This window comes from Pelophylax lessonae (assembly GCF_965119305.1).
Source record: "Pelophylax lessonae genome assembly, chromosome: 1".
NCBI lineage: Eukaryota > Metazoa > Chordata > Amphibia > Anura > Ranidae > Pelophylax > Pelophylax lessonae.
In genome coordinates this window covers 406,590,596-406,734,774 of record NC_138768.1, presented here as the reverse complement: position 1 = coordinate 406,734,774, position 144,179 = coordinate 406,590,596, and the positions used below count along the sequence as shown (strand labels likewise).

Below are 144,179 nucleotides of genomic sequence, written 5' to 3'. Positions count from 1 at the left end.
CTACCTTGGACTTGACTGTAATGGATAATTCGTTTTTTTTTTGTATATTGTTACATTTTATTTTTCCCTAACATTTTAACGAAGACACATTGCTTATAGGTTATTGCTTATGAGTTATTTATTTCCCCCAAATTTTTGTGAAAGTCAGAAGAATGAAAAATGCACTTAAGTCAATAGGGATTCACTATTGTTTTTTAATGAACAATATTCATTCAATGTTCCCCTTTTCACAGAAAGACAGACAAAACATACAGTGAAAAATTTCAAAATAAAAAAGAATTATAGTGACAAAAATTAACATTCTAAAAAAATAAAAGAAAAAGTTGCTTGATATATATATATATATATATATATATATATATATATATATATATATATGTTTTTTTTATTTATTTTTTCTATTTTTTGAGCAACATGTGCCTAAGCAGCTTTGTAACCACACAATAAAGTTGTTGCTTTGGTTAAGTTTCAATGGCAAAATCAATCATTTCAACCTACTTTTCCATACTAATAAGTAGCAGCCATGCACCACTATCAGGATCCTTCTGCTAATATGGTTCCTATTGAAAGCTACAATTGCCAATACTATGCCACATATCCAAAAAAGTAAATTATAGGTATACAATTAACTCCTTCGGTCTCGTCTCGCATTTTTAATTGACATATTAGCATGAATGTCACACCACTTCCCCAAACTCAATCTTCTAAAAGGGAGCTCATATTATTTCCTCCTGCCCGTGCCCCCTCAAGATCAATACTACAACCATGAATCCCTACCCTCATGCCAGGGTGCTAGGTGTGATCCTGGACTCTGACCTGTCCTTCCAGCCCCAATTCCAACCTCTGTCCAAATCTTGCAGACTTCCCCTCCATACCATCTCTAAAATACACCTCTCTTTAACCGTTAAAACCACTAAGCAACTTATTAATTCCCTTGTTATCTCTCGCCCTAACTATTCGCTCCTCATTGGCCTACTTCTCCACAGGCTATCCTATCTTTATTTTATCATAAATTCTGCTGCCAGACACATCTACCTTACCAACCGTTCAGTGTCTGCCACCCCTCTCTGCCAATCCCACCACTGGCTTCCCATTGCCCAATGAATAAAATTCGAAACACTAACAACATATAAAGCCATTTACAACTGTGCCCTGAGCTACATCACCAATCTTGTCTCCAAATATCACCCAAACCTTCTTCTCTGCTCCTCCCAAGACCTCCTGCTCCCTTGTCTCCTCCTCCAATGCTCATCTCCAGGACTTCTTCAGAGTCTCTCCCATCCTCAGGAACTCACTACCCCGATCTGTCAGGCTATCTCCTTTTAGGCAATCCCTGAAGACTCATCTCTTCAGGGAAGCCTACTCTGCCTTCAGCTAATAACCAAATTGTCTATTTCTCCCATCAGTTCATCCCTCACAGTTATTACCTTTTGTTCTACAAGCCCCCCCCCCTTATTAGACTGTAAGCTCGCAGGAGCAGGGCCCTCCTAACCCTCCTGTTAATTGTAAAGTCAATGTATTGTCTCCCTTTATATTGTAAAGTGATGCACAAATTGTTGGCGCAATATGAATCCTGTTTAATAATAATAATAAATACATGGTATTTTAAATAAGAGCCATTGTATAATCTAATTTTTATTTCCAGCTGCTATAGATAACATTTTATCAGTTCATATACACATTATAAATAGAACACATCTGGGTCAATTCTATGCACCTAAATTCATGGAATTATCAATGCAAGATTGTTTACCATGTTCCTTAACTGATAATTGTCCTCTTGCAACCACTGTTCATAGCCTGAAAAGCACTAAAGTAAATTAGCTGAGCTTTGGAGCAAAAATAGATTCAAGATGCATAGGTAGAGCAGGGCATTTATAGAAACCAGAATAGCTAGTTACTGTGCAGTTCCTAACCTGAGTTGCCTTGACTCTCTACAAGTTAAAGTGGACCTATATCATAAAGCTAAATAAACAGTCTGGCTGGGATAGTCAAGCCTGAACCCCCTCTAAACTATGCCGTCAAGAAGCTGTCAAATCGGTCAGCCAATCATAGACGGTGGAAGTATGTTCTGCCCCCCCAGCTGCACATATACAAAGGGAATGCCTCTGCTGTCTATGAATGGCTGTTCACTTTGACAGCTTCCTGGTGGGATAGCTCATCCCTGCTCTCAGCTTTCCTTCATTTGGAGAGAGTGTTCCTCTTTTGGAACCCAATCCCTCCATCCCGCTTGCCTCCCACATAGCAAGCAATTGAGCTGCAAGTTTGAAAATGGCTTGCTAAGCTATTGCAGGACTTGCCAGGCTTCACAAGTTTGACTGCAGATCAACTTTCTTTGCAAACATTCTGAAAACGTTGACCCTTGAAAAGGTCAGCTGCGCGCTGACGAAACGCATCAGAACGTCTGATTGTATTACGTTGCCACGTCATTTCCGGCTCCGGGTGGAACGCAAACCGGAACGCGGAAGCGACGTTCACCTGGCATTCGGCATTCATTGTCTTTTATCTGCTCTGAACCAAGAATCAACATTGTAAGTTTTATTCTCATAATAAATTTATGTTGTACAGATATACTTCACCATGGAGTTCTTTCTTGTCATATCTGCATAATTTATGGGAGCTTTGTTTCCTGGATAACACTCCAAGGCGGATGATATAAAGTCGGTTGGATGAATACAGTGAGAATTGACCATCAACCCTGTCATATATCTGTGATAAAGGCTTATACTGACCCCCTATAATTTAGGGGTCTACCATTTCTGGTAAGCAGTTTAACACACCGGGTGGTCCTGCTATTTGGTGGAGGTGTTGCTATCAGAAGAAGCACCATTATAGGATCCCTCAGTCATTCCATATATATTTGGATGGTGTTATTTGGACTGTTTTCAGTGGTTCATTAACCTCTATTGTTGGGACTTTTTGTTTGCTTATTTATTTATTAGTCACTTTGCACTTTATTGTATTATTATTTAATTTATTTTAGTATTTATTTGATTATTAATATATGTATGTGCATATTTATTTATGAGAGCTATTGCACTTATTTTTAGCAATTGACACCAAATCACTTGGGTCTCTGCTAATTCATTTAATATTATTTGTCACAACATTCATTTATATCACATAATCTATTTAATTAATTCATAGCATTTGACACTTAATATTTCGGTTTTCTAGTTTATACTACTTGTTATTATATTCACTTATATCACACAATTTAATTAATTGGTTGAGCGCAGCCATTATATTTTATTATATAATTTTTTTTATATCTTACATGTTTATACGGTTACGCTGGGGCTCCCTAAATTTTGCAATTTTGTTTCTTGCCTTTGAAACAATCTTAATCACATATTACTTATTAATAATTTTTTCCACTGCGTGGGATTGTTGGTGCTTAACGCCAATATTTTTCATTCTGAAAGTCTGCTGCAAGTTCTGGTTAATTTAGGTTGTACAATAGTCATCCCACCAAAGGGTTCACTGTGACTTGCAAAACTCTAGACTCACCTCTGCAACTTTGCTCTTGCTCTTTAAAACTTACCACTTAAATTTGCTATAAATTGGAAAAATGTCAACTAGAAATTGTGTGAGCTGCAACCAAAGATGTAATATAATGTTTAATAATGAAAAAAGTCTGGTGCGCTACAGTGTTGTCACCATGAACAAGTGTTGGTGATACCAAAACACTTGACCTATTTAAACCAAATAGTGATGATAACAAAAACAATATGTGCAATGTGAATAATTATTCCTTAAAAGGAATTCCTTGAAACAATATATTGCAATTATCACACAAAAATCAGTCCAACTGTGAAAGGTGCAATAATTCCCAAAATAAGGTCCAATTGAAAATCCACACGTGCTGAATGTTGAAACGTGAAAGAAAATAAACTGGTGTTTCAGAAGTGACAACAATCGTGTTGAAAATGGAATGTGAAGGTTTCCCACCACCTCACAGATTCACTTCTTACCAGATAAAGGTGGGTAAAGGGCAGATAAACAGAAAGATCGGTCCAAAGGGGAACCTCTATGATGTAACCAAGAGGGAGTGCTGTGCTGGAATTCCCACCTATGTATAAAGTGGCTGCTTACCAGATTACAATATTTTTAGGCTATTGGTTATGAGAACTGAAGGCTGAGCAGGATGAGAGCTGAAGGCTGAGGCTCTCATCCTGGGAAATCAGAGCGCTTTGGTCTGGGAGAGCAGAAGCCAGGAACACCAGGAGTCCCTCCTTACACATGATCCAGAGAGTCTGCATATAACCAAAAAAACTCTGGGGACGCCACAGGAAGTGACGAAATGCGTCAGTTTGGAATGCATAGCAGCATTACGTCAGTCAGTTGGAACGCAAGCCGGAAGCACCGCTCGCCACTCTGTAGAGAGGACGCGCAGCCCGCACCAGCCGACCACTGATCGCCACTGTTTGTTTTATTCATGCATTCCTTTACTATTTAACCCATTATTATTGGGTAATAAACTTATTTGCTGATACTGCACTATCTGGAGCTTCTTTTTCCTTTTATAATTGGCCAAATACCATAGTGTGAGGAGGAGCCAGGTACCAATCCAGACCAGCCCAGAGGAAAAAAGGCGGAACACACCCCAGCCCAGGGGGCACTAAAGCTTGAAAGGTCCTAGTGCTGTAAAGTACATTGGACCCACTGGTTCTGGTAAGTGATTTCATCTACCCACACATCACGGTGAAACAGATTGATGTCACAGAATTATATGGACACTCATGTTTGAGCACTTGCAACTTCGAAAACATTGAACCATACAGTCACTAAGGACTTTTTGATTATTCTGAGCACTAAAGTCACTTTATACCTATTGGACTTTCTATATATGACCAGTCACGTTTTATTATTTATTTACCATTTGTTTGCCATTATGATTGAATTATTTATTTAATTATGTGCTATTTATTATTCATACAGTCACTAATATAATCATTGGGGTATATATTTGATATCACTAACCTTTATTAAACAAGCGCTGTAGTTAGCATTTTATCCCAAGAGCTAATCCCTTTCATTTTTCTCTATACCCGTATAAGTGTGACTTGTGACCAGGTTTAGCGCTTGCAGCCCTTCCTTTTATACTTAGGATACCCGCCACCCCCCCAATAAAGATTTAACCCCCTGATCACCCCCATTTAACCCCTACACCCCCTGTCACAACACACACTGCATACAGTATATAGCAGTTTCCTATATACCAGTATCAGTGTGACTTGTGACCAGGTTTAGCGCTTGCGGCCATTCTTTTTAGGGTTAGGATACCCGCCACCCCCCCAATATAGATTTAGCCCCCTGATCATCCCCAGTTAACCCCTTCCCCCCTGTCACATTGCACATTATACACAGGTAATATAGTGTTTTTTTGTATCTCTGTGATAGTGTGATTGTGACTTCAGTTAGCGCTAGCGAGTACATTTCTGTCCCAAGTAGGTTTTGGGTCCCCACCCCCCCATAAAGATTTAACCCCCTGATCACCCCCAGTTAACCCCTTCATTGCCCTGTCACAATGTCACTTTTATAGTGTACAGTTTTTTTTCTGATCACTATTATTAGTGACACAGGTGACATTAGTTAGTGTTAGCGTCAGTCTAAGATAGCACAGATCCCCGGCGCATAGTTAGAAATAACCCCTTGATTACCACATACACACACACATACACACACACATACACTTCCATTACTAGTATAGTGTTTGAACAGATCAATATCAGACTAGCGTCCCCATAATTTAATGTTCCCAAAACGCGGTGTTTGAATGATCAGCACTGATTCCTGCCAGCACCTGCGTTTAGCCCCTCCGCCCAGCCTACCCCACCCAGGCAAGTGTAGTAATCAATAGATTACTGTCACTTACAAAAAAACACAAAACACACAAAACCAATGTGTTAGCAGAGTCAGGCCTGATCCCTGCTAGCATTAGCAGTTTTTTTTTTGGTAGCGGTTGAAATAGTCCTTGACAACCAGGTGCTTTTATTACCTGTGAGTCCCACTACTGTACCGGTAAATTTAGTTGCTAAAATGTCAAAACGGTGGTACAGTAGTACAGAGGCTTACAGTATACTGACCATAAATAATAAAATATGCCGCGCAATATAAAGTGCTTAATGAATATATATCCATAAATATGTGTATATGATCAAATCATGATTAAATAAACAGATAATATGTAAAAAAATAATAAAGTGCCTTATATTTAAATAGTAATTCATCAAATATAATATGCAAATATCTTCAATAGTGTCTTTTTTTAAAAAAAACTGATAAATGTGAATACATTTTACACATAAAAGCAATAATCAAAAAGATAAATAGTGAATAAAGTGCCAGGTGCCAATTTCCGGTGCTATAGTGTTTATAAATAATAAATAGTTCATTATAGACATGCTTCCATAGAAAACTTCTATAGTGACCTCCACCGCAACACCCTGTGTGCCTGGGTTCTCACCTCCTTTCCTGTGACCAAGCCGCTAAGCAAGGTCTCACTGCGCAATTTACCCTCTCAGGGTCGCCTTTCGTGAAGTTGATGGTAAACCAGCTTTTCACGGGGATAATTCTGCTTAATAGATGTCCATCATTTTACCAAGCGGAGTCACATGAAAGAAATAGGGGGGCCACAATAGTGCTTATATCTTTCAAACAGTGTTACTTTATTAAAAAGGTGGTAATGTACTCACAAGAATTGGGTGCTCATGTGCACCAAACATACAGCATTTTGCATAGATTAGATGTAATGGCAATCAGGTAGTTATAGAAACCCTCTTGTGTGCTGCTCCTTGCTTCGTAGCAGTGATACCGTCCGGGCCCCTTCCGCCGCCTTCCGCGGTTTTTCTCGGGCTCTCCTGTCCCACTGGTTAACCCGAGAGTGCAGCCGGTGGTTCAATTATCTAACCATAGAGCTGATTGGAGACGAGAATGGCTCCAATCATCTCTATGGCCTAAGATATTGGAAGCTACGAGCATTTCATGAATGCTGTTTCGCCAGAAATAAACAGCGCCATTGGGAAATTGGGAAAGCATTTTATCACCCCAATTTTGGTGTGGTCAGATGCATTAAGGTCAGAGGAGGGATTTAGAGTCTAAAAGATCCTAATTTTTTTTAAAAAGAGTACCTGTCACTACAGATTGCTATCATAGGGGATATTTAAATTCATTGTGATAACAATAAAAATTATTTAAAAAAAAAAATGAAAGGAAAGGTGTCAAAATAACATAAAAAAGCAAAATAAATTGAGATTTTTTTTGTCAAAGACATGTAGCTAAATACATTTTGGCCAAAATATATGACATAAATTGAGTATATTGGATATTTTTTAAAAGACAAAGTTAAAAATGTAATTTTTTCTTAAAATTTCGCTCTTTTTTTATTAATATCGCAAAAAAATAAAAAGTGCAGAAGTGATCAAATACCACCAAAAGAAAGCTCTGTTTGTGGGAAAAAAAGGACGTAAATTTTCGTTTTGGTACAGCATTGCATGACCGCGCAATTGTCAGTTAAAATCACGCAGTGCCAAGTTGAAAAAAGGGGCCTGGTCTTTGAGCAGCCAAATCCTCCGGGGCTTAAGTGGTTAATCTAGTAAATGTGAGGAAAATTCACTTTCCAAATAAGGATGAGCTTTGGGTTTGGTCCTAATTTGGGCTTGGATCTAACTCAAAAAGAAGCTGTCACTCCCACCTGCTACCGCCCAATCATTCTCTGCCCTGCATCTGCGCGTACACAAAGGGGCAGGGATGCTTGTGACATTGTTTACCTACTATGGCTATGTACTGTGTACTGAACATATAGAGGTAGATTTACTAAAGGTGGATACACACTAAACAATTTTCTATAGATTTTTTCCTTTAGATTTACCAAAACCATATAATATGAGGTCAAACCTAAACACTTTCAATTTGTATGCAATCAGGCAGGCCCTTGCACTACATAGTTGAAGGTACAGTAAATCCAAAGGAAATCAAACAACAAAAGTTATATATAGAGATGTACCGAACGGTTCGCCGGCGAACGGTTCCCGGCGAACTTCGAATGTTCGCGTTCACCGCTGCGGGCGAACATATGCGATGTTCGGTCCGCCTCCTATACATCATCATTGAGGCAAACTTTGACCCTGAACATCACAGTCAGCAGACACATTCCAGGCCAATCAGCATACCTCCCTCCCACCTCCTATAAATAAGCAAGGGCAGCATCCATCTTAGATCATTTCTGTGTTACTGAGAGCAGGGAAAGTGCTGGTGCTGCTGCTGCTGTTATAGCTGGGGACAGTTCCCGGTTTTGTTAGCCAGTGTTCTTGGTACACTCCTGCTGTAAGGACAGCACCCCAAAAAGCCCTTCCTAGGGCTGGAATTTGAGGTTTTTTTTGGATATATATATATATATATATATATATATATCTATTGTCCCCAAAAGGCCTTTTGAGGGCTGGTATTTGTGTAATTTTTTTTGTTCTGTGATATATATATATATATATATATATATATATATATATATATATATATATATATATTGTCCCCAAAAGCCCCTTTGAGGGCTGGTATTTGAGTATTTTTTTAATATATATATATATATATGTAGCATGTCCAGAACCAGAAAAAAAAGATCATATAGGTGTAAAAAGGGTTCCCACCATCCCTGCTCTACTGAAAAATTATCTTTTTTTTCTGGTTCTGGACATGCTACAGAGCTGAAACTTCACAGGTACACTTTTTAGACCCCCTAGACACTAAATCACAGAAAAAAAGTTCTTAAAAATTGTCATTTTTGATAAAGAGCCAATTATTGGAAAACTTAAAAAAAAAAAAAAAAAAAAAACTTAACAAAAAAAAATTTCTTTGGATTTATTGTTTGGGGGGTCTAAAATGTGTACCTGTGAAGTTTCAGCTCTGCAGCATGTCCAGAACCAGGAAAAAAAGATCATATAGGTGTAAAAGGGGTTCCCACCATCCCTGCTCTACTGAAAAATTATCTTTTTTTCTGGTTCTGGACATGCTACAGGGCTGAAACTTCTCAAGTACACTTTTTAGACCCCCTAGACACTAAATCACACAAAAAAAGTTCTTAAAAATTGTCATTTTTGATAGAGAGCCAATTATTGGAAAACTTAAAAAAAAAAAAAACTTAACAAAAAAAAAAATTTCTTTGGATTTATTGTTTGGGGGGTCTAAAAGGTGTACCTGTGAAGTTTCAGCTCTGTAGCATGTCCAGAACCAGGAAAAAAAGATCATATAGGTGTAAAAGGGGTTCCCACCATCCCTGCTCTACTGAAAAATTATATTTTTTTTCTGGTTCTGGACATGCTACAGAGCTGAAACTTCACAAGTACACTTTTTAGACCCCCTAGACACTAAATCACACAAAAAAGTTCTTAAAAATTGTCATTTTTGATAGAGAGCCAATTATTGGAAAACTTAAAAAAAAAAAAAAAAACTTAAAAAAAAAAAATTCTTTGGATTTATTGTCCGGGGGGTCTAAAAAGTGTACCTGTGAAGTTTCAGCTCTGTAGCATGTCCAGAACCAGAAAAAAAAATAGAATCAGGGTTAGGGCTAGGGTTAGGGTTAGGGTTAGGGCTAGGGTTAGGGTTAGGGCTAGGGTTAGGGTCAGGGCTAAGGTTAGGGTTATTTTTAGTGCTTAGGGTTAGAGTTAGAGGGGTAGGGGTAGGGCTACTAACTCTAACCCTAAGTATCTCACCGTAACCCTAACCCTAGCCCTTAACACTAAACCTAACCCTAACCCTCTAACCATAGCCCTAACCCTCTAACCTTAACCCTAACCCTCTAAGCCTAGCCATAAAAATAACCCTAACCCTTGCCCTAACCCTAACCCTAACCCTAACCCTAGCCCTAACCCTAATTCGTAATTTTTTCTGGTTCCGGACATGCTACAGAGCTGAAACTTCACAGGTACACTTTTTAGACCCCCCAGATGCTAAATCCAAAGAAATTTTTTATTTTTATTTTTTTTTAATTTTTCCAATAATTGGCTCTCTATCAAAAAATTACAATTTTTAAGAACTTTTTTGTGTGTGATCCCTCTCCGGCATGCCACAGTCCAGGTGTTCGTCCCCTTGAAACAACTTTTCCATTACTATTGTGGCCAGAAAGAGTCCCTGTGGGTTTTAAAATTCTCCTGCCTATTAAAGTCTATGGCGGTTCGCAATGTTCGCCGGTTTCGCGAACATTCGCCGATGTTCGCGTTCGCCGTTCGCGAACAGAGAATTTTATGTTCGCGACATCACTAGTTATATAGTGTACATCCAGCAAATTACTATTATCTTGTAATTGACTAATCATACATAACTGTATAAAAAGTAATATGTTAGCACTAATGTGAAATAGCTAGAGCCTTGAACAAATTCTGTACTGAGCCTAGAAAGTCTGGGTTAATTAAAAAAAAGAAAAACTAAAAAAAACATTAAAACCTGTAGATGATTATTTAGATTGTAGACTCTGTGTAAACTTTGTACAGCAGGAGAGTGAATTCACTTTTCTTCCTCGAAAAAAAGGCACATACTCATCTTGCAAGAAGAAAGAAAAAAAAAAACCACCAGGGTGCCACAAAGCTGTTTAAGGGAAGGTATGATCTATTGAGTAAATTCAAGATGGCAACATGTGAAAGCTGGTTAGATCTATGCTTATCCACTGGTGATCATGTGTATCAGGCTCCATGTCCCTAATTGCAGTAGGTCCAGCCTGCATGCGGATGCTGGCTCAATGTAAAGTTGTAATGTGCAGCTGATGTGACCATACTGCTAATGGCTAGTGGACGGAGCAGAATGAAAAATAGTATGCAATATTTCATCACTGGCAGTCCATATCTAATATTTCTCCAAACTGCTGTACATCCGAAGGGAGAAGTTGCTGTCCTGCAGTGATGTAGGGGTTAAGGCATTGCATGGCTAACTTATTATATCTCCAGCTCATTGGCATGCACTCCAAATGACCAAGGAAAAGGTCCATGCTCGGGGGACGAGCAGACATAGACATGAGCATGAGCCATCCCTGCGGATGCCCCAGAAAATAGGCAGGGCAAAACGCATAGGTGTCAGGGTGACATCCCTCAGAGCATTGACCCTTGCTTTGAGCAGGCATCTGCATGCAGGTTGGACCTACTGCAATTAGGGACGTGGAGCCTGATACAAATGATTACCAGTGCATAAGCATAGATCTCGCCAAGGACCCTGATATAGTGTCAGTTCTATAGCCCTATCTGGGCTATACATTTATCAGCTGTGTTACACTTGGAGTAGTCACTTTTATACACACTACAAGCTGATAATACATTGTATATCTCTGTATAGAGACTTTTATTCATCATTAGTCCCAGCAAGGTGTCCTTTCCCAACATAGGCCTGGGGGCTTTTTAGGGGAGGAAGCTACAGAAGGGTTTAGGTGGGATATAGACTGAGAGGGAGGGTGAGACAATATATAGGAAGAGAATAAGGGGTAAGGGGCTTCTTGGGGAGGTTTGCACTGTAATTGCTGAATATATACATTCTTCTAAATAAACATTTTTGTATTAGCCTATAGCAGATGTCAGATCCGTATTTACTTGGTTTTGGTTTGCAATTGAGCTTTGGAGATACCTCCCCAAACAAATTTGGGTTTAGGCAAGCAATATTTTTTTAGTTATTCCCTGGCCTACACACAACTTTTGTAATAACTTTTTGAACGTCCATACATCATGTCCGATTTGAAGTTCGACTCCAGGTTTTTAACTGATCATATGTTTTTTTGTTACACTCTTACAATTATTTAGTAACTGCACCAATTAGTGCCGGTTCACACTGTTCCGACTTGTCAGGCGACTTGGTCTCCTGACAAGTCGTGCTCCATTCTGTGCATTTGGAACCGTTCTAATAGGAGCGACTCAAGTCCGACTTAGAAAAAGGTTCCTGCACTACTTTTAGGCGAAGTCGGAGCGACTTACATTGACTTCCATTATGTGAAGTCGGTGTAAGCCAAGCCGAAGTCGCGGTGCACGGCGACTTCATTAAGTCGCCCCGAAGTCGGATCGCCATAGTGTGAACCGACACTAAAAGTATCCAAGAGTTCATTTTTAGTTCCCATTGATCCAAAGTCTTCAATATTCTCAGTGCTTTGGGAACAAGTTTACATAGAGTTCTGCTTCTTCTCTGAGCTTAATAGCTGCATTCTGTGTCAGTGACTTGGAAACTAGGGGCAGCCCGGTAGCTGGCATTTGTAGAAGGAAGTCGGCAACAGTTACATTGTATATCTCCAAGAGACTTTTATCCATCATTATCCATCATATAACTAAGGGCTCTTTCACACGGTCCGCCTCCGTAGGCGGATCCGTGCTGCTCAGCGGGGATCGATCCGCCAATCCCAGCTGAGCCGGCGGATGACAGCTCCATCTCCGCTTGCAGTGCGGAGAGGGAGGTGTCAAGCCCCCGCTGCTCTCTATAGGGGATCGGATGAGAGCGGACCGCCTGTCCACTCTCATCCGATCCGATCCGATCCCTGAACGGATGGAAAAATAAGGTTTCCATCCGTCCAGATTTCACGGACAGGATCGGATACGGATGGCAGCGGGTGTCAGCGGAGGTGTCTCCGCTGACATCCGCTGCCCCATAGAGCTGCATGGAGGATCCGATCAGATCCGCCTAAAAAACTGACATGCGGATCTGATCGGACCGCCCGTGTGAAAGAGCCCTAAAGGTAAAACGTGTTTTTTTCATTTTGGATAGAGTAAAGCCCCGTACACACGTACCGAATGTCGGCCGAACGATCGGCCGTCTTTTGTCCGTTACTGTCCTGTCGGTTGAAAAGTGCTAAAGACTGCACACGAATTTTGTCGGCCAACAACAGCCGACTGCAGAAGTGATGTCATGTGATGGTTAACTTTCCGTGTGTTTTTTCCTCTCTGAGCATGCCCAGTCTTGCTCATCTGTTGTTTGCCGGCCGAATTCTGTACTAACTGGCGAACAATCGGCCGTTCTGGTGTTGGCCAACAAAAATTTTAATGCCTGCACACCAGATTCTGTTCGGCCGAAAAGTCGCAGTCGGTTGTCGGAAGCATCATACTAACAAGCCGACAATCGGCTGATCGGTCGGTGGCCGAATATTTACGGCCGACAATCGCTACGTGTGTACGGGGCTTTAGGGAGAATTAAATCTGTCTTTTTTGACACATCCTGTCCCATAGTCAAAACAGAAAATGAGAGGAAATCAATAAAATTGTGGGGGAACCCCCCTGGTTTTCATCGGGGGTCACCAGAACTAGTGTACCTATTGGACGATTTCACTTCTATTCCTTTTCTGGTGACAACCCAAAATTTTAGATCTTATTTTATAACTCCTGTCACAGGAAGTAGTTTGCTTTAAATAAACTACACAATCAGTGAATGGAGAATAGGTGGATGAATGAAAGGCCTGTCCCCTCCATTCATATATTGTGCTTCATTCATAGAAGGTATAATAAAGCATCTATGAATGGAGGAGGTAGGCGGAAGCGGTGGGCATAGGCCCAAATAATCCTCAATAATTTAAATTTTACAATCTGCTACTGTACTTGGGGAACACCTATGGGAAAGGTTAAACTGCTATGTTTTCGCAGATTTATCTACAAATGAGTTTATATCATGCGTCACATTACATTCTATGGGCCTTACCTTCCGACATTCAATTTTGACATTCCATAGAAAAAAAAAATAATCCATCTAATCTCAGTTTTAAACATCACCACTGAACTCGGATAGTATGACTGCTAAGGATTTATTTGGTATGTTGAATGGTTCTGACTCCAGTTCACATCTTGCTTCCCATTATACTCTGTGGGCATTTATGTGTGTAATTTATCTGTCATTCCATGGAAAACTGCTATAATCACAAATAATTTCAATCTTATAATCTACTACTCTACTCAGGGAACACCGACGGGAAAGGTTAAATTGCTATGTCTCTCAGATTTGCCTGCAAATGAGTTTATATTTTGCTTCCTATTATATTCTACGTTCTATTATATTCTACGGGCATTCCCTGTCATTCATTCTTGTCATTTCATAAAAAAAAAAATAATAATCCCACCAAATTTAAACCTTGGGTGGACGTCATATGATGTCCTTAGGTTGAAGTAGAGATATTTGAATAATATATTTTTTTCCCTGCAATGTAAAAGCAATCATAGTGGCTGTTTAGCCACTTGATTGCTTTTACAGGCGGCGGGAGGGGACCCCGGCCCCTGGTGCTTCTACCGGCTCACCTCAGGAGATGGTCACCGGCCATCTCTATGACACTCCGGGGCCGCAAGCCACGTCATGACTTCTAGGGCCGGCAGATGTTTTTTTTTTTTTCTGGAAAGCCTGAGATCATTTTTTTTTTTTTTTTAATTTCAGGATTTGCCCTATTCCAAATACAAGGGACGGTTACATTCCTTGTAATAGGAATAAAAGTGATTAAAGAAAAAAAACGTAAAGGGAAAGTATAAAAATAAAACAAACAATAAAAAAAAAAATATTTTTTTTTAAAACAACCCCCATCCCCTCGTGCTCGCACGCAGAAGCTAACTCATACCTAGGTCACGCCCGCATGTGTAAATGGCGTTCAAACCACACATGCGAGATATAACCACGAACGTTAGAGTGAGAGCAATATTTATAGCGCAAGAACTCCACTGTGTAGCTGGGATCGGACTACCAATATATGTATATACAGTAAACCTATCATTACTGTTTCCAGGATTGTTTTTGTGCCCCTTTAAGACTGCTTTCAGAGGAGAGTGTCATTTCAGAGGAAGTGAAAGATTAGGATTATGGGAGATATCGTTTCTGACAGAGAGCTGATCATTATCAGGATTGTTGTGAGAACTATTCTCCCAGGGAGCAATGGGGCAGTGAAAGATCATGGGAGAGAACATAAAATGATCTGCTCCACAGCTTGGAAGCTCTCTTGCTTCTGGGACCCAGTGAGTGTGGAGCAGCCTGTTGTGTGTGTACAGGACTGCTGGTGGCTGAGGCCTAGTACACGTGGCCTAACCCACATGCGGAGCTCGTCCTCAGCAGAGTGGAAGCTGATAGCTACACTATGGATGCTGTCACAGTATAGCTGAAGAGGAAGAGAGTGAGGACCAGACAGACAGCCTGAGGAAGTAGAGTATCGCTCACTCCCAGATCCCGGAGCGTGGGAGAATGCATCGCCTGTCTTATAGGACCCTCACGAATGGACATCCGAGAGAGAGAGAGGGTGCCTGTGTGGAATCCTGATCGCAAGTATAACCTTTCCCATCAACACACTGACCGCAGACACTATTGCACACATCAGCTCCCTTGGGATTACAAATTATCACTTTAGGCAGTGATAAAAGCTCCAACTGCTGGTGAAGATTTAGCAAGGCTTTGCTAGGGGAGGGGTGTCGACACCTGCTACATCTTAAAGGGGGACACACTTGATTTGTTTAGAGCATTGTAGCACTAAGATAGCTCTACGTTTTCCTTTAAGCTAACAATCATACCATAAAGGTCATCTTCACTGTTTCAAATCTTAGAATATTGTTCTATATCTGTTCATAGATATTGTAATTCTTTAATTGTCATTTCTTTAAATCAGTCTCGCTGAACCCTGCTGGTTTAGGCGGGATCGGCTGACTGATAGAGTTATACCTGTTTATCCTTTAACCACTTAAAGACCAGCCGCCGCAGATATACTGCAGCAGGCTGGCTCTCCTGATTAAACCGACGTAGGGGTACGTCAGTTCGCGGGAGCGGGTTTCGGGCGCGCGCCCGCTCTCTAGTCCTGCAGCTAAGCAACAGGAACCCAGGGATCGCTGCAAGGACTGACAGAAGGTGGAGGGCCGTTGTAAACATGGCACACTGTTCATCTGATTGAAACAGGCCTCCTGTGTTCCTGTTATTTCGGAACACAGGAACCCTGTTTCCATCCACCAAGTCTGGCCCCCACACAGTTAGAATCACCCCCTAGGTACACACTTAACCCTTTGATCGCCCCTGGTGTTAACCCCTTCCCTGCCAGTGTCATTATTACAGTAACAGTGCATATTTTTAGCACTGATTACTGTAGTAATGCCACTGGCCCCCAAAAGTGTCAAAAATGTCAGGGATCCGATCTGTCTGCCGCAATGTCGCAGTCCGCTAAAAATCGCAGATCGCCGCCATTACTAGTAAAAAAAAATTAAATAAATAAAAAGGACATAAATCTTTCCCCTAGTTTGTAGACACAATAACTATTGCGCAAACCAATCAAAATATGCTTATTGGGATTTTTTTTTTACCAAAAATATGTGGCAAAATACCTATTGGCCAAAAATGATAAAAAATTTTTTTTATTGGGAATGTTATATAGCAGAAAGTGAAAAACACTGCTTTTTTTTCAAAATTGTTGCGCTTTTTTGTTTTTAGCGCATAATCGAAAAACCGAAGAGGTGATCAAATACCACCAAAAGAAAGGATGTCAATTTAATTTGGGTACAGCGTCGCACGACTGCGCAGTTGTCAGGTAAAGTAATGCAGTGCCGAATCGCAAAAAATGGCCTGGTCATTAAGGGGGTAAATCCTTCTGGTCCAGAAGTGGTTAAGTAAACATCAAAACCTCATTTATCTTACTTCAACAAAAATGAACAATCAAGTCAACATAACTTTTAGTTGTTTATCTGATGTCTCCGTACCTGAACTGCCTTCACAATGCCTTATTTAATTAAGTTGAAAAGAGAATACTTAAGAAGATTTTTTTTTCCTGTAAACTTTATGTAATACCAATATTTGTTATGACAGCTTTCTAACTTCCTTTGCACCACCATATTCTTTTTTTTTCAATAAAAGTTTGTATACAAAAAAAAAAAAAAAACCTAATTTATCTTGTGTCAGTGTGTTCTTAAAAGTATACATATAATGTCGGAACCTAGAGTGTCAGGTGGGTTGGATGGTTCACAGGGTCACAGGAGTGCTGAGGAACACCCATCAACCAGCAGCCCACAAGGGGGCAGTGCTACATCTGTAACATGAAAATGGTAACCTGTTAAAAATTTTAAAGCATAGCCTATGGAGATTTTTAAGTACCAAAGTTTGGCACCATTCCATGAGTGTGTGCAATTTTAAAGCGTGACATGTTAGTTATATATTTACTTGGCGTAATATCATCTTTTATATACATATACATACATCTTTTATTGTATTTACATCTTTTTACATTATACAAAAATTGAGCTAATGTTAGTGTTTTTTTAATTCATAGTGTTTTTTTCCCCAAAAAATCGGGTTTGACAAATTGCTGTGTAAAGACTGTGTGACATAAAAAATTGCAATGACCACTATTTTATTCCCTAGGGCCTCTGCTAAAAAAAATATATATAATGTTTTAAGGTTCTGAGTGTAATGTTCTGGTACCTTTGGGTACCCTAATTACTCTTTTCCTAAGTGTATGCGCCCCACCATTCTCTTTTGGTAAGGTGCGCATACACCTTTAAGACTGATGCTGTCATCACTGAGCGCCGGACTGAACAGCTATTTAAATCACCAGCTCTCACTCACATGTGTTCGTTCAACCGTCATGGTTGGAGCGTCCTGATCTCTGAGTTCAGCATGTCGAATCTACACGTTCCTGTATCTCGCTACCTGAACCTCTGTTTTCGGATCCTGTGTCTTGCCACCCGATCAACCCTGGCATGCTGTTTTCACCTTCACCCTTCTCACGACTACCCTGCTTTGTGCCTTGATGCTAACCTGTCTTGAAGCTCTCATGCTTGCAAGCATACCTCGCTGTCGGAACCATGCTGCGCTGATCCCTGTATCCCGCTACCGGATCATCCGCTCTTGCCGAACCTCTCCTCTGTTACATTGCTACTAGTGATAAGTACCCCACAGGGGAAACCTCTATAACCTTCATACTAAAGCTTACACTATCTAGCTCTGCAGACTAAGGACTATTATTACATCTGCATTATCTAAGATTGCTAGCTCTTGAGCCTACTACCATCTGCTCTTGCACTGGGTTGGTCTCTCCTGTATGTTCACCTGCTACTCTATCATCTGCTACCATACATGATTGCTAACCTATCTGAATTCCATCTGCTACTATTTTACTTTCAAGAACATTTCCTTTCAAGTGTCTGTCATCTACCATCTCTACCCAACCTGTCTCTTCAGCCTATCATCACTGTGTTACTATATACATAAGTCACTCTAGGAACATCTTATTGAGTGTGTGTATTTACTTGCTGAATTGAGATCATCCACACATGATGAGTCTTTGGGAGTTGGGATTGGTGTCTCAGCGTTTCGCTACATGACTACTGAAGTGGAATATTTCTGCAGCTGTAAATCCACATCATACATAAAACGCAGGAGCGTTACAGATTGAACGAACCTCAAATGGATTCAGCAGAAATAACCACTCAGGTGACACAATTAAAACAGCAAGTAACTGCGTTAATACACGCACTTGCTGAATTAAAAGAAGACAATCAGGCTCTGTCGCAGCAGGTAATTAGACTGACACAACTTACCACTGCTCAGTCCCCTGAACCCAAAATAAATCCTCCTTTGGTATTTACAGGCGATCGCAAAAAATTTCGCGAATTTAAAAACGCATGTGAGTTACTTTTCTTGCTAAAACCCCGTACCTACCTTACTGATCACATTAAGGTTTGTACTATTATTTCTTACCTAACAGGCGATCCTCGGGCCTGGGCAGACTCTCTTTTTGAGAAAAGCGATCAGCTTCTCAACTCCTATGCCTTGTTCCTAGCAGAACTTACTAGCCTATATGATGATCCCAATAGGCAGAGTACTGCCGATCTTCAATTAAGATCCTTGAAACAAGGTAGGAGACCTGTGGAAGACTTTGTCGCAGAATTCAAGAGATGGACCCTTGATTCAGAATGGAATGATGCATCTCTGAAAACCCAATTTAGGCTTGGCCTATCAGAGGCCGTTAAAGACGAGCTCGCCCGAGCGGATCTGCCAAAAACCCTGGATGCATTGATACAACTCAGTATCACCATAGATAGAAGACTACGAGAAAGAAAGGCTGAGAAAATGGGAATGCCATTATCCAGTTCTTCTCGGATTTCGGCCGTTGACCCCATTCCTATGGAGGTAGGAACCATACGCCCACCTCTATCAACTATGGAAAGAGCCAGAAGATGATCTGGTAATCTCTGCTTGTACTGTGCATCCCCGGATCACAAGATAAACGTCTGTCCCCTAGTCTACAAAAAGAAGGGTGAGTGTTCACATGTCCTCCTAGGGGGATTGACAACTTCATTTACTAACCCTTACCTTTTTGTTTGCTTAACATTACTGTGGGACCAGAACAGGATTACTACTAAGGCCATGATTGACACAGGATCTTGTGGAAATTATATTGACATACGTTTTGCTGCTTTAAATAAAGTTCCTATTATTTCTAAACCTAAACCTGTCTCAGTGAGTCTTATTAACGGTGTTCCTTTATCCTCTGGTCCGATCACTGATCAGACACAGGCACTCCTAGTCACTACTAACGGGTCTCATATGGAGACCACTACCTTCGATCTAATACCTTCACCCCACTTTCCCATTGTTTTGGGACTTCCCTGGTTACACACACATCAACCAACCATAGATTGGAAGGAACGGACCCTGGCCTTCCTCTCTTGCTATTGCGAGGGTACGTGTAACCTCCCGTCTTCCGGGAAGATCCTGTCTGTGGTGACAGATGAGATTGCACCACTATGTTATCAGGATCTCTCTGAGGTTTTTCTTGAGAAAAATGCTCAAGCACTACCTCCCCATCGAGACTATGATTGTAGTATTGATCTACTCCCAAATAGCAAATTGCCGTTCGGTCATGTTTATCCTCTTTCGCAGGATGAACTTTCCCATCTCAAAGACTATTTGGATGAGAATTTGAAAAAAGGTTTTATTAGACCTTCCACTTCTTCCACAGCAGCAGGACTCTTTTTTGTCCGCAATAAGGACTCAAGTCTCAGGCCTATCATCGACTATAGGCAATTGAATGCTATTACAATAAAAGATCGCTATCCTCTACCGCTTATCCCTGAGCTCATTGAGCAGGTGCGTGGAGCTACCTATTTTTCAAAATTGGACCTGAAAGGAGCATACAATCTCATTCGAATCCGTGATGGACACGAGTGGAAGACTGCATTCAGAACCAGATACGGATTGTTCGAATATCTTGTAATGCCATTCGGGCTATGCAACGCCCCTGCAGCCTTTCAACGATTTATAAACGATATTTTCAGAGACTTACTAGATGTCTGTGTTGTGGTATATCTGGACGATATACTTATATATATTCACGATCCCTGTCTGAACACATAAGACATGTAAGACTAGTATTATCGAGATTGCTTGCACACAACCTTTATGTGAAAATGAAAAAATGCTTGTTTCATAAAGAGGAAGTACTGTTTCTAGGCTACATCATATCCAAAACAGGAATCAAGATGGACATGAGTAAGATATCCTGCATTCAGGATTGGCCTACACCAACCACACGCAAGGCGCTACAGCGATTCCTTGGATTTTCGAATTTCTACAGGAAGTTCATCAGAAACTTCTCTGCCATTGTGAGACCCCTCACACAGCTCACTAGCATTAAAAGACCATTCAAATGGTCAGATGAAGCAAATAAAGCTTTTCACCTGTTAAAGACAAGGTTTACTTCTGCTCCCATACTACGCCATCCAGACCCATCCCTCCAATACATTCTGGAAGTAGATGCGTCAAACATGGCAGTAGGAGCAATACTCTCCCAACGACCAACTCACACTTCACCACTTCATCCAGTCGCCTTTTTTTCTAAATCCTTAAGCAGTCCAGAGGTAAATTACCCCGTGGGTGAAAAGGAACTGCTTGCTATAAAATTGGCTCTGGAGAATTGGCGACATCTACTCGAAGGCACCCGATTACCAATACTTATATACACGGACCATAAAAATCTTCAATATCTTCAGACTAACAAAACTCTCTCTCACCGACAGGTACGATGGTCACTATTCTTTCTAAGGTTTAACTTCCTAGTGACCTACACACCTGCAGATAAGAACAAAAAGGCGGATGCACTATCACGACTAACTGAAGAAAACTACTTTGAAATCCCTTCCGTTCCTATAATACCTCACAAACGCATTATTGGAGCTGTCCGTTCCTTGAAGGAAGAGGTTTTGCATGGTATAAGTTTGGATTCACCCCCACCACAACTAAATACTGATGCAGAAGGCTTCCTCTACTACAACGACAAACTTTACATACCACCTACCATGCGCACCAAGATCTTGGAATTATCGCATGATGTGCCTATGGCAGGACATATGGGTATGACAAAGACTATTAATCTGATTACCAGGCAATTCTGGTGGCCTGACATGAAAACATCTATACAAAAATTTGTCTCTTCATGCAATGTCTGTGCCAGGTCCAAAATTGACACTAAGAGACCATCCGGTCTACTATGCAGTCTACCAATACCCCAAACTCCATGGGAAGTTGTGTCCTTGGACTTTATAGTAGAACTACCTCCTTCCAAAGGATTTAATACCATCTTAGTGTCAGTGGACCATCTGACAAAAATGGCACATTTCATTGCTATTCGCAGACTACCTTCGTCCAAACAAACGGCAGAACTCCTGATGAAACATGTCTTTAAGTTACATGGTATCCCAAAAACTCTTCTGTCTGACCGTGGATCACAATTTATTTCCAAGTTCTGGCAAGAACTATGTCACATACTACGGATTGAGCGGAAGCTCACTTCTCCTTACCATCCGCAGACCAACGGACAGACTGAAAGAGTCAACCAATCCATCGAGCAATATTTACGTTGTTACACTTCTTACCAACAGGATGATTGGGTGGATCTTCTCCCTCTGGCAGAATTTGCCTACAACAACGCAACCCACAGTTCGACCAAGCAGAGTCCGTTCTACTTGAACTATGGGTTTCATCCCTCTATTCTTCCACCACGCATCCTTCCTTCAAATAACCCAGTAGCCTCAGACTATCTTACCCAAATAAAGGACTCTCTGGATTTGCTTAATACTACCATTGCACACGCTCATAGTCAACAAAAGAAGTACTATGATCTTCGCAGAAGACCTTCTCCTCAGTATGCTATCGGGGACCTCGTTTGGCTCTCAACAAAAAATTTAAGACTGAAAATCCCTAGCAAAAAGCTTGGACCTCTGTTCTTGGGACCTTTCCCAATCAAGAAACTTATTGGAAAAGCTGCAGTACAGCTTACATTGCCAATAGACCTCAAAATACATCCCATTTTCCATGTGTCGCTTCTGAAGCCCCATGTTCCTGACCAAGGAATAAGGCCTACTATCCCACCTCCTCCTCCTGTACAAGTTGAAGGTGGAGAAGAATATGAGATAAAAGAGATTCTGGATTCTCGTATCCACAGAAGAAGACTTCAGTACTTAGTTCGATGGAAGAACTATGGGCCCCAAGACGACACCTGGCTAAACACCTCTGACATACATGCCCCTAGATTAATCCGCAATTTTTATGCGAAGTACCCAGACAAACCAGCTCCAGAGGCCTTCAGGAGCCGGCCTTAAGGGGGGGGTACTGTAATGTTCTGGTACCTTTGGGTACCCTAATTACTCTTTTCCCACCATTCTCTTTTGGTAAGGTGCGCATACACCTTTAAGACTGATGCTGTCATCACTGAGCGCCGGACTGAACAGCTATTTAAATCACCAGCTCTCACTCACATGTGTTCGTTCAACCGTCATGGTTGGAGCGTCCTGATCTCTGAGTTCAGCATGTCGAATCTACACGTTCCTGTATCTCGCTACCTGAACCTCTGTTTTCGGATCCTGTGTCTCGCCACCCGATCAACCCTGGCATGCTGTTTTCACCTTCACCCTTCTCACGACTACCCTGCTTTGTGCCTTGATGCTAACCTGTCTTGAAGCTCTCATGCTTGCAAGCATACCTCGCTGTCGGAACCACGCTGCGCTGATCCCTGTATCCCGCTACCGGATCATCCGCTCTTGCCGAACCTCTCCTCTGCTACATTGCTACTAGTGATAAGTACCCCACAGGGGAAACCTCTATAACCTTCATACTAAAGCTTACACTATCTAGCTCTGCATACTAAGGACTATTATTACATCTGCATTATCTAAGATTGCTAGCTCTTGAGCCTTCTACCATCTGCTCTTGCACTGGGTTGGTCTCTCCTGTATGTTCACCTGCTACTCTATCATCTGCTACCATACATGATTGCTAACCTATCTGCATTCCATCTGCTACTATCTTACTTTCAAGAACATTTCCTTTCAAGTGTCTGTCATCTACCATCTCTACCCAACCTGTCTCTTCAGCCTATCATCACTGTGTTACTATATACATAAGTCACTCTAGGAACATCTTATTGAGTGTGTGTATTTACTTGCTGAATTGAGATCATCCACACATGATGAGTCTTTGGGAGTTGGGATTGGTGTCTCAGCGTTTCTCTACATGACTACTGAAGTGGAATATTTCTGCAGCTGCAAATCCACATCATACATAAAACGCAGGAGCGTTACACTGAGTAATTTTCTAGCAAATAAATTATGATTTTTACATGTAGGAGAGGAGTGCCAGATAAGGCCTGGGCTGAAGTACAATGCAAGCAAAGAAGTTGGACCTCACTGGGATACATGAAATCAAAACTGGTTCTTCATTCCTCCTCAAATCCATACAGACAGTGCATTGAGAGACATGTCAGGTTGACGCGTTTCACGATATAGATTATCGCTTACTCATAACCATGTGGTTATGAGTAAGCGATTATCTATATCGTGAAACGCGTCAACCTGACATGTCTCTCAATGCACTGTCTGTACGGATTTGAGGAGGAATAAAGAACCAATTTTGATTTCATGTATCCGAGTGCGGTCCAACTTCTTTGCTTGCACTGTTTCTGGATGACGGATCTGATCAGCACCGGTTCACTCAGTCTCACCTGAGCGGCTTTCCCTTCCCAAACTTCATACTTCTCCCTGAAGTACAGTGCCACTGATCTTGGGGGGTATGTTTGCTAAAGATTTTTTTTGACATGTGTAAAAATGTTGCCTCTTATTTGAATATTTTGTTTCCAAATATTGTCTATGGGCATTCCATTATTGTCTATGGGCACTACACTGCCCTGATAAAGTCTATGGGTATTCCATTATTGTCTATGGGCATTTCACTGCCCTGGTAAAGTCTAAGGGCATTCCACTATTATCTGTGAGCATTCCAATGTCCCCTAAAGTCTATGGGCATTCCACTGCCCTGTTAAAGTCTATGGGCATTCATTATTGTCTAATAGTCTATGGGCGTTCCACTGCCCTGTGAAAGTCTATGGGCAATCCATTATTGTCTAGAGGCATTCCACTGCCCTGTTAAAGTCTATAGGCATTCCATTATTGTCTATGGGCATTCCACTACCCTGTTAAAGTCTATGGGCATTCCACTATTCTCTGTGGGTATTCCACTGCCCTGTTGAAGTCTGAGGGCATTCCAGTATTGTCTATGGGTACCCCACTGCCCTGTTAAAGTCTATGGGCATTCCACTATTGTCTATGGGCATTCTACTGCCCTGTTAAAGTCTATGGGCATTCCATTGTTGTCTGTGGGCATTCCACTGCCCTGTTACAGTCTATGGGCATTATTCCATTATTGTCTATGGGCATTCCACTGCCCTGCTAGTCTGTGGGAATTACACTGTTGTCTATGGGCATTCCACTGCCCTGTTAAAGTCTATGGGCATTCCATTTTGTCGTTCCTTTTAGTAGGTCCCTCCCCATGGCATTTATTGTATGTAACGTCCCTTGTGCTGATTTTTGTTTTTATTTCATGTGTGACTAAACTTAGGCTTTATGACTTCATTCATGAATAGAATTTTCTTTTTATAAACCAGAGTTTAGTGTCACTTTAAGACACTTCAGATTAAAGCAGCTGCTAACAAAATTGTTACCATAATTGGTAGTGCACTGCTGGGAGACCTAGTCTCATGCCACAAGTTCCCATAGGAAGGTAATGAATGGCTGTAAAGCTCAGAGTAAGCATACGAATCAGTAACAAAGTAACTCACACGATCTGACCTTGGGCATTATTTAGATCAGCAACAAAAGAATAAAAAGACAGCAGCATACATGCCTACAGCGATTATAAAACAAGTCTGACTAGTGGCTTGGGAGGAGCTAGCTGTCATCTCTGACTCCTCCCAATCTCCAATCTCCCATTCAAGCGTGTTCCCCAACCACACCTCCACAACATTCCAGCCGGGCCAATCACGGCTCTTCTCTTACACCAAGTTCTGGTAACACCATGCCTCCTGCGCTGTAATTGGCTGCTACAGCTGACAGGCAGTGTGCAGAGGGGGCGGCTCTGTGGGTAGTAGGGAAGTACAGAGCAGAGTGCATGGACAGAGGGAAGACACACCATTGAGTGAAGAAGCAGGGAGCATGGAGCTGTTCACAGAGATCTCCGTGGAGTTCTCCCGCCTGTCTATGTTCCCTTTCTTCGATGGAGCTCATTATCTCATATCTGTCTTGTCTGCCAGGGAGCAGCCAGGTGAGAGCTCACACACCCACACTAATAGGGCAGCTGGGAGGATTAGAGCTTATTACTTGTCTCTGGCTCATTACTGTATATGTGTCATGTCACCTAAACTGGCTGTGCTGGCAGGAGGCGAACTGCAAGCTGCACTTTTATCTGCTTGGGTTTTAGTACATAGGGTTAGGTGGGCTCTTCCCAGCAAGTGATCATATCCTATTCACAGGCTTATATACACAGGGTATACACAAGCAGAATGCCTACACTGATACTCACAGCTTTATATAACACTGGGAATCCCAAGTAGAAGATTTCCATTATTTCATCGCTATGGTTCTTGTAAACCAGCAGCCTCCTGGAGTTTTTAGGGAACACAAAGTATTTCTGTCATTTTCTATATTACAAAAAAAAATATATATATATATATATATATATATATATATATATATATATACACACACATATATATTAATATATATATATATATATATATATATATATATATATATATATATATATATATATATATATATATTATGTGGGTATATATATTATAATGTATGTATGTATGTATGTATGTATATATATATATATATATATATATATATATATATATATATATATATATGTACATGTATATGTGTGTATGTGTGTATGTATATATATATATATATATATATATATACATTATTTTTTTTATTAAAAAAAAAAATATATATATATATATATATATATATATATATATATATATATATATATATATATATATATATATATATATAATTTTTTTTTTTTTAATAAAAAAAATAATAAGTGTGTGTGTGTGTGTGTATGTGTGTGTGTGTATATATATATATATATATATATATATATATATACATTATTATTTTTTTTATTAAAAAAAATATATTATATATATATATATATATATATATATATATATATATAATTTTTTTTTTTAAATAAAATAAATATATATTATACAGGATTTATATAGCGCTGACAGTTTCCACGGCACTTTACAAAATGAAGGTAGACATTACAGTTACAATACAGTTTGATGCAAAAGGAATCCGAGGGCCCTGCTTGTTAGTTTACAATCGAATGGCCCATACACACGAACCAAAAATCGGACGATAGATCATCTGTTTTATTTTTGCATGCTAGTCGCATATCGAAAATGGAGAAGTTACTAAAGTAAGGAAAATTCTCGTACGACATAATAAAAATGTGGAAGTGATGTCATGTGTTGTAATGTATTTTTATTGTATTTTCGGGCAACGACTGTGCTGATTAAACGAAAATTGTACAATCTGGTATCATAGAGGAGCAATTTTCATACTTGTCCAATTGGATAATAGTGGATGAACTGTTGTGATCAACACTACTTTCGAAGCGATCGTACTGATCATTAGTACAGTGCTTTCAAGAGCCAATCACAACAGTTCATCTGATATTATGCGATCGGACAAGCACGAAAATTTTCCTCGTAGGCTACCAGATCATACGATTTTCATTTAATCAGCTCAGTTGTCGTTTGAAAATACAATACGAGTACACTACAACACATTGCATCACTTCCGATCTTTTATTCTGTGGTACGATAACTTTCGTAACTTTAGTAAACTCTTCATGATCAATATGCGACTAATGTGCTAAAAAAACAAACAGACGATGCGTCGTCCAATTTTCGGATTTGAACTTAAAGTGTAACTAAACCCACATCTGTAAAATCAGTCTGTATATGCAGTAAATGATGCTTGTTATACCCACTGTGGAACCTAGGAGGTTAATCCTATGCATTGTGTGAAAAAGCTGTTTGATCCTGTATGCACAGATTGTCCCCTTAACATGTCCAGGTAAGACCGAGTTACTGGAGTCATTGTGCACATACTCAGTTTGGTGTGTATTGCTAGAGAGGTTTTTTTTTTTTTTTTTCTTGGGAGAGTGCATGTGATCAGTACAGGGCCAATCAGCACTGTCCAGACAGAGGGTCAAGAGTCTTGCAGTCTCATAGGACAGTCAGAAAACTCATCCTGCGAGCTTTTACCAGTGCTTGACTGAGTACTGATAGAAGTCACAAGACTGCTCTAACTGCTGATGAGAAAAGGTGTTAAGCAGTTTATATTTACTAACCTGAACTGCAAGGGTTAAACTTGTTGTAAAGCTTTGTTGTTGCCAGAAAAAAAAAAAAAAAAAAACACGCTTATACTTCCCAGCTCTGTGCAATGGTTTTGCACAGAGTAGCCCCAATCCTCTTCTTCTAGGGTCCTCTGCCGGCACTCCAGGCCCCTCTTCTTTATCAGGTGCCCCCAGGGAAAGCCATTTTCCCTGGGGGCACCCCATGCATGCGTCCATTGACACAAACAGTGGGACTCGGCCCCCTCCCATGTCAACAGATTTGATTGACAGCAGTGTCAACCATCGCTCCCGCTTCTATCATTCTGTCCAATGAAGAGAGAGACAGCGGTGGGAGTCACTGTGCTCGCACACATCGTTGGATCGTGTCGGGCTCAGGTAAGGAAAGGGGGGGAGGGCCTGGGGGCCGTTGCAGCACAGAAGGTTGTTCACCTTAATGCATAGAATGCATTAAGGTGAAAAACATTAAAGTGTTACTAAACCCAGGACCCTGCATTCACTATATCTGATCTCTGACAGTACACAGAACAGGGAAATGCTGATATTTTGTAAATATAAACTAAACTGCTAAATACCTTTTCTCATTAGTAGTCTTGTGACTTCTATCAGTGTCTGGTTAAAGCGTGTAGGAAGAGTTTTCATTCTCCTGACTGTCCTATGATGCTGCAGGACCCCTGACCCTCTTTCTGGACAGTGCTGATTGGCCCTGTGCTAATTTACATGTACGCTCCCAAGGAAAAAAAAACAAAAACAAACTGAGCATATGCAGAGTGACTCAAAAGGCTCTGTCTTATCAGGAGATGGATTGGGGACAGTGGAAGAAGGGGAGGATCAGAGAAGACAGGATCAAACAGCCTTTTTAAACAAGGTTGAGGATTATTAGGTCGCACAGTGAGTATAACAAGCATGCGTTACTGTATATACAAACTGATTTTACTGCTGTGGGTTTATTAACACTTTAAGGCTTTAGAACCACTTAAATTTCTTGGTTTGGTCTAGGACAGGGGTCTCCAAATTCTCTACACAAAGGGCAGGTTTACTGTCCTTCAAAATTTAGGGGGGGCGGAGTGACCTGTGGAAGTAGAAAATACCCCAGCGTTCTAGTAAAAAAAAAAAATTACATAGTGCCTGTAGTCAGTAGGAAGGATTGTGGGCCATCATTGGCATTAGTGGAAGGAATAGTGCCTAATTGTTTATATCAATGGGAGGAATTATGCCCCCTTGTTGGTGTCAGTGGGAGGAATCGTGTCCCATCACTTGCGTCAGTGCAAGGAAAAATGTCCCATTGTTGGTGTCAATAAGAGGAGTTGTTCCCCACTTTTAGTGTCAGTGGAAGGAATGGTACCCCCTTGTTGGTGTCAGTGGGAGAATTAGTACCCTGAGGGCTGGATAAAGGCAAGCAAAGGACCGCAGTTTGAAGACCACTGGTTTAGGAGGACAGGGTACAGCAGATTTACTTACCTGATCCTCAGCTCCTGCAGGCTCCTCAATGCGGCTAGACTTGTCCCTGCATCCTTTTTCTCTCCTGCACTCCGATGGACCAAGAGCTTGTTCACATGTGCAGTAGCCCTTCTGAAAAAAATTATTCTCTGGGGATGGCAGGTGGTGAGAAGGTGATATGGCACCTCCTCGTTGCCTGATTTAACCCTGTAAAATGCCAAAATGCCACACCACTACCCCACATTGCAGTTGCATGGGTCATATTCGGTGATTGGAAAACCCACAGAATGTAACATGCTGTTTAATTTGTGGCATAGCCTGCAGCTGCGGCATGTGTACAGCTCTGAGAGGATGCATGTCTGTTCATATGGGCGATTACCATACAATCTCTGGAAATCAACTTTAGAATTACCAAACGATGTAGTATGAGGACCTACCTAACTATTCACTCAATTTGTGTTTAATCAGGCAGACCCCCTGTACTACCTACAGTGCATCCGGAAAGTATTCACAATGCTTCACGTTTTCCACATTTTGTTATGTTACAGCCTTGTTCCAAAATGGGGAAAAAAAATCATTATTTTCCTCAAAATTCTACAACAATACTCTATAAGGACAGCGTGAAAGAAGTTTGTTTAAAATCTTTGCAAATGTATTAAAAAAAAAAAAATCCATGTACATAAGTATTTACAGCCTTTGCTCAATACTTTGTTGAAGCGCCTTTGGCACCAATTACAGCCTCAAGTCTTTTTGAGTGAGTATGATGATACAAGCTTGGCACACCTATTTTTGGGCAGTTTCTTCCATTCTTCTTTGCAGGACCTCTCAAACTCCATCAGGTTGGATGAGGAGCGTCTGTGCATAGCATTTTTCAGATCTCTTTAGAGATGTTTAATCGGGTTCAAGTCTGGGATCAGGATGGGCCACTCGAGGACATTCACAGAGGTGTCCCGTAGCCACTTCTTTTGTTATCTTGGTTGTGTGCTTAGATTTAAAGGAGATTGCACAGTCAGATTGTGTGTGTGTGTGTGTGTGTGTGTGTGTGTGTGTGTGTGTGTGTGTGTGTGTGTGTGTGTGTGTGTGGAGTTTCAGGTTTACCAATATGTGCAGGAACCTAAACAAACCATTAAACTTGAATCATATTAGGCAGGCTTTTGCACTGTATAATTGATAGTAGACCTGAAGGGGAGTGTACAATCGCATTTATGGACAGCTTAAAGTCCCCTGACCTAAACTAATTAGGGGATTGGAGGACCTTTTAATTATGAAGAGCGTCTACATTCGCTTAATTTATTCTCCCTGAAGAAGAGACGTCTGAGAGGGGACATGATAGCAATTTATAAATACCTCAATGGTGATCTCAGCATAGAAAAAAAGCTATTCAGTCGCAAGGATTGCATGAGGACTCGAGGGCATACAATGTGATTAGAGGAGAAGTGGTTTAACCTCAGGCTACGCAGGGGGTTCTTTACTGTTAGGGCTACAAGATTGTGGAATTCTCTACCACAAGAGGTGGTTTCTGCGGGAAGTATGGTGGCTTTCAAAAGACTCTTGGACATACATCTCAAGGATCAGAACATTAAGGGGTATGAGAGATGATTAGGGTCACACACACCTACACAGGTTGAACTGGATGGACTATTGTCTTTATTCAACCTCAACTACTATGTAACTATGACCTTATCAAGCCCATAGCCCTGCACGAGAGACGTGAGCATAGGGGAGCACTGTTTGTCAGGGGAGTGGAGGATTGGGTAAGTAAAACTGCTTTTCCTGTCTCTTAAGGGCCATACACACTATAAGATTTTCTGAAGACTTTTTCCTTCAGATTTACCTTTTCTATGTAGTGCAAGGGCCTGCCAGATTGCATACAATTGAAAGTGTTTAGGTTTGACCTTATATTATATGCTTTTGGTAAATCTAAAGGAAAAAGTCTTCAGAAAATCTTAGTGTGTATGGCCCATTAGGCTAATCGAGCAGCTAAAGCGTGCAGTGCAGGCATAGCCTTACTGCAAGGGAGGGCTTGTAGGCCCCCTTCAAATTGGGTGGATTCCATTGTGTTCAGCAGGGAATTTGTCTGCCGATCAGAGCCGAGTGGGCAGATAACACATCCGTGTCCGCTCAGTTTCTGCAGCGTGGTCATGGATAGAACCTTCTCTGCTCCATAGAGATGAATGGACCTTCCGATCAGGTCCACCCAAAAAAACTGACAGGCAGACCTGATCAGAACAGCAATCTGACAGGGGCCTTCGTTTTCTGGACGTTGGCTTTAAAAAACCTATTTCAAGGTAATATGTATGGGGCAGCAATGCTTCTGCTCATCTAATTGCACAGATAATTAAGTAAAGCTCCATTCACACTTCTCTCTTGCGATTTTGTGTGAGTGATTTTCAAGCGATCACGCATAGGCAATCCCTTTGCCTTTTAGGAGCTGCCCAATATGCGCGTTTGTTGCCCAAAAGAAGTTCCAGCTCCTTTTTGGATGACAAGCTTCACACGATTTTTAATTCAGTTGCATTTTGCCATAATTTGCAGCTTTAGCTGCATTTCTACTTTAAACAAAGTTTCAGAATTGGAGAAGATATGAATCTGTATTTTTAGAAATCACAGCTTTGTAATACAGTGTATTATTTTTGTGCATAAGCGTGTTGTGATTTATTGCACCATTCATTTTTCAAGGTATGCACCTCTGAGTGTGGTGTGGTGTGCTGGGCTGGAGAAATTGCTACATGTCTGGTTTTTTTTTTGCCCGTTGCTGTACTTTGGGCTGCCTTAAAGCAACGCATCCTATCACGTGACAAAATGCATGTTAACGCACATGCATAAATACAATGCACAGGAATAGAAAGGTGTGAATGAACTCTTAATGTATACAGTTCAATAAAGGTTTTTTTTTTTTTTTTTTTTCCTCCAAAAAGCTATCTGTGCACTTTAGGCCCTTTTCACACTTGAGTTGCTAGGGCATGGACATTTAACATGCGCTAGGTTAAAGGAGCAATGCATTTGAATGTGCTGCCTAATGCGCTGAAACACACCAAGAATGGTGCAATTAACATCTTTGGTGGTGCAGAGCCAGAGCAATGCAATGTACGTTAATGCTAAATGTCATGCTGGCAGGTGCAATGGGATACCATTCAGAATAAATGGCAACGCATTGCTCCAATGCACACAATGCAGTATGGTGTGTTTTTCTAACCTTGCGTTGTGTTAAAGAGGAAGTAAACCCTCCTCGGCAAGTTGTACCTATAGGTAAGGCTTGCCTATAGGTACTGTAAATATCTCCTAAACATGTACCGTTTAGGAGATATTTACCTTCGATGCATCCAGTGACGTCACTGGTGCATGCGCTCTGAAGGAACGGCCACTCGTGCCGTTCCTTCAGAACTCCGTGCCGTGACCGTCGGCTCCCGCGCGTGTGCGCGGGAGTGACGTCACCGCGGCTCCGGCCAATCAGATGGCGGAATGCCGCGATCCCGGAAGACAGGCGACTGGACATGTTGCCCGTCATGCAGGTAAGCGGGCGGCACGGCGGGGGCTCGTAAGTATTTCATAATGAGCTAGTATGCGATGCATACTAGCTCATTATGTGTTTGTCTTTCAGGATAAAAAGGAAAAAATAAAAAAAATAAAGGGTTTACAACCTCTTTAATAAGAACAGTATCAACTGACAGTACTAAGGGTATTTTATTAAGGCTGGAGCATTCAGAGTTTGGAGCAGTTGTACATGGCAGCCAATCAGCTCCTAGTTTTTATTTTCAAAGCTTGACTGAACAAGCTAACCATAGTAGCTGATTGGTTACTATGCACAGCTGCACCAAATATCTGTCTGCTTCAGTCTTCGTTTCCCCCCCAATGTATTTTAAATGTTTTATGTGGACAGTATCTCCGTTACGATAGTTTTAGCAACCTAAATATTATGCCAAGTCTGCTCCTCTCTTGTACTATACCACCTGACTCAACAGCATGGACTTTGCATTGCAAAGAATTTGTGAATATTTGCCTAAGCGGTTTTTCATGTATTTTGGTATTTTGCATTTGTTCTCATAGGGTTGTGAGAAGAGAACTCCATAATCAAACCTATTTTTAAAACCTGTTTCATGGCTCTAAGGCTGGCCATACGCTATACAATTTTCTTATTCAATTTCCTTTAGATTTACCTTAAACTACGTAGTGCAAGGGCCTGCCTGACTGCATACAAATTGAACGTGTTTAGGTTTGACCCTATATAACATGGTTTTGGTAAATCTAAAGGAAAGTTGAACAAGAAAATTGTATAGTGTATGGCCAGCCTAAAATGATTATTCTTTGGGAGATTATTCTACTAAAGATGAAAGAGGCATATCTTTCCTATCTTAAAGATTGTTGTCTTTTCTTGATCGTTCTGGCTGTATACCTACAAGGACGGTAAGAGGTGTAATCCAGAAGAGAGGATAAGGGGTTTTCTCAGCAAATTTTGATCCATGTATTGGCAGGCTAGTTGTACGTAAGTCACATAGTAGGTGAGGTTGAATAAAGACAATAGTCCATCCAGTTCAACCTGTGTAGGTGTGTGTGGCTGTAATCATCTCACATACCCCTGAATGTTCTGATTCTTGAGATGTAAGTCTAAGAGTCTTTTGAAAGCCACCATACTACCCGAGAAACCACCTCTTGTGGTAGAGAATTCCGAAATCTTGTTGCCCTAACAGTAAAGAACCCTCCTCGTTGCCTGAGGTTAAAACGCTTCTCCTCTAATCGCATTGTATGCCCTCGAGTCCTCATGCAATCCCTTTGAATGAACAGCTTTTTTCTAAGCTGGGATCCCCATTAAGATATTTATAAATTGCTATCAATAAATCGAGCGATTGTAGACGCTCTTCATAGTCAAGGTCCTCCAATCCCCTAATTAGTTTAGTTGCCCTTCTCTGGACTCTCTCCAGCTCCAACACATCCCTCCTGAGGACTGGACCAGAGTTTTATAAAGTGGAAGGATTATAGTTTTATCTCTGGAATACATCCCTTTTTTTATGCATGCTAATGTTCTGCTGGCTTTGGCAGCTGCCGCTTGACATTGCATGCTGTTGCCTAATCTATCATCTACCAAGACTCCCAGATCCTTCTCCATTTTTGATTCCCCCAAGGGTTCCCCTCCTAACGTGTATTGTGTTTTTATGTTTTTAGTCCCCAAGTGCAAAACCTTACACTTCTCCACATTAAACCTCATTTGCCATGTCGTTGCCCACTCTGTAATTTTGTCCAGGTCATTCTGTAGGATATCTGCTTCATGCTGTGCAGTTATTGCCCTGGCCAATTTTGTGTCATCTGCAAAAACTGATATCGAACTCCTGATCCCGACCTCAATGTTGTTTATGAATAAATTGAACAAGGTTGGTCCCAAGACTGAGCCTTGGGGGACCCTGCTTACCACCTCAGACCAGTCTGAGTATGCGCTGTTTATTACTACCCTTTGGACACGCCTTTTAAGCCAATTCCGTATCCAAGAGCAAACCCTGCTATCGATACCTGCAGACCTTATTTTATAAATTAAGCGCTTGTGGGGAACTGTATCAAACGCCTTAGCGAAATCAAGTACACCACATCCACTGGTCTCACCCTATCTAGCTCACAGCTCACCTCCTCGTAGAATGTTAAGAGATTGGTTTGACAAGAACGCCCATTTGTAAACCCGTGCTGATTACTGCTGATGTTGTTGTCTTTAGCAAACTCTACGATATAGTCCCTTATCATCCCCTCCAGAAGTTTACATACTATTGATGTCAAACTGACAGGCCTATAATTTCCTGGGATATGCCTCTGGCCCTTTTTGAATATCGGAATCACGTTAGCTTTCTTCCAATCCCCTGGTACATCTCCTGTCCTAATACTGTCCGCAAAGATCAGGAACAGTGGTCTCGATATAACCTTACTGAGTTCCTTAAGTACTCTCGGATGTACGCCATCCGAACCTGGTGATTTATTAGTGTTAATTTTATCCAGCCTTTCCCTGATTTCACCCTCTGTTAGCCATAGTGGCAAGTCCTGTGTATTACTACTAACCATACAGTCATGGTCAGTGTACCCTTCCTTTTCCTGTGTAAAGACTGACGAGAAAAAAGCATTCAGCACGGTTGCTTTTTCAGTGTCCTCTGTAACCATCCTCCCATCATTGTTAATTATGTGTGCAATATGCTCTGCCCTAGTTTTTTTGCTGTTGATATATTTAAAGAATTTCTTTGGGTTTTTTTTACTATCTTCTGCTATTTGTCTCTCAAAGTTGATTTTAGCCATCTTGATTTCTTGTTTACTTTTCTTATTTGCCTCCTTGTATTGCTCGAAAGCCGATACTGTGCCTTCTGATTTATATTTCCTGAAGGCCAATTTTTTTCCCCTAATAAGTTTTTTTGACGCTACGGTTTAGCCAGCCAGGTTTGGCTTTGTCTCCCATAGGAATGCACTGCAAGATGCCTTTGCTTAATAGGTTCCTAAAGCATTCCCATTTTTCCTCTGTGGTCAGGGATCCCAGGGTTTGGTCCCAGTTTACCCTTTCCATCAATGAGTACAATTTTGGAAAGTTTGCCCTTCTGAAGTTTAGGGTTCTTATGTTCCCCACTTGCCTTGTTATATTGTTATTTATACTAAAGTATAAGTCAATCTATCGATCGACTTGTGTACAACCATTGAGAGACGATCACGACAGTTCATCTGATATTATCTCATCTGATATTATCTCATCTGATACTATCTAATCTGTCAAGTACGTAAATTTTTTCGGTACGATACCAGATCGTACTATTTTCATTAATTACTAAAGCTGTCATTCAAAAATACAATATATTACATCAATTCCAAATTTTTATTCTGAGAATTTTTCCGTTACTTTAGTAAACACTTCATTTTCAATATGAGATTAGCACGCAAAAAAAAAAAACAGACGATCATCTGTCTGATAATCTCATTGTGTTTATCAGGCATTACTTAAAGCGGTAGTATCCCGCTTTTTGACACTTTTACCTACAGGTAAGCCTATAATAAGGCTTACCTGTAGGTACAAATAATATCTCCTAAACCTGCATGGTTTAGGAGATATTTACAGTGCATGCAGCCGCTCGCGCTCTGAAGGTCCGGGGAGACCTTCAATTTATTTGCCGGGAGCTTGCCGGAAAATCACTCCCGCGCGCATGCGCGGGAGTGACATCATCGCGCCGGAGCCGTCTCTTCCGGCCAATCACCGCGTCGGAGCCGCCGAACCCGGGAGAGATGGCGAGGGATCATGGCAGCACCTGCAGCGATGTCCGGGGGTCCGTGTCGGGGCTTCGTTCTAAGGTAAGTTACACATAATGGGCTAGTATGCGATGCATGCTAGCTCATTATGCCTTTGTCTTGCAGGTTTTTTTATTTATTTTTTTTAGGGTTTACAACCGCTTTAATAGTCGTGGCCAGAATTTGGTTTTGTCCCAGTTTGCGTTTTGCAGTGGTAAAAAGGTTCCTATACTGAACGCGATTAATCCGCATTCAGGAGAGGGAGGTTGAAGCTCCCCTAACCGCAGCAACTCCTAAACTCTGCTAAAAGCAAATGTGCACATAGGCTTTTATGGAGTTGAGTTTAGGAGCTTTGGCAAAAAAAAAAAACGCCAAAAGCTCCTAAAGTCAAGTTTGGGAGTTGCCAGTGTAGGTTAGTGTACATGAAGCCTTAGGGCTCATGCACATTGCATCTCAAAGAAGTGGCTGCTACAGGCTTTTGAGCTGTTTTGAGCTCTTTATTTTTACTTTTTTTCTGCCCTTTATGTTAGCCAATGTGTCCATGCACACTATGGCTTTTTCAAGAGTTTACAGGTAGAACCCCCCCCCCCCCCCACCACCACCAAACTGATGTTTTTGAAAGAAGCTTTGGAGCAGAAAAGATGCCTAAGTGCCCAAAAACGCTCAAAAATGCACAAAACAAAAAAACAAAAAAAAAAAAAAAGAAAGGAAAAAATGAGCTCAGGGGAGGGAAGAAAACGCTTATGCTCAAAAGAGTTCAAACTCAATAAAAACGTGCAAAAAAGCTCAAGCTTTAGGCAGAGAAATACAATCTCAGATTCCTGTAAAAGCAGCTTTTTTTTTTTTTTTTGAGTTGCAGTGTGCATGAGCCCCTAGGAGGGTTTTTCAAAGTGATTTCTTATCAAAATAAAGCAAAAAGGGACCGGTGAGCTTCCCTAGCACAAAAACACTGCTACGTCCCCAATAGCACTATGACTTTAGTGCAGCAATACACAATATTTACCATAAAAACAATATACTTTTTTGTACAATACATGAAAAGAGGACTATGTATACATCAATACACTGGCATGTTATGATAAAAACATAGCAAGCAAAACAGACAACCTCTGAGAGTTAGGCAGAGAAATAATCTTGTGTGGACTTTATATTCTACTAGTAAATACCCCAACATGTTTCAGTTGACCTTCACAATCTTCATCAGGGCCTAACAGTTTTTTTTTTTTTCTGGCAAGGAAACTCACATTTTTTTAAGCCCAGTGTGTATGGACCCCACAGCACAAATCCATGAGTATGTCTGCTTAAATGTCTACCAATGCGCTTTTTATGTGGTAATTGGTAAAGGTGGTGGATGGCAAACGTCCTAGCTGGATTGCTGTCCGTTGACAGTGATAGCTGTCTTGTCAGACAAGATTGCTGCAATAATGCTGTTTTTTTTTCAAAGCAATTAAGCTCCATCTGTCCTTCATTTCCCCCCTAAGAAAAAGGGATGGAAATCTAACACTGATAAATGCTACGTGGAAACAGGTGTACCCCTAAACTGCTTAAAGGGTCATACACGCTATAAGATTTTCTGAAGACTTTTTTTCCTTTAGATTTACCAAAACCATATAATATGAGGTCAGATCTAAACACTTTCAATTTGTATGCAATCTGGCAGGCCCTTTCACTACATAGAAAAGGTAAATCTGAAGGAAAAAGTCTTCAGAAAATCTTATAGTGTGTATTCAGCTTAAACCTAGCCATTAATGTCTCATTGGGTAGCCATATTAACATGGAATATGGTAATCTACATTGATCCACCATAAATCTATGACCACCCACCTAATATTGAGTAGGTTCCCCTTTTGCTGCTTAAACAGCCCTGACCTGTCACAACATGGACACCCCTAGTCCTCTGAAGGTATGCTGCGGTATTTGGCACCAAGCCAACAAGAGCCAATCCTTTAAGTCCTGTAAATTGTAAGGTGGGACCTCAATGGATTAGACTTGTTTTTAAGCACATCCCACAAATACTCTGTTGGATTGAAATCTGGAGACTATTGAGGCCAAATCAACACTTTGAACTTGTTGTTGTGTTCCCCAACCACTTAGAGACTGCCCCGTTGTAGCCTTACTGCAATAGGGCAGGAGCTCTGTGCAGAATCATACACATATTTATAATGTGTGTGATTCTGCATTCCTGGGGGGGGGGGTCACGCGCCCACCTGCACGGCTGTGCCGTGATTCGTCCACTGGCACTTAAAGCAGAGTTTTACCCAAAAAGGGGACATTTCTCTTTAAGGCCCCTTTCACTCTAGCGGACCGTTCAGATCCGCCTGACAGTTTTTTCAGGCGGATCTAAACGGATGCCCCATGCATCTCTATGGGGCATCGGATGTCAGCGGAGACATGTCCGCTGACATCCGATCCGGTCCGTCAAATCTGGACAGATGGAAACCCTTTTTTCCATCCGTCCAGCGGATCGGATGGATCGGATGAGAACAGACAGGCGGTCCCTTCTCATCCGATTCCCCCATAGAGAACAGCGGGGACCTGACAGCTCTGTCTCCGCACACAGCGCGGAGACACAGCTGTCATCCACCTGCTCAGCGGGGGATCGGCAGATCGATCCCTTGCTGAGAAAAACAGGAGTCCACCGACTCCCATGTGTGAAAAGGGCCTAAGGGTTCGGCCCCTAATCTGCCACGTTTAACGTCATTTTATTTGGGGTGGGAGTGTGTACCTAGTTTTGGGAGTGTGTACTACTTTGTTCGCCTAGGTGACCCGAGCGGAGTCCGGTGCCCACAGTTGAGATGTCAGCGGCGGGGAGAGAAGATGGGGAAATGGGACGGATTGTGTGAGCACATTGCTGGGTTATGTACTCGACTGGAGCTCCTCTTTAATGTGTCAGTGGTCATGAAGTTTTGGCTGATATGTGGGTGGTCACACAGAACCAAATCCTGGCCCCAGTCTAAAGGTGGCCATAGACGGATCAAAATGCGGCCAGTTCATCTGGGAGCGGCTGGATTTGGATTAGCATGTGGCTCTTCCTTTTTGATGGAAGTGATCAATAAATTGACTTGCATCCAATGAACAAGTGGGAAAAATTTTGCCGCTGCATATTATAATGCCCCATTGAGGGGTAGGGAGGAGGGTATTCATCCACCTTTTTTGGGTGGGTAAAGGAATTTTTTATTGTTTTTTGTTCAGCCCACTGACTGAATAAAAAAACAAAACAAAAAAACAAGTCACCTATTGCCACTTGTAGGCTAGGGCCAATTGGGGCTAACACAAGGGATGATAAAGCATCTTAGTTTTCAATTACAAGGATTTTCCAACTTGTAAAACTTAAGGCACGCTGCATTAAGGTAAACCATTGATTGTGAAAGGAATGGCAGCGCCATTAGGCTCTGTTCACACTGCTTCAACTTGGGATCTGACTTGTGAGACCCCAAGTTGCGTGACATGTAAAATCCCATGTTAGTCAATAAGCTGTCTTAATTCGCACTACTGAAGTTGCTCTGACTTTAGAAAAGGTTCCTGTACTACTTCAAGCCGACTTCTGCCCATTGACTTTAATGAAAGTCACCTTTTAAGTTGGATCCTCATCTATATTGATGTGATTTGGATCCGAAATTACAGGAAGATTACCCAAGCATTCCCAAAAGTCGCATTAAAGTAGTGTTTAAGTCACCAGAAAGTCGTCTGGTAAAGTCGCACCTTAAGTCATATGACTTTGAGATTGTGGCAGTGTGAACCAAACCTTAAACACATGAAAAATAATTCCTGCAGCTTTTTCAGCAACTGTGCACCACAATGCACTTTGGTGTTGGTATGCTGTTGCACAGGTATGTTTCAGGGTGCCATTCCAAGATGAGTAGCGCTGCAACACAATGCATAGAACGCCATGCATTGCATCAACGAATTGTAAAACGCATGTTTTACTGCAACATACGTGTGAAGTCATGTGCATGTAAACAGCATTTGCATCATTCATGTAAGGTATCCCCACAAACAGAGTGAGAGCAATAATTCTAAGACTAACATTCACAATTATCTCTACGATGCCCCCCCCCCCCCCCGTTTTGGCCTAGTCCAGAATGACATGCCCTGCTTGCACAGCCTCCTGGAAAATTGTCACATCTTTCAGAAGGCTTCGGGAGCCCATTTACAGAACAATCAAGTGACGTAGACAACAGGGACACAGACTGTCACAGCAGATTGCTACAGGATAACACTGGGTCTTCTGAGCAGGTGAGTAAGTTTTTTGAAGAGAACACCACATAAAAGGTAAGCGGTGATGGGAAGAGGAAAAGCAGATAACGAATGAAGTTGCTCTTCAAAGAAAATAAAAGTAAAAAGGAAGGTAGAACAAAAATATGAGTAGGAGGCTTGATAGAAAAATCAGTTGCAGCGACAGCTTAAAAAATAGGTTGCTATCATATTGAATACATAATTATTGTGAATCAGAAAGGAAATACATTTTTATAAAGGACAATTTCAGTAAATGCAAAATTGTCGAGAAAGTGACATATTGTGAGAAAAGAGAGAAACCTATAGATATCCTAGACCTAGGAAAAAAGAAAAAAATGTTTAACAAGTAAGTAATATATCAGAAACAATATTTAGAAAATGAGAAAAAAGTAAGACTAGGAAAAGAAATTAAATACTGTATTCTGAAGGCTAAATCTGTGGTTAAGGGGAATAAATTATGCCCTGGTGTTAACAGGAAAAAAAACACCCCTGCTTCAGTGGGGAATAATAAGCATGAAAGAAGAAAATGGTCGCACACTACCACGGAATCCAATGAAGAAAAGTTCCTTTATTCACATAAGTGGTACAAGGTACAGCAGGGTAGAAGAGTAGATACATCACACAACTGCTACGTGCTTATTCAGTGCTTGTACAGTGAACAAGCACGTAGCAGTCGTGTGAAACGCATCTACTGTCCTACCCTGCTGTACCTTGTACCACTTATGTGAATAAAGGAACTTTTCTTCATTGGATTCCGTGGTGGTGTGCGATCATTTTCTTTCATGCTTCTGGTGGCGAGCCGAGGTTCAGCACCCACTTTGAATCGTAGACTTTGACTAGCCTGAGCGGTGTTATCTCTCTTCACTGGGTTTAATAAGTAATTGTGTCAGTGGAAGAAATGCCACCCCTGTGTTAGTGGCCCTCTCCTATACATTCATCACCATGACCCATTCTACTGCTTTCTTCTCATTGGACCCGCAGATACCCCTCTGCTGGCATCCTCTGGAGACACAGCAATTCTGTTATAATACCGTCTGTCATGGGATCACACGCAGCATTTATTCTTAAACAATCTTCAGACATGCAAATAAACACACATCTAGACTTCTTAATGGCAAAATTTTGGCCACGGCCTTTATTAACTGGTTTGAATATACACTTTATTAAAACTTCAACTTCATACTCATAACGATATGACTTATAACTTTTGACTTCCATACAAATTTTCAACTCCGCTATTAGAGCTCGAGCTGAATAACCATATCACAATATTATTACACTGTCCCCAAACAGACAGAGGATGTGCACCTTGCACAACCTCTGTCTACCCCCATACCGCGGCCTTCTCAATGCATGTCTGAAGATTGCTGTTGAATATATCAAGTCCGATATCGGACAAATGAACTCCATCAGCTCTATATAACCCTTTAATGCTACCTTCCAATTCTAAATGGCGAAATGAAAAACCATAACCCAAAGACATGAACTTTTCCATTATCCTGTTAATTCTTTTACGAATCTTTTCCCCATAACGACAAAGACTTAAACATGACCATTGTAACCTGGGTATAATCTCGGAGAAAATTATCACTGACCCAGGGTATAAAGCTTTAATCGTTCGGACATAGTGCTTCATTTGAAACACCAAATCCAACGTTCTCTTATGACCTATATCATTTCCACCCAGGTGCACCGATAGTACATCTGGGTGGGAATACATATCCGCCATAGTTCCCAACTCAGCCAGGAGATCCGCCCACACCATTCCCCTAATACCATGCCAACAAACAGAATATAATTCTTTATCCAGACCAAGGGATTCCGTATAGCTTCTAGCAGCAGCTCTTCTGTGTGCCAAAAATATATATGAATGGCCGACTATCCACACTATCCGATGGATACCTAGGTAAGTCAAAAAATATTGTTAGGTCTCACGTATAATTTAAAAACGTTCGATTTCCATCTACCAATTTGCTTAATTTTATCAGAATTTAAACCTAACCTTGCAGCCTCAGTGGCTGCTCCTATACGGAATGAATGCGAGGATATGACTAAATCATTCAACTTACAATATCTTACCACTTTCTTCAAAACTGCTTGGAATTGGAATCTTGTCAAAGGCGAACCATCCTGGTGAATAAATAGGAAACCCTCCTTTCTTGGTCTAAACCCTAAATAAGTATTTAACAAACTCACTGGGCACACTAACCTTTTTTCACACCGAGCCAACGTGATCCAACAGCCTTTTCCCATTTGGTCAGTTTTTGACCGTTGCAAGAATAATTTAATATTCTTTGAAGTAGCCAAAATATCGTCCCATTTCAAACCGTCCCCACTCTTACCATTTTTAGGAACTAATTCCGATATTCTCAGAGCAGCAAAGAAACAAATTGAGAAAGCTGCCCTGAACATATCAGCCTCAAACTGTGAATAGCAAACCTTATCTAAACTTTCACATAACTCACACAAAATCTGAAGCGTAACAGGACGTCTTTTGTCCTGAACCAAATTAGCCCTTTTATAACCTTTCATAGCTTGTCTTATGGAGAAGAATTTTAATAAAGTTGGGAACGAATGCAACTGCAGAAAAAAGGATACCCCTGATAACACCTTACTAATATGTGACCAAGAGTATCCCTTTTCCATCAAATTATTCAAAAACAATAAAGCTAGACTTTCAGATACTTCAAAAATTCCCATATTGTGAGAATTCAAAAAGGCCAACCATAATAACCACACCGCCCTGTAACCCGACCAAGTTGAAGGAGCCAAGGATTTTATAATGTTATCCACGATCACACTATTTCCCATAGTTGCGGGGGGCAAGAAGATCCTTTCGCGTCTGCTTCTGGAAAAGACTAGAAGAAACGGTTCATTTGAAATCTAGATAAAGCATCAGCTACTATATTACTTTTTCCTCTTACATACTGAGCTTTCACCCATATATTAAGGCACAAGCATTTATACACTAAATACCTCAGCAAACGAATCACAGGCTTAGATCTAGATGATAGGCAGTTTAGAGCATACAACACTCCTTTGTTGTCCGTAGAGCATAGGATCCTCTTATTCTTAAAATAAGTTCCCCATATTTTTATAGCTACAATTATTGGAAATAATTCAAGTAACACTATATTCTTTACTAAACCATTCTTAATCCAAGCTACTGGCCATCTGGCAGCACACCAATGGGTTCTCCATATTGTCCCAAAACCAACAGATCCAGCAGCGTCAGAATATAATTTAAAGTCTTGGTCGACAATAAAATCTTCCTGCCAGGCTGCTCTACCGTTAAATTCTACCAGAAATTTATACCATACTAACAGGTCTTCCTTTATTTCTGCTGTAACTCTGATTTGTGCATAAGGGTTTTCTAAGTCTGCGATTGCTAGGTACATCCTGCGGGAGAAAATACGCCCCATCGGAAGCACCCTCGTCGCAAATGCCAACAAACCCAATAACTGTTGCATCATTTTTACAGAAACCTTCTTAAGACGCATTACCTTCAGAATTGTACTACAGATATTTTCAATTTTTTCTAGAGGTAACCTATATTCCATACTTACAGAATCTATCGTTATTCCCAAAAATTCAATACATGTAGTAGGGAAAACAGTTTTATCATGTGCCAATGGGATGCCAAATTTCTCGCACACTTCAAAAAATTGTAATAATAACCTGGCACAATCCTGAGAGTTAGGTTTTCCTATGAAAAAGAAGTCGTCTAGATAGTGTACTAAGTTACTAGACCTTGCCTCTTTTGCTACCACCCACTCCACAAATGACAAAAAATACTCAAAATATGCGCAAGAAATTGAGCATCCCATTGGTAAACATTTGTCAAAAAAGTACATGCCTTCGAATTGGAAACCCAATGAATTGAAGCTTTCGGGGTTTATGGGTAACAGTCTAAATGCTGATTTTATATCGGCCTTTGCCATCAACGCTGCCTGACCTACATTCTGTAGTTTGACAATAGCTTCTTCAAAAGAAGCATATGTAACCGAGCACAAATCATCCCTGAATTGATCGTTCAGAGAAAATTTGCGTGGGTAAGATAGATGATGGATTAGTCTATATTTTCCTTGTTCCTTCTTAGGGACGATCCCCAGCGGAGACAAACGAAAATTTGAAAATGGAGGAAAAATAAATGGACCCGCTATTCTATCTTCCTGTAATTCTTTTATTAATTTACACCTAACAATATCAGATAGCCCTTTCACCGATTTTTAAATTTTCTACCCAACTACAACCAAATCCATCAAAAATTGGTAGACTAAAACCAAATGCAAAACCTTGTCTAATTAGCTGTGCTGTCAACTGGTCTGGATATTGGCACAGCCATGGCTCCATGCTTTCCACTTTCACCGGCGTTCTGGCTTTTTTGAAAATTATCCTTACTTGATTGCTGAGCCAATTTTTTAAAGCATTTGCTTATAGGGTGAGGACCAGTGCAAAAAGCACATTCATGACGAAATTTGCATGAATTCGGCCATTTGCATTGTGTGTCATTAAATGCGAAACACACACCTTTTTTATATCCACTAGCCTGGCTACTCACTGCTACACTGTTCAATCGAGGTAGAGCAGGTCTCTGTGGGACAAATAGGTTCAACCAGATACCCACATCCTTATTACCCCAACCCATATTAGAGTGAACCGCCATTTTTTGCCTATATGCCTCATCATAGAAAAACCATCCAAGCCCACCAAAGTTTCGGTAAGCTTCCAATATTATGTCTATGTGTTGAAATAGACCTGAACTAAGTTCAGGAAACTTCTCACATAAAATACTGGAAAATGTAACAAAGGCTTGCAGCCAATTGTTAAATGATCTTGGAATTGGTTTATTTTATCCTCTTCGCTTTTCTCCTTCTCAGACTTAAAATAATATTCTTTTTGATTAGGAAGTAATGAAAACAATTCAATATACTCTTTCCGCCATATCTTTTCTTTTGTACTCAATGCTACATGAAAATCAAGCGGAGACAGTATACAAGGCATAATTTCCCTGCATGCTGCAGATGAGGAGTCTCTAACAGCCATATCGTTTTTTATAGCTGAACTTGTTGCTACTTCAATTGGCAGCTTTTCTATCCTTGTATTCGTTGCCCCACTTTCACCTAACCATACTGACGCAAAATCATCACTCCTCCTAGCTGTGGGGGCTGTAGATAAGTTATTTACAAGCTGCAACAAAGTTGCTGACAGGGAAGACAAAATATTTAGCTGCCCACACTCACCAATACTTAACCTGTCTTGCTCTTCCAAAACCTCTGTGTCATTAATTGAAGCTGCTCTTTTCCTGCCAGGACCTGTGTTAGCACCTACAGCGTCCTGCCATTCATAACTCTGTTCTTCACTTCTTCTTTGAAGCTCAGGTGAATTGACCCTTGTCCCCGCCTCCCAGCGGGACGTGCATGGCTTCTGCTCAGCCCTGCTTCTTCTCTCACTGCCTCTCTTCTTCTTGTCTTCTGCCGCCGCTCTTCTTTCTTCAGCCCTACTGGGCACTGATTTTGGGCTATACGGCTTCCTCATCCCTCTTCCTTTACGCTCCATCTTCCTGCCTCTTCCAGCACCGCCTTTATCTCCGCCTTGCTGTACCTTCCTCCATGTCATGTCCTCTTCCCTCACAGCCCTCTCAATAAGTTGTCTGAGGAGTCTTCATTTCTTGAGGTGAATTGCCGTCCGCTATACAGTATAGCTCTCTTGCCTGAGCTCTGCAGCTTGTGTCATCCCGCGAAGTCTGGCGCCAATTCCAGTCAGCACCTATTATTTATAGACCCCAAAGGGGCTTCCAGAAGCTTCTAGCAGCTTCCAAAGCCCCCTACCTATCAGGTATAAGCCCCCCATGAGACCACGCCCTCACCTGCTAGGGGGAGCCTTGAAACCCTTAGGCTGCGGTGATCCCATGAGGAAAAGGGGGGCCTTGAAACCTATTTCCCCCTTTTCCCAACATTCGGGCTAGGACAAACCTGCAAGTGACTGTCTCAGAGCAGAGGCAGGATTTGAGTACTCATTTGTCGATTCTGTCTGGTTTGGCTATGTAGTTCTTGCTTGTTGGTGAGCAGGGAGTTCATCGACTGAGATTTGTCCAAGCCAGATTTAAGCTGATCTCTGTTGCCAAAACAACAAAAAAAAAAGAAACATTACCTTTTTTTAACATTAAGCTCGGGTGAACATGTTACATGCTAAATGCAGGTGTAACATGTTTCTAAAAGCGAATTTAGCCTTAAAGAGATAAAAAAAAAAAGTGGAGATGCATAAGAACTCTTCCAAGTTGGAGCAGATTCAGTTGCACGTGTGAGTCTGAGACAAAATAATTCTGCAACAAATTCATATCTACTTTACCAAACTGTTACAAAAATCTGACTCTAGTTGCACAGATGTGAGACAGATGAGTATAGTCAACATTTTTTATGAATTTCAGGGACAGTGCTCTTTTTGCACTTTTTCTAGCTATTTGAACGAATCAGTGAAAATGCAATACCTTTTAATCAATAGGTCATAATATATCCCTAGTTGAGGAAGGTTCTACACCCTCCACTTAACTCTTAGATGTGCAAGGCAAATGCATAGATTGCTGTAAAGCATAAAGTGAATCATGAGTAAATTAAAGTGGTTGTATCCCCTGTGTAAAAAAACAAAAAAAAACCTGCAGGACAATGGCATAATCTGCTAGCATGCATCGCATACTAGCACATTGTGAAATACCTTAGAACGAAGCCCCCACATGGTTTCCCGGACTCTGCTGAGGGAGCTGACATGTTCCCTCTGCGTCTCTTCTGGGTTTGGCTACTTGGGCGTTGTGAGAGGCCAGAGCCGCGATGCCGTCACTCCCACGCATGCACGTGGGAGTTCACTTTTCTGGCAAGGAGCTCTGAAGGTCCGGCAAGATACGCCGGACCTTCAGAGCGAATGCAGGGTGATTATCTTCTAAACCGTGCAGGTTTAGGAGATATTAATTTTACCTACAGTTAAGCCATATAATAGGCTTACCTGTAGGTAAAAATTAAAAAGCGGTGTATACTACCGCCTTAAACCAATTTGCCAATTTTGGTAACTGGATGCCCAGTTAAAAACCTAGAAGATAACTTTAGTTGGGTAATGGAATGCATTTTGGGGTGCAAGTTTCTCTTGGATGAAAGGTTTAGCACTGGGAAACATTTTTTGAAAGATAAAAAGTGCATTTTATATAACTTTTTGAAAGATAAAAGTGTATTTTATATACAGCTATATACATATTTATCGGCGTATAACACGCACCTCAAATTTAGGAGGGAAATTTTAGGAAAAAAGCTTAAATTTGAAATAAACAGCATTGAACTCAGAACTTTTTTTTTTTTTTTTAATCAAATGCAGTCTTACCAGTGCCCGGGAATGCAGCCTCATCAGCGCAGGGTTCATTCAGCCTCGCCAGCGCAGTGTCCCCCAGGGCAGCCTCGCCAGCGCAGTGTCCCCCAGGGCAGCCTCGCCAGCGCAGTGTCCCCCAGGGCAGCCTCGCCAGCGCAGTGTCCCCCAGGGCAGCCTCGCCAGCGCAGTGTCCCCAGGGCAGCCTCGCCAGCGCAGTGCCCCCCAATGCAGGGCAAAGTAACAGCAGCCTCGCCAGCGCCATTGCAAAGAGCGGTGACATACCGGTATTTTAAAAAAGGCCGCGCTGAGAGGCAGAGGGGGGCGGGCTGGACCGAGGAGAAGCGAGGACGAGCGGCCGCTGTCATCAGTAGTCCCGGCGCCTATGATAGACGTCACACGTCCCGTGTCCTGGCATTGGACCACTGTGCTGTCTATCATAGGAGGCGGGACTTCCTATGACAGCAACTGCTCTTCCTTCCTTCTACTCGGCCTGGCCTGCCCCCCTCCTCTGTCTCTCAGCGCTGCCTGGACTGTTTTTTTTTTTTTTAATAAATCGGCGTATAACACGCACTGGTGTTTTACCGTCCATTTTTAGGAGGAAAAAGTGCGTGTTATACGCCGAGAAATACGGTAGATCAGACCAAAATGAGTGACAAATGAGGAGGAAAGTAGGATTTTGTTCTAAATCATGGACAGTCCCCCGAAATCAGGGACGGTTGGGAGTAATGCTTCTGGTTTTATTCTATAAACTGTGTTCTAAAATAAGTCTCCTTTTGGTGGTGAAAGCTGCTTCTCAAAGGGCTTTGTTTTGTTTAAAAAAACCTTTTTTTTGGAAACTCTAAACCTTTCAGGCTGGATTAATGCATGTGTGCACTTGCGGTAATGCACATTATTGTAATGCAGCCTAAAGCAATGTATATGTGCTTTGCTATACTTTGCCATCCGTTCTGAATTGCACCCCAACGCACCTATAAAGTATCCCGCAATGCAAGTATGTGATTCAAAGTGCAGCGTACCGCGTTACCCAAGGGCAGATCGGAGTGTGAAAAAGCTGCCTTGATTTAAAAAACACTTGGTAGCGTGCACATTGATGTAAATAGAACCTAAATGCATGACTTGCGCTAACTAGTCACTGTAAAATATGAATTTGTTTAAAATTAGAATGCCTTTCTTCGTGCCTTTTTTAAAATACTTAAAATTTGAAGGCCAATCTGCTTTTTAATTTGAATGTGTCATGAGTGAAATGTGATTTGTAGTTTTTACATTACTTACTGATGTGGTTAATAAGTAAAAAGTTTCACTACATAAAAAAACATAAATATGTACTGTAGAACTTGGCTGTATCTGAGCACTGCAAACTTAAAATTCTTTTTAATTCATTTTTAATATTCAAAGCAAACTCTAGCCCTTTCAGTTCTGTCAATATGCTTTACTTTGTTGAGAAATTACTTTGAATAACACCCTCCTGGAATTTTTATCTGTGGCCATTTTGAGTAAGTGCAAATGATTTCTGTAGCATTTACTTCCTGGAATCGATCTGCCCTTAGCGCAGTCATGCAGACAGGGAGGTGTGCTTAGCTGAGAAAGTCCCTTCTCCGCTCCTTCAGAAACAAAACGCCCATGAGGACTCATGGGATGTATGACATCATTTTGGCTTGGACCACATTACAGGAAGAAACTAACAAAGAAAGGGCATTTAAGTGACTTTGAACGTGGCATGGTTGTTAGTGCCAGACATTTTCACACACAACCATCTCTAGGGTTTACAGAGAATGTTGATTCTTGATTTCAGCTGCGACATTCTGATGGTAGGGTCAGAATTTGGTGTAAACAACATGAAAGCATGGATCCATCCTGCCTTGTATCAACAACAGTTCAGGCTGGTGGTGGTGTAATGGTGTGGGAGATATTTTCTTGGCACACTTTGGGCCTCTTAGTACCAATTGAGCATTGTTTAAATATACATTACTATGGCCAACAGCATGAGGATTTAAAATAATGTTGATTGAGAGAGTTTAGTTATTTTTAAATGATGATATTGCATGGTAAGTTTCAGGATGAAATGTGATAGGCCGTATCTGCAAATGGGCAAAAAAAAAGGTTATCTAATGAAAGCATCTGTATAGCATGGGGGTGATGCTCTGTTTAGTCCACCAAAAACAGTAACTTTACAGGGAAAACAAACCTGCCACTTTATGCTTAATAGTGCACAAGTTACTTGGACTTGGGGGGGTATTCTGCCTCCAGAAGTGTTTTTTGTTTTCTGTTTTACCCTCAGTGATCTGCCCTTCCCCATGTCCTTTCCTTTCTGCACTAACCTGTTTCTACCCCATTCCTTTTGCCAATAACTTAGCCTTGGCGGACTGCCCTACACTGCTCAGATGCCGATGTGCTGCCTCACCCTACAGCCACTGCCAATTCAATGCCATGCTTCATACACTCTCCACACTGTCTGCATTCTTTGGTTCTCACACTTCATCTCGGTCAGCTGCTGACAGCTCTGATCCAGTCTCCTGGTTTCCATTGCTGCTGCAATCCACACATTAATTCAGGGAGCCACTGCAAGAGGTCTGCTGACAGCATCTTCTGTCCAGCCTCCTCCCAGTATTTCAGCAAAACACCTGCTTGTTAAACTGAACCCCTCCCATACTCTCACTTGCACACCTAACATGTTCTTCGTGATCCTCACCAATCTTCACCCCACTATCTCCATTCCTTCCAATGTATATACTCAGTGGATGAAACTATATATTTGTTCAATATAGCACCAACATCTCATTTAAGATAAATAAAGGGAGGAAAACTGGGGACTTTTTAAGGTGCAAATCCATTAGCTATTAACATATGAACCAAAGGAATCAATATAGTACAATTTATACAAAATTGTATTTCTTAGCCCTGGTTCACATTTGTGCGAGTGCCGGGTTCGCATGTAATGTCGGAGCGCACTGCTCCTTCATTACATGCGATCGGCTGTGCGGTGCGAGTTTAGCCATACAGTTTGTATGGCTAAATTCGCACCGCAGCCGCAGCAAACACGCACAGGGACCCTTTTTTTGAGCCGCATCAGGATCGGATCGCACAGCGGTTCACACTTGTGCGATCCGATCCTGTGCGAACTGCACGATCGCACTGCGATATGCGATCAAACTGGGGGTGTCGTTAAGATTACATTGACACCCCCAGCGTATCGCATATGGCAGTGTGAACTGCCGGGGGTGCGTGTGCGATGCGGGAACAGGCTGCGGATTCGCAGCCTTCTCGCACTCGCATAAGTGTGAACCGTCTCTTATACAAAAAGAAAAAGATTTAAAAACGCATCAAAAGTGTTAAAAACAGTAAATAACCGCGTTAGTTGAGCGGTTTCGCCAAAATGGCTTCTTCAGAACAAACACTGGTAATGCTCTCCGGCTGACTATATAATACAAAAATTATGTAAGTATATATCATAACCTAGCATGATCTATAAGCACATATACAGTATAAATTAATTTTGATGAGGCCTCTATTGCTTCATTCAGTAACCCAATTCATACCTAGATGCCGTACACCCAGCAGGGACCCAAGGACTCAAACGCCAGGACCGCCGCCTATGAGGACAGTTCGCCACAGCTGACCTCCTGCAGGAGGGAGACTGCCACACAACTGCCTAAACAGCTGAATGTTCACCTATTAAACTAGTAAAGCCCACTTAAAAATCAATCCACGTACCATCATATATTGTATAGAAAAAAAAATTTTTTTTCCATATTCTTTATTACTGGCTTACATATGTTGAGCTTTAATTCAGACTCCAGACTGCACCTGTCAGGTTTAACTTGAAACAATGTCGTTCACTTCAACCTGGGATAAAAGTTTCCCAGAATTCAAAGGAGGGAAAGATCCCCACCCATTTATCTTCCTATTTTAATTTCAAGCCCAGGAGGCTCCAAAAAGCCTAAAAAGGAGCTAAAAGGAAAAAGAAAACCTAAGCCAAGATGTCTTTGAGCTACATGCCATCTAGTATCTATTAAGATGCTTCCTTTTTACCTTATAATTTGCAGTCTGATCATAAAGGCAGCCTGAACTGTACTGGCATTGTGTGCGGCTTATGTCCCCCTCCCACCCAGCTGATAATAAATATCAGCTGGATGCGGACGTAATATGGGGGGTGGCGCCTGCACAGTGCTAAGCCCACAGGCCGCCCTATCTCCGCCCAGAGATGCGCGGTCCTGCTGCCTCATCTGTGTGTATGGAGGAGAAAGGCGGACATCTGTAGGCCACACCCGGCCGTCGATCACCTGACAATGCGCAGTGCCAGACCCCCAATGGGCGGCACCCGTACGAACCACCGCAGACTTGTACACATCCGGAGAATAGGATGAGCTGCTACAGCAAAGCTGCACGCCTCGGGCATCCGTACTGGAACCCTATGCCTGGCGTCACTGAACCTAGCAGGGCCTATTGATCCCCAAATTCCACGAACAAATATTGATTGCAAACATAATTACATAAATATATATACAATACAAGCTATTAGAAGAAAAACTGCATATAGATAATCACATACAATGCAAAACTATATGTCACCACTATATACGTACATAGCATTTCTTATAACATGAATAACAAGCGACATCCCCATGTTGGCACGGGGTCATATCTACCACCACCTACAAATGAAAAGAGCCTTAAAGAGGACAGAAAAAGGAGAAGATCCCCACACTTTAATAGTGTTTTACAAAAACAGTCCAGTATTCAGTACTTATCTATGTTAATTACAAAAAAGAGCTTAAAACTCATTCCTTCATTTAGCCCCGGATATTGAGTGGCTCGTAAAGAGAATATCCACTGTGTTTCAATTTGCAAAAGTTTCCTGTCTATATCTCCACCCCTTTCATCTGATAGTACATGATCAAGTGCAAAAAAAAAAAAAAACAAAGTTTTCGTCCCTTCATTTATTCCTTCCAATGTGTTTTCAATATAAAAAAAAAAAAAAAAAGTAAATAAATATATATATAAATGCATCAGGCTTTAAAAAAAAACACTAAACTGCAAAGCTGTGAATTCAGGCACACACAAAATAAAATTTACATTAGGATAGTCTCCTCCTTTTTTATATTCAGACGAAGGATTTGTAAGTCTGTACAGCCTGTCTTGTGATTGTATGTACAGTGCCTTGAAAAAATATGTATACCCCTTGAAATTTTTCACATTTTGCCATGTTACAACCAAAAGTGTAAATTTTTTTTTTTTTTTATGTTCTAACAAATATAGCAAAGTGGCACCTAATTGTGAAGTGGAAGGAAAATGATAAATGGTTTTCACAAATGTCTGAAAAGTGTGGTGTGCATTTATATTCAGCCCCACTGAGTCAATACTTTGTAGAACTACCTTTCATTGCAATTACAGCTGCATGTCTTTTTTTGGTATGTCACCACCAGCTTTGCACATCTACAGTAGAGAGTGAAATGTTTGCCCATTCTTCTTTGCAAAATAGCCATTCTAGCATCTGAATATGTTTTGATCTAGACCATGGGTGTCCAACCTTTTGGCCTCTCTGGGCCACATTGTGTGTAGAGAAATTTTCTCGGGCCGCATATAAAATATATGCTATAGTTAAGGCATGTAATAAAATGCCACAGCGCCCCTCCCCCGCACTAATTTAACACAACTAGAAGATGATCAAATGAAATGGAATCAGTATACAGAGGTTTACTTATTCTGAGAGACAATAAAAGAACACTCTAGCCACCATGACCACTTCAGTGATTTGAAGTTGTCATGGTGGTAGGAGTCAGAAACACTGCACATGCTCGCCTCCCCCCTCCCCTCAGCCTCTGCCTACCATTAGTTGGAAGCTGCTGTGGCCGTGCCCCCGACCTAACTTTCTTCCTCCCCAGCAAAAAACAAAATTGTCAGGGGGCAGTGGGCCGCATTGCCTGCGGTTCTGGGCTGCATGCGGCCCTCGGGCCGCAGGTTGGACATGCCTGATCTAGACCATTCCATTGTAGCTCTGGCTGTATGTTTAGGGTCGTTGTCCTGCTGGAAGGTGAACCTCTGCCCCAGTCAAGTCTTTTGTAGACTTTAACAGGTTTTCTTCTAAGATTGCCCTGTATTTGGCTCATCCTTCTTCCCATCAACTCTGACCAGCTTCCTTGTCTCTGCTAAAGAAAAGCATCTCCACAACATGATGCTGCCACCACCATGTTTGGAGTGTTAGTTTTTCGCCACACATAGCGTTTTTTGCTTTTAGGCCAAAAAGATCAATTTTGGTCTCCTCCTGACCAGAGCACCTTCTTCCACATGTTTGCTATGTCCCCCACATGGCTTCTTGCACCCTGTAAACAGGACTTCTTATGGCTTTCTTTCAACAATGAATTTCTTCTTGCCACTCTTCCATAAAGGCCAGATTTGTGGAGTGCATAACTAAAAGTTGTCATGTGGACAGATTTCCCCCACCTGAGCTGTGGATCTCTGCAGCTCCTCCAAAGTTATGGGCCTCCTTCTCTGGCCTGTCAGTTTAGGTGGTCGGCCATGTCCTGGTGGGTTTGCAGTTGTGCCATACTCTTTCCTTTTTTTAAATAATAAATTAAACAGTGCTCCGTGAGATATTCAAAGCTTGGAATGTTGTTTTTTTTTTTTTTTTTTTTTTTTTATAACCTAACCCTGGTTTAAACTTCTCCAACTTTATCCTTGACCTGTCTGGTGTGTTCCTTGGCTTTCATGATGCTGTTTGTTAACTAAGGTTCTCTTAGTCTCTTCTAACAAACCACTGAGAGCTTCATAGAACTGGTGTAATTTATACTTAGATTAAATTACACACAGTTATTTACTAATTAGTTGACTTCTGAAGGCACTTGGTTCCACTAGATTTTAGTTAGGGGCATACAAATAAAGGGGGCTGAATACAAATGCATGCCACACTTTTTAGATATTTATTTGTAAAAAATGTTGAAAACCATTTATCATTTTCCTTCCACTTCACAATTCTGTGCCACTTTGTGATGGTCTATCACATAAAATCCCCCAAAAAAACTTTACGTTTTTGGTTGGAACATGACAAAATGTAGAAAATTTAAGGGGTATGAATACTTTTTCAAGGCGCTGTATTTCTCACACTACGTTGCCAGAAAGGCTTAAGTTGCCTCTGTAGGTCACACCTCTAGCATTCTCAGTGATTAATCATGAATTGACATTTGGCACCTACTGTGTGCTCAATGATCAGGGAGCTACCCCAGAAAGCAGTAGTACTAAGGCTAGCCATACATGCTTAATGTTATTCCCCCATCTACACTAACAGGGGGGATAGAGAAATCTAAACTGCCAGCTGTTGTACTCAGACAACATCGGCACCCGTGACTACATCTGATTGGATGCAGTCACTGTTCAGCCATTAATTTTCCACCCAGCTCCTTTAACTTTGAACTTGACTTTTGTGGAGCTGGGTGGTGCTGATGAACCTAACCATAGATTGAATTTCAGCAAATTCAGTAGAATTCAGGCTGTAACAAAGCAATCAACCTAACTGGCATTAGTATGTGTATTACAATAATGAGTTGCCAAAATCGCACTAATCATTTAGTAGGTAAGGCATGAACTATATATTTCGCATCTGCCTGGACTTTATTATATTCACACATTAGCTTTAAAATGTGCATACATATTTTTCGTATCCTAGCAAATCTCATATTTTCCTGCCACTAGTTAGAACTTATTTAGTAATTAATGTTGTTGCCTGCACCTTGTCCATGGCTATTTATCACTTTTTTTTCTTGTTCTGCAAATAGGTTTATCAGCTCACCTTCAACATTTAAAGTTTATTGTCATCATTGATAAGACTGCCATCTAAAACTGTCAAGTGACTCAGACCCAGATTCAGTGCAAACTCGTAGTTACATTATGGGAAGGGCATACCAGGGTTCCTCTTTTTAGCTAAATATAAACCTGCCATGGGAGGAACAGGTGGTCATATTCATATCACAGCTGCATAACTATGATATTAGTTTGCATTCCTTTTGGTTTTATGCATTGCACTGTGATTAATGGTCACGTATACTACATTCAAAGTAGTTGCGTGAGTTATCACAGGAGCATGTGCTATGTATTTCCATATTGCAGATCGCTAAAATAATATTTCTCCTATGTGAAAAAGGTGCTTTTTACAACGCTAGAATTTTTTAAGGGAGTTAAAAGGGCATCTAAGCCTAAAACAAAAAGAAAATGTATTGCAGTTTATTTTCACTTGGTAATCCTGCAAATATCACAGCTCTATCCCTGGATCCCTATGCTTATTCTTCCACAGTATGAATGAAAGGAGTCATGGGTGTCACCAAGGCTGGATTTCAAAACATGTCTGCCTTTGTATACTTTTTTATTACATGTGGGGTAATAGGATTAATAGTTTACCTGAGAAAGATAAGATTCTTTGATTTTGGTTCATTCCACAGGAAGTGACAGAATCAACTTGTATTTTCTGTACTTGCTAGAATGTTCTTGGCATGAAAAAAAGAATTCTAAAGCAACTGTCGCATATATGGTCTGGTTTGTCATACAGTGGGTACGGAAAGTATTCAGACCCCCTTAAATTTTTCACTCTTTGTTATATTGCAGCCATTTGCTAAAATCATTTAAGTTCATTCTTCTTCCTCATGAATGTACACACAGCTCCCCATATTGACGGAAAAACACAGAATTGTTGACATTGTTGCAGATTTATTAAAAAAGAAAAACTGAAATCACATGGTCCTAAGTATTCAGACCCTTTGCTGTGACACTCATATATTTAACTTGGGTGCTTTCCATTTCTTCTGATCATCCTTGAGATGGTTCTACACCTTCATTTGAGTCCAGCTGTGTTTGATTATACTGATTGGACTTGATTAGGAAAGCCACACACCTGTCTATATCAGACCTTCCAGATCACAATGCATGTCAGAGCAAATGAGAATCATGAGGTCAAAGGAACTGCCTGAAGAGCTCAGAGACAGAATTGTGGCAAGGCACAGATCTGGCCAAGGTTACAAAAATATTTCTGCTGCACTTAAGGTTCCTAAGAGCACAGTGGCCTCCATAATCCTCAAATGGAAGACGTTTGGGACGACCAGAACCCTTCCTAGAGCTGGCCGTCCGGCCAAACTGAGCTATCGGGGGAGAAGAGCCTTGGTGAGAGAGGTAAAGAAGAACCCAAAGATCACTGTGGCTGAGCTCCAGAGATGCAGTCAGGAGATGGGAGAAAGTTGTAGAAAGTCAACCATCACTGCAGCCCTCCACCAGTCGGGGCTTTATGGCAGAGTGGCCCGACGGAAGCCTCTCCTCAGTGTAAGACACATGAAAGCCCGCATGGAGTTTGCTAAAAAACACCTGAAGGACTCCAAGATGGTGAGAAATAAGATTCTCTGGTCTGATGAGACCAAAATAGAACTTTTTGGCCTTAATTCTAAGTGGTATGTGTGGAGAAAACCAGGCACTGCTCATCACCTGTCCAATACAGTCCCAACAGTGAAGCATGGAGGTGGCAGCATCATGCTGTGGGGGTGTTTTTCAGCTGCAGGGACAGGATGACTGGTTGCAATCGAGGGAAAGATGAATGCGGCCAAGTACAGGGATATCCTGGACAAAAACCTTCTCCAGAGTGCTCTGGACCTCAGACTGGGCCGAAGGTTTACTTTCCAACAAGACAATGACCCTAAGCACACAGCTAAAATAACGAAGGAGTGGCTTCACAACAACTCCGTGACTGTTCTTGCATGGCCCAGCCAGAGCCCTGACTTAAACCCAATTGAGCATCTCTGGAGAGACCTAAAAATGGCTGTCCACCAACGTTTACCATCCAACCTGACAGAACTGGAGAGGATCTGCAAGGAGGAATGGCAGAGGATCCCCAAATCCAGGTGTGAAAGACTTGTTGCATCTTTCCCAAAAAGACTCCTGGCTGTATTAGATCAAAAGGGGGCTTCTACTAAATAATGAGCAAAGGGTCTGAATACTTAGGACCATGTGGTATTTCAGTTTTTCTTTTTTAATAAATCTGCAACAATGTCAACAATTCTGTGTTTTTCTGTCAGTATGGGGTGCTATGTGTACATTCATGAGGAAGAAGAATGAACTTAAATGATTTTAGCAAATGGCTGCAATATAACAGAGTGAAAAATTTAAGGGGGTCTGAATACTTTCCGTACCCACTGTATATACAGTATCTCACAAAAGTGAGTACACCCCTTACATCTTTTCATGTGACAACACTGGAGAAATGACACTTGTCTATAATGTAAAGTAGTGAGTGTATAGCTTGTATAACAGTGTAAATTTGCTGTCCCCTCAAAATAACTCAACACACAGCCATTAACGTCTAAACCGCTGGCAACAAAAGTGAGTACACCCCTAAGTGTCAATGTCCAAATTGGGCCCAATCAGCCATTTTCCTTCCCCGGTCTCATGTGACACCTTAGTGTTACAAGGTCTCAGGTGTGAATGGGGAGCATGTGTGTTAAATTTGGTTTTACCACTCTCACTCTCTCATACTGGTCACTGGAAGTTCAACATGGCACTTCATGGGAAAGAACTCTGAGGATCTGAAAAAAAGAATTGTTGCTCTACATAAAGATGGCATGGGCTATAAGAATCCCAAGACCCTTAAACTGTGCTGCAGCACGGTGGCCAAGACCAGCAGTTTAACGGGACAGGTTCCACTCAGAACAGGCCTTGCAATGGTCGACCAAAGAGGTTGAGTGCACATGCTCTGTGTTGTATCCAGAGGTTGTCTTTTGGGAAATAGATGTATGAGTGCTGCCTGCATTGCTGCATAGGTTGAAGGGGTGGGGGGTCAGCCTGTCAGGACTCAGACCATATGCTGCACACTGCATCAAACTGGTTTGTCGTCCCAGAAGGAAGCCTCTTTCTAAAGAGGATGCACATGAAAGCCCACAAACAGTTTGCTGAAGACAAGCAGACTAAGGACATGGATTACTGGAACCATGTCCTGTGGTCTGACGAGACCAAGATAAACTTACTTGGTTTATATGTTGTCAAGCGTGTGTGGCGGCAACCAGGTGGGGAGTACAAAGACAAGTGTGTCTTGCCTACAGTCAAGCATGGTGGTGGGAGTGTCATGGTCTAGGGCTGCATGAGTGCTCCCGGCACTGGGGAGCTACAGTTCATTGAGGGAACCCTAAATGCCAACATGTACTGTGACATACTGAAGCAGAGCATGATCCCCCCACCATTTGGAGACTGGGCCCCAGGGCAGTATTCTGACATAATACCGACCCCAAACACACCTCCAAGACAACCACTGCCTTGCTAAAGAAGCAGAGGGTAAAGGTGATGGACTGGCCAGACCTAAACCCTATTGAACATCTGTAGGGCATCCTCAAACGGAAGGTGGAGGAGCGCAAGGTCTCTAACATCCACTAGCTCCATGATGTTGTCATGGAGGAGTGGAAGAGGACTGCAGTAGCAACCTGTAAAGCTCTGGTGAACTCCATGCCCAAGAGGGTTAAGGCAGTGCTGGAAAATAATGGTGGCCACACAAAATATTGACACTTTGGGCCCAATTTGGACATTTTTCACTTAGGGGTGTACTCACTTTTGTTGCCAGCGGTTTAGACATTAATGGCTGTGTGTTGAGTTATTTTGAGGGGACAGCAAACAGCAAATTTACACTGTTATACAAGCTGTACACTCACTACTTTACATTGAAGAAATTACACTTTGCTACAGTGTTGTCCCATGAAAAGATATAATAAAAAATATTTACAAAAAATGTGAGGGGGTGTACTCACTTTTGTGAGATACTATGTGTGTGTTCTTGGCATGAAAAAAAGAATACTACAGCAACTGTCGCATATACAGGTCCTTCTCAAAAAATTAGCATATTGTGATAAAGTTCATTATTTTCTGTAATGTACTGATAAACATTAGACTTTCATATATTTTAGATTCATTACACACAACTGAAGTAGTGCAAGCCTTTTATTGTTTTAATATTGATGATTTTGGCATACAGCTCATGAAAACCCAAAATTCCTATCTCAAAAAATTAGCATATCATGAAAAGGTTCTCTAAACGAGCTATTAACCTAATCATCTGAATCAACTAATTAACTCTAAGCACCTGCAAAAGATTCCTGAGGCTTTTAAAAACTCCCAGCCTGGTTCATTACTCAAAACCGCAATCATGGGTAAGACTGCCGACCCGACTGCTGTACAGAAGGCCATCATTGACACCCTCAAGCAAGAGGGTAAGGCACAGAAAGAAATTTCTGAACGAATAGGCTGTTCCCAGAGTGCTGTATCAAGGCACCTCAGTGGGAAGGAAAAAGTGTGGCAGAAAACGCTGCACAATGAGAAGAGGTGACCGGACCCTGAGGAAGATTGTGGAGAAGGACCGATTCCAGACCTTGGGGGACCTGCAGAAGCAGTGGACTGAGTCTGGGGTAGAAACATCTAGAGCCACCGTGTACAGGCGTGTGCAGGAAATGGGCTACAGATGCCACATTCCCCAGGTCAAGCCACTTTTGAACCAGCGGCAGAAGCGCCTGACCTGGGCTACAGAGAAGCAGCACTGGACTGTTGCTCAGTGGTCCAAAGTACTTTTTTCGGATGAAAGCAAATTTTGCATGTCATTCGGAAATCAAGGTGCCAGAGTCTGGAGGAAGACTGGGGAGAGGGAAATGCCAAAATGCCTGAAGTCCAGTGTCAAGTACAGACAGTCAGTGATGGTCTGGGGTGCCATGTCAGCTGCTGGTGTTGGTCCACTGTGTTTTATCAAGGGCAGGGTCAATGCAGCTAGCTATCAGGAGATTTTGGAGCACTTCATGCTTCCATCTGCTGAAAAGCTTTATGGAGATGAAGATTTCATTTTTCAGCATGACCTGGCACCTGCTCACAGTGCCAAAACCACTGGTAAATGGTTTACTGACCATGGTATTACTGTGCTCAATTGGCCTGCCAACTCTCCTGACCTCAACCCCATAGAGAACCTGTGGGATGTTGTGAAGAGAAAGTTGAGAGACCCAACACTCTGGATGAGCTCAAGGCCGCTATCGAAGCATCCTGGGCCTCCATAACACCTCAGCAGTGCCACAGGCTGATTGCCTCCATGCCACGCCGCATTGAAGCAGTCATTTCTGCAAAAGGATTCCCGACCAAGTATTGAGTGCATAACTGAACATAATTATTTGAAGGTTGACTTTTTTTGTATTAAAAACACTTTTTTTTTTATTGGTCGGATGAAATATGCTAATTTTTTGAGATAGGAATTTGGGTTTTTCATGAGCTGTATGCCAAAATCATCAATATTAAAACAATAAAAGGCTTGCACTACTTCAGTTGTGTGTAATGAATCTAAAATATATGAAAGTCTAATGTTTATCAGTACATTACAGAAAATAATGAACTTTATCACAATATGCTAATTTTTTGAGAAGGACCTGTATGGTCTGGTTTGTCATATGCGTGTGTTTTATTGGCATGAACAAAAAATACTAGAGAAGCTGCCACATTATGGACTGGTTTAATTGCAATATATGTATATTTGCTCTAGAGTTTAGTTATGCATTAAAGCCATAATTAAAAACAAATAAAATAAATATATATTATATATATGTCATATTTTTCATCTATGTCCCACTGCGGAGATTTTCCTTCACCCCCTGTCCCATAGCGACAACAGAAACTGATAGATAATTCCATTAAAGGGAAGGAATCCCTGATTTGTCACCAGGATTATCAGAGCTAGTATCTCCATTAAACGATTTTTTCCCCTATTGGTGACAGCCCAGAATTGGGGATTTTCTTTCACTTCCTCTTTAGATGGTAACGTTAAATGGCCCAAATAATGAGAGTTAATCTCCCCTAATGGAGACACAGATCGCAATAAAAACCTGACTAGTATTCTGATCCCTCTCAACCCTATCCCAAAAAAAAAATAATAATAATAATTTGCCTTTTGCTTTAAAGGAAAAGTGACAATGTCTCTTACTAACTAGTCAGATCCTTGCTTTGGGTTTCTAACCTGAAAATGCCTTCTGGCATCTGCTATGAACTGTATGCTATTTTGGGTGTGGACATGTACAGTGCTGCTTGAAACCCATGTCAACTTGTCAAATCAGGAAGGCAGGACTGGTTGTTATTAAAGCAAAGTATAAATGCCTTTTTTAAGATTGGATTTTAGTTATTTGCAGTATAAATAGAAGATACAATGTTGTTTTTAGCAACGTGATTTGTTTTCATGCTGTTTTCTTCTGTTGCTGAACAATGTTCCCTATTTATTCCCTTTTTGATAGCAAAAAAAAAAGCTAGTTTTCATTAGAAGTCTGCTTTTATTTCGTTAATACATTTTATTTTAACTGTATATAATAGAATAGTATTCCAAAATACTTTTTTTTTTTAAATTTCAATAGATTTTTATTGTTTTAAATGCAAAGGGAAAGGGTACACAATAAAACAGTTCAGAGAACGTCCGTTGTAGAGTACATGGGTACAACTTAAAACACAACGAGTGACACAGTCCCCAGAGGGATACATAATAGCATACAATACTTCCAAGTGATACATTGTTTGCCACGTCCCCGGGCCGGTCGGTCCGGGCTAGGCCCGGATCCGCCCCCTCCCAGCGCCCCGCAGGGGAACACACTGCGCCGAATGGAGGGGGGCGGTCGTCCAGATCCCAGCCGAACACCAACCTCCGGCCTCAGGGGAGCTCTGTAGCCGCAGTAATATACCAGATAAGAGAACTATTGTGCCTAGTAAGGTCGCTCTATGCGGCACTGACAAACCCAACGGGGTCCCAAGGGGGCCGCGTCTTTAAAAAATAAGGGTCAACAGAGGTTCAGGAAGGAAAAAGGAAAAACAGAGAGAGAGAATAAGAAAGTCTGGGAAGGAAAAGAAGGGGTAGGGGGTAGAGAAGGAGTAAGGTACGGGGGCAAGGGGAGGGTGGTGTCCAGGTCCGCCACAAGAAAACCGAATAGCCATGGGGAGGCGCTCCCAGGGGAGCTCCCCAGGAGAACCTCACTTACTACTGAGGTCCCGCTAGATATCGCATCCAGGGGTCCCAGGTTTTCTCAAATAGAGGCAATTTGTCCTGGAGGATCGCCACCATTCGCTCGTTCCCCATTATCCATGTCAATTTAGCCTTTAGAAGTTCAAATAATATTACCAGGGATCGCCATGAGCGAGCTATGGCAATCTTGGCTGCCGTAAAGACGAGAGCGACCAGACGTTTAGTGTGTTTTGGAGCCATAGTTATTGGCTTACCCAGCAACGCCTGGGTAGGGGATTTAGGCAGGTTAACGCCAGTGAGTGAATATATGAAATTGTATACTCGGATCCAAAATCTACGGACCTTGGGGCAGGTCCACCAAATATGCATGACCGTGCCAGGCTGTCCGCAGCTCCGGAAGCACAAAGGGGAGGCCTCTCTGATCGCCGCTGCCAGCCTGACAGGGACCATGTACCACCTCAGAAGTACCTTATAATTGGCCTCTATCAAAGAGGTATTGATTAGTGACTTTGAGTTCAGTAACGCTAGCTGGTTCCATTCGGCCCTGTCCATCTCCTCCCCCAGGTCTGCCTCCCATCGAACCATGTATGGCAGTTTAACATCATCATCCTGTAACACTGTATATATTGAAGAGATAAATCCCTTCTGTCTATCTATATTGGTACAAAGGTACTCCATTGGAGTTGAGGTAGCTATATCGCCAACACTCTTTAGGGAGGAAACCTAATGGGAGATTTGAGTGTAGCGGTACATCTCCCCCTCTGGAAGAGAATATTTGTCCTTCAATACAGATCTGGAGAGAACACCCCTACTATCACATAAGTCGGCTAGGCGAAGTAGACCCTTGTTGGTCCACCAAGCGAAAGCTAGGGGACAGAGGCCCGGGGGAAATCGCGGGTTACCCAGTAAGGGCGCCAGTGGGGCATGAGGAGATCTGAAACCATGTCGTTTCGCCAGTCGATCCCATATTCCCAGAGACAGGGACAGGGTGGGACAAAGGATTGCGGGGCGGTTCTTTGGCAGTAGCCACAGTAGATGTTCAATAGAATGAGCAGATACATGACTGGCCTCCAGCTGCATCCAAATCGGGCGGGGTTCTCTGGAGTGAAATTTTAGTAAATGAGTGAGCTGTGCAGCGTAGTAATATTTGAGAAAATCAGGGACACCCAAACCCCCCCTCAATTTAGGTGTATACAGGGTGTGTCTATTTACCCTAGGCCTCTTATCCCCCCATATAAACTGTACAACCTTGTTCTGGAGTGCTTTGAGGTCTGGTATATTGATGGATATTGTCAAAGTACGGAATAAATAGAGTAAACGTGGCAAAATATTCATTTTGACCGAGTGCAACCTGCCGAACCACGACGGGGGGCTGGTCGCCCATCTGTTAAGATCAGCCCCCAGGGTTTTGTATAGGGGAGGGTAGTTGGCTGCATAAAGTGTAGTGATCGAGGATGTCCAATAGATGCCTAAAATACGGTAGAGATTTCTCCTGCCATCGGAAAGGAAAAGCGCTCTGAAGCGTCGACACAGTAACGTCATCCAAAGTGAGGTTCAGGGCCTGGGACTTGGACCGGTTCACCCGCAGACCTGAGACCTCAGCGAACAGCTCCAAGTCCTGAAGCAAGTTAGGAATCGAAACCAACGGGGCAGACAGGTACAACAGAATATCGTCCGCGAAGAGGGCACACTTATGCACCCTGGTTCCGCAGGGAATACCCTGGATATTTGGGTTGAGACGGAGCTTGATCGCCAAAGGTTCTAGGGCCAGGATAAACAATAGGGGGGACAAAGGACAGCCCTGACGGGTGCCCCTGCGGATTTCCAAGTAATCTGAGCTATAACCTTTAATCAACAATTTTGCCACTGGTTCGCTGTATAGAGTCCGCATCAGCGTGAGGAAAGAGGGCCCGAACCCAAATCTCTCCAATGTGTGCCACAGGTAGTCCCAGGACAGAGAATCAAAAGCTTTATGCAAATCGAGGGATAATAACATACCTTTCCGACTCCCCTCCCCATCCCAATTAGACTGCAAAGCAGATATAACGTTGATAGCCCGTCTAGTTTGGTCGGATGCCTGTCTAGTCGGGACAAATCCTACTTGGTCAGGGTGAATGTAGTGTGCTAAAAATGAGTTCAGGCGATTGGCCAAAATTTTAGTCATAATTTTCACATCCAAATTGATGAGGGAGATCGGTCTATAATTCAAACAGTCGCCGTGATCCTTGCCCGGCTTAGGGATGACGTGTATAAAGGCATCGTTTTCGTACCAAGGGATGGGGGAACCGCGTCTAATCTCATTGAAATAAGAACAGAGATGAGGGGCTAGAAGGTCGCTATACTTCTTATAATAGTGGCCCGAGAAGCCATCTGGGCCCGGGGCTTTGGAAGGGTTAATGGTTTTTATGGCCGATAAAACTTCAAACTCCGTAAATTCCCCGTCCATTATGTTACCGTGTTCTACGGACAATCGCGGTATGGGGAGGTCCCGGAAGAACTCATCCAACCGAGAGCCCTGAGGAGGACCCGGGGAGGAGTACAGTTTAGTGTAAAAATCGTAAAATTCGTTAACAATCAGCTGCGGGTTTTGTGTTCTATTGCCATTGCGAAGTTTCAATTTTGGGAGAGCAGGGGAGAATGGTCGTGGGGTCAGCTTGCGAGCCAGCAGGGTATGTGGTTTGTCGCCCATGGTATAGTATCGGTTGCCCGACCACCGGAGAGATTTTTCCGCGCGGGTAGTCAAACTCATGTTGAGGGTCAGCCTGGCGGAGTCTATTTTTGGTCGTAAGTCAATGTCAGGGTTACGTTTCTGTTCTCTCAGCAGGTCCCGGAGGTCCGACTCCTGCCTGTGTATATCCTGGGCACATTCTCTCTTTTTCCTGGAAATACTTTTTTTTTTAAATGGTGACATCTTAGGCAGTATGACCTGTGGCACATTCTGTGGGAAAATATGAGAATGATTAAAAAAAGGGAAGTTTTCATTGATATTACTATGAATGCTAGTCGCTAGACTTTGATGAAAATTCAAGAAGGAATCCAACTTTTAAAATATTTAGCTTCTCTCTTAATGCCTACATAAACATGTCAACCGGTATCTTAAGTGTGGATGCTTATCTGAATGACTAGCACCCCAAGAATAGCTTCTGCTCTTACTGAAAAATAGGCTGCGGCAAAAAATATCCAAGCAGGGCCTAAATTGTCAAATGGCCCTAGATATGCAATCAGTAGGGCTCTCAAGTTTGCTTAAATTAGCCATCCAACAGTTTTTTTTTTTTTTTCTTTTTTCTTTTGAGAAATCATCTTTGAAAAATTCCAAATCATTCACAAACTGACAAAGGTGAGCCTACATATTATTGCACTGATTACCACATAAAAAGTTGAACACTTCTGCTTAAAGACTTGTTTTGAATCTGTATTTCATAAATGTTCAGGAAGCATTTTGAAAGTGTGTATACCACAGCATTGCGATGCATTTTTCCAAAATCAGTCCCCTTATATTTGCTTTTTCTCTTGTATTGCAGTCAATTTATGTCAAATTTTAGTGCCTTCCCGTCGTGTCTGACATGCAGTTAAGGATGCACTAGAACATTCTCGGTCACTGTGGATACAAAGACCTATTGTTGGGGAGGTGGGTGCTGCAATGTTGGTCTAATTGATGGGTAATGCCAGTATTGAGTAAGAACATGGCAGCCAAAAGGACAATCTAGGGCTGCCATGATGCGTCGACGTAGTCAACTACAAAAAATCGTCGACGTGCGTGAAAGGCGTCGACGCGTCTACACGTGACGTCACACGCACCCTGGCCGGCCGCAGCGCCGCTTGAAGCAATCCCCTTCCCCGGGCTCCTAGTAGTAAGCGGCCCCTTTCAGCAGAGTCCTGTGTTTCCCGGGGACGGATTAGTAGGTGCACAGGATGTGTGGACGGCGCTCCGAGTGTCCTGCTTGAGTCTGAGGGGACCGAGCTCAGTATGTCGGCCCGTGCGGCTCCCATTCCTGCCCCCGGCTGCAGCGGAGCAGCGATGTATCAGGCGGGAGTACAGCAGTCAGCGCCCGGCGCCCAACAAGATGGTGATCAGCCTCCCCAATCCCTTCATCTGGATGAGAACAAGAGTCTACGTACTCCTTATCCGGACCTTCTTGGACCAGGACTTCAGCCTGCAGAAGTTCAATGAGGGGGCCCAACAAGTGAGTGCACATGGCTTTCTTTGTTACCAGCAGTCAGTCCCCACAGCTCCTGGGACATGAGTGGGTGGGCACAGTCCTACATACGAGACATCTAGGGTCTTTCCTACTGACTGGCTGCAGGGAGGGGGGCTTACTAAGTGGTCTGTACTAGGTGGGAGTGCTTATTGTGGGGTTTGTACTAGGTGGGAGGGCTTACTGTGGGGTCTGTACTGGGAGGGTGCTTACTGTGGGGTGTGTACTGGGAGGGGGCTTACTGAGGGGTCTGTACTGGGAGGGTGCTTACTGTGGGGTCTGTACTGGGAGGGGGCTTACTGAGGGGTCTGTACTGGGAGGGTGCTTACTGTGGGGTCTGTACTGGGAGGGTGCTTACTGTGGGGTCTGTACTGGGAGGGTGCTTACTGTGGGGTCTGTACTGGGAGGGGGCTTACTGTGGGGTCTGTACTGGGAGGGGGCTTACTGTGGGGTCTGTACTGGGAGGGGGCTTACTGTGGGGTCTGTACTGGAAGGGGGCTTACTGAGGGGTCTGTACTGGGAGGGAGCTTACTGAGGGGTCTGTACTGGGAGGGTGCTTACTGTGGGGTCTGTACTGGGAGGAGGCTTACTGAGGGGTCTGTACAGGGATGGGGCTTACTGTGGGGTCTGTACTGGGAGGGGGCTTACTGTGGGGTCTGTACTGGGAGGGGGCTTACTGAGGGGTCTGTACTGGGAGGGGGCTTACTGTGGGGTCTGTACTGGGAGGGGCCTACTGTATTGACACCTGTGTTGCATGAGGCAGACTGAGGTCCAGTGAAAAGGGAGTCATAGTGAACCCTGTGCTTCCCTTATTTCTCTAAAATTTCCAAGTCTGAGACAATCCATTAAGTTCAAACTTTATGTCCATAGGACCATACAAAGAGCTGACATGTTCTTATTGACCCTCACATTAGAACAAAACTCAGCTCAAGAGAAGCGGGCTATAATAAATCAATTTCAAACTTCATTAACAGAAGATTGTACAAATTCTGACAGTATCCTCTCCTGCTTGACCAGAATCTACACAGCCTGTAAATGAGCCAGTTCTAACTGGCTAATTGCATGGCATGAAACCCATTGGCAGGATGACTCTTAACAAGTCCAACCACAAGTTTTGACCGCACTCTGACATGAAAGGCAAACAGTGGACTTTATTGAATAAAGTAATATCCAAATGTGACAAACAAGATGGACATAAGAGACGAACAAAGGAAGCAGTTGACGCGTTTCAATAATTAGATTTGCTTTATCATCGGTTATGATTAAGCAAATCTAATTAGTGAAACACGTCAACTGCTTAGTTTGTTCGTCTGTTATGTCCATGAGGTTTGTCACATTTGGATATTCCTTTATTCAATAAATTCCACTGTTTGCCTTTTATGTCGGTGTGTGGTCCATGCTCTTCTTGTGCTTGGACTTAAGCCCCGTACACACGTACCGATCGTCGGCCGAACGATCGGCCGACTTTTGTCCAGGGCTGTCGTGTCTGTTGAAAACTGCAAAAGACTGCACACGAATTTTGTTGGCCAACAACAGCCGACTGCAGAAGTGATGTCATGTGATAGTTAACTTTCCGTGTGTTTTTTCTTTTCTGAGCATGCCCAGTCTTGCAAATCTGCTGTCTGTCGGCCCGAAATCTGTACTGACTGGCGAACAATTGGCCGTTCTGGTGTTGGCCAACAAAAATTTTAATGCTTGCACGACAGATTCTGTTCGGCCGAAAATGCGCTGTCGGAAGCATCATACTAACAAGCCTACAATCGGCCGATCGGTCGTCGGCCGAATATAATTACGGCCGGCAATCGGTACGTGTGTACGGGGCATTACTCAGACAGCGGACTGGACGTGCACCCAACCTTTTGAGGATTTAATTACTTACACCTGAGCGGCTGCCTTTCCATTTGTTGTTTAGGATGACTCTTAAGCCAGGCCTGCTAACTTATGCCTGTCTGGTATGTGATTATACAATACAAATCTATCAGAATGGGGTTGGTGACCTTGAAGTAAGCAAAACTACAGTGCTACTTTTTAAAACACCTTCTTTTTTCTTTTTTGTGAAAAAACCGTTTCATGAATTAAAAAAATTTGAAAACACTAAAGTTAGCCCAATTTTTTTTTTTATAATGTGAAAGATGATGTTACGCCGAGTAAATAGATACTGCACATGTCACACGTTAAAATTGCGCTATGGAATGGCGCCAAACTTCGGTACTTAAAAATCTTAATAGGCAACGTTTTAAACATTTTACAGGTTACTGATTTAGAGTTACAGAGGTGGTCTTGGGACAGAATTGTTGCTCTCACTCCTCTCGCTCTAACGTTCACGGCGATACCTCATGTGTGGATTGAACGCTGTTAACATATGTGGGTGTGACATACGTATACATATGCATTCACTTCTGCATATGGGGACAGGGGCACTTTTATTTATATTTTATTTTTTATTTTTTTTACACTTTCCCTTTTCATTTTTTTTTTTTTTTCTATTCCTATTACAAGGAATGTGAAAATCCCTTGTAATAGGGATAGGGCATGACAGGTCCTCCTTTATGAAGAGATCTGGGGCCAGTATGACCTCACATCTCTCGTCCAGGCTGGAAAGCCTGAGCTAAAAAAAAAAAAAAAAAACAATGATCTTGGCTTTCCTGTCGAGTACACGGCAGTATTTACAACTGTCAGGCTGAACCGGACGTCATAACGTCACGCCCTGGCTGCCGAGAGTCATAGAGACTGCCGGGTCCTCGTTATTCTCTATGGTGAACTTTCGCCACCAGCGGATTCCTTCTTGGACTCGCAGGTCACATGGGCCAGCTGGTAGAAGCACCAGCGGGCGGCGGGAGGGGACAGCTGCTATGATTATTCTTACGGTGCAGGAAACCGCCAGCTGAAAAAATATCTGAATGATGCCTGCAGCTGCAGGCATCATTCAGATATCCCCACTCAATGCCCAGAATGTCATGTTGTACTGTTAAAGCTTGTGTGTTCATGGACACCTAAGCTTTCATGGAGTTGAATTTAGGAGCTTTGGCAAAACAAATGCCAAAGGCTCCTAAAACCAGTGGTTTTTCTGCTGCTAGCCAACAAGCATAGGAAGGGGGCTGATATGGACAAAAGTACATGAGGAAGGCAGCGCATGAACCACACCGGCATGCAATGGATAAGGAAGTCAGGTGAACATCCAGTATAGAAAGGGTTAACAGTTTATTGGTATTGATAACCGAAAAACAAAGTACATAAAATGCTTACATCTCCTTGGGCTGGAGTGATGACTTGATAAAGCGCACAGCGTGAAACATGTAGTCATGGCAACCATATAGCTTGTGTTCCACCCTGGTTCCTGGTAATTCCCCGCAAGTGGCGCCTGTCCAGCTGCGGAACTACAGTGGAGTCCTTTCATCCTCGCGCCGGCTGGTTTCTGGCTTTGTGCACACACTGCTCAGCAGTCCTGGGAGACTGACCTCCTCGCACTCGTGTTGCTTTGCTGCCAGGTGCCCTTGTCCACTCCAGCCCAGGGAGGAAGCATTTTATGTACTTTGTTTTTTGGTTATCAATCCCAATAAACTGTTAACCCTTTCTATACTGGATGTTCACCTGACTTCCTTATCCATTGCATCCCAGTGTGGTTCATGCGCTGCCTTCCTCATGTACTATTGTTTATTCACTATGGTGATATGTATTTTATGAAGTGTTTTTAGTTGTGCATGGATTGGCTTTCTCTTTGTATAAACATGACTATGCTAAAGGATGTGGAAAAAAAAACTATTAATATTACATCTCCTAGGCCACATGTGCATCCACTTGGGCCTCTGGGAGGAGGAATTGGTGTATGGGTCCTCACTGTACCTCAGCTATTGTATACTCTGGCTGAGGTACATTGATGACGTGTTAATACTATGGAATGGCACCGAAAAACAATTGGCCAATTTTTTGAGTGAATCAAATACCAACAATAGGAATATTAGAGGGACCTATTCCTATAGTACTTAAACACTGTCTTTCCTTGAAGTACAAATTTCAATTGAAGGGAATCTAGTTACAACAACCAAAACTTTCCGCAGGGAAGCAGCCGTCAATACTCTTTTATTGGCCCAAGGACACCATCCAGAAACCCTAATTCGAGGAATTCCGATTGGACAATTCTTACGTTTTAGGAGGAATTGCTCCAAAAACCAGGACTTTAGTGATTAGGCCACCCGTATGTATAATGGATTTAGAGAGGGGAGGGTATTCACATAAAAATATAAGGAAAGCAAGGAGGAGAGCAGGTAAATGTGAACGTGTATTTCTCTTTGACAAACCTTCTAAGGACATTAAATCCAAAAATGAAAAATACCCCAGAATAATCCCCCGATATGGCTCACAGTGGTATCAGATTAAAAATATCTTGGAGAAACATTGGCATGTACTGACGGTGTCCCCACTGATAGCATAATTGGTGGGACCAAGACCACTAATGACACCATGTAGGGCTGTAATTTGAAAGATGCTCTGGTACATTCAGAATACCGGAGAACAAAGCCTAAAAACATGCTGATGGACCTTACCCCTATCAGTGGAATGTATACATGTGGACACTGCCAGATATGGAAATTTAAGTGCAAGGAGTTCACCAATTTTGACGGGTCTAAGATCTTTAAGAGTCAAAAATGTATTAAATGCTCCACCACCAGGGTGATCTATGAGTTGATTTGCCCCTGTAATAAATAGTATGTGGGGAAAACTAAGACAGCTACGCGTCAGAATTGGTTTACATATTGCCAGTATAAAGAAAAAGGATTATGAGCGGCCCATTTCAATACATTTCGCCCAATATCATAATGGAGATACTACTGGTCTCAAAGCAAGAGGAATTTACGTGTTAGAACTGCCAGCCAGTAGAGGTGATTTTGACATGATTCTCCTCCAAAAGGAGAAAATATGGATTTACAGGTGGAGGGTCTTTTATTTCCCAACAGGTTAAATAATGAATGTAATTTGCAACCCTTTCTGGAGGCATAATGAGTTATTCCCTCTACCTTTATTACTTTAGGTGAGGTGATAACTGGTATTGAGACCTAATTAATGACCTCATTTGAGTTCCCTATTGAGTAAGAAGGGTTCGTACCCCTAATCTTTTGTATTCCTTTGTTTCTCTTTTGAAAGAGGTTCCCTTCACTTCCTCATCTCCTACGCAGTATAGTTGATGAGTTTTTAGATCTATACAAGGGTTAACTTGCATCTGGTGGTATTGTTTTTATTTTAATTTGATTACTAGTGTGATGAATGAACAGGGAGGATGGAAACGCATGAGATCTAGTGGTAAGATGAAATATGACATTAGCTCTAAGATATTTAAATGATGACTTGCAAATCCCTCCCAGCTCTGAGGAAGATAGCGCTCACTGGCTAACGAAACGTGTCAGTATTACGCACGTGAGGACAACCTGGAAGCGGCTACTCTGCGCCTGCGCAGATGAGCGGGCGGACACTGAGCTATTCGGAAAGAAGTTTGTCTTGCCGGAGACATCCGAAAGGTAGCTTGTTTTGCCGGAATACTGGAGGCCTAGGTTGATGGAGACCAATTGCAAGTGGGTTATGTCCGCTATGGGAGACATCAGTGGAAGGTGATAAACAGTACTGGTTTCTCCCCCCCCCCCCCCGTTTACTTCTCCTCAGACACCCACGCTTGGCCCAGCTACAAGCCTATGTTTCCTAATCATTGGCTGACTAACTGACAATTGTTCAGCCCTCCATTGCGGGCTGAAGGGGGGGAAAAAAAGAACCTAACAGATTCCTCCATTCACATCAATTGATGTGGATGAATAAATCTCTGTCAGAAAGTGTGTGGTATGCCATGCCCACCATTAAACCTCCCAGCATCCACCCACTTCTAATGATTTTTTTTTTTTTGTTCAGCCAATGGGCCGAAGGAAAAAAAAGAACATGGATTTCTCCTTTTGCATTGATCGATGTGAATGAAGAAATCTTTTCCAAGAAAAGTGTTAAAAGATATATGGCGAAGCATAGGGGAGATCTGCCCTTTGTGCACCCCATCCCCTATGCTTCGCCATATATGCTCTTCTTCTTTTTTTTTTTTTTTTTTTTTTTAACTGTTGCTGTCAGAATCAGTGCTGCAGCTGATGGGCGTACCTGCAAAGCAAACAACGGTTAACAATAAAACACAATAACAATAAAACATTGCATTATAATAGCATACAGTACAGTAAAACAGTAGAATGGGGGTATCTGCAAAGCAAACTATGAAAATCAGTAACAATAAAACATTACAGTATAACAGTATATTATAAAGTACAGTAAGAACAGAAAATTAACTCAATAAAATGACAACTATTTTTGGCTTTTTCATTTTTTTTTTTTTTGTAACTGTAAAAAAAAATGTTAAACGTTCCAGCCTAGGGTCTCTCAAATATCTTTCGAGATCCTGTGTGAAAGTGTGCCCTAGACTGTGCCGTGCTGTACCCTACACTAATACTCTACTAGTGTGTGGTAGTGACGGAAACAGTTCCCGATGCAGAGACCAGGTTGGCCAGGACGGGAGGAACAAAAAAAGCGGGGGTCACTCCTATATCCGCGTTTTCTACAGACACCGCTTCATCTTCTTTGGGGTGCCCTTTGGGTAGGGGTACCAGGGAGGACACCTGGAAAATGCCTCTCATGCAGCTGGCTCACTGCATCTGGATTGTGAATTTGGGACACAGCACCTTCTGAATACAGAAGGGCTGTGTTGATCTCTTCCTGGAATTTTAGGAAGGATCCACTTCTTCCTCACGGTCTGTATAGCACATAAACGTTCAGCAGAGCCAGTTGGACTAAGTATACAGACCCTTTCTTGTACCAGCGGCTGGCCTTACGGGCAATTAAGTACGACACCATCATCTGGTCATTAAAGTCCACCCCTCTCATGGTAAGTTTGTATTCATGGACACAGAGGGGCTTCTCTACATCACCAGTCACCATTGCAATTTGGACAGTCGTATCTGCGTGAATGGAGGACAGAACGAAAACATTCCGTGTGTCCCTCCACTTCACTGCAAGCAATTTATTTCACTTCAAGCAGGCTCTCTCCCCCGTCTAAGTCAGGAATATACAAGCTGTTGGGGGGAAGCCCTGAAAATTGGGTCGCACACTGCCACATGTGCCAATTCCAGATTCAAAAGGGTGACGAAAAAGGGGCATGCTCGTGTAAGAATTGTCAGCGTATAAATTGTACCCCTTTCGGAATTTGGGTGACACCAAGTCCCAAACAATCTTGCTGCTGCTCCCCATGTATTCTGGGCAGCTGGGGGGCTCCACATTGCTATCTTTTCCCTCGTAAATCCGTAAACTACATGTATAGCCCATTGCCCTGTCACAGAGCTTCTACATCTTGAACCCTTATCTGTCACACTTGCGGGGGAGAAACTGTTTGAAAGCAAGGCGGATTGGGGTGCTCACGTGGGCTCTGGTGTTGTCCGCAATGATATCCTGGACAGCCCGAGAGACACCGCTGTTCACCACTGTTCACCCGATCAATCCATTGGTACGACGTGTGGCACCCCAATCCCCTTCTATATGCTACTATGTGCTTTACAAGATATGTTAACTGTACGTGCAATATTGGAGGATAATTGATTTCAATAAAGGGTATAAACGTTATTACACCTGTGGGGCCCTTTTTGTTCTCTTTCATATATGAGCAAGAGAGGATTGCCTAATAAAAGTAGTGTCGGTGTTACCCTTGTCCTGATTGCCACAGTGGGATATCTATGCGCAGATGGCCTTTTCCATGAGAATGGAAGGCAAATGGCTGGGGTGAGTTGCTGGGTTGAGGGGCGTGCAGCACGGAGGTGGTGGATCTCTCTGGTGTCTCTTTAACCACTTAAGCCCCGGAAGATTTTACCCCCTTCCTAACCAGGGCCTATTTTGCGATTCGGCACTGCGTGACTTTAACGGATAATTGTGCGGTCATGCGACACTGTACCTAAACGAATTTGACGTCCTTTTTTTTTCCCCCACAAACAGAGCTTTCTTTTGGTGGTATTTGATAACCTGTGCGATTTATTTATTTTTTTTTTTATTTATTTTTTTTTTGATCATGCGCTATAAACAAAAAAAGAGCGTAAATTTAGCAAAAATAACTATTTTTCACATTTTTTTTATATGAAATTCCCCCCCCAAAAAAATGTAAAAGTCAAAATTTTTTACCATTTTCGGCCAAATTGTTTTATGCTACCTATGTTTGGTAAAAAAAATCGCAAAAAGCGTATTTTGATTGGTTTGCGCAAAAGTTATCGCGTTTACTAACAAAGGGAAAGATTTTTGTCATTTTTGTTGTTTTTTTTTTTAACGCGTAATGGCGGTGATCTGCGATATATATTTTTTTTTTTTTTTTTTTGCGCTAATGCGACATTGCGGCGGGCAGATCGGACCCTTGACTGACATTTTTGACACTTTTGGGGTTACCAGTGACATTACTACAGTAATCAGTGCTATAAATATGCACTGTTACTGTAAAATTACACTGGCAGTGAAGGGGTTAACTTTTTTGAGAGGGAGGGGTTATGTGTGTCCCTAGGGGCGTGATTCTAACTGTGATTGGCTGTGGCTTGAGGTGTAGGAACAGTGATCAACGGTCCTACATAGTAGAACCGTATGATCACTATTCCTACACAGGGGAGAATGACAGGCGGCTTGTCTACATCAGCCGCCTGCCTTTCTCCCTCTCCATCGACGATCGTGAGTGACTGGCGGACGATCGGGTCCGCCGGTCACACGCGCGGGGGGGACCGTGACCGCGCGGGAGCGCGCCTCCGGCGGCGCGCGTCCGCTCCTGAGACCCTCACAGGCTAGCGACGTAGTACTACGTCGCTTTGCCTGTGAGGGGCTGACCCCCGCAGTAAATAGCCGTGCGGCGGTCGGCAAGTGGTTAATCAACACACAACACGATTTCATCCGGTCATCCTATTATCCTATTATCACTATTCTTTAATGATCTGTGAACCCTGCACTAGTGGATGAGAACTGTTTATATTATATATAATTTTTCACTCATTGGAGTGACACACAGTGGAAACAGACTATTTTTCACTTATTATGGTTTAATGATTTTTCTCAGTGGAAGTTACTTTTGCTGGTCATTTTACTGTACTGATGTGGACGAGAAGGCCTGGCTCGTGGTCTTCACTCTAGTTCAACCCGAAGGTGTTTTATCAGGTCAGAAGTCTGTGCAGGCCAGTCAAATTCCTACACCCCAAACTCGCTAATCTGTGTTTTTATGGACCTTGCTTTGTGCACTGGTCCAAATCATTTGGTGTGGGGTTGTTTTTTCAGGGCTTTTCAGGAGTTGGGCTTAGCCCCTTAGTTCCAGTGAAGGGAACACTTAAGGCGTCAGCATACCAAGACATTTTGGACAATTTCATGCTCCCAACTTTGTGGGAACAGTTTGGGGATGGCCCCTTCATGTTCCAACATGACTGCACACCAGTTTGGGGTGGAGGATATTGACTGGCCTGCACAGAGTCCTGACCTCAATCCGATAGAACACCTTTGAGATGAATTGGAGTGGACACTGTGAGCCAGGCCTTCTTGTCCAAAATCGGTGCTTGACCTCACAAATGCACTTCTGGAAGAATGGCCATACATTCCCATAGACACACTCCTAAACCTCGTGGACACCCTTCCCAGAAGAGTTGAAGCTGTTCTAGCTGCAAAGGGTCAGCCAACTCCATATTGAACCCTGCGGACTAAAACTGGGATGCTATTAAAAAGATCCATTAAAGTTAATGTGCGTGTAAAGACAGGCATCCCAATACAGGTATCCCAATACTTTTGGTAATCTTTTGTGTGTGTGTGTGTGTGTGTGTGTGTGTGTGTGTGTGTGTGTATATTGAAGCTTTTTAAATTACAAATGCATTTAGGAAAATGTATAAGCCTACAATAGCTTCCGCATAAATTCTGCTTTAGGCAAAAGTGCCAGAATGTATAGTCTTCCTCTTTCTGTAGGTTTCAGAAAAACATTAAAATTTTTCTTACATTTTATATTGTAGGTGCTGTTGATGTGGCATCGCGAAGTCCTATGGCATCTTGGTTCAGTGCAATGCTTTGCTGCTTTGGTGGAGGACTCTTATCCTCTTTAATGCTAGCAGAACCTCCTGCAGCAATCTTGTTGAACACCACTAACATAATTTTTGCTTCTGTGGTTTGGTAAGTTCTACTATTACATGTATTTATTTCTTAGTAATTGTGATTTTTTTTTTTTTTTTTCTTATTCAAAACCTTTTTTCTTACAGAACCCAATCCACGTACCTAACATAAGGCTCCGTTCACATGTCTGCTTATGGATCGCGGGCAGAACCGCCGCGATTCCGCCCGCGATCCAGAGATTATTGCAAATCGCGGGACGCCTGTGCATTGCCCGTGATTTGCAATAGCCCCCCAAACACTGAGCGATGTTGCCGCGATTTCCGCCTGCCGAATCGCGGTAACATCGTGCAAAAAAAAATCGCGGGACGCATTACGCCCCAAAAAAGTACAAGAGCTTCTTTGGAGCGTATTGCGTCCCGCAATTTTTTTTGCGTGATGTTACCGCGATTCTGCAGGAAATCGCGGCAACATCGCTCAGCGTTTGGGGGGCTATTGCAAATCACGGGCAACGCACAGGCGTCCCGCGATTTGCAATAATCTCTGGATCACGGGCGGAATTGCGGCGGTTCTGCTCGCGATCCATACGCTGACATGTGAACTGAGCCTAATTAAACCTCTAAACTGTTGTGTTTTTTTTTTTTTTTTTTCCCAGAAACAGTGAAGTCAGAAACAAGTATTTTTTTTTTTTTTCACATTTTTTGTTAAAATGCACATTGTAGAAGTGAAGATTACTTAAAACCAAAGTATATGTTTTCTGAAAGCAGAGACCCTATGAAATAAACTAGTTGCAGTTTTTTTTATTTATCACAATCTTTGTGCTACTTATATGTATAAAACCTTGTGAGCTGCTATGAAAAGAAAAACTCTAAAGCAAAGCTGCCTGCACCTAACACATTCCCATATATTTATCTGTGTTTTTTAAATATAAAGATAAAAACTTGAATGTGCTGTGCTACACCCTTAATACATACTCTCCACTACAACATAAGCAAAAAAACTTCTAAAACCTAAAAATATACCACCCAGTGAGCAAAAAATAAATAAAGAAACATATATGAGTAAAACAGCAATTAGCACAACTTCAATGCCATCCATTTAAATATCCCAACACCACAAAAAAAAATGTGCTTCTAGTCTTGTTTGTATCAGTCACCCTATGTGAATCCAATCTAACTTCATTTCTGAAGTGTTCAATATTTATTTTACCCGCTGTATATCAATACAGTCCAAATTCATTTACATTCTCTTAACATATGTATCTTCTCTAAAAAATCACCAGTGCTCAAATTCCAACCTTCCATGTGCTCCCCATCCCATCAGATGTGCTCTCACCTAAATAAATGTGACTCAACAGTTAAGTATGGTCAAAAAGCACTTTAGTCCCTCTGGGACTCAATGGGATATAGTCAATGGGTATATTCCTCCTCCTTTCCCCATCCTTCACCTTCCTTGTATCCTCATGCCATATTGTAGATCAGCCATATACAGTATCTCACAAAAGTGAGTACACCCCTCACATTTTTGTAAATATTTTATTATATCTTTTCTTTTATTATATAGTTTATTATATCTTTTCTGAAGAAAACTTTGCTACAATGCATAGTAGTGAGTGTACAGCTTGTATAACAGTGTAAATTTGCTGTCCCCTCAAAATAACTCAACACACAGCCATTAATGTTTAAAACGCTGGTAAGTGAGTCCACCCCAAGTGAAAATGTCCAAATTGGGCCCAATTCACCATTTTCCCCTCCCCAGTGTCATGTGACTCAATAGTGTTACAAGGTCTCAGGTGTGAATGTGGAACAGGTGTGTTAAATTTTGGTGTTATCGCTCTCACTCTCACATACTGGTCACCAGAAGTTCAACATGGCACCTCATGGCAAAGAACTTTGAGGATCTGAAAAAAAATTGTTGCTCTACATAAAAATGGCCTAGGCTATAAGAAGATTGTCAAGACCCTGAAACTGAGCTGCAGCACTGTGGCCAAGACCATACAGCGGTTTAACAGGACAGGTTCCACTCAGAACAGGCCTCGCCATGGTTGACCAAAGGAGTTGAGTGCACGTGCTCAGCCTCATATCCAGAGGTTGTCTTTGGGAAATAGATGTAGGAGTGCTGCCAGCATTGCTGCAGAGGTTGAAGGGGTGGGGGGTCAGCCTGTCAGTGCTCAAACCATACGCCACACACTGCATCAATTTGTATACAAAACAATTTTAAAAAGGTCATGGGACATGAGTACATAGGGTAACAGATTAATTAGAAAAATAAATAAAGCAGTACAGCGAAAATGAATACACAGTAGCAGTTCCTGTGTAAAGTAAAAACACATGTATTGAAGAGCTTCATGTAACAATTCATAATTGGTAAGGTAAATACATGTTACACTAAGACTCGGTTCACACTGGGGCGGCACGACTCTGTACTACTTCGGGGGCGACTTGTGCATTCCCATGCACCACGACTTCGGAGCGACTTGCAAGGACTTCACATAATGGAAGTCTATGCAAGTCGCTCCGTGGTCGCCCCGAAGTAGTACAGGACCCTTTTTCTAAGTCGGAGCGACGTGTGTCGCTCCTATTAGAACGGGTCCTGTAGCAGTCAATGGACCGAGAGGGAGCGCGACTTGTCAGGCTGACAAGTCGCCTGACAAGTCGTGCTGGTGTGAATGTGGAGTCTTAATACATGATGATATATAAATCAAGAATAAATAACTGGTATAAATATAATAACAAGGAAACCTGGCATCCTATAACTCAACGCGCATCGCGGAACTCTGTCCTCTTCTTCAGGAGTGTGATGCAAGAAGAGGTCTAAAAACCTAAATATAGACATGTATAAAAATAATAAATAATGCCAAAAAAAAAGGGGATTTGATTACTCACAAAGCAGCTCAAACAGTGAGACCAGCATCTAAAAAGAAGGATGAAGGGGCGGCAGACACACGCCTCACCCGGGGCTGTGGCAAAAAGACCCGTCAAAGTCAGGGGGACATCCGGAGGGCAGGTCAAGTGCAAAAGTGATCCATAGAATGAATGATTGTGGGTATATTCCAGCCCATATAGATATGAAGAATAAATATAATATAGGTGTGATAAACATAAAAGTGAAGAAGCGATAATGACTGAAGAATATATCCCGCAATACCGGAGGAAAATACTCCAAATATGTGCACATGAAGAGCCAAGCTCATAGAAACAGATAATGACATAAAGAAAGAGACCAGGTGAATAGGTAAAAGCAGTATAAAAGGTAATGGGGAAAAGGCCAGAAGTGCATGTACTAAAACCATACGCTGAAAAATATAGCAAGAAAAAAGTGTAAAAATACAAAGTGAGCACACCCCAAAAACTACCAGGTAATCCATGTTGAAGCAACATCCCAGTATGCCTTCAAGTGCAATAGAATAGTAGAAATCTCCTGACCAACAACAGCCTTTAATCCCCGAGACTATGGGCAGATCCCAGCTAGCCTCATGCGGATGTCAAGAATAGAGAGGGGAGGCGGCAGGGAGGATGTCCCCATCCAGCACAGGCCGGAAGTGGATCCACACCAAATCGCCCCTCCTCGATCGGCACCTGGTGGAACAGAGCCGCCCACACATCGCGGCGTCAAAAGAGCTGGGCAGGTGTGCATGGCGCTGATGCGCAACGGAACGTTCCCCCCCCCCGCCCACAGCCCAAGGAACGGGGCTGGAGGAGGGGGCGCCAGGAAGCACATCACAACCCCGGGAGGGGACAAACATCCATAATCCCCCACCCAGTGGCTGGGTTCACTGCTGAATGAATAAAAAATATAAAGAAATCTGAAAAATAAAAAAAATTATAAAAATATCAACATCAATTTGGTCTGCATGGCTGTCGCCCAAGAAGCCTCTTCTAAAGATGATGCACAAAAAAGCCCGCAAACAGTTTGCTGAAGACAAGCAGACTAAACACATGAATTACTGGAACCATGTCCTGTGGTCTGATGAGACCGAAATAAACTTATTTGGTTCAGATGGTGTCAAGTGTGTGTAATGTCAACCAGGTGAGGAGTACAGACAAGTGTGTCTTGCCTACAGTCAAGCATGGTAGTGGGAGTGTCATGGCCTGGGGCTGCATGAGTGCTGTTGGCACTGGGGAGGTACAGTTCATTGAGGGAACCATGAATGCCAACATGTACTGGGACATTCTGAAGCAGAACATGATCCCTTCCCTTTGGAGACTTGGCTGCAGGGCAGTATTCCAACATTATTACGACCCCAAACACACCTCCAAGATGACCACTGCCTTGCTAAAGAATCTGAGGGTAAAGGTGATGGACTGGTCAAGCATGTCTCTAGACCTAAACCCTATTGACCATCTGTGAGGCATCCTCAAATGGAAGGCGGAGGAGTGCAAGGTCTCTAACATCCACCAGCTCCATAATATTGTCATGGAGGAGTGGAAGAGGACTCCAGTGGCAGCCTGTGAAGCTCTGGTGAACTTCATGCCCAAGATGGTTGAGGCATTGCTGGAAAATAAAGGTGGCCACACAAAATATTGTCACTTTGGGCCCAATTTAGACATTTTTTACTTGGGAGTGTACTGACTTTTGCTGCCATTGGTTAAGACATTAATGGGTGTGTTGAGTTATTTTAAGGGGACAGCAAATTTACTCTGTTATAAAAGCTGTACTCTCACCACTTTTTGTACACTCACTACTAGATTGTAGCAAAGTGTAATTTCTTCAGTGTTGTCACATGAAAAGATATAATGAAATATTTTAAAGAAATGTGAGGGTGTACTCACTTTTGTGAGATACTGTACATAGACAAAAAAAGAGTCGCCAAACAATCATGCTTATAGTGTTTTAAAATTACTATACTTTATTGCCCAAACCACCGGTATTTTCACTCACATTAAACAGGTGCATCCAGCACACCAAACTAATTGCACCAAACAAATCCCCCTGAGGAATGACCCTGTGGCGTAACGCGTAGGGGAGGGGAATTTGACGTCACAACGCTCTGTTTGTTCGTGAGGGTAATTAAAACTGTATTGCTGATCTCCGCCATCGGTGGTTTATGTATACTTTTATGCTGGATTCGTTTGGTGCAAACACTATTTATAGTTATAACACTATTGTTAGGAGATTTTTCTTTTTTTCCCCCCCATGTATGTGGCTGATCTAAAATATGCCATGAGTATACCAGGAAGCTGAGGGATAGGGAAAGAAGGAATATACCCACTGATAATAAAGCATTAAGTCAGGTGGACAAAAGTGTTTTTTGACCAGACTTAACTGTAGGGTCACATTTATTTAGGTAAGAGCACATCTGATGGGATGGGTAGCACAGGGATGGTTGGAATATGAGCACTGCTGATTTTAAACAGAGTTCTATTTAAAAGGGAAAGCTCCGCTTGTTTGCACCCTCCTCCCCTCCACCTCCACATTTGACACTTTCGGGGGAGGGGGGAGCAGTTTCCTGGTTTTGACATGTACCCGCTCCCACTTCCAGGTAAGATCGCTTGCAGTGCTCTTTGAGTGTGTCTCCCCCTCCTCCTTCCCCCTGCTGCCTTCTGGGACACACACAGGTCCCAGGAGACGGCGGGACCATTAAGAAACTGCATGCGCAGTAGGGAACAAGCTGTGGAGCCTGAAGGCTTCACTACTGGTTTCCATTAGTTTAGATGCCAGCGCCTGCACCCAAAGTCTATTGAAGAAATGGCTCAGGTGCTGACATTGCTGTATCCCTGGACAGGTAAGTAACTTTATATTAAAAGTACATTTTTGGGGGGGGGGGGGGGACTTCAGCTCCTTTTTAAAAGGGAAGATACATATGTGAAGAGAATTGAAATTATTTGGACAGACAGCATATGATGTACTGTGATATACTGTATAACAAAAGTGGTTTCGTATAGTGTGACTGATGCAAACCAGGACTAGAAGCAAGCTTTTTGTGGTTGTGGTTGTGGGATATTTAAATGAATGGAATTGAGGTGGTGCTAATTGCTTTTTACTTACATATATGAATTTGCATAAATAGATGTTTGCTCACTGGGTGGTATATGTATGATACATTATGCTTTTAGGTTTTATATGTTTTTTCTCTCATGTTGTAGTGGACCATAATTATTTAGGGTGTAGCGCGGCACATTAGTTTTGATCTTTGCGCCACGGTTTTTAAAATCTATATTCGAAAATGAGCTGAAATTAATTTTAGTGTACACAAACTCAGTGTATTTAACTAATCTGCGTACCTATAACATGGTGGAAAACTACAGTGCTTAACCACTTCCGTACCACCCACCGTGCATTTGCGTCGCTACTTTGATGTTAAATACCGTAGTTATGGCAGCAGATAGCTTTAACATAAGTGGTCCCAGCAGCGGATTCACCACAGGATCACTTTTATTGGCATTTTTATGGGCACCTCTCCCGCCGCTTCCCAGTCGTTTCCCCCGCTTACCGGAGCCATCGGTAGCGGGGAAAACAATCCAATCACCAGTGTGGATGGGCAGGAAGTTGAGTGAGAGCAAGATGGCCCCCACTCGACTCTATGCCCTTGGAGGACCGAAGCGATGTCAAACATCACTTCCGCCCAAACCCTTAAAGGGCTAATTTTTTTAAAAGTGTAAATGTGAGATCTGAGGTCTTTTTGACCACCAGATCGCACATTAAGAGGACCTGTCCTGCATATTTCTATTACAAGGGATGTTTCCATTCCTTGTAATAGGAATAAAAGTGATCAAAAAAACTTTTTTTTTTTTTTTGAAGGGACAGTGTAAAAATAAAAAAATAAAAAGTCAAATAAATTAAAAAAAAATTAATTTAAAGCGCCCATCCACTTCGAGTTCGCACGCAGAATCGAACGCATACGCAAGTTGCCCCCACATATGTAAACGGTGTTCAAAGGACACATGTGAGATATCACTGCGATCATTAGAGCGAGAGCAATAATTCTAGCACTAGACCAACTCTGTAACTCTCTAAACTGGTAACCTGTAGAAATTTTTAAAGCGTTGTCTATGGGAGATTTTTAAGTACCAAAGTTTGTCACCATTCCACGAGCGTGCGCAATTTTAAAGCATGACATGTTAGGTCTCCTTTTACTCGGTGTAACATTCTCTTTCACATTATTAAAAAAAAAAATTGGGCTAACTTGACTGTTTTCCTATTTTTTATTTTTTTTATTCAAAAAGGTATTTGTTCCAAATAAATTGCGTTTTGTAAGACCGCTGCGCAAATACGGTGTGATATGAAGTATTGAAACAATCTCCATTTTATTCTCCAAGGTCTCTATATAAAATATATATATATATATATATATATATATATATATATATATATATATATATATATATATATATTGCTTTTAACTTTTAAACAACAAGTGTCAGAAATAAGCCTGGTCCTTTTAAGTGGTTAAAATCTTTCGTAGACAACAATTTTAAAAGCCTTTACAGTTCTTCAGTTCAGAGTTACCAGTAAACGGTGGCTCCTAGAATTGTTGTTCCAGCATGCAATGCAATATCGAACATGTGTGACACAAAAAATTGTTAGTTTTAAATTAGGGATTGACCGATTATCTGCACCACCGATATATTGGGGGCCGATATGCACTTTCCCCGATATATCGGAATCGGCCCCTGAGGTTACCGATATTGCAGATATTTCGGAAAGTGCTGTACTGGAGTGATGCCTGCAGCTAGAGGCATCGCCCCGGTACCAGCGTCCATAACCGATGGTCGGCTGTCTTGTAATGACAACCGATGGGGCTGAGAAGCCGCTTGGCTGTCATTACAAGGAGTGGGAGGGCACGTGCCCCCCCCCACCCCCGATGCCTTCCGCAGCTCGCCCGAGTCTCCCATCCCACCGGCTCCTGAAGACCCGATCAAAGCCACATTTGGCTCTGATCGGGTCTCCATGTAAAAAACCCGGAAGTGATGTCATGACATCACTTCTGGGGTACTCTGCGTCACATTAAAAAAAACAAACCGCATTCAAAATGGCCAAACTTGGCATTTTGAATGCTTTTCAGTGCCGAGGAGGTGTTTGGGGTCTTTTAGACCCCCAGATCCCTCCACAAGGAGTTCCTGGTAAAAAAAAAAAAATGTACATGTCCGAAAATATCGACCGATATCCGATGACCAAAGTATCAGTATCGGCATTAAAAAAACGATATCGGTCAATCACTATTTTAAATCCATTTACACTCGCCGCATATGTTTTGGGTACTCTAGAAACAATGTGTGTACTTTTTTTTTTATATATTCATTTTCTATTCATCTTTTTTCCTTTTTATTGTATCATGAGGGGGCTCATAAACCACCTATGTGATAGCACAGTGACAGGTTCTCTTTCAGAAGACATCAGGGGTTTTTTAGATTCCTAACAATACTCCTGCAGTCTGCTGAAGTTGATTGAGTACAGACTGTGCTCGATTTGTTTTTTTGCTTGCCGGATATTGAATGCTATGAACATGAATGTTATGGCTATGGGAGTCCCAGGCACCCTGAGGGACAGGTAAGCCGGTGACGCAACTGGGAGTCTGTTTATATGGCCGTGTTGTCGCCAACATAATTCTTACATACGTGGCTGTAAAGGGGTCAAAGCAGAACTGTATTTTTAAAAAAATAAGCAAGTGGCTCTTTATTACAGCAGAGTGATCATATAGCTTGCTCTCCTAGATCTAGGGGATTTGCACCTGGTTCTGTCGCTTTTTGTCATAAGCCTCTCTTTTCAGAGCTCACTGAATTGTTCTTTAGGCCCCATGCACACGGGGCGTTTTTAACGCCGCTGTAAGCAGCGTCAGACGTTTTCCTCTTGCAGCCTAAAAACGCCCCTCCATGTTATTCTATGGCCTCATGCACACAAAGACGTTTTTAAGCTGTAAGTGGCCTAAGCGTTTTTCAGCTGCAACAAGAACCCACGGCCTGCGCGTTCTGAGGCCCAGCGTTAGAGCGTTAAAAGCGCTTGACGCTATTTAACGCTATTTAACGTTTTTATCGGCGTTTTCCAGCGTCCGGCGTTATTAAGCTGTAGAAATTTTCAGAAATGTGATTGGTCACTGTAATGGAGTAAAAACACAGGAAATGCATTTTTACATTTCCCAAGTGTCCTTTGCTCAGCCGTGTGGGTGGGTGGGTGTGTCTGTGTGGACATACAGGAGAGAGAGGGACAATGGCTGCTGATATAGGTCAGACAGAGCTTATCTCTGCAGTTGAGGCCCATCCAGAGCTGTGGGATGTCTCCCATCCCTTCTATAGTGACAGGATTAAAAAATCAAAAACCTGGATGGATATATCTGAAGCCCTAACACCAGGCTGGGACCGATTGAGCACCGCAGAGAAGAAGGAAAGAAGTAAGTTTTTCAGAAATGCATGACTTGTGTGCTGTATAATTACAAAGAATCCATATTTTAACCTTACTTCACTTTTCTTCTTAGGCAAAATTTTCCAAAAGAGGTGGAAGTCCCTGCGTGATCGGGTCAGGAGGGATCTGACAGAGGAGGAAAAAGCTAACACAAGTGGTGCAGCTGCCTCCCACAAAAGAAGACACGTGTACCACAACCACCTGGCATTCCTGCGTCAAGCAATGATAGCCAGCAGTAGAGAGTAAGTCGCACATACTGTATTTTTGACTTACATATAGGGGTGCTCAGAGCATCGTTTTCTGTGAATGTATTGCTATTCTGCAGCCATTTTTTTTTTACATATTTTTCAGGACAACATCTAATATTGCGGACCTGACTCAGGATGCTAGTCAGGAGGTGGTTGAAGAACCAGAGGACAGACCCCCCAGTGCTGCCACTGAAAACAGTGACATGACGATCCAATCCAGTGGATCTCATGTCTGCGATGAATCCACAATACAGGTTAGTGTCTGTCTAGTCTGTCTGCCATTCTTTTCTTCATTGTATGTATGTGACAAACTGAACCTTTTTCTTTCTTAACAGGAATCCAGGGACCAGGAATGTGTTGTGGAAGAAATTCCCGATAGTGGTGTGGGGCGTGGCCGTGGCGAGGTACCCGTTCTTGGCAACGAGGTATGTGTGCGTGGCCGTGGCGCTGTGCGTGGCCGTGGCCGCAATCAGCGTCAGAGGGGTGGCGGTATTGTCCCTCAAAACGAGGACGGGGTGTTAGCGTTGCTGCAGGAAGTGCGGCAGGAGAGGCGCAGTGGGGATGTGTTCCTCGATCCTGGCAACTCACGCGCCGCCTTCTGCCGTGCTGCATACTACATCCTGGAGGACATTGGGGGACCTGAAGAAAAGCTTTGTATGGATCGTGTGCTCGCCATCATGACACAATATAGGCATGCAAAACTAAGTGGTGGCCCGCCACCATCAAACGATCCATTCAACACTTTTCTTGATCCCCCAATGCCCTCTGTGACCTCAGCAACGCTAACACCCCACTTTCAATACCGCCCCCCTCCGCAACGCCACCTACCTACCTTGTCCCCTCCGCAACGCCACCCAACACCTGTCTTGTCCACGCCCTCCTATTTCCCACCCCACTCCTCCATTGATTTCTCCCAACCACCTACCCAGTTCCCTCCCCCAAACTTACCTGGACCCCCTTACCACCATGAGGTTGCGCAGGAACGACATGTCCAAGCCACCCACTCGCATCCTGACATCAGCTATCCACGTTCAAAGTCACCGCGGTCAAGCCAGGACGATCAGTCAGGATACACCTACCAGCATTTGTGATTTTTTTCTTTTTTTTGTGTTTATTTGAATAAAAACCTTTTTTTGAAATGATATTTTGCCTCATTTTTTTTTAAAGTTGTATGTTGAAATAGAAGTACATCTGCACAGGCCATTGGGCTGGCACACACTTGCCACATGCAGAAGGAAACCCCCCTCCTTCTTCTGCATGTGGCAAGTGTATGCACAAGCCATTGGGCTGGCACACACTTGCCACATGCAGAAGGAAACCCCCCTCCTTCTTCTGCATGTGGCAAGTGTATGCACAGGCCATTGGGCTGGCACACACTTGCCACATGCAGAAGGAAACCCCCCTCCTTCTTCTGCATGTGGCAAGTGTATGCACAAGCCATTGGGCTGGCACACACTTGCCACATGCAGAAGGAAACCCCCCTCCTTCTTCTGCATGTGGCAAGTGTATGCACAGGCCATTGGGCTGGCACACACTTGCCACATGCAGAAGGAAACCCCCCTCCTTCTTCTGCATGTGGCAAGTGTATGCACAAGCCATTGGGCTGGCACACACTTGCCACATGCAGAAGGAAACCCCCCTCCTTCTTCTGCATGTGGCAAGTGTATGCACAGGCCATTGGGCTGGCACACACTTGCCACATGCAGAAGGAAACCCCCCTCCTTCTTCTGCATGTGGCAAGTGTATGCACAAGCCATTGGGCTGGCACACACTTGCCACATGCAGAAGGAAACCCCCCTCCTTCTTCTGCATGTGGCAAGTGTATGCACAGGCCATTGGGCTGGCACACACTTGCCACATGCAGAAGGAAACCCCCCTCCTTCTTCTGCATGTGGCAAGTGTATGCACAAGCCATTGGGCTGGCACACACTTGCCACATGCAGAAGGAAACCCCCCTCCTTCTTCTGCATGTGGCAAGTGTATGCACAGGCCATTGGGCTGGCACACACTTGCCACATGCAGAAGGAAACCCCCCTCCTTCTTCTGCATGTGGCAAGTGTATGCACAAGCCATTGGGCTGGCACACACTTGCCACATGCAGAAGGAAACCCCCCTCCTTCTTCTGCATGTGGCAAGTGTATGCACAGGCCATTGGGCTGGCACACACTTGCCACATGCAGAAGGAAACCCCCCTCCTTCTTCTGCATGTGGCAAGTGTATGCACAAGCCATTGGGCTGGCACACACTTGCCACATGCAGAAGGAAACCCCCCTCCTTCTTCTGCATGTGGCAAGTGTATGCACAGGCCATTGGGCTGGCACACACTTGCCACATGCAACATTGAACTAGAACAATGGAAGAATGATAGACATCAAAAGAACTGACATACATGTTTAATAAAAGCTGTATGTGAAGATATCACAAAGTTTACAAGATGAATGATTTTAGACAAAATTATCCTGCCATGCCACTTCCCCATCAGGCGAGACAAAGAAATCCGCAAACTTATCTCTGATGGTCATGACTCGTGCTGTTGTTCGTAAGTCCATAAACTGCACGCGGTGCATGGGGTTACGTGGCTCTGGTTCAACGCTGCTCCTGTCGCTTCTCCTTAGGAAATTGTGCAAAACACAGCAGGCCAGGACAACCTTGGTGGCATTGTCAACATCCAGTTGCATACATGACAGCAAAACCCTCCATTTTGCTGAGCACACACCAAACGCACACTCCACAACACGACGAGCTCGGCTCAGCCGATAATTGAATATACGTTTGGTGTGACTCAGTCCATAGCCACTGTATGGCCTCATCAGATTTTCTGCCAGTCCAAATGCTTCGTCGGCCACCATGACCAATGGCAAGCTTGGTTCCTCAGTACACGGTAGCGGCCTGCTTGTTGGTATGTTGAGTCGTCCTTCGTGTAGCCGACGTCCAAAGGCCGATTCTCGAAAGATGCGGGCATCACCCTGGCTGCCATATGCTCCTACATCAACAGCAAGGAATTGAAGATGGGCATCAGACAATGCCAGGAGTACCACAGAAAAATATTTCTTGTAGTTAAAGTATGCAGAGCCGGAATGGGGGGGCTTCTTCACCCTGATGTGTTTTCCATCAAGGGCACCGATACAGTTGGGGAACTGGGTTTTCTCCCAAAATTCGTCGACAACTGCTTCCCACATCTCTTCAGTCGGCTCCGGCATGACCACCTCCTTCAACTGCTCCCATATTGCCGCACATGTCTCCTTAACAATTTTGGCCACCGTGGAGACACCGAGCAGAAAATAGTGGTGTAAGGAGACAAAGCTTTGGCCAGTAGCAAGAAACCTAAAATAAAAATAAAAAATGATTACATATTACATCTATCTTTCAAAAATACATTGAAAATGTTTTAACTAGGACCTCACCACCTAACCCTCTTAACCCAAGTACTAACCCTATACAAAACACCCACAAATGATTTCACTTACCGAAGTGTCACAAGCAGCCTTTCCTCCGGTGACACACTGCTTCGCATGTTCGTGTCCATCCTGGATAGCCTTGGCCTGAGCTTCTCCAGTAGGTCATCGAAAAGCGGAACGGACATACGTGAGAAGTTGTACCACTTGTCCGGATACATGCGGAGTTGGGTGTACATGGTGGTAAAGTACCCCACGGACAGACGCTGCAACATGACAGGATGCACCCAGAACCTTCGCCGTATGCTCCTCTCATTCTCCTCCTCCAACTGTCTCCTTCTACGCATCCTTCTCAAGATGATGAGCAGGATCGCCTCATCAACCTTCTGCATAACAGGATCCATGACTCAGAAATGCAAAAAATACTCCGAAAATACAAGAAACACTCTCAACCGATCTGAAAATGCTCTCTCCTCTCTCTCTCTCCTACCAAAATGGCTTCCACACATTGCATTGTGGTTATTTTGGGTGTGGAAAATGGAGGAGGACTGATTTTTTAAAAAAACGCTATTTAGCGCTGACGCGGCTTAACGCTCATTAACATAATTTGAGAAACGCTGTTTAACGCGCGTTTTTAACGCCGGTTTTTCCCGGCGTTATAACTAGCTTGGACGTACGTTTTTTTGAACGCCCCGTGTGCATGGGGCCTTAAAGTTTGGTGCTCCGCAGTGATGAGGTTCTTTTACGATTGAGGCTGTCCTTTCTACCTAAAGTGGTTTCTACCTTTTTCTCTTAATGATGACATTAATCAATCCAATAAATACCAATTTAACAGCTGAAAAAAGACATTAGTAGCGCAAACACAACAAGATCAGAAAAGACAGATGCTCATCCACAACAGACATCCACCAGCAAAATTAATATTGCAATCCATCAAAAACCCATATAATCCTTGATACAGTCTCTAAATAGATGTAAAAGTAATTCAGGAAAGAAGGATCAAGATCCCAGGTGTGCAGCTTGAAGGAATACACCTCACACTCCTCCACCAATTAGTGTCTCAACTCAGGGAAGATGGCAACTCACCAGACTGTGATGCCTATCCACTCTCATGGAAAGGCTCACAAGCGTAGCTACTAATCACCAACAGGGGCACTGGATCCTACTGCTCACTCAATTTGACAGCCTCTGGACTTATTATGGAATAGAATTCTTGATATAGAAAAAATCATTTTCTCCACCCCTTGCATACAGTACACTCAGGATAAAAGAAAGAATTGCCGCAATAGTGTGATATTGTTTTCATAAAAACACACTTTTATTAAAGGTTCCTATATCATTACACTCACAAGTATAGTGCATCTTAAACAGCATGATTTGCAAGATTTCAGATTAACTGACAGACACCCCGGGGGTCTCCTCACCCTCTCCATGGTGGTGTGGCACCCTCTCGGAGTGGTCCGTCCGTCACTGCTGATCAATTCCGGTTGCCATATGGTCACGCCCTGAAGCTTTTTGTAATTTCTGACTTTGTCAAAGGGGAGACGAATGATGACATACAGTAGTCTTACCCTTCTTTTTTTTTGTGCACTTGCAGAACGTGTGCAGCAAAACTGACGTCTCTGTCTATACTATGGTGTGACTGTGAACGAACGAGGCCTAGAAGACAACTGTGAAAAATAAAGTGTTTAAAAATAACTAAAGGCTTCCCAAAACATAGAAAAATAGCAAAAACTGCTGCAGTAGTGCCCTCACTGCAATGACTAAATTTAAATCACTAACGCAGTGCAAAAGCTAGACCGGGGATACTATACTTTTTCAATACTCCCAGTTAAGTAGAACAATACTGTAGTGCAGAAAGCATAAAATTTCAGCATGTATATCTGTTTTTTTTTTATCCAAGCTGATTATAACAGATTCAGAAGAATCCTCCTCATGAGGCCCCAGTAAAACACTGAACATCGCATCAATTTGACCACGATGAAGAAGATTATTTTCTGTCCGTCTTTTTGGACATTTGTCTGTTTTTGCAGCATCCTCCTCTTCCAGATTAGAAAGATTAGTCCCGACTTGACATTTTGGCAGGAACCTCCTGCACCTCCTGTTGAATATCTTCTGTCAGCCACTGTCTTTCCTTGGCCAATACATCTTTAGAAGAGAAACCATGATTCTTGTATCGAGTATCCAAAAGACATGCCAGCAGAAGAACATTGTTATTCTCTTCATGCTTCTCAACACATTTGGTGAGGCTGTCTGTCCCTCATGGCCTGCCTACATGTTTTAATGCCAGGTGTGTTGGGTCCTTCATTCTCTTGAAGAAGCATCTTACTGTCACACATCGGATGACAGATGACACAGATGAGCCATAATGACTCGCCTCTAGTGCCCCTTCCTCTATGGGGAGGAGGGTCTCAATGACATTGGCTACAATGTCCCACTGATCAGCAGTAGGACAAGAATATCCTCCATATTCTCCTGAAAAGATGGTAAGCGCTCGCTTCTGTTCCAGCATTCTTTGCAGCATGTGAAGTGTTGTGTTCCATCGTGTTGGAACAGCCTGAATCAAGTTGTTTTTGTGTATGCCAAGGTCTTCCTGAATGCACCTCAGTCGCTGCTTGGCAAGGATTGAATGGTGGAAATGGCCTGCACACCTCTTCAGCATGCCAATCATATCAATCAAAGCTCTCTGGCTTGACAGACCATCATTTACCACAAGTTGGAGGATGTGTGCCATGCAGCTGAGGTCTGACATTTTAGCAAGCCTCATTCCTTTAACCATGTTTGCTCCGCTGTCTCGAAGTACAAGCATCACTCGGTCTTTGTTTATTCCCCAGTCTTCAAGCATGCCTAGAAACAGTTGTCTAATGAACTCCCCAATGTCGGATCCTTGCATCACTTTTGTATTCAACACCAATTGCCTTTTTGTCCATCTGCTGTCAATGAAGTGGCATAGAAGACTCATTAGTGACTGTTTGTCCTGACCAGCAGTCAGTGGTGAATGTGAGTGAGTTGCCAGCATTCTCTGGTTGCAGCATATTCTTTACTTTCTCAACTACCTTTTGGTGACTCTTTCCCAGCATTTCGGTTCGATAATGCTTTTCACTCTTCATTGTGTACCTTGGCTCAGCTATGGACATCAACTGCTTAAATCCAGAGTCAGACACCATTGTAAATGGCTAGTTATCTCTGACCATCATTTCTGTGATTGCTTTGTCCAGCAGTTGGGATCTTCCATCCAAATTTAGCCACCTGGCTTTTTCCTGAAACATATATGTTATTTTTGGAATAGCGGGCGTATTTCACTTTTGTGATTTGTTTGTTTTTTCTGTGCTGCATTATATATTTCAACATGAACTCGTAGATGGGCCCAAAGATTTGACGTGTTTTTGATTTTATGCAGTTGCTGATCTCATGCTTAAATTGTTTGTGCATGTATTGCACACTGCTGCTTTTCCTGGGGATGGTTGAGACGAAAAATTGTCCCAGATCACACTTTTTTACTTTTTCTGTCTGCATCCATCTCCCATTGCAGTTTGAAATAGAGTTTACACTGAATAAGGTTAAAAAAAACTGTCTGACTGGCACCCTGCTGTGGGTGGATGGCAGGCTGGCACTCTGCTGTGTGTGGCTGGCTGACACAGAGGCTGTGGGTGGGTGGCTGGCTGACACAAGGGCTGTGGGTGGGTGTCTGGCTGGCTGGGACAGGGGCTGTCGGTTACTGGCTGGCTGGAAACCTGCTGTGGCTGACTGGCTGGCACCCTGCTGCTGTGGGTGGCTGGCTGGCACCCTGCTGCCGTGGATGGCTAGCACCCTGTTGTGGGTGGCTGGCTGGCACTCTGCTGTGGATGGCTGGCTGGCACCCTGTGCTGGCTGGCACCCTGCTGCTGTGGGTGGCTGGCCGGCAATCTGCTGTGGATGGCTGGCACCCTGTTGTGGATGACTGGCTGGCTGGCTCCCTGCTGTGGCTGGCTGGCACCCTACACTCAGCTGTGGGTAGCTGGCACCCTGTTGTGGCTGGCTGGCACCCTGCTGTGGGTGGGTGGCTGGCTGGCACCCTGCTGTGGATGGCACCCTGCTGTGGCAGGCACCCTGCTGTGGGTGGCTGGCTGGCACAGGGGCGCTGGCTGGCTGGCACCCTGTGGTGGGTGGGTGGCTGGCTGGCACAGGGGCTGTGGGTGGCTGGCACCCTGCTGCTGTGGCTGGCTGGCTGGCTGGCACTGTGCTGTGGCTGGCTGGCACAGGGGCTGTGGGTGGCTGCTGTCTGGCATGTCCTCTCTAAAAAGCCAGAACGTGCAGGCCCAGTGCTTGCGGGCATGTGGCACAAAATACGAATTAACGTGTGCTTCGTGCACAATGTTGACCACATCTGCAAGTTTCGTGACTGATACTTAAAAAAAATAAATAAAAAGGGAATATCTGCCTCAGATAATCGGTCGATCCTTTCCTCCCTTGTGTTCAGGTTCCTTTTACTCTGTCCGCTATTTTGATGTATTTAAGAGCTATTCATGTTTATATGAATGGCACAACTTCTTTTTAGTAGTTAGATTTTCCTATTGGTTTTGGCTCACCAGGTTCTACAAAGTTGACTCGTCGGCAAATACTAGCTTTTTTCTCAAAGTTTTGCAGGTCTGTTGGGCTCTGGTTTGCCTGTTACTGTAGGATTTTTCCCGCCACTCCTTGTTTTTTCTTTTTTTTTTTTTTCTTTGGTAAACTTTTTTAGTATGTCATATGGTCATATGTCTTATGAACATGAAATCTAATGACCAATAGGGAGAAAAGGAAATTTGTACTCCTCCCATAAAAATCCCTTTTTGGGGTCCATTGAGGCACACAGATACCTTTCCTCTTGTGGTAATTTAATGCCAATGTTGCCTTTTTGTTTAGCTTGTTACAACTGAGCAGCATAGTTATACCCCCTAGGCCAGTGCTGGTGAACCTTGGCACCCCAGATGTTTTGGAACTACATTTCCCATTATGCTCAACTATAGTGCAGAGTACAGGAGCATCATAGGAAATGTAGTCTCAAAACATCTGGGGTGCCAAAGTTTGCCATCACTGCCCTAGGCCTAGGGGCTGGCCTTCCGTTTTTTATTTTTGTTTTAAAAAGATTCAAAAATCCTGTAGGTAGCAGTATAATAATAGAAGAAATGGCTGCACTCCAGATGTGATCAAAATTCAGGTTTATTGGCTGAACATCCCAATGTGACAAATGTGGCAAGGTAGACATGTTTCACACACTAGTATGTGTGCTTAATCATTACCAAGGTAGCAGTATAGCCAACAGTTCAAGTCAATAAAACTTGGTGTCTTGCAATAGTGTCTGTGAAAGGGATTTTACCGTGAACACAAAAATCAATTTTTTCTTTATGGACAAGTACAAAATGTATATGTCTAGTAGTTTTATATCAGCTTATCTGGTATATAATGTATACAGCCTAAGGAATTTTGTGTTCTCTTCTAATTTTTAACATCTGAATTGGGGTATGTGGTCAGGTAATTCCTAAATTGTTGCTCACTGGAGCATTGAGCGGAGGGGGCGGGACAGGGCGGGAGCAACCGGCTCAGACTCTCAGCAGCTTGCTGAGAGGCTGAGCCGGGTGGTGGACTAGGCATGTAGACAAATCCCAACTTTATGATCACGAACTTGCCTGAGCCTGGACCAGCTCTGTGTTGTCTGCTGACAGCAGACTTCAGCCCGCTGTCTACTGAAAATGGGCACAGGAGTGCGGAACTAACTGAACTCTGATGATCCACAGGAGAAGTACAACCAAATGAGTGTTGCCTGAAAATAGCAATGCACTTCCTGGTTAATGAGTGTGCTTTGGTACTCTTGTGCCTGTAGCCTTATAGCTGTATATCTGCAGTATGAGATCCAAAGCACTGCTGTCTCTGACTGCTAGTCACAGGAGATTTAAAGGGCAATTTGGTGATGTCAATGCTGTACTGCTCACTGGTCTCTGACACACTGAAATACAAAAACCCCACCTCTACCAATTTGGCCACCTTCATAGAAAGCACAAAGCAAGGCATGGTAAATCCGTAAGCTGCAGAGTAAGACAACAGGCAAAATCTTGTGACAAAGTACTTGTGGAAACAGCTTCCAGAGTTCAGTTCCTCTTTAAAGCGGTAGTATCCCGCTTTTTGACACTTTTACCTACAGGTAAGCCTATAATAAGGCTTACCTGTAGGTACAAATAATATCTCCTAAACCGGCATGGTTTAGGAGATATTTACAGTGCATGCAGCCGCTCGCGCGAGCGGCGCATGCGCTCTGAATGTCCGGGGGGACCTTCAATTAATTTGCTGGGAGCTTGCCGGAAAAAGTGACGTCATCGCGGCTCCGGCCAATCATCGCGCCGGAGCCGTCTCTTCTGGCCAATCACAGCACCGGAGCCGCCGAACCCGGAAAGACGGCGAGGGATCATGGCAGCGCCCGCAGCGATGTCCGGGGGTCCGTGTCGGGGCTTCGTTCTAAGGTAAGTTACACAAAATGGGCTAGTATGCGATGCATACTAGCCCATTATGCCTTTTTGTCTTGCAGGTTTTTTTTTTTTTACTTATTAGGGTTTACAACCGCTTTAAACTAGAACTATAGGCACTTTTCTTTCTTTTCATTTTTGGATAGAGCAAAGGAGGGTTATAACCCTTGTCAATTATTTTTTTTTCCGCCATTCTTGTCCCATTAGGGCGATTTCCCTTTACTTCCTACCCCCTTGGGGACTCCCAGGCCACCAAAACTAGTGTCCCCATTGGAAGATTTCCGTTCTTTATTTTTCTGGGGACAACCCAAAATTTGGGATTTTCTTTTACTTTTACTTTCAGTAATACAGTAAAACCTTAAATTGAGTGCAACTTGGTTTGAGAGCATTTTGCAAGACAAGCAAATTTTTTTTTTTTTTATAAATTTCGACTTTATATACAAGTAGCGTCATGTCACAACTGAGTATAAAAGATAAGAGAGGCGCCTCTAAGTGTAGTAATATGCTTACATTTAATGAAGGTACAACATTTAGCAACTCACATGCTTGATGATTAAAACAGGCACATCAAAGTATGCAGGCATTCGGGGTAAAGCTGTTCACACAGACCATCCCCTGCACTGCCATTAATGTCATCCCTTCCATGCTGCTCTCAACGAGCGCTTTAAGCCTCGCTTTCTGATCGCTCTACTGCAGGGTAGTCTTCCCGGTCACAATTGCAGACTGACGGCAGGGAGAGCCGGCGGTGAGGAAGAATGGTCTATGTAGACAGCTTCATCCCGGATGCCTGCATACTTAGATGTGCCTCTTTTAATCATCAACCAATCAAGCACGTGAGTTGGTAAATGTACCTTCATTAAATGTAACCATATTGGGTAAACTTCGAGGTGCCTCTCTTCTCTTTTATACTCTGTAGCTCCTGCTGGATTTTGCTTTTGATCCCCTTGTGGAGGCTGTCATTTGTGCATGGACATTTTATGGTTACACAACCTATCACATTACTATAATCTTTTTTATATGGACTATAAACTGAAGGATTTATGAACAAATGGTTTTGGAACTAATCCTCTGAGTTTCCATTATTTTTTTTTTTTTTTTTATGGGGAAGTTCACATTGTTATGAGTGCTTTGGATTGCAAGCATGTTGCCGGAACGAATTTTGCTCGCAATCCAAGGTATTACCGTAATGGTAAACAGGACAAATGGAGAGGATGAATCTTGTTAACGGGGGCACAGGCAGAAAAAAAAACTGATAGGTGTTCAAATCCCTCGGCACTCCATCCAAAACTAAAAGAAAAAGTTTTCCCTTTTAGTTATACTTTAAATGTCACATTGCATGACACTCATTTGCAAAGTAGCATGCAGCTGTTAGGCAAAATGAAATGTTTCCAAGCAAAACTGCAGACTTCATACAAAAGGACCTAGCACACCGTATTGTGCATCTGCTGAAATGTACTCTTAGCTTAATTTACAGTCAATTTAGGTTGTTGTGGGGAACAAACTGTCAGAATATGGAACTGGTTGCTGCACATCCAGAGACATAGCTTTCAGATGATACATGTACAATATAGCTAACTATATTTGAAAGCTGACAGTTTTTTTTTTCTTGTTTTTACATTGTGAAGATAGAGTATTAAATTACAAACAATTTGCTTGAAAATCTCAGCCCATTTTATGGGTGAATTCATATAACTCCAGTGCCATCTGCTGGCATCATGTTGCTATAGCATCTATATCCTAAATGTAGCCGAAAATTAGAGATGCAAAAAAAAAAAAAAAAAATGAAATTCAGAAGGCTCTGTCTGTCTAATCCATCTGTCTCATAACTTAGATCTATGTTTTTTTAAGTATTCAATCTCTTCTCCTATACTTTAGCTGTTTTACAGCCTATGTGTCACGGCTAATATAGTTGTCTTTTTGTCTTGGGTAGCTCATATAATTGTCTTTCTCAGGTATCTCATTTCATATATTTGTCTGTCCCAACTATCCCATCTCATTTGTCTGTCCTTCTCAGGTATCTTGTGTACAACCATGGCCAAAGGTTTTTTGAATGATACAAATCTTAATTTTCACAGTCTGCTGCCTCAGTTTTTATGATGGCAATTTGCATATACTCCAGAATGTTATGAAGAGTGATCAAATAATTTGCAATTAACTGCAAAGTCCCTCTTTGCCATGAAAATGAATTTAAAGGAGTTGTAAAAGCAGGGAGGATTTTTTTTATCTTAATGCAGTCTGTGCATTAAGATTAAAAGCCTTCTGTGTGTAGCAGCCCCCCGTCAGCCCCCCCTAATACTTACCTGAACCCCATCTCTCTCCAGCGATGTCCACAAGTCCCTCGGCCGACCCGGACTCTCCCTCCTTATTTGCTGAGATACAGCCGCGCCACTGGTTTCCGCGGCTGTCAATCGAATGGCAGTGAGCAAATCAGGAGAGTGAAGGGGTGGGGTCAAACGGCAGCTCCATGTCTAAGTTAACACACAAAGCTACAGCTCGGCTCAGGTGCCCCCATAGCAAGCTGCTTGTTGTGGGGGCATCTCGATAGGAGGGAGGGGCCAGGAGCAGCAATGAGGGACCTGAGAAGAGGAGAATCCAGGCTGCCCTGTGTAAAACCAACTGCACAGAGCAGGTAAATATAACATAACGTATTTATCGGCGTATAACACGCACCTAAATTTTTAGGGCAGAAATTTCAGGAAAAAAGCTGAAATTTTAAATAAACAGCTTTGAACTCAGAACATTTTTTTAAAATTAAATGTGGTCTTACCAGTGCCCACAAATGCAGCCTCATCAGCGCAGTGTCCTTAAATGCAGCCTCGCCAGTGCAGTGCCCATACATGCAGCCTCGTCACTGCAGTACCCATACATGCACCCATACATGCAGCCTTGCCAGTGCCCATACATGCAGCCTTGCCAGTGCCCATACATGCAGCCTTGCCAGTGCCCATACATGCAGCCTCGCCAGCGCAGTGCCCATACATGCAGCCTCGCCAGCGCCAGTCCCCATAATTGCAGCCTCACCAGCGCCAGTGCCCATACATGCAGCCTTCGCCAGTGCCCATAATTGCAGCCTTGCCAGTGCCCATAATTGCAGCCTTGCCAGTGCCCATAATTGCAGCCTTCGCCAATGCCCACACATGCAGGCTTTGCCAGTGCCCATACATGCAGCCTTTGCCAGTGCCCATACATGCAGCCTTTGCCAGTGCCCATACATGCAGCCTCGCCAGCACCACTATACACATCGCTTTAAAAATGTCCAGAAAACAGCACCGAGAGGTAGAGGGGAGCGGGTGGCGCCGAGAGGTAGAAGGGGGCGGGCGGCGCCGAGGAGAAGGAAGGATGCGCTCTCATCAGAAGTCCCGGCGCCTATGATTGATGTCGGCATAGGAGGCGGGACTTCCGATGACTGCGCGTCATTCCATCTCCTCGGTGCCGCCCGCCCCCTTCTACCTCTCGGCGCCGCCCGCCCCCTTCTACCTCTCGGTGCTGCTTTTTGGACATTTTTTTTCCTCATATCGGCGTATAACACGCACAGCTACTTTTTCCTCCATTTTTAGGAGGAAAAAGTGTGTGTTATACGCCGATAAATACGGTATATATATTTTTTTTTTAAACGAGAGTTAACAATCATTTTAATCCCATAAAACCTATTTCCACTGTAATTGTGAGGAGGGCTTCAGGGCGCCCAAGAAAGTCCACTAAGCGCCAGGACCGTCTCCTACAGTTCATTCAGCTGCGGGATCGGGGCACCACTAGTGCAGAGCTTGCTCAGGAATGGCAGCAGGCAGATGTGAGTGCATCTGCACGCACAGTGAGGCGAAAACTTTTGGAAGATAGCCTGGTGTCAAGAAGGGCAGCAAAGAAGCCACTTCTCTCCAGGAAAAACATCAGGGACAGACTGATATTCCGCTTTAAGTGCAGGGATTAGAATGCTGAGTACTGGGGTAAAGACATTTTCTCTGAATTCCCTTTCCGATTTTTTTTTTTTTTTTTTTTTTTCTGGGGCATCTGGACAAAACCTTGTCCTGAGAGAAAAAAAGGTGTCTTGTGTCAAGCCACCATTAAAGCATCCTGAGACTCTTCATGTGTGGGGTTGCTTCTCAGCCAAGGTAGTGGGCTCTCTCCCCATTTTGCCCAAAAACACAGCCATGAATAAAGAATGGTACAAAGAGCAATATTTTTCAACCCTCAACGAACAGTTTGGTGATGAACAATGCCTTTTCCATAAGGCAAAAGTGATAACTAAGTGGCTTGGGGAACAAAACATCAACATTTTGGGTCCATGGCTAGGAAGCTCCCCAGGCCTTAATCCCATTGAGGATTTATGGTCAATCCTCAAGAGGCAGGGGAACAACAAAAAAAAAAAAAAACCTCACAAATTCTGACAAACTCATGCCGGGGTGAACTGCAGAGGTATTGAAAAAGAAGGGTCAACCCTGCAAATATTAACTCTTTGCATAAACTAATGTAATTGTCAATAAAAGCCTTAGTCACTTATAGGATCACTGTTGGATCTCCATCACATTCAAGCCCCAGAGAAGAGGGAGATCTTTGAGCCCCGAAAACACGTTGGCTGTTCTGTGTTGTGTTGTCTTTTGTGAGGAAACATCAATGTTAAAAGTGGTTGGACTCCGAGACCCTTTGTTTGGTGCTTGCAGTAGATTTTGTACACAGTAATCAGATGTCTTGTGTGGGGTATTATGTCAAAACGCTTTCGTAAAGTTCAAGTATATTATATCTATAGCCACTCCTTTGACTTAGCTTTTCCTTACTTCCTCAACAAAAGAAAGCAGATTTGTTCGACAACTTAAGTGGCGGGTTCACATTTGTGCGATGCGGGAACGCTGCCATATGCGAAACGCTGGGGGGGCAATTGAAAGTTAATGACGCCCCCAGATCAGATTGCATATCGCAGTGCGATCTGAAAGTTCGCACAGAATCGGATCTCACTAGTGTGAACCACCATGTGATCCAATTCTGCTGCGGACCAAAAAAAGGGTCCTGTGCGTGTTTTAGTGCGATTGCGATGCAAATTCAGCCATACAAACTGAATGGCTGAAGTTGCACCGCACAGAGATCGCATGTCATTTTAGGAGCAGTGCGCTCCGAATTACATGCGATCTCTGTGATCGCACAAATGTGAACCGGCACTCAGTCTTTTGTGAATCAATGCTTATAAAATTGTTTTCTAGCAAAGACTTGCATGTGGTCTTTTATCAAACTGTCACGTATCTTCCCGACTATAGAATTTAAAACTAACTGGTCTGTAGTTACTTGGCAGAGACTTTACTCTCTTTTTAAATAGAGGTACCACAGTGGCCTAGCGCCAATCTGATGCTACCGAGCCAGTCATTAAAGAGTCTCTAAAAATTGGAAACCATGGCTTTAAAATAAGAGCTCAACTCTTCCAAGTGCTGCATTCATCTCTATTTTGTCTAAATTTTTCTGAACCTTTTTAATTTTGAACCATTTGAGTTCTTTTGAAGCTATGTCAATACTATCCCCCAAAGCTAAAAAAAGGTATGCCTTCTCTTTTTTTTTTTTTTCTCTCCAGTCACCAACAGTAAACTATCTTGTAAATGTCCTACAGGCTCAGAAATGATCTTTCTATTATTATTATATTTAAATATTTCTGGGGGGTTTGTACGAATCTTTCACAATCTATCATTCATTTTGAATTTTTGCAGTCTTTATTTCATTTTTACATCTTCTGTTTTTGTTTTTTAACTTTTTCAAGTGATTTGTAAGTGCTTCTTCATTTGTATATGTTTTAAATGCCATTTTTCTTATTCTTTTTAGTTTTTTTTTTTTCTTTTGTGATTTTGGAAGCGAGCCATATAAGTTTTATTTTTAGCCTTTTAAACTCATGGGAATGTACAGTATTTTGTAGTGTGTTTTGCATGCAGTCAATTGAAACATTCCAGTTTCTTTTCTGTTTCCTTCAATGACCACATTTCCTTCAAGTCTAAGTCTTGGAGTGCATCCCTTGGGCTTGGAAATGGGCTCTCCTAAAAATAAATGTTTTATCTATACTTTTTTGTGCTTGTTGTCTACAACTTACATTAAATGAGATTATGCCATGGTCACTGCTACCTAGTAGTCATTTTATACAAACATTAGTAAAAGGCTACACATGATTTGAGATTACCTCGTCTATCAGAGCATAATTTCTAGTTGGGGCTTCTGTAAACTGTGCCATAAAATTGTCTTGTAAAAGTTTTAGAAAGTCTTGCTCTTTTACGGTTCCAGCAGTGTCCCTACTTTAGTCAATTTTAGGCAGTCCTGTTTTTTCAGTGCTTAATAAATGCTTGGGAGTTTACCCACCTGCATTTCTTGAGTACCCTGTTTATGTGAAATTTGTGCTAAGTTTCTGGGTCTGCATAATCATTAGGAGCTCCTATATTTCTTCGTAGATCATTTTATTTTAGATTATGTGGACTACACAGAAGGGGCTTAAACACATTAAGGGTGGGAAGAAATACCCAACATTTCTATGTGAACATGAACATTTACTTTAATCACCCCAGCGAGATCTCACAACATATGGCAAGGACTGACGTAGCCTAACATGCTCCATTTGTAACAAACCTATCACTTTTTTTGCTAAACTGCCCCTAAAAAGTAAGGGCTTATTCTCACTAGATGCATTTTCATGTGTTTTTGATTGCAAGCAAAATACACAGACATTGTGAAAATATTTTTTAAGTGATCTAATTTCCACCAATATGTTTATTGCTGTGCATTGAACATGTTTATCATGCTGCAATTTTGTCATGTTGACCTGCATTTTGCCTTCCAATCCATTGACCTGGGTTTTTTAAATGCAGAAAATTATAGGGGGTTAGGATTTATTGAAACTGTAGCAGACAGAATCTGGAGGAGTTCTGCATTGCAACCAGTCATCTTCTCTCTTCAGATTGCTCAGTTAAGCTTTGAAAAGGAAAGCTCCAGAAGCTGACTGGTTACCATGAGCAGCTTCTCTAGATTTTGGTTGTCCAGTTCTGATAAATTGCTCTCCTCCATGTGTTTATGCTTAATTTGTTAAATGATTCTGATGACAACAAGAGTAAAGCAAAGATTATATTAGATTATTTGATTTCTGGTGTACTGCATGTCCCTGATATAAAATTAAAGGGGTGAACATGCAAATGTCGGTTTTACCAGTTCTAAATGTAAGAGAATTGGATAACTGGCGGAAATGTCGACCTATTGATTTTTATCTTGGTGAAACAATTGTATCAACATCAACATTTAGCTATGATATTAATAGAAAAAAAATAGCTCAACGAATAGCTTTCCAAAAGATCATTTGTTAATGTCCCAAATTACCTGAAGAATTTGTCACAACTGGGCAATGATTTTTATGGGTATTTTTATTTCTTGGCATGTTCTTCCTTTTGTGTTCTAACTTTTAAAGTCTACTACAAAATATTATTAGGTAATATTAGGTTCGTAAAAGCTTGGTATATTAAAGACAATTATAGAAAATGTATAGGGGTTTTGTACATATCTTTAAATATCATGATCAAGACTAAGAAAGAGCTCACCATATTAAACATATCCCTCTTGCCACTCTCCCTAACAAAGGCTCTCACTGAGGTTTCAGTAAGTGGTTTGTCTGGAAGGAAAAAACCTCCTGCTGTGCTTTCTTTCATATGAAAATTCTTGGTACATTTTAAGACCTGATGAATGTTATTCAAAAGTACAAAATTTTGGTTGCCCTGATCATTCATTTTGGAATGAATGCAATTTCTCGAATGAAAACCACATTCACTGATAGAAATTTAATTACTCCAGAAAAAATTTCCATGCTGCTTCTTTGAATTTTTTTCCCATTGCTGCAGTTTAAAATAAACGTCAATTTGACCCATCTAACGTTAAGAAATTCAATGTTCTTTAAATGAAAAATGTTGAAACTCAATTTTATTAGTATATGGCCAGCTTTAGACTGCCCTGGGATTCATTCATATGATGATTGTTAAAATAAAAAGTAATTTAGAAATAAACCATATGTGGAGTGAAGTATTTTGAATCCCGTGCCTGAGGATGTGTTATACGGTATTTGTCACGTGTAGGTATCACATTTCCAAAAGGTATGCTTTTAGAATGCGTGGAAATAAAAGGATTCCAAGGAGCCTAAATTGGCTTTGGAATTAAGGGAGGAACATGTTCTAGCCAGGCTTATTTCCCTTCAAGGATTTGTGAAGTATGCACAGAATCCCTTTATTCGTTTCAGGTCAAGACCACTGCCAATGGAGCCTGTAGGAATACAACCTTGGATTGATTGTGCTGCCCTCTGTTAGGGCTCCTACTGTATACACTGATACTTTTTTTCCCTTATACATCCTTGTGCCTGCAAAAGGAAACCAGAAGCAGCTTATGGGATTCCTTGAGAAACTGAAAGGCAAACTCAAATGTGAGCCAGACCATCACAGAAGTAGCTGAAACCTTACAGTACTTGACTTGCTGCTAAAGCTAGCCATACATGGATCAGTTTTTTTTTTTTTTTTTTTTGATCAGCCAAAAGGGTGATTGAAAATAAAACTGAACAGATTCCCCCATCTACAAAAACCTGGTGAATAGAGGAATCCCTCCTCACTGTGTTACTTTATTCTTGTAGCAGGGACTCCACCGCTGTCAGAATACACCGATCAGTGCTGCAGTTGATTGGCTGCAGCATTAACTGAAAAAATTGATTTAGCAACCAGCCCTTTCGTCTGAAGTCGATTGTTAGTTCAACTTTTCACCAACAGAAATGGCCACAAATGGATTAAAATTCGGCTGATACCTGCTGAGCTGGCTGAATTTCAATCCATCTATGGCCAGCTTAAGTCTGAAGACCATATACATAAACCCTTAAACTTTGTTCTCTCCTACAGAACATTTTTTAATTTTATTGGTCCTACCATATTATAAAATGACCTAAGAAAAAAGCATAACTGACATACAGTTCACAATGGTGAATTTTAGTGCAGTTCTTTAAAAAATCCAGATTGCTGCATTTCTATGTGGTTTCCAAGTGCGACAAATAGCATAACTGAGACACTGTTCACATCAGTAAATTTTACTGCAGTGTATTAAAAAAATGGTTCAAGCATGCTACGAAACAGGTTAACGCCCCCCCCCCCCCCCCCGCGCGTCATCACTTTCGTGCGGCCCTTCAGTGAGGTATGCGCTTCACCGCTGCCTCGATCTGACTGAGTCCCCTGATTGGTTCTCCCCTAGTGTCCTCTCCCATCTGCTGGCCAGCCTCAGGGATGGAAAGACCGCGGACCCGGAAGGACCCCGAGCTATCAAGATAGACGCTTACCTCCATGTAAGTTTTTAATATGTGTCAATAAAATTATTTACATCTGCTACACTGAGTGGCACTTTTCTCTCTTTTCTGTCTGTTCATGGGACTGTTACTTCGGCCTAACAAAGAGCTGCCCTCGATGTAAGTGCCGCATTTTGCATCTGTGCCATCCATACCAGTCTGGCTGCACCTTATCCATCATGACTGGTGAACTGAAGCTTTATCCCCAAGCAGGAGCGCCCATCAAATCTTTTTCTTTCTCCAGTATATTTGAATATGGTTGATAATATTGGTTAAATTACAATAGTTACATAGACATTTCATGAAACATTAGGTCATGAATATTTACTTGAAGTCATGGAAAAGTCATGGAATTTTATTGGTAAAAATGTGTATGAAGCCTGTTTACTGTACTCCAAGATAAAGAATTGGATGTCAAAATTCCACTTTTTTCTTTTTTGCAATTTCAGGTATATGGTATATTACTTTCCACGTGACCTGGTCTACAAAATTTTTAGCTTTCTACCTCTTCGAGTTATTGGTGCTGCAATGAAGGAAGTGACCAGAACCTGGAAGATCTTATCTGGAATCACACAGGCAGATAGCCGTTTCAAAAATGCCTGGCTTGTCATGATTGCAAATGGCTGGGCTAAAGGTAATGTGACATTTTTGATGCAAACTAAAATAAATTTAGTGTAAAGGAAGGATAAAACAAAACCGAGCTTTAACTACATCATGTCAGCGCAACTCAGAGTAGGGGCACTGAAGAAACTTCAACAAAATCTTGTACATATATATGCAGTGGCATTCTTTTCGGAAGGAGGAAGCTGTTACAGCAACAAGGAAATTGCAAATCTGAGAATAGTGTTTCATGAAATACCAGTACACTTTTCTGGCAGTACAAAAACACCTAAAGTGTGTTTATGAATTCTGTTTAAGACTAATATCTTCCATAATAGCCAAATTTATTACCCTAGTAATTAAAAGCCGATTTTATATCAAAATAGCAGTATAAAAAAAAAACAGCTTCTTTTCGGCTTCAAGCAACACATAAATTTAAATGCTGTGTGATTTATTAGGGAAGATCACTCCCAATATGCCTACCTCTGCCAGTGATTTTGATCACAAAGGCAAAGTAGGGAGGGGAACATAATATATGGCTGCAAAATAAATCTGGAGAATGTAGCTTGAACGTCCACCAGTGCTCGAGTGCTCCCAATGTCAACCCACATCAGCTGAACATAACGCCAAAACCCCCCTGGCGTATCAAGGTTAAAAAAGTCCAACTGTCCAGCACCTCAGGAATACATTACCTGTCAAAGGTGAGTACTTGCCTGCTACTCACTTCCCCTGTATTTTCTGACCCACGTGTTTTAAAATTGGTCTACAGCCTAGTACACGCAATGAGATTTTTGGATGAATGATCGTCCATTTTTTTTTCTTTGTTTTGGCATGCTAGTGTCCAGATTGAAAATGAAGAGGTTACTTAAGTACGAAATCTCTTGTACGATAGAATAAAATTTAAAAGGTGATGTCATGCGTTGTAATGTATTTATATTGCATTTTCGGTTATAAATTGTACTGATAAAACAAAAATCATATGATCTGGTATCGTCCAAGAAAAATTTTAGTGTTTTATACCTTCGGAAAATTTTGGACGAAAGCGATGTACGAACGATCAGATTATCGTACGATCACTTTGAAAACAGACATTTGTACAATTTTCTGATCGTGTGTACAGGCCTTAATAAAACTTTGCAACACCCCCATTTTCTGTGATCTCTGTTCCTTCCAACAGTGCTTTCACTTCAGTGTTTCCACATCTTCGGCAGAAATCTTCATCTCATCATGTGTACATCCCTCAAAAAGTAAAGAATTAATATAGTGCAGTAATATAAAATTACCATAACAAGTTACTATATTGTGCTCACATGTATGTGTGACAATCAAGCATGAAAATCAATAATGAGATCTGACTTCTTACCCCTTCTGCTTATCCCCTTACCAAACATCCCCTTTAAAAGGCTTATCAATTCACTGCAAATTCATGTTCTCCACAGAACCCTCCTCTTCTTGGTGTCACTGAAAAAGAATATAGCCAAAATATTGTAGTATCACCACTACACTAATGTTCACTAAATAAATTGTGCTCACATTAAACCGTGCTCCATAAGGCGCAAAAGCTGTGAATTAATCAATACATGCCACCATATACTGTCCCCATTTGCACAAAACATCTTACCAAACTCAGCTGCTAAGGCACAGGGTTAGGTGATATCGCATCTGATAATCCTCTTAGATGTCACTCCTTCATTCCCTTTATTGCACAGGCTCCCAATGAATGAATGATACACAGTGACTTGAAAACTTATTCATACCATTTGAAATTTTTCACATTTTGTCATGTTACAACCAAAAACTCAAATGTAAATTTTATTGGGATTTTATGTTATAGACAAACACAAAGTGGCACATAATTGTGAAGTAGGAGGAAATTGATAAATGGTTTTCAAATTTTTACAAATATTTGAAAAGTGTGGCGTGCATTTGTATTCAGCCCCTGATACCTCTAGCTAAAATCTAGTGGAACCATTTACCTTTTAGAAGTCCCCTAGTTAGTAAATAGAGTCCACCTTTTGTGTAATTTAATCTCCGTATCAATACAGCTGTTCTGTGAAGCCCCCAGAGGTTTATTAGAGAACCCTAGCGAACAAACCGCATCATGAAGGCCAAGGAACACACCAGACAGGTCGGGGATAAAGTTGTGGAGAAGTTTAAAGCAGGGTTAGGTTTTTTTAAAAAAAATATTCCAAGATTTAAACTGTTCACAAAGTACTGTTCAGTCCATCATTCAAAAATGGAAAGAGTATTGCACAACTGCAAGCCTACCAAGACATGGCCGTCCACCTAAACTGAATGGCCAGGCAAGGAGAGCATTAATCAGAGAAGCAGCCAAAAGGCCTATGGTAACTCTGAAGGAGCTACAGAGTTTCGCAGCTCAGGTGCGAGAATCTGTCTACAGGATAACTGTTAGTTGTGCACTCCACAAATCTGGCCTTAATGAAAGAGTGTTGAAAGAAAGCCTTTTGCAGTTTGCGAGAAGCCATGTGGGGGACGCAGCAAGCGTGTGGAAGAAGGTGCTCTGATCAGATGAGACCAAAATAGATTTTTTTTTTTTCAATTAGCAAAACGCTATGTGTGGCGGGCGGAAAACGAACACTGCACATCACCCAAGAAACATGTAGGTAGCAGCATCCTGTTGTGGGGATGCTTTTCTCCAGCAGGGGCAGGGAAGCTGGTCAGAGTTGATGGGAAGATGGATGGAGCCAAATACAGGGCAGTCTTAGAAGAAAACCTGTTAGAGTCTGCAAAAGACTTGAGACTGGGGCAGAGGTTCACCTTCCAGCAGGACAACCACCCTAAACTTAAAGCCAGAGCTACAATGAAATGGTTTAGATCAAAGCATATTCATGTATTAGAATAGCCCAGTAAAAGTCCAGACCTAAATTTAATTGAGAATCTGTGGCAAGACTTGAAAACTGCTGTTCACTGAACCTACCCATCCAGTCTGACAGAGCTTGAGCTATTTTGCAAAGAAGAATGGGCAAAAATGTCACTCTCTAGATCTGCAAAGATAGTAGAAACATACCCAAAAAGACTTGCAGCTGTAATTGCAGTGAAAGGTGGATCTACAAAGTATTGACTCGGGAGCTGAATACAAATGAATACAAATGCACGTCACACTTTTCAGATACTTTTTTGTAGAAAAATTTGAAAACAATTTTTCTCTTGCGTCCTCCGACAGTCGCCGCCCACTCATACAGTCTTCACCAATGGGGTATTGACTTCCTCTCCTTAGGAGTAGCTAGGCATAAGACTTGTTAAAACATAAGCATTTACGTAGACACACCCATGGGGGCTGTCCCACTGGTCCAATACCCCCCTGCAATAGCCATCCCAACCCAGTTTGTCTTCTGCCTAGTTCAGGAGTAGATAGGCTTCCCTGTGCTGGGGCTACAGTCTCAGCCTTCTTCTTCTTCTATTGTATTATTTTATTTTCTATGAATGTCATTTTTTCTTTGCATTACTAGCTGTTTTATTTTGTCAGCGTTAGTTAGTCGGATCTTCGGATGAAGACGGCGTTTGCGGAGCTGGGAATCGGACTGGTCGTCCTGGTGCTCCGGGACAGAGGATCAGATGGAATCCCAGCCCGCCATTGAGCGTTTAGCGGGCTATGTGTTAGCCCTGGCCTCGCAAACGACCCATCCCTGTCCTCAGGGATGCAGCCTGTGAGGTGGCTACCTCACCGGACACATGCACAGTTCATCTGTGCACTGCTGGTGTCCTGTGCTTTTTTCTGGCTGACGGCACTCCCCTGCCATCTGAGGGCGGGTGGTTTCCCGTTTATATGAGGCACCCCACGCCATCGAGTACAGGTAAGTACACTTCTGTGTGGGGCCTCTGTCTGGGGTCGGCAGTCCTGTGTGCCTGTGGTGTCCCCTATGTCTGTGCGTTTTGGGCTCCCTGATCCCGGTCCCTGCGGGGGTTTTTTCTCTCACAGCCAGCTCTGTGTGGGGTTTTGGGGGTTCCCTCTCCTGTGTCACTTTAGGGTTCTTGGAGGTACAGACACGTGCGGCGACCGCTGCGGGGATAAAAACCGCCGTTTCGCCATTTTAGGTGTGGGCAGCATGTCTGGCTTCACTATGGGCACTTATACAGCATTGCATGTAGTGTATTTTGGCTCCTTGCAGCGCCATCTTGTGTGTGGCAAACGATCGTTCCGAGCACATGTCGGCAGCCATTTTACCGAAGCCTCCCATTACTTTACATAGGCATCCATGTTTCCTTAGCCTGCAGCCTCAGTTCAGTCTCTGGCGGTGACATCACTTCCTTCCTTCACTCAGGAGCGACCGACGGCTTTCAGTTTGTCTCTGCGGGGGGTCTGTGTTCCACAGTCATTGTAGCGGTGTGTTGCGGGGTCCGCGGCGCACTTAAAGGGCCAGTACCTTTTTAAAAAAAACAAAAAAAAAACAAAACCTTTTTTTTTTGCAATGGAATCCCAGGACAGCAAATTCCCTCCAGCCTTGGTGGTGGATTTAAGTTCCTCTGAATCCTCTACCCTGACTAATTTGGCTGCTGTAGTGGCGACTTTGGTGTCCAAAATGGATGTGCTGATGACTGAACGTGCTGCTAGAAAAGGGCCTAGGATTTCTTTTTCTTCTGATTCTAAATCTGACATGGTTGCTGTAGGTAGCGTGCCCCTTTCAGGGTCTCGCTCTTCTCAGCAGGACCCGCAAGAGTCTGAGGGGGAGGCGGAGGTTACAGGGGTGGATGAATTCCCCCCCCCCCCCCCGGGACGCCCGAGGAACGCGCAGCTATGGATGCACTGATTCTTGCCATTAAAGAAACACTACATTTAGAGGATGAGCCCAATCCTCCGGGCATTGTGTCCTCTTTTGGTACACACAGGACCCGCAAGACGGCGCAGGTTTTTCCTTGCCCCGCTGAGTTTCATCACACAGTGAATGAGCAATGGTGCAATTTAAAACACACCTTCATGGTGCCTAGAAGGTTTCAACTACCCTTTTGCGTCTACTACGGTTGCACGCTGGTGTGTGGCTCCTCAAGTGGATCACACTGTAGCCAGATTGAACAAGGCTACTCTGGTTCCCACCGAAGATTCTCCGGTATTTAGGGATCCTACGTATAGGAGGCTGGAATCTCTTGCCCGCCATACCTACGTGGTGGCGGGTTCCATGCTAAAGCCTATTTTCGCCTCTGTCATGGCGGCTCAGACCAAGGTGCTAAGATGCACTCTCATGGCTGATTCTGCCCCCCCCCCCCACTACCGTGGAGATGGTGGACCAGATTTATCAAGGGGTCATGTATTTGTACGATGCGGCCTTAAATGAGGCCCCATTGGCTGCCCGCCTGTCCAGGGTCGCAGCGCTTAACCGTCGACTGATATGGTTGAAAAGCTGGTCGGCTGACCAGAAATCCAGAAATACGGTGGCTGATATTCCCTATGCGGGGTCTCGCCTTTTTGGAGACTCCCTGGATGAATTGGTTAAAGGAGTCACTGGGGGCAAGAGCACTCTGCTGCCCCAGAATCCTAAGGGCAAGTTTTTCCGCAGCATGCGTGGTCCCGCCTTTAAACCTAATCAGGGGTCCTTTCGTGCCTTCAAGGCACAGTACAAGGGAAAACCCTTCAAGGGCCAGGGTGGCCAGAGAAAGCCCTGGGCCGGCAAACAAAAATCCGGCCAAGCTGGTGCGGCGGCTCAGTCCGCCTTTGCCTGAAGGGGCGCCCTCACCCATTTCAGGGGTGGGGGGACGTTTGCGCGGTTTCCTCCGGCCTTGGCTGCTCCGAGTTCCGGACAGGTGGGTTCAGGAAATCATTCGATCAGGGTACAAGATCGAATTTCTTTCACATAGAAACATGACAGATTCTTTCCCTCAAATCTTCATTTGACCCCAGGGCGGTTACAAGACCTGCATCAGGCGGTACAGGATCTCCTCGCTCAGGGGGGCATCCCGATGCCTCATCGGGACAGGTTTCGGGGGTTTTACTCAAATTTTTTTACTCAAATCTGTTCACTGTGCCCAGAAAGGAGGGCAAAGTGCGTCCGATTCTGGACTTGAAAGTTCTGAACCACTTCGAGCGCTCGAAAGTTCCGCATGGAATCGCTCTGCTCGGTGGTGGCCTCCCTGAGTCCGGGAGAATTCCTGGCCTCTATCGACCCGAAGGATGCGTATCTACACATCCCCATTTTCGAGGGTCATCAGAGGTACCTCCGGTTTGCTATCGCGGAGGATCATCATCAGTTTGTGGCGTTACCTTTTGGTCTCGCTTCGGCACCAAGGGTCTTTACCAAAGTGTTGGCACCTGTTCTGGGCCTGTTGCGGACACAGGGCATTGCGGTCTTGGGATATCTGGACGATCTCCTGTTAAGATCGAGTGCCAGTCGGAGCCTGTTGCTCAATCTGTCCACTACGGTCCAGACGCTCCAGGAGTTCGGTTGGACCATCAACGTTCAGAAGTCGACCTAGTCTCCTTCGGTTCGTCTTCCATATTTGGGAATGGTTCTGGACTCTGCTCAGGCGAAGGTGTTCTTACCGGAGGACAAGCTCCGTACCCTGCAGTCTGAGGCCAGGTTCTCAGGGACAACGAATCCTCGTAACTCAGGACCTGAATGCGGTCCCTGGGGTTGATGGTATCGGCCTTCGAGGCGATACCATTTGCACAGTTTCACACGCGATCTCTCCAAGCGGAGATCCTGGCCAGGTGGGACAGACTACCTCAGTTCTTGGACCTGAGAGTGTCTCTGAGTCGCCAAACCAGAATGGATCTCTTGTGGTGGCTTCAGTCCCCGGCTGTTTTTTAAGGAAAATCCTTTCCGGCCGTTACTATGGACGGTGATTACCACCGATTCCAGCCTGTCGGGCTGGGGTGGCATCCTGGGCAACCTATCTGCCCAGGGCACTTGGTCGGAGGAGGAATCCTCCCTTCCGATAAACATATTGGAATTGAGAGCGATCAGGCTGTTCCTGCTCCACTGGTCGGATCGTCTTCAGGTCCGTCCTGTACGGGTGCAGATGGACAATGCCACTGCGGTGGCGTACATCAACCACCAAGGGGGCACCAGGAGTGCCCGGGCAGCCCAGGAAGTGACCAGTATTCTATCTTGGGCCGAGACTCATATCCCGGCGATATCGGCAGTTCACATTCCGGGTGTGGAGAATTGGCAGGCCGATTATCTAAGCCGCCAGACCCTGGACCAGGGGAATGGTTCCTGCACCCGGAGGTATTTCAAATGCTGTGTGCGAAGTGGGGATCCCCGGATGTGGATCTGTTCACGTCTCGGTTAAACCACAAGGTGGAAAGGTTCGTGGTAAGAACGCGCGATCCTCTGGCAGACACCTCGGATGCGCTGGTGGTGCCTTGGCATCAGTATCGTCTGATCTATGCCTTTCCCCCGATTGAGTTGTCCAGGTTCTTTCGCAGGTTGGCCTCGGAAAAAACACTGGTGATTCTGGTGGCCCTGGACTGGCCACGCCGGTCCTGGTACGCGAACATCGTTCACCTGGCCGTCGAGCCTCCATGGCGGCTGCCAATGCGGGAAGATCTGCTGTCTCAGGGACCAATCTTCCATCCTGCTTTACAGTTGCTGGCTTTAACGGCATGGCTGTTGAAAGCCAGGTCCTGAGGGACAGGGGTCTCTCCTCGGAGGTCATTCCTACTTTACTCAAGGCTAGAAAAGCCTCGTCTGGTAAGATTTATTACCGTACGTGGAAAGCTTATTTTGCCTGGTGTGAGTCCAGGGGTTTCTCTCCTCGTTCATACTCGGTGGCGAGAGTGTTGGCTTTCCTCCAGTCTGGTGTGGACCAGCTCCTTGCGTTGGCCACAATAAGGGGCCAGGTATCTGCACTGGCTGTTCTTTTCCAGCGCCCTGTGGCGTCTCATTCCTTGATTCGCACCTTTATTCAAGGTGTGCGTCACTTTGCCCCTCCTCGAAGGGAGCCCTTACCTCCATGGGACTTGAACTTGGTTCTGTCCGTGTTACAACGTTCCCCGTTTGAAAACATCAGGGAGATTTCGTTACCTCTGCTGTCTAAAAAGGTTGCCTTTCTGGTAGCGATCACTTCTGCTCGCAGAGTCTTGGAGTTGGCGGCGTTGTCTTGCCGCTCCCCTTACCTGGTGGTTCATAGGGATAAGGTGGTCTTGCGACCTAACCCGTCCTTTCTTCCAAAGGTGGTTTAGGATTTTCACCTCAATGAGGACATTGTTTTACCTTCGCTCTGTGCGAAACCTAAGCATCCTAAGGAGATTGCCTTGCATTCTTTGGATGTTGTCAGGGCGATCAGGGTTTACCTTTCGTCGACAGAATCCTTTTGAAAATCGGATTCTCTTTGTCCTTCCTGAGGGACCTCGGAAGGGTATGGCTGCGTCTGCGGCGACCATTGCAAACTGGAACAGACAGACAATTGTTCAGGCCTATTCGTTGAAGGAACAGGTACCACCCTTCCCTGTCAAGGAGCATTCTACCAGATCGGTGAGTGCGTCCTGGGCTTTCCGGCATCAGGCCTCGGTGGCCCAGGTGTGCAAGACTGCGACTTGGTCGTCGGTGCACACCTTTTCCAAATTCTTCAAAATTGATGTACTGGCATCAGCTGATGCCTCCTTTGGCCGCAAAGTTCTCTGTGCGGCAGTACCTTGGGGGACCCAGGTTTTCTGTGGGTCCCTGGCTGCTGGGGTTGTTTACCCCCTTGGTTATTTGCTTTCCTGGGTTGTTGCTCCTGTTGAGCTTTTTAGTTGCCCAGAAGGTTCCCTTGCTGTTTACGTAAGGTTCCTTTCTCTGATGTGGGTACTGCGTTGCCTTTTCTGACGGTTGCGTTTCCCACCCCTCATGTCTACACTGCTTTGGGACATCCCCATTGGTGAAGACTGTATGAGTGGGCGGCGACTGTTGGAGGACGTAAGAGAAAACGGAATTTTTGTAAAATCTTACCGTAAAATTCCTTTCTCTGAGTCCTCCGACAGTCGCCGCCCCGCCCCTCTTTTGGGGTTCTTATACACTTAACTGCTTGCTACCAAACTGAGTTGGGATGGCTATTGCAGGGGGGTATTGGACCAGTGGGACAGCCCCCATGGGTGTGTCTATGTAAATGCTTTTTGTTTTAACAAGTCTTATGCCTAGCTACTCCTAAGGAGAGGGAGTCAATACCCCATTGGTGAGTGGGCAGCGACTGTCGGAGGACTCAGAGAAAGGAATTTTACGGTAAGATTTTACCAAAATTCCGTTATTATTTTCCTTTCACTTCACAAATATGTGCCACTGTGTGTTGGTCTATCACATAAAATCTCAATAAAATACATTTACGTTTTGGGTTGTAACATGACGAAATGTGGAACATTTCAAGGGGTATGAATACCTTTTCAACGCGGTCATTGTAGTATCAGGCTGTGGAGAGGGCCGGAGTGGCTGACTCAGGCTCTCAGCAGTGCAAGAGGCTGAGCTATCTGGCGATAAGGCATCTGGGCAGATCTCAACATTATTGCTGAGATCCCTGTAGAGCCTGGACCGGGTCTGTGACATCAGAATCCACTGTTAGCGGAATCTGGATCACAGGAGTGCACTCTTGTGACCCAGAAGAGGCGTATTGCCAAAAGAGCATTGGCCATACTTCTCCTTTTGAAAGAGCACTCTAGACGTTGAGGGGATATATGCCGCTCAGGGAAGTCAGTGAGGACACTAGGGCTAGTCATTCTCCAGCAGAAAATGGGAGAATTGGGAAGGTGCCCTCTGAAATTATCGGGTACAGAGTTGCATTGTTTTAGGGCAGTGCCATGTCTGCTCAATCCAGAAAACTCAGTGCCGTATTTTAAAAAGATCATGCAAGGCAATTCTGCCGTGTTTCTCGTAATACGATGTTGAACATGTGGGTGTTTGTAAGCTTACATGAATTTAATAAAAAAATATGTAACCGATTGTAAAAAGGCTGGTGAGATGTGTAGGGATATAAAGAGAGAAATTTAGGAGTAATTTTGATGATGTTGCAGCGCCTGGACCAAGAGACCAGTTCAGAGTTCTATGTGAGTAGTAAAAAAGAATTGTGCATAATAGAGGAGTAAATCTATTTCTGGCTCAGGTTCCCAAAACTGTCTCAGCCCAGCCGGAACTTGCATACACCTTTCTTTTGCTTAGTCTGTGGGATATTTCTACACATTTTGTAACAGTTGTCTGTCATATCTTGATGTTATCTGCTGTCATTCCATTACTACTTTGTATGTAGAAAAACTTGATGGAAAAAATTATGGAGTAGAGCTTCGAGTTTTGATGTAAATGCCTTCTAAGTATTAAATGGATTTTTGGAAGTTAATTTTCAAGTCTGAGCGTTAGCGATAAATCTCATATTACTTTAACAGGTTTGAGAATGAGGTGTCTGGGTTTGTAAGGGAAAAGAGAATATCATATGTTTAGATGGGATTTTCATACTCTTTTATATGTAGTTATTTGACATTGGGGTTATTCTTGAATGTGCACGAAAAAACATTTAAGGATAGGATAAAGAGGAGACCGATAAGGGGGCATTCTTGGCATCTGTAGTTCCAAATCTTGAAAGGGTTTGACTAAATCCATACATTTTTACCATGAAGGAGGATCTAGAGTAGAAGATCTGAACCAATTTAGCATATTGATTCCTGGGTCTATGTGTTGTGAAACTGAAAGCCTAACTAACCCCATCAAAAGCCTTCTCGACCTCCGTTGATAAGAATTGTATAATAGGTGCCTGCAGCATAACCCCAAGGTAATCCTATTGCCCACATCCATAAATCGCATATAGAACAAAGAAAGAGAAGGCCCTACTGCATATGTGGAGATAAGGACCAAATGTTGCAGTGGACCTAATGCTGTAGGACTTTAAAGGGCATAGGGTTACCTATAGTGAGCACACATGAGAGGAAATTCAAAACTTTATTGATTTCTCAAAAATCATTAAAATAGCAACAAACTGACTGCCAAGTCATGTTACAAACTTGTAAACATCATACGTAAGGACATCCTACACATGGTTCAATGCCCTACACATGGTTCAATGCATTTCTTCAGGAACCATCATAGTGGATGTAACATCCTTACAACTTGAAAGAAAGAAAAAGAGAAAAAAAAAGACTGCATCATAAGTGCATCTGTCAATTCTCTGCAATTTCCATACAATTTAGCAGTCATACCTTTAAAACTTTTTACATAACATAAATGCTCACCATCATAGCAAAAATTATCTTGGCATGCGTCTACTCGATTAGCCCACTCAGCCCACCAGGCAGATGCATAGGTCCAACCATTTCCCCAAGGGCAGGTGTGTATCACCACCCCCGTCCAGAGAGAGTTTGCAGACTGGTTCAGACTTCCTCAGGACCAAAACCAAAAGTCAGGAACCCAAGCCAAATATTTCATGCCCATCAGATACAGACCTCCCAGGTGGTTGTTAGGGACAACTTTGTATCTAAAAAGAGAACATGTGATATTGGTGTGTGCATGCTCCACTCAAACAGCCAAGTTAATATATATCGATCTCCATGTGCATCCCCCTGTTTATACTGCCATTGGGGAGGCACCAAGGGGGATCCAATAGGGGTAATACTCTGTCAATCTATTATGGGGGGATTTCTAGATGTATTTATCATTGTGCATATCCCATATCATCCCAACTCTAGTGAGAAATACATTTTATATGTGTATGTATCTCTTTAGGGTCATCTATCCCATGTAGGAAGCGATGGCCACACACAAGGGGGTCCATAAAGTATGTAGGTGCTGGCCGTGTAATATCGACTACAAAAACTCCCCAATTTTGACCATTATATATATATATATATATATATATATATATATATATATATACACAGTGGGTACGGAAAGTATTCAGACCCCCTTAAATTTTTCACTCTTTGTTATATTGCAGCCATTTGCTAAAATCATTTAAGTTCATTCTTCTTCCTCATGAATGTACACATAGCACCCCATACTGACAGAAAAACACAGAATTGTTGACATTGTTGCAGATTTATTAAAAAAGAAAAACTGAAATATCACATGGTCCTAAGTATTCAGACCCTTTGCTGTGACACTCATATATTTAACTCAGGTGCTTTCCATTTCTTCTGATCATCCTTGAGATGGTTCTACACCTTCATTTGAGTCCAGCTGTGTTTGATTATACTGATTGGACTTGATTAGGAAAGCCACACACCTGTCTATATAAGACCTTCCAGATCACAATGCATGTCAGAGCAAATGAGAATCATGAGGTCAAAGGAACTGCAAGGAACCCAAAGATCACTGTGGCTGAGCTCCAGAGATGCAGTCAGGAGATGGGAGAAAGTTGTAGAAAGTCAACCATCACTGCAGCCCTCCACCAGTCAGGGCTTTATGGCAGAGTGGCCCGACGGAAGCCTCTCCTCAGTGTAAGACACATGAAAGCCCGCATGGAGTTTGCTAAAAAACACCTGAAGGACTCCAAGATGGTGAGAAATAAGATTCTCTGGTCTGATGAGACCAAAATAGAACTTTTTGGCCTTAATTCTAAGCGGTATGTGTGGAGAAAACCAGGCACTGCTCATCACCTGTCCAATACAGTCCCAACAGTGAAGCATGGTGGTGGCAGCATCATGCTGTGGGGGTGTTTTTCAGCTGCAGGGACAGGACGACTGGTTGCAATCGAGGGAAAGATGAATGCGGCCAAGTACAGGGATATCCTGGACAAAAACCTTCTCCAGAGTGCTCTGGACCTCAGACTGGGCCAAAGGTTTACCTTCCAACAAGACAATGACCCTAAGCACACAGCTAAAATAACGAAGGAGTGGCTTCACAACAACTCCGTGACTGTTCTTGAATGGCCCAGCCAGAGCCCTGACTTAAACCCAATTGAGCATCTCTGGAGAGACCTAAAAATGGCTGTCCACCAACGTTTACCATCCAACCTGACAGAACTGGAGAGGATCTGCAAGGAGGAATGGCAGAGAATCCCCAAATCCAGGTGTGAAAGACTTGTTGCATCTTTCCCAAAAAGACTCCTGGCTGTATTAGATCAAAAGGGGGCTTCTACTAAATACTGAGCAAAGGGTCTGAATACTTAGGACCATGTGATATTTCAGTTTTTCTTTTTTAATAAATCTGCAACAATGTCAACAATTCTGTGTTTTTCTGTCAGTATGGGGTGCTATGTGTACATTCATGAGGAAGAAGAATGAACTTAAATGATTTTAGCAAATGGCTGCAATATAACAAAGAGTGAAAAATTTAAGGGGGTCTGAATACTTTCCGTACCCACTGTGTGTGTATATATATATATGGATATCTAAATTATTTATGGCTGGATTCCACTCCATAATTGTATCTCACCTGATAGATAGCTTGGCCCTGGTATGCATAGCACGGCGGCAGGAAGCCGACTGCCGCGTCCCGCCAAACCGCGCTTACAAAAGCTGGTCCCACGGGATGCGGCCTGCTGAGGCCTGCCCCCAACATCCCTTCTGGTGGGGGAGCTTACCATTGTGCATGGTAGATAGTGGCTGTGGACCAGAGAGTCCCTATGTGACCTTGATCTTTTGAATGCCATTTCTGGTCTTGTGCGAACGTATTTGGAAATCACATTGTCATTCCCCAGAAAGTGCCAATTCTTAGAAAGAATTGATCTTAACTGCTGGTGATGAGCATTCAATTTCGTGATAATCTTTGTGGTCTCTAATGGTTTCCAAATTTTGGGGCAAAGATTAAGTTGTCCCTTTTTTTGCATCTTGGCTTTTTTATATGCCTTCTTGAGTCATTTGATAAGAGAAGACATGGGGGTTATAGTGGCATGACTTGCATTGAATACTTTTTATGATGATGTCTATGGCTTCCCTGGAACAGATGAAACTGACCAAGTCTTAGTTGGATATATGGCAGCAGGCAGTTAGAGGGTATCTTGTGTTGGTATTATTTATTGACTGTAAGAAATTCCTCTGCTGTAATGTGGGGCATCTAGTACTTCTGTGTGATGACTGTCTAGTATAGGTAAGTTACAGGAGGCTATGTAGGATGTTATTTTTGTCCATCTCTGGCCTGTTTGAGCTGGTGGCATTATGTTGTGGAAGATTGTAAAGGGAGGTATATTAGGACCCACTTGTGTTAGCTGCTGTATTTCCTTGGGGGGGGGGGGGTAATTGTTAGCCCTGTGCTGAGTTTACACTTGGGATATAGGACTGTACTTGTTAATCCTTCAGTGCTTGAAGGCATCCACATTTATATCCATGGAAGACCCTATATCAACGAGGCAGATTGGCCTTAGCTTTAACAGTGCAGATTTCAGGTTTGCGGTAAGGGTAAAGGTTCTAGCTCTTTGGTTGTTTTCTAATATTTATGGGTTTGGTAATAAGCTTTTATTAGTCACCAGTGTCATGCATGAGGGACATGGTCTTATTAAATGATAGCAGTATCGTGAATGAGGCATGGTCTGACCAGGTAGTACTACCAATGTCTGTTTTTGCAAGAAGGGGGTTGTGCTGTGCCTCGTGAGCAAGAAATGTATACAAGAATATTGCTCGCTTGTCGGACCAGTGGTGTATGCTGGTTTCGAAGCAAGGTTTAGCTGGTCAGGTACGGGTTTGGATTACTTAAACAAAAACCTCAATCGGCACAATCTATAGAAGTCAATCATTATAATAATAGACAAACACAGCGAAAAATGCTGCTAACACATTAAAAGTGATTCCACCACACTTCTTAAGCAAAAATCTGTGATAAGTGTTGGAGCAATTTCAAATTTTTCTCACACAACCAAAAATATTTTAAATCTCAAAATAATTCTTAAAAAATAAAGTGCATCTGTGTATGTGTATGCACCCTAATTTAAATAAATTATTAGTTTATCTCTAAATTAAGTACAAATCAAAATAAAAGTGCATTAGCATCCAAGTTAAACTGTAATATACATATAAAGTCTGTATTATAAATGTTACAAATTCCTTATTTGCTTCTTGAATCTTTCCCTTACCCTATCACCATGATTGCAACTATCACAAAGTGCAGATATTTTCCTTAAACGGGACACACTAGCCACTCACTTCATAGTTATGACCCCTGAACCTCCAGTAGGTCATAACACCCTGTTCCCCACAGGGGATGTATTAGGAGTCGCTCCCTCCGTGTCAGATGGACAAATAAGATAGGGACAGAATACATAGGATCTAGTGCTCTCTGTTTCCACTTATTTAATAAAGTTTAAAATGTATTGCACTTACATACAGAACACTTAAGCAGTGCTAGCTGGTGAAAACAAATGTTCTACATCCACATAGCGAGGTGACTGCAGGGTGACGTCACTAATCAGGCTATATATATGCATTGCGTCCCAGGGTCTGGACTTCCTTAGTAAGGGTCCCTTACTGTGGAAGTCCAGACCCTGGGGTGCCCCGCACAGCCTGCTGATTTCAAAAAATGACAGCTAGGACGGGGAACTACTTCCTGTACTGCTGTCACAAGGAGTGCAGGCATCGGGCCGCAGCTGCAGCATTGGGAACATGCTCAACCCTAAAAAGGGGTTCCCAAAGCTGAACTTATGCTTTTTAAAGCTCACTGCTATGGTTCTCTCTCATCAGTGATAAGTATCAGAGTGTGTGCTCCTATTTTGATTCTTTGTTCTCTATAGAAAAGGAAATCATTGGATTTTCCAACAAGCTGGGAACATTCCTGTGCAATAAGTATTTTTAACTACCAGTGTAGCTCATTATCACCCAAGGCTAGCTTTATTCTTCTTGCCCTCCTGTGCCAGCTGCCGTTTGCCTCTCTTCCTACCTAAGTCAGTAGGTGAGCTTTGTTATCAGCCAACATACTACACAGAGTATTCTGAGGCCTGTAATGGAGACATTGAAAGATGCCCTGAGTTAGTACACTTACCAATAGAGAGAAGATCTGGACAAACGTTCACCCTTCTCTGCTAGGAACTTAGTACTAGCTGTACAGACTCAGAGTGGGAGAATTGTAAGCACTTAAAATGCCCACTCTATACAGGTACAGTAACAAGGAGTATTCAGAGGGATTGCACTAGCTGGTAGGGTAGCAGCCTAGAATCTTTCATAATACATGGGAATGTGTTAAATATACAACATAATTTGTGTGCTGCCTTGGACTAAAACCTACATTGGCTTATTATAGGAGTTCATAAATGTCCTAATCATTGCAAATGATGCTCTAAATTTGAAACAACACTTGTTGTTTGGCAATTTCTGGTAATCCTTAGTTTTTATTTCTTGATGCACAAAGCAATAATTAACTTTTTGGTTGATTGTTTTAAATGGTATGCTTGTTTGTCTCCAGCTGCAGGAGGTGGTTTGATTTCTAACTTTGAGCAACTAGTCCGAGGTGTCTGGAAACCTGAGAACAACGAACTACTGAAAATGTCATTGTAAGTGAATCTTTTGTGTTATTTTTAATTTAATGTTTGAACTGGTCTTAATAGCAACTGAGGTGAATTAGTTGTGTCTGGGTTCATGTTCAAAGCAAGACTGGCACTATGCAGTGCCAATACATTTTCAGCCAATCAAGTCCAGCATTTTAGGGTATTTATTAAATGTTAGGGGTTAAGGTTATATATGGTCTTCTTGTGCCTAAGAGTTAGGTTATATTTTATAGGTAAAGCAGAATTATAAACCTAATTCGAAATATTGTTGGCAGGTAGACCTTTATTGTGAAAGAGACAAGTGAATGCCTCTTCTGCAGTAAAAGATTATCTGCTCGCTGATCTGCTTGGAGGTCCTGGCAAAGCCCTGCCTCTATCTAGATGGCCACCTCCACACAAAGACATAGTTTAGAACAAGGCATGGTAAGTCTGTGAAGGGGAAAGATCAACTTCAGGAAGCCCATAGGCTGTGCTAGTGACTAGATGTTTGCCCTCCTTTTTTGGGCACATCTTCCCCGCACTGAATGCTGCCAGTCCAAATTATCTTAGCTCCAAGACCTACAGTCCTGCAATTTAGGATCTAATTTCATCCACCAGGTTTTCAGGAATGCTTGATCTCGTCTTGGGCCATTTCTGTTTTATACCTAGTCAGCATGTATTGAGTATTAAAAACCATGACAAATATATGTATGTCATTCTTTTAGTGTTTTGTAATCTTTGGTCTTCTTCCCTTTTTTCTTTCTTTCTTTTTTCAGCCCTGTTAAAGTCAGTTTACTTGGATCAGTTTTGTTTACACTGCAACAAATTCAGCTTCTGCCTATAGCAAGATACCACCTTATATTTATCTACACCATGTTTCTTATTACTACAAAGGTAGGTATGGTGAAAGTCCATTGTTTTTAGGGAGGCTTTTACTTGAACTTGAAATTTAGCTTGAGATTCAAGTTGACCTATGTTGCTTTTTTTTGTGTGTGTACAGACGAGTGTTTGAAGATGAGTTTTAGTTTACCTTAAATCCCCTTTTTTATATATACTGTGTAATATAGGATCTGCTTTACCTGTCAAGGGATTTTTTTACTTCTGTTCGTACAGTCGGAAGATTTACATGGCCCTAACAGACTGTGCAGCCAGCCTGGTGACCTGCTTTTGTATCTCTGCTTCAGTTAAAATCGCCAGAGCAAATAACCATATTTGAAGAATGAAGAAGGGATTTACTTACCTAATGAGTTCTAATAATTTTGATCTGCAGGGAGTTCAGCATAAAGAAAAACCCCAGTTGTTTAAAAATGTGTGCAACAAATATCATTACTACTTAAAAGATATTATACCTGCCATTTTGTTACCACATTTATTGCCTCTTTTATTCCTGGATATAAATAACTTAATTGTTAAGAATAACCACTTGCCGCCAAATCACGTACCTGATACGCCGTTTGACTTAAAGTGGTTGTACTCGAGTAATGCCTGCAGCTGTAGTCATCACCCTGGTAGCGTTGTTTAGAGCCTACGATCGGTTCTCTTGTAATAACAACCAGAGTGACTAAGCAGCTGCTCACTTGTTATTACAAGCAGCAGGAGGGGATATCCTCCCACCGGGAGACCCAAGCCACCAGCCAGCATGTCCGACGGCTGGCCGGAGACCCGAAGATAGAAGGGATCAGCTTTGATCGGGTCTCGGATATTGTACTTGGAAGCAGTGTCATGACATCACTACTGGTTTACTGGGATCTTAAAGGCGCCAGTTTTTGAAAATCAAAAGTATTAAATGCAGATCTTGGTGTTTTAAATGCTTTCAAGTGAAAAGGAGGGATTTGGGGTCTTTTAGACCCCCAGATCCCTCCATAAAGAGTACTGGTCATGTGCCTATTGATGTCACAGGGATGTTTACAGATAAAAAAAAAGCCTTCACATTCACCTCTATGCTGCAGCATTGGTCTAACCCTGCAGCTGTTTCATATCTGCCCCTCCAGCTCTCGCTAGAGTGCAAGACAGGAGGGGGGAGTAAAGGGATTGGGTGGGCACAACTGGCTTTGGCTCTCAGTCTTGCACTGAAAGGTAGAGCTAGCTGTCAATCAGGCAGCTGGGTGGATCCCAGCAATATGGTTGGGATTCTTCCAAAGCCTGGAATGGCTCTGTGATGCCAGCTGATAGTAGGCAAAACACTATGGCCATGCTTCTTTTACACTATGGCCATGCTTCTTTTACACTATGGCCATGCTTCTTTTAAAGTGTGCATAATTTTGACCCTGATCTATAACTTGCCCCTTGTTCTAGAATGTAAACGCATGGATACAGTTAGGTCCATATATATTTGGACACAGGCCCAATATTCATACTTACGCTCTGTATGCCACCAAAATAAAATGAAAATGAAACCGTCCAAATGAATTTGAAGAGGAGACTTTCAGCTTTAATTCAATGGATTGAACATAAATATCAATTACAAATTTTAGGAACTGCAACCATTTTTATACACCGTGCCCCCATTTTCAGGGGCTCAAATGTAATTGGAAAAATAAATATAATCATGAAGAAAATGTTCGCTTTTATTTTTTTGTTGAGAATCCTTTACTGGCAATGGCTGCCTGAAGTCTGGAAACCAAAGATTGGGTTTCTTCCTTTCTGATGCTTTGCCAGTCTCTAACTGCAGATGTCTTCCTTGTTTGTTTGTGGGTCTTTTTCTGCCTTTAGTTTTGCATTCAGTAAGTGAAATGCATGTTCAATTGGGTTGAGATCAGGTGATTGACTCGGCCATTGCAGAATATTCCACTTCTTTTCCTTCAAAAGCTCCTGGGTTGCTTTTGCAGTGTGTTTTTGGATCATTGTCCATTTGTACTGTAAAGCGCCGTCCAATCTTTGCTACATTCGGCTAAATCTGGGCTGACAGTGTATCTCTAAACTCTGCAGAATTCATCTGGCTGCTTCTGTCACATCATCAATAAATACCAATGACCCAGTGCCACTGGAAGCCATGCATGCCCATGCCATCACACTGCCTCCACCATGTTTTAAGGATGACGTGTGCTTTGGATCATGAGTTGTTCCAAGCCGTCACACTTTTTTTTCCCCATCATCCCATCATTCTGGTACAGATTAATCTTAGTTTTATCCGTCCAAAGAATGCTTTTGCAGAACTGGTCTGGCTTTTTAAGATGTTTTTTTGGCAAAGTCTAATCTGGCTTTTCTATTCTTCAGGCTTATGAATGGTTTATGAAGTCTTCTCTTGTTTGTACACTTTGACAATGATACGCCCACCTTCTGGAGAGTGTCCTCCACTTGTCTGGATGTTGCAAATGTTTTTTTTTTTTTTTTTTTACCATAGAGCAAATCCTGCGATCGCACATAACTGTTGTCTTCCGTGGACGTCCAGGCCATTTTATGTTGTTGAGCTCTCCAGTGCATTCTTCTTTCCTCAGAATGTACCAAACTGTTGATTTGGCCACTCCTAATGTTGCTGCCATCTCTCTGATGTATTGGTTTAGTTTTTGAAGCCTTACAGTGGCCTGATTCACTTGCATGGACAGCTCCTTTGAACGCATGATGTAGGTTCACAGCAATAGATTCCAAATGCAAATACCACACTTAGAATCAAATCCAGACCTTTTACCCTTAAATGATGAAGAAATAATGGAGTAGTCTATGCCTGGCCATGAAACCGCTTTTGATTCAATTGTCCAATTACTTTTGATCTCTTGAAAAAAAAGGGGGCTAGCTATCCTTAAGAGCTGTCATTTCTAAACCTATCCTCTGATTTGGATGTATATACCCTCAAATTAAACCTGAGAGTGTGCACTTTCAGCCCATATCCATTATATAATTATAGCTTGAATATGTTTTGATAAATTACTGAAAAATCTAAAATTGTGCCTGTGTCCAAATATATTTGGAACTAACTGTATACCATGCATAAGCTGTCAGCCAATATCTTCTTTTTACAGCAATATCCTTATCCAGCACCACTTCTGCCTTTTGAAACTTTTTCAAAGTAGCTGTTTGCATATCTATATATAGATTTGTTAATATACAGAGTTAGAACCTCTTATTTAATTTTCATTGGTGTTTGTGACACTACTGGGTGATTTCTCCCATTCTTTTACCTGTGACACATGGAAAAGAATTGAGCGCAGGAGAACACAAATAGCAGTAAAACCCTGAATGAGATTGTGTCTTTTCCATATTTTGCTAAATTGTGCTTGTTGTTTGTGTCTCCAGATTTCCCTTTACGTCTTGTCCTAGTGACCCCTTGTCACAAGGAATCAAAATGAAGGGAAATCTCTACACAAATTTTTATACAAAATCACAAAAATGTTGGCTGGCGTTATACACTAACCTCACCTAACCCAAATTTATTCCAGCATATGTAATGTGCATTATTACAAAGAAATGGATTGTATAGTTTAATTTTGGCATAAAAAAAATTTAAAAACTTTTTGATGACTCTAGTTGTGAAGTAGTTGTTTACTTAACACCTAAAGGATAAGTTCACTTTTTAGAAATAAATAAATAAATAAATTCACATTTCTTTGCAGGTAAAAAAGTGTGCATTTATTTGTTTTATTTATTTATTTAATATTCATTTTGCAGCCTGTGAAGCATTGCTGGTCTTCTGCAGATCTGTCAGAGTATCTGTGTGCCCGTATATCCTGAACAGGCAAGCAAATACAACCTGACAAGAAGAATCAATGAATTACCACAGCGCTCCACAGCTCCATGGTAGTTCGTTGAAATCTACAAACTGACAGCTGCAAAGGATGTTGTAGCTTGTAGTTCATTCACACACACAGCTGTGTAAACGAATGATGCAGCTGTGTGATTTCAAAAAGTGACAGCTAGTACAGGGAACTTCTCCCTGTACTGCTGTCAAAGGGTGTGCGGGGATCAGGCAGTGGCTGCAGCATTGGGAACATGTTACATGTTCCATCCTAAAATCGGGTGGAACATGTAACATGTTCCCAAAGGTGAACTTATCCTTTAATTTATTGTGTGTGCACCCTTGATTTTAAAAGGACAGTTGTATAGAATTGTCTTTTGGGGAAATGGATGCACAGAGTGACTCTAGTGTAATATTATTCAATTACACATAAGACACTTTACAACCACCAACAAATATAGTTACGGTTTTGATTCCAGCGATAAAAATAATTTCCATACACCCCTAGTGCATTATAAAGAAAATATATACTGTATTTATCGGCGTATAACACCCACTTTTTTCCCCTGAAGAAATTGTGCAAACAATGGCTGAGTGTTATACGCTGATATATCTATATTTTTTTTACCAACGTGGGGGGGCAGGGATCGGCAGTCCGGAGGAGTGGTGTCAGGCTGGCCGCCCCGCCTCTTCTGGCCCTGGGATAGCCCTGCCAGCGTACTCTGCAGTTAACAAAAATTTACCGCCAGCCCCTTTTTATAAATCCTTCCTACATTATATCACTGTCATGTCAAAACGGTGCTTCCTAAATACCTTGCTCACTTCCTTCTTTCTGGCCGCTCTCCTCCTCCCACTCCTCCTCCTCTGAATGTAGCTTTAGATTGGTGGAGGAGAGCGATCACATGACCGGCCATTCAATGTCAGAGGAGAGCGGTCACATGATCGGATAAGAAAGAACGGCACTAACAAGGTATTTAGAGGCATCAGTTTACTATGACACTATGACACTGACACAATGTAGGAAGCATCTATGAAAAGGGGCTTGCAATGATTTTTTTTTTTTTTTTTTTACTTTAGAGTACGCTTGCAGGGCAGTCTCCTGGGAGTGCATAGGGGCTGTACAGTGTAAAGGGGGCTGGAGAAAGAAAGAAAAAATCACTCTCCAATGTAAAACCCAATTCATCTCCAACACACCTCAAATCCCTCCCAAGTCCCACAACTACAATACATAATGTAGGAGCTCAGCTGGGAAGTACTGGTGTGTAGAGGTACTAGGATGGAGACAGTGGAATGTATGACTCTTGACACCACCTCCAGATTCAAAGCTGCTGTGTCCTACTGTGCATGGAGGAACTGTGTAATTTAAATGAGGGCTGTATAAGGAAAGGGGCTGTGTACTGTTATTTTCAATTGTTTAAAATGTTTCTTTCCTGAAACGTCCTTCTTAAAATGAAGGTGCGTGTTATACGCCGATAAATACGGTACTTAAAACAAAAAACAAAATCATATGTAATAATGTATACACAATGTATAAACATTCCCTCAATCTTCTTATTAAACAATTGATTTCTCTTTCTTTCGACGGTCACAGCGCTCCATAAATCATAACTACAGGGCTATATCACCTTCTTGGCTATGCCCATGGGCCGTTCTCAGCTAGTATATAACCCCCTCTCTGCTATAGGTATTCAGTTATAATCTGTCTAGTCAGGAGTAAAGACCTAAGCTCCCTGCTGAGATCTATTGGTCCTAGCAATTTTTTTTCCTTTTGCAGTTTTTCTCTGGGAGAATCTACAACCAACTGCTAGGCTGGGCGATGGGCTGGATAATCTAGATCCAGTGGTTCCCCCAGTCCAGCCAGCGAGCACATGCAGACCACAGCTATGTTCTTTGTCAGCTTCAACATAGCCTCACAGACAGAGGCTGGCCCGTGAATTAAACGTCTCGCAGGGACGCTGGTCTGAGTTGCAGTGCCCCCTTGGTCGACAGCTCCCCCACTTTGGGGGTGTGGAGTTCTGTCTGCAGCATTGCCTGCACCATGGAACAGTAAGTACATTCCCCCCTCTCCCCTTTTGGGCTGTTTGAGGTGGACGCAGGTACCCTCCAGGGATGGATAGACCTGTCTGCAGGTTCCTTCCTTCCATCCTAAAGTCCCTCAGTTGAGCTGGGCTTCTCCCCCCCCCCCTTTTTGAATGTCCCGGACCTGGAGTCTGGTGGGGGTCCCAGGGCAGAGGACGCAGAGGAGACCTGAGTGTCTTCCCCCTAAATCCCACCTCTGTAAAGTCCTTAGGGTGGTGTGTGTCCTGCCTTGGCAGTATAGGGTGCAGTACCTTGGTCTGGCGGGGTCCCAGTGGAAAAATCTAGGTGCATGTCCTGCCATGTGCGGTATAGTGCAGATGGGGGTCCCAGTGCAGAAGGCGCAGTGGAGTCCCCTTAATGTATGCCCTGCCTGGTGAAAGTAATGCACAGTACCTTGGGGGTTCCTTTTGCAGAGGGCACAGGGAGGATCCTGGCAGCTTGTTCTCAGCATCTGGAGCAGCCGGTGGCCATGATGGAGAAGCCCGTGATGTCACTACGGCCATTTTCCCTTAGTCCGGTGGGACGCAAGCGTGGGCACTCCTCCGCTCATAGAAAATTTGATTGTGCTCCCGGGGGTGCAGAGAAGGGAAATGGATCTTTCAAGTCTTTCCCGAGCGGTTCCAAGCAACCTTGGTCTGGTAAACCGAGAGCTGGCTTCTCCAGACCTGCAGACCAGACGCCTTCAGCATGAAAGTCTGCACTCACCCATAAATGGGGTGGGGGTACATCTTTGCTGGTTTACGGCCTCATGGACCTCCTTCGTGAGCATCAGCTGGATCCACAAATTGATTCTTTTGGTGGTACTAAAAAAGAGGGGCAAGGTTTGTCCATTTCGGGGGTTTTAGGCACTGAGTCTCCTTGTGCAGATATAATTCCTGCAAAGGTTGGGGTGACGTCTTAACTACCTAAGGTCCCTCCTTTCTCTGTCCAGGAAATTGAATTACCTAGCTCTGGTTTTAATTCTGACCAGGGTGGCCCTTCCTCTTCACAAACTTCAGGGACCACAGGCTGTGATTCACCGGCTGCTGTCACGCAGCTAGTTCTCTCTGATTTTGCATACAGGTTTTAAATCTGGTGGTATCCACCTTCAAGACCGTTCTGTTGCACAGTCTTGCATGCAGCTCCTTTAGCAGGTTCGGCTCCAAAGGAGGATATCGAGGTTCGTGACTAGGTCACCAGGTCTTCTTACAGACGCCGCAGGCGTCCAAGGGCCACAGTAAGGCCAGTATCATCCTCGGCTAGGGCTTCTTCCGCAGTTCCTGCGAGGAATCAAGAGTGAGGATCTTCCAATCATCCTGGGGGCTGTAAACGTCCCTTGGGGGCTTCCTCTCAGAGAAGACCAGTTGTCCCAAGGGCTGATCTGCCATCCTGCTTTACAGTCGCTGGTTTTAATGGCATAGCTGTTGAAAGCCAGGTACTGAGGGATAGAGGTCTGTCTGGATCAGTGATCCCTACTACAGTGAAGGCGAAGAAATCGTCTTCCAGCAAGATACATGAAGAAATTGGTTGCACAACACCAAATGATTGGATGAAGAAGAAGTTCTTTATTCACATATAAGGTGCAAGGTACATCTTGCGTTCCAGCAAGATATACCATCGTACGTGAAAAGCGTACATTTCTTGGTGTGAGACGGTTGGAGCTCATCCTCGATCCTTTTCTGTGGTTCGAATCTTAACCTTTCTTCAACGGGGCCTTGAGTAGAAGTTGGCCTTAAGTACCATCAAGGCCCAGGTGACTGCCTTAGCAATCTTCTTTCAGCGACCCCTAGCTACGCACTCTTTAGTTTGTACCTTCAGTCAGGGGATTTGACATGTGATTCCACCTGTACAGTCTCTTTTGGCAACATGGAATTTAAATTTAGTGTTTTCAGGTTCTTCAGAAACCTCCATTTGAGAATATTTCAGGAGATTCCCTTGCCTACGTTATCCCAGGAGGTGACATTCTTGGTGGCTATTAACTTGGCCTGCAGGGCATCAGAATTGGTGGCATTATCCTGTCGCAGTCTCTATTTAGTAGTCCATAGGGAAAAAGTGGTTCTTCGTCCCTGTCCATCATTCCTGCTCAAAGTTGTCTCTGACTTCCATTTGGATGAGGATATTGTGTTGCCTTCCTTGTGTCCCAAGCTGGCTCATCCCAAGGAATTTGCTTTACATACCTCGGATGTGGTTCATGCGATTTTGGTGTATCTGGCAGCTACTGAGTTTTTTTGGAGGTCACACTCGCTTTTTGTGGTTACGGACAGACCAAGAAAGGGACTGTCCACTTCTTCGGCTACCATCTCCAGATGATCAGACAGACGGTGACTCAGGCCTATTCCATTAAAGGTCAGGTTCCACCTTTCCCTGTCATGTGGTGCATTCTACTCATGCTTCTTATGCCTTATGTCATCAGGCATCAATATCGCAAGTTTGCAAGGCGGCCACTTGGTCATCGGTGCATACCTTCACAAACTTCTATATGGTAGATACTTCGGCATCTGCGGCTGCTTCTTTTGGCTGCAAAGTTTTGCAGGCTGCTGTTCAAGAGGGGCTGTTCCCTCTTGAGGGGTGTTTTTCTTTAAACTTTTTTATTTTTCAGACGGGGCTCCTGTGACATGGTTAAGGCTCCTCTGTCCTGGTTAAGGGCTCTTATGTTTAGCCTTGGGTTTTTGCCCCACCCCTCATTTTCCTTTTTGGCACTGCTTTTAGACGTCCCACTAGTTATGATTTATGGAGCGCTGTGTCCGTTGATGGGCGAAAGAGAAAATGGGATTTCTCTAGCGCTCATTGACAGACGTAGTCCTCGGTGATACACCACCTTCGGGTTATGTTGCCTCCACAGGAGCAGGACTAGACAGGAAATTAAAAAGCTCTGGCCACACCCTAGGGGCAGTCCCAGAGGGTATATCCTCTCTCTCTCTGCCTCAGCAAATCAGTTATTTTCTGTCTAGTTAGGAGTAAGGACCTAGATACCTTGCTGGGATCTTAGGTCCTGGCAAGAATTTTTTCTTAAAGGATTTTTTAGACAGCTTTTTTTCTCCAGTGTTCCTGTGAGATCTTCAAGCAAGAAAGCTGAACTGGGCGACGGGCTGGATGTTGAGATCCGGTGGTCACCCCAGTTCAGCCTACGAGCGCGTGCAGGCCATAGCTCCGCGCTGGGTCGGCCGCGACAAAGTCCCATTAAAGGACTGACCCCGCGAGTTAAACGTCTCGCTGAAACGCCAAAGACCATGAGTCACGGCGTCCGTATCGGTCGACAGCCCTCCCGCCCCGGTGGAGAGGGGTACTGTCAGGAGTTGGTGCCCGCCTGGTTCCGGTATGGTGAGTAGTATGTTCCCCCTTTTCCCCTGACGGGTCTTGTGGTGAACGCGGGCCCCTCTCTGTATGGTAAGATAGAGTCCCTCTCTATCCTATAACATGACACAGATCCTCCTACTTTGAGTGTGATTTTATGTGCAAAAAGCCAGGAGGCTTGGTTTGGGAGCTAACAATCTAATTGTATACATGTTAAAAAGATGTAATCTGTGGCATTCTGGGAATCTTACGGTGATAAGAATAAGCTACCTACCAGTCAGAAGCCACGGACATGTAGACTGCCTTCCTAATCAGATCTCCAGCTATTAGCAGGCCTCCCGAATGGCCATGCGGTCCGCCAGGGCCGGTACCGCCAACCACGCCATATCCCCATGCAGAGAGAGTGTTGTGTGCCTGCAGCACACACCGCTATTCAGTACAGGCCGCCGCCATTTTTTTTGCTGGATCGCACGAGCCGCCATTTTGGCGTAGCCTCGTGTCTCCAGCATGGGGGCGGCCATGTTTGAGGTGATCCAAACACCTCGTGGAGCTTGGGGAGGCGCCGGAAGGCGTGCAGAGGGGCGGAGCCGCCTCCTTTCTTCCTGGGCAGCCAGCCAAAAGACTTCCTGTTTGTCAAGACAGCGCTGTAACCTGTTGCAGTTAAACTGAGCATCAAGTGGTGAGCCTGGGGGTCTATCTCTCTCTCTCTCTCGATCGATAGGGATCCCTAGCAGGTAACACTAAGGGGCTTTTTGTGGCGCTGGGGTCTGAAAAAAAAAAAAAAAAAGTTTTTTATTTTTGAATTATATTATCCAGGAAGTGACTAGAATTATCATGGACCCTGCCACACATATTCCCCCACCTGTTTCCCTCGAGGGGGCCATGGGACCCGCCGGTGCACAGAGTGTAGAGTCATTTACAGCAATTTTGGAGTCTATGGTGGCTCGGGTGGAGGCGGCCTGTCAGGGACGGGGGTCAAGGAAGCGACCCCCGCCTACCCCTATACTATCTGACACCTCTGACTCAGATTCAGAGATGGTCACTGCAGTTGCAGGTTCCTCTGCAAGGGCTGTTATCCCAGGTAAAGCCCCCTCAGACAGTGAGGAGGACGCTTCTTCTCCTGCTATAATTCAGGAAGAAGCATTGGTGGACGCACTAGTTGTGGCAGTGCAGGAAACCTTAAAACTTGAGGCTTTACCGGCAGAGGCAACTGAAACAGAGATTCCTTTTGGTACTAATAAACCCATCAAAACGGTGAAGGTTTTTCCTGTACCCAAATGTTTCGGTAATCAGATTAAAGGAGAATGGGAGCATTCTAAACGTACCTTTACTATTTCCAAGCGTATTGCTAGACGCTATCCGTTTGAGGAATCCATCATTAAGAAATGGACGGTACCACCAGTGGTGGATCCACCTATTTCCAGGCTGAATAAAGCCACGGTTATCCCAGTGGAGGACACTTCGTCCTTTAAGGATCCGGTGGATCGAAAGATGGAAGCAGAGTCCCGCACCATCTTCTCTCTGATAGGGTCAGCATTTAGACCAGTAATTGTTATTGGTCTAGTTTCCCAGACACTTACGGAATGGGCGAAAATGGTACGCCAAGACCTTAGGGGAAAAGATATTCCCCAGGAGACATCTGATTTGATGGAACAGATTATACAAGGGCTACAGTTTATCTGTGACGCAGCCTTGGACACTACTCCCTTATTAGGGCATGCATCTATGTCAGCGGTGATCCTCAGACGTGTGCTGTGGTTAAAATGCTGGTCAGCTGACCTAGGTTCCAAGAAGACCTTGACAAATCTCCCTTTTCAGGGGAATCGTCTATTTGGGGCCAACCTAGATGAAATCATTAAGGATGCCACTGGGGGCAAGAGCACTTTTTTGCCACAGGCTGCTAAAGCTAAGGGACCTCGCAACAAGCGAGGACCTTTCTTTACCGCCCATAAAGGGCGCCCGGCTGGTACTAGCGGGAAAGGCAAGACTCCTCCAGGAGGGTTCAAGAAGGGCTGGTCGGACAAACAGAGGACCAACCCAGCCAAACCCGAAGCAAAGGAGTACACAGCCTGAAGGTGCGCCCCCACCCGGTTTCAGGGTGGGGGGACGTTTTCACCGGTATTCAGGACATTAGATCGAGCATCAACCACTACTACCGGTGCGATTCTTCCCTTCCAACATTTAAGTACTACAGGGAGCGGTAGTCACCGTTCCCTGAATAGATCTTTTCCTTTACCTTTTCCTAAGATTAGTCCCTATACCTCACAGGAATCGGATCTGGTTGACCAGATAGGCCAAGTAGCCTCTAGTCGGGTGACTTCGGTCCCTGAGGTTCAACCAGAAAAGATCACCCTTCCTGATAACAATCAGGTATCTGATAAATGTGTGGGAACCGAAAACGACCAGACTTTCTCGGATGGTCGGGGCCAGATACCTCTAGGGACGCCTGGTTCAGATTCTATCAGCGCCAGTGGTCCTAGAAATTCTAGGCTGGCCTCCTTAAGCCGGCCTGGCCGACTTGAACATGCTAGTCGCAGACGTTCCGTGGGAACTTCGTCTCAGGGAGTGTCTGTGGTCTCAAGGACCAATTTACCATCATGCTTTACAGTCGCTGGGTTTAATGGCTTGGCCATTGAGACCCAAGTACTGAAGGACAGAGGTTTGTCCGCTTCAGTCATTCCTACCCTTATTAAAGCAAGGAAAGCGACTTCCAGCAAGGTCTATTATCACACATGGAAGACTTATATTGCGTGGTGCGAATCTTTAGGATTTCCTCCACGTACCTATTCGGTGACTCGAATATTGGCCTTTTTGCAACAAGGGGTTGAGCAGAAGCTAGCCTTGAGCACCATCAAGGGTCAAGTTTCAGCATTAGCAATCTTCTTTCAGAAACCTTTAGCTACCAAGTCCTTGGTGCGGAATTTCATCCAGGGGGTGCGGCACCTGGCTCCTCCAGTCCGCGCGCCCTTACCGCCCTGGGATCTTAATTTGGTTTTGTCGGTTCTACAGAAACCTCCCTTTGAAAACATCAGGGAGATTCCCTTGCTTACTTTATCCCAGAAGGTGGCCTTCCTGGTGGCTATTACTTCTGCTCGCAGGGTGTCAGAATTGGCTGCATTATCATGCCAGTCCCCATACCTAGTGATTCATAGGGATAAGGTAGTACTTCATCCTAAGCCATCCTTTCTTCCTAAGGTGGTTTCAGATTTTCATCTGAATGAAGATATTGTACTACCTTCCTTGTGTCCTCAGCCCAAGCATCATCGGGAACATGCGTTGCATTCCTTAGATGTGGTTCGGGCAATCAGGGTATACCTTAAAGCTACGGAATCATTCCGTAAGACGGATTCACTTTTTGTGATCACGGATGGCCCCAGAAAGGGTTTGCCTGCATCTGCCGCGACCATTGCCAAATGGATTAGACAGACGGTGGTACAGGCTTATTCTATTAAGGGTCAGAGTCCTCCGTTCCCTGTTAGGGCGCACTCCACTCGAGCGCTCAGTACTTCCTGGGCCTTTCGCCATCAGGCGTCAGTGGTCCAGGTATGTAAGGCGGCCACCTGGTCGTCGGTACATACCTTTACAAAATTCTATAAAATTGATGTGACGGCATCGGCGGATGCCTCATTTGGCCGCAAGGTTTTGCAGGCCGCAATTTGAGGAGACCGGTGGTCTACCTCGAGGGTTTTTTTCTGTTTGGAAAAAAAAAAAAAAAAATTTTCTCTTTTTTGTTGAGTCTCATCATTAAGGATGAGCATTGTAAACTTCTAGTTGGCACCGGTTGGGCCTTCTAGATTGGGATTTGATTTCATTTTCCCACCCCTCTGTTGTGATACTGCTCTGGGACGTCCCGAAGGTGGTGTATCACCGAGGACTACGTCTGTCAATGAGCGCTAGAGAAAAATGGATTTTTGTAAGATCTTACCGTAAAATCCTTTTCTCTTAGCTCATTGACAGACGTAGTCCCCGCCCCTCTGTTTTTTGAGTTGGGTTAAATCTCTAAAGACTGCTTTTTCACATAACTGATTTGCTGAGGCAGAGAGAGAGAGGATATACCCTCTGGGACTGCCCCTAGGGTGTGGCCAGAGCTTTTTAATTTCCTGTCTAGTCCTGCTCCTGTGGAGGCAACATAACCCGAAGGTGGTGTATCACCGAGGACTACGTCTGTCAATGAGCTAAGAGAAAAGGATTTTACGGTAAGATCTTACAAAAATCCATTTTTTTGTACTTGCCGTAAAATCCATTTCTCTGAGTTCATCAAAGAACACCGCAACCTAGCCCTCTTTAGAGTTCTGATACTTCTAATACTGCTTGCTACTAAACTGATTACCTAGAGCAGAGAGGGGGGTTATATACCAGCTGAGGATGGCCCATGGGCATAGCCAGGTGTTTTTTTGTTCTGCTTAGTCCTACTCCTGGAGGAGACCATATAACCCACTAGTTATGATTTATGGAGCTCTGTGTCCGTCAAACTCAGAGAAATGGATTTTACAGTAAGTACAAAAAATCACATTATTTTGACATCTATGGATGATTCTTATCAATGCAAGGTTTTGCATGCTGCTGTTTCGGAGGAGCTGTTCCCTCTTGAGGGGTACTTTTCTTAAAAAAAAAAAAAAATATGTATTTAGATGGGGGCTCCTGTGACCTGGTTTAGGGCTCTTGTGTTTTAGCCTTGGGTTATTTCCCCAACCCCCATTTTTCTTTTGGCACTGCTTTTGGATATCCCTGTAGTTATGATTTATGGAGCGCTGTGTCTGTCAATGAACGAAAGAGAAAATGGGATTTTTTGCTCACTGTAAAATCCATTTCTCTGAGATCGACAGACACGGCACTCACCCCTCTAAGGAGTTTTTGATACTTCCAATATCGCTTGCTACTAAATTAAATATCTATAGCAGAGAGGGAGTTATATACACTGAACAAAATATTGTTTTTGCTCCCATTGTTCATGAGCTGAACTCAAAGATCTAAGACTATGTACTCAAAAATCTTTCTATGTACACAAAAGGCCTATTTCTCTCAGATTTTGTTCACAAATCTGGCTACATTTTTGTGTCAGTGAGCACTTCTCATTTGCCGAGATAATCCATCCACTTCACAGGTGTGGCATGTCAAGATGCTGATTAAACAGCATGATAATTGCACAGGTGTGCCTTAGGCTGGCCACAATAAAAGGCCACTCTAAAATGTGCAGTTTTACTGTATTGGGGGGTCCGGGTGGGGGTCTGAAAACCAGTCAGTAACTTGTGTGACCACCATTTGCCTCACACAGTGCAACACATCTCCTTCGCATAGAGTGGATCAGGTTGTTGATTGTGGCCTGTGGAATGTTGGTCCACTCCTCTTCACTGGCTGTGCGAATTTGCTGAATATTGGCAGGACCTTGAACACGCTATCGTATACGCTGATCCAGAGCATCCCTAACATGCTCAATGGGTGACATGTCCAGGGAGTATGCTGGCCATGCAAGAACTGGGGTGTTTTCAGCTTCCAGGAATTGTGTACATATCCTTGTAACATGGGGCCATGCATTATCATGCTGCAACATGAGGTGATGGTCGTGGATGAATGGCACAACAATGGGCCTCAGGATCTCATCACGGTATCTCTATGCATTCAAAATGCCATCAATAAAATGCACCTGTGTTCGTTGTTCATAACATACGCCTGCCCATACTATATCCCCACCGCCACCATGGGCTACTTGACCCACAACGTTGACTTTAGCAAACCGCTCACCCACATGATGCCATACAAACTGTCTGCCATCTGCCCTGTATCCGAGAAGAGAACACCTCTCCAAAGTGCCAGACGTCATCGTATGTGAGCATTTGCCCACTCAAGTCAGTTACGATGACGAACTGCAGTCAGGTTGAGATCCCGATGAGTTTCCCTGAGACAGTTTCTGGCAGTTTGTGCAGAAATTATTTGGTTATGCAAACTGAGACCAGCCACCCGGACAGCTGCTGCAACAGACGATCTTGGAGGTGAAGATGCTGGATGTGGAGGCCCTGGGCTGGTGTGGTTACATGTGGCCTGCGGTTGTGAGGCCAGTTGGATGTACTGCCAGATTCTCTGTAACTCCTTTGGTGACAGCTTATGGTAGAGAAATTAACATCCAGTTCACGGCAACAGCTCTGGTGGACATCTGCAGTCAGCATGCCAATTGCATGCAACCTCAAAACTTGTGACATCTGTGGCATTGTGCTGTGTGATAAAACTGCAAATTTAGAGTGGCCATTTATTGTGGCCAGACTAAGGCACACCTGTGTAATAATCATGCTGTCTAATCAGCATCTTGATATGCCACACCTGTGAGGTGGATGGATTATCTTGGCAAAGGAGAAGTGCTCACTAGCACAGATTTAGACAGATTTGTGAACAATATTTGAGAGAAATAGGCCTTTTGTAGACATAAAGTCTTAGATCTTTGAGTTCAGCTCATGAAAAATGGGGGCAAAAACAAAAGTGTTGCGTTTTTTATAATTTTGTTCATTATATTAGCTGAGGACGGCCCATGGGCATAGCCAAGTGTTTTTGTTCTGCCTAGTCATTCTCCTGCAGAAGGTGAGATAACCGTGTAGTTCTTGATTTATGGAGCGCTGTGTCTGTCGCTTAACTCAGTAATGGATTTTACCGTGAGTAAAAAATCCCATTACCTCTGTATTTGATCCATACCATTTTTCTTATGATCATTTTAACACGTTGCTGTTAAAGATTATTTAATTTAAATGTTACTTTGGGTGGAACCCCTGTGCCATCATGAGCTATATGTATCTGAAAATATTGTAGCATAGGATTGCAATAAAATTGTCTTTGTACTTTTATGTCTTGAAATTTATACCTTTTTAGACCAGGTCAGAAACCTGTATTGAAGAACAATGTTACTTCTAATCTCTACAGAACATATTTACAAAAGGTGCAAGTTCATAGTAAATGAGTAGCTTTTTTAAACCTGTATCTGAAAATTGCCCTGTTTTGCAAATCCTGGCCACTGCTGTGTCTTGTAAGTATTAGGTCTGTTTTGAGTCTGTAATCCAATATCTCTTCTAAAAAAAAAAGATGGAATAACTTAATTATAGACAGGAACACATTTTTCTAAGTCGGACATGTGCTTACACCTTGGTTCTATGTTTAGGTTACCATGATGCTAACACAGAGCTCCACTTCTCCATTTCAACCCATTGAAAACATTATGAGTCGCTGGTTGTTTGAGCTCCAGAAAGTCCCAGCAACATCTGAAAAAAGACCTTCAGCCAAAGACAAAGTAGAGCCAGAAGTAAAAGAAAAAGCTGACAAGGAAGAAGTTAGCGAGAAAATTTCAGAGCCCAGTGGATCCACAAGAAGAAGACCTGTTAAAAAAGTGACTGAAACTGACTGATAAACCTGGAAAAACTTGGCGTTAATACAGAATTACTTGCTGCCAATTGTTAAAGCACAAAATGAGATATGTTTGTGATGATTGAAATGTGAAATGCATTGGGCTTGTTCAGGTTGTATTTATACTATGGAAGGTCAGATTCTTTCTGGAGCCAGTAAGTTCAATGTTTCAGGTGATGACAATAGAGAAGTTTTAAAAAGTTGTACTGCAATTGTTTGCAAGTATTGGCTTTCTGGCTCCTGGAATTTGCTTTCTGCTAATTTATACAAGATCATACATCTTAGTTTGTTACCAGTTTCCTTTTGTTCTATTTATTGTGAAATGATATACCATATTACACAATTCCTATAATTATTTCCTACATTTTCTAAAAGGGTAAATCTGCCATGCTGGCCACAAATTTGCATAAGAACCAGTCTGTGAAAAATGTATTTATCCACTTTTTTAGCAGGAAATCTCATCAAATCTTTTTCTTATAGCAGTATATGAATAGAGAAATGGGAAACTACAATTTCCATTCATTATGGGAGACAGGATGCAGAAATAATTAGTTCTACAGCCACCTACAGGATAATTTGTACACTGGCAGCATAAAAAAAGTTACCAGCCTTGTATAATCCCTCCCATCCCTAGTATGCCTCATATTCTTTTTGTTTTTTTGTTAGTGTCTTTTGAGGAGTGATGCCTTTACTGAGAAAAACTTAACTGATTTTCTAGCCATTTCAACTTTTTTCAAGAATATTTTTTGTTTCATTCAAGACTTCTTCTACAGGCAGCTTAAACGGGACTCCATGGGATCTGAATTGTCACCCTCACCTCTGGGAGACGTGTGTCTGAGCTAGCAGCTTGCCTTATAAGGAACCTTTCCTGATCTTACACAAATAAAGTAATGTTGAGACCCAGAGCCTCCTTCCTAAGGTAGTTTCAACCTTTCACCTTAATCAGGACAGTGCCCAAACCCTCCGGTAGGCAGCAGTATGAAGTTTGTGTCCCTTAACCACTTCTGGACTGGAAGGATTTGCCCCCTTAATAACCAGGCCATATTTTGCGATACGACACTGCGTTACTTTAACGGACAATTGCGTGTGACGCTGTACCTAAATAAAATTGATGTCTTTTTTTCCCCCACAAATAGAGCTTTCTTTTGGTGGTATTTAATCACCTGTGCAATTTTTTTATTTTTTGTGCTATATACAAAAAAAGAGCGACAATTCTGAAAAAAAAAAATATATATATTTTTCATATTCTGCTATATAACATTCCCAAAAAAAAAAAAATGTAAAAATCAAAATTTTTTAACATTTTAGGCCAATTTGTTTTCTGCTACATACTTTCGGTAAAAAAAATTGCAATAAGCGTATTTTGCACCAAAAGACACAGTAGGGCTTATTCTCGGGGTAGGTCTTGTAATGTTCTGTCCCTCTCTGCCCTCCCTGCCTGCCAGAAATCCAGTGTAAACCTAGTTTAGTGTATATAAAATCCTAGGATGCACTTTATTAGTGTTTTATATACTGTCCAGTGAGTGTTTTTGTAATACAATTATGTGAAATACCTTCATTACGGTACATCGCTGCTCTGTGCTCAGCTTATCTCCTGCTCTCTTCTGTCTTTCTCCTCTCATAGCTGTCAGAGGGGAATCTCAGCCCCTCCCCTCTGCAGTGTACACAGAAGAGCCGGTGTTCTGTGGTAGATTCGATTAGAATAGGTTTAGCTGATCTGCCGCTCTGCTGTCCTCTTTTCCCTGGCCGACAGCTGGGGGTTACGGAAGCGCCGATGTACCAAAGGTATTTCCCACAATTCTAATTGAACACCCGGCGCTTCTGTGTACACTGTAAAGGGGAGGGGCTGAGAACCCCCTCTGACAGCTACGGTATGAGAGGAGAAAAACAGAAGGGAATCAGCTGAGAGCAGAGCGGCAATGTAAGGAAGGTATTTTACAGTATTATATTACAAAAACACAATGGACATTATTTAAAATGCTAATAAAGTGCATCCTAAGATTTTTCATACACTAAACTAGGGCTTATTTTCAGGGTAGGGCTTATATTGCAGCCCGCCCCAATAATAGAGATTGGGCTTATTTTCGGGGTAGGGCTTACTTTCGTGGAAACGCGGTACTACCTTAATCAGTGCTAAAAATATGCACTGTTACTATAATAATGACACTGGCAGGGAAGGTGTTGACACAGTAAGTGATCAAGGGGTTAAATATGTACATAGGGGCCTGCTACTCACTGTATGGGGGCAGGGCTTGTGAAATGATCACAGAGACCTGTGATCCTACATGGAAGGATCACAGGGGCTCTGTGAGCATTCCAGAGAGAAGAACGGTCAGCTGTACGGGGAGCGATCGCGGGTGTCAGGCGGCAATCAGAGCCATCTGCCCCGTGCATCGGAATCCTCACTGACGAGTGGGGGTGGGAGCGTGGCAACGGCGCGCTTGCCCCCTGGCTGCAAGCGTGCGACCGACATATACCTACAGCTCAGGAGCGGCTGCCTGCCGCAGTATAACTGCGGCGGTCGGTCATTAAGCAGTTAAGGAACTTCACAAAACATTTGTTACGGTTCATACAAAATTATATTCTATATTTTTCAAATAATTTTCATGGTGTGGAGAATAATGAAATGTGCAGTCATAGGTGTGGAATTGTAACCCTTGACCTAAGTCATTCTAAATAAGGAATAATTAGAATCAGTTGTTTGATTATACCCAGGCTTGTTCAGTATAATATTCAACTATTTAAACCTAATCAGTTTCTTAAAAGCTCATACCTCACTCAAAGGAAGGGGAAATTATGGTATTAAAACAATGTCCCATTCATATGGTGCTAAAACTGACAAAAAGATCTGATTAAATTTAATTTTAAAATATGCAAGAAGAAAGAAAATGAAAAGGGGGAAATACTACTTCAGCATTTAAAAAAAAAATGCAAATGTCAATGCGCCTACTATTTTTCCTTGCCTTCTTTATTGTGGTATGGGGTTTCTACATCTACCTTGGCAAGTATTTTCAGAGAAGTAAGCAATACATTTCTGATTATTTGAAGTAAGGAAATAACTTACAAATAGCATTTTAACAATTACTTTACAATGGTTATTAATTTTAAAATTCATAAAAAAAAATATTCTGTTAAACTTTCTAGCTAAGCGTTTCAATTTTTGATTTTTAGTTTGTAATTCAGTTCTTTAAAACCCAATTCAAATTTAGTTTTCTACTGGTTAATGAGGTTAGTGTTGTCATACTATTGTAAACAAATTGCTGATTGTACTGTTTGATATTCAAATTGTGACTTTTTTAAATTTCTCTCTGAACTCATCAAATGAATGAATCTTTAATAAATAACTATAGTTTTGGAACACCCCCTTTCTTTTTTTTTTTTATAAATTTGTGAAAGTGATTTTTTTGTGATATTTTATGTGAAATAACAAGTTAGTAAAAGCAATACATAAATAACTTTAAAAGTATTTTTTTTTTTTTTACTGTTCAAACTAAATAAAGTGTAACTGCAAAGAGCAAGCTGTACATAATATAGAACAAAACAACAAAATGGATAAAAGAGGGAAGGAACATAAAGAACTAATGCTGCAAGGACAAGTATCAATTCAAATGCAACATATCGCTGACGTTACAAAGAAGAATGTGGTTATAAAAAAAAAAGCCTCCTTTGTGCTGTCATTATGGGCTTATAGAAACAAATCAGTGATCATTTTCAAACATTTGTTGGCAACTATATACTTTGTCTATATTTTCTTGATTAAAAAAATAATAGTATTTCTGGTTATAATATAAATATTTTTGCATTTTATCCTTCCAACAGGTGGAGCTCCATTCACATGTTTTCCTGGATCTCGTTGTGTGG

General features: G+C 42.9%; 2 protein-coding genes across 2 annotated transcripts; one reads left to right on the top strand and one right to left on the bottom strand.

Moving 5' to 3' along the window:
• The first annotated feature begins 25,361 nt into the window (after nt 1–25,361).
• Nucleotides 25,362–140,711, top strand: TMEM38B (transmembrane protein 38B). Its single transcript, XM_082245773.1, has 6 exons — nt 25,362–25,548; nt 77,142–77,298; nt 106,462–106,646; nt 122,851–122,938; nt 123,688–123,805; nt 140,077–140,711. The coding sequence occupies exons 1-6, from the start codon at nt 25,440–25,442 to the stop codon at nt 140,317–140,319; spliced, it is 900 nt and encodes a 299-aa protein (XP_082101899.1). The 5' UTR covers nt 25,362–25,439; the 3' UTR covers nt 140,320–140,711.
• LOC309546206 (uncharacterized protein) lies at nt 89,267–90,621 on the bottom strand (the record flags this gene model as incomplete). The annotated part of the gene is made up of 2 exons (XM_082245761.1): nt 89,267–90,146; nt 90,290–90,621. The coding sequence occupies 2 exons, from the start codon at nt 90,619–90,621 to the stop codon at nt 89,267–89,269; spliced, it is 1,212 nt and encodes a 403-aa protein (XP_082101887.1).
• Nucleotides 140,712–144,179: the final 3,468 nt, after the last annotated feature.

What these genes read in the sequence shown, in the direction of transcription:
- TMEM38B (XM_082245773.1), top strand. Translation starts at nt 25,440, where the DNA reads ATGGAGCTGTTCACAGAGATCTCCGTGGAGTTCTCCCGCCTGTCTATG. An exon ending in ATTTTTGCTTCTGTGGTTTG is followed by an intron (nt 77,299 to 106,461) that starts GTAAGTTCTACT and finishes TTGCAATTTCAG; the next exon opens with GTATATGGTATATTACTTTC. An exon ending in TGTTTCTTATTACTACAAAG is followed by an intron (nt 123,806 to 140,076) that starts GTAGGTATGGTG and finishes TTCTATGTTTAG; the next exon opens with GTTACCATGATGCTAACACA.